The 144,179-nt window shown below is 31.8% G+C and overlaps 3 protein-coding genes across 6 annotated transcripts; 1 reads left to right on the top strand and 2 right to left on the bottom strand.

The window, feature by feature from the left end:
- Window positions 1-28,766: 28,766 nt before the first annotated feature.
- Window positions 28,767-99,710, top strand: ci (transcriptional activator cubitus interruptus). Its single transcript, XM_080170198.1, has 21 exons — window positions 28,767-29,328; window positions 29,696-29,787; window positions 62,871-62,978; window positions 63,153-63,386; window positions 63,628-63,704; window positions 72,968-73,171; window positions 73,288-73,475; window positions 76,489-76,602; window positions 79,401-79,468; window positions 79,949-80,030; window positions 84,505-84,612; window positions 84,836-84,892; window positions 93,539-93,802; window positions 95,497-95,585; window positions 95,970-96,060; window positions 96,209-96,322; window positions 96,417-96,592; window positions 96,793-96,883; window positions 97,005-97,471; window positions 97,575-97,740; window positions 97,920-99,710. The coding sequence occupies exons 1-21, from the start codon at window positions 29,206-29,208 to the stop codon at window positions 98,748-98,750; spliced, it is 3,744 nt and encodes a 1,247-aa protein (XP_080026324.1). The 5' UTR covers window positions 28,767-29,205; the 3' UTR covers window positions 98,751-99,710.
- Window positions 99,711-99,982: 272 nt separating this feature from the next.
- Window positions 99,983-112,280, bottom strand: LOC145326791 (ras-related protein Rap-1-like). Of its 4 annotated transcripts, none has more exons than XM_080170201.1 (9): window positions 112,218-112,280; window positions 111,846-111,904; window positions 108,518-108,616; window positions 108,068-108,162; window positions 107,024-107,075; window positions 103,926-104,019; window positions 102,994-103,028; window positions 101,904-101,972; window positions 99,983-100,120 (listed from the first exon to the last, which is right to left on the bottom strand). In XM_080170201.1, exons 1-9 carry the CDS (start codon window positions 112,261-112,263, stop codon window positions 100,019-100,021), a joined length of 651 nt encoding a protein of 216 aa, XP_080026327.1. In that variant the 5' UTR covers window positions 112,264-112,280; the 3' UTR covers window positions 99,983-100,018. The 4 variants fall into 4 exon arrangements, with proteins under 4 accessions (XP_080026327.1, XP_080026328.1, XP_080026329.1 ...); XM_080170202.1 differs by having other exon boundaries at window positions 103,935-104,019; XM_080170203.1 differs by having other exon boundaries at window positions 108,086-108,162.
- A 12,139-nt stretch (window positions 112,281-124,419) lies between these two features.
- LOC145325541 (beta-1,3-galactosyltransferase 5-like) lies at window positions 124,420-140,424 on the bottom strand. Its single transcript, XM_080168518.1, has 12 exons — window positions 140,299-140,424; window positions 139,394-139,495; window positions 138,937-139,086; window positions 137,268-137,313; window positions 136,728-136,778; window positions 136,296-136,399; window positions 135,283-135,371; window positions 134,655-134,708; window positions 133,952-134,112; window positions 133,769-133,821; window positions 133,373-133,471; window positions 124,420-124,555 (listed from the first exon to the last, which is right to left on the bottom strand). Exons 1-12 carry the CDS (start codon window positions 140,310-140,312, stop codon window positions 124,468-124,470), a joined length of 1,011 nt encoding a protein of 336 aa, XP_080024644.1. The 5' UTR covers window positions 140,313-140,424; the 3' UTR covers window positions 124,420-124,467.
- Between the last annotated feature and the right edge of the window lie 3,755 nt (window positions 140,425-144,179).

Genomic DNA, 144,179 nt, shown 5'->3' with positions numbered 1-144,179 from the left:
CTGTATGATGCTAAGCTCTTTATTCCCAGATGCGCAGCCGATAGTAGGCAGGGATTTAAAGGGATAGGACAATGTCCAATAAATTAATCCCAATCACAATGATACACAAAATTACCCTTCTGTAGCTTACATTAGTGGTTAAAACATTAAGTCCCCAAAGTTATTAAGCCAATGAATAAAAAAACGCCACTAAAAAAACATTGGGGACTAATGTAATAAATAGCCCAATGTCCACTCCCTCCCTGGATAGTAGGTCTATGATTTAGCGCATGACACAACTACAAACAAATATTAATTGTATATTGACAAATATCAATTTTGATTGGTCGTCAAACTTATGCCTCAAGGTATAAATGTAGGTAAAGGGACAGAAGATCAGAATTTTTTAAACCCAGAGAAGACTGTAAGAACTAAGTTAACATAAATTTTAAATGATCCTTGGCAATGAAATGAAATGTTGTTAAACTTTCAAATTTTTTTGGTATTGTAGTACATAGGGCACGAAGCGTGCTCAAAATTATTACCCATTGGAAAAAATTCACATAGGGTTGGTATTAATTATTTTTCTTGTGGCGATTTTCTTCCCATAACAATGCTAAAAAGGCTTCCCGGGACCTGCGGTTAGCGAGATCTTTCAGTACACACAGACATACTTATGAAGAGGCATTATTATAATACTATATCCTAATATGAGAGTTAATGAAGAATTTTCTTTATCTTATTCTACAATTTGTTTTTCAGAATAAATGTCTCTGGATGTTTATATCAAGTAATTTACGCTATGGGCTAGATTATAGGCCTTTAACTTGCAAGAATATACCAGCATACCCATAGATATAATTTTAAATTTGTTGAAATCTATTGCAGCAAGTAATAAATAATTTTGGAGGTGGTAGTAGCCCCAAAAACATTGGGGGGAATGATTACCCTCCCCGCCAACTTGTTTACCTCCAATAAAAAAAAAAATTGCATAATGATAAACCCGCAATTATAAGTTAACTTTCCAGTTCCACCCCCCCCCCCCCACACTCAAAGATAAAGCTTAAACGTCCTTGTTAGGCATTTGACCACTTTTTTTATAATACCGTGTAGTCGGTATTATTTTTTTAGTGATGTAAATTCGATGCGTAGTCGACATAAACCTTTGAAATTGAATGTTAAACAGTTTAGATGGGTTTTTAATTTTTTTTAAAAATGCTCTATCCCTGTTAAATAAATCTTGTCTTAAAATTATTTACAGAATTATACAATTTATGACTTATACTACTTAAAAGATGAAATAGATTTTCCAAATAGATAATGCATATTTATCTTGTATAACTAGAGATAAATTTCCACGGAAAAGAAAATAAACATGTAAGAAAATTTAGAAAACACTTAAGAATTCAATCATTTTCTTCTTTTTTATTTAACTTTTTTCCCTTTAAAATATATTATATTATATATATAACACATTTTTCAGATAAGTTCAGAACTGGTTTTAATCCAATGTAAAATACTCGATTAAGAGGAGCAATTATTATTTCAGATTTTGTAAACTAGATGTGTAGATATTTTTTTATAATTGCAGAATCTATATGTAATTTTGAAAATCACGAAACCTTTTACTTTTTGCATTAAAATATAAATAAGGTTTTCTGAATATTTGAAATCCGTAATCCTTATAATAAAGTAACAGGATGTGTGTTTGTTTGTCTGTACCGAAGGATCTCGCTAACCGGTGAACCAATCGGGTTCTCCTTAACAGGATAGCTTCTCATAGGTCCCGGGAAGGTCAATAACTGGGGGAGGGTACTACCACCTTCCCAAGAGAAATCACAAAAAAAATAATCTTTCTTTACGCGGAGACTTCAACGCAACATAATGTATCATGTAACATAGATAGGTAACGTAGAGACTTGAATGCAACATAAAAAAGTTACGTATTATTTTTTTATAAAAACAAACAAAGGTATAAAGTGCCACTAGAGGCCTGTAGGGGCGTAGCCGCTAGTGACTACATAAGATATTTTCATACATATTATAAGGTTATGGATTTTTAAAGATGTGTACAGATTTTAACTGAAACTTAAAGCATAAAATTCTACCAGAATAAAGCATCTCACGCTTCTCTGAAATCTTTTTGCTCTAAAATGCGCCGTTGTTTTAGGAGATATTAAAAAAACTACAATTGTTTTTTTCCATATTCCTATTAGTTGTTTCTGGATATTGGCAACCCCACTTTTTATTAAATCACTCTATACATATTACATGTAGGCTTTCATGATTTTTTACAAATTTTTTCAAAAAGGTTTATTTTCTTAATTGAATGCAACAAAGATATTCTTTAAAACCTAATTTTAATTAAACTTTTAGAAGTTTTATTGGTTATTTGCCATTGTACTTTTCAAGGTCTTAGGACAAACGCCGGAGTTACAAACGTTGGAGTGGACCCTTAACCTAACCTATTTCAAACCATTTTATGGATTTTTGAATTAGTTTTTGCCTAATCAATACGGGGGGTTTATTTGTATATTCATATCTCAACCTAACCTAGCCTGTATAATATTTCAAACTCTCCGACGTTTATCAATCCTGCGTTTGTCCTGAACGCTTTTACAAACTTGCGTACATTATCGGTCTACCAAGTGTCTGTCATCATTAGTTTATAAGATACTCGTAGGTCAAGCAGGCTACGAGTTTGAATTCTAGCGGTCAACTGATCAGTATCTTAATTACTAATTTTACAGGATTAACCTTTACTGTGGCTTTCTGTGATTTTAACAGCGATTAATATAGTTGTTGCAGGTATCTAAAGGGATAAGACAATGACCAATAAACTAACATAAATCCACAATGATGATACACAAATTACCACTTAACCTTCAACTTAATGAACAAACCTATCAAAATACATGAAGTTATCAAGGTTGATGAGCCAACGAATAAGAAAACGTTATTAAAAAAAAACTTTGGGGCCTAGAGTAATAGACAGACCAATGTCCCATCCCTCCCGGGGTTGTGGGCTCTGTCAATATCTTCAATTAAGATAAACAATATTTGTTGGCATTCCTATCTTTCTTTTTAGATTTGCTGTCCTATCAAATAGGTATACCTAATATAATGGTTTTTTTTCAAAGGTTCATTTTTTTTATTATTATTGATATTTGATATTTGATTTCATGGAAAGATTAGGTACAATGTTATGAGCAAAGGCTCTCTATAAACAAGTCAAAATATGATTATTTATGTATGTTTATATTAGTTATCATTTGATTAAGAACTATTGCTAAAGAATGACTATATAATGTGCTGACACTCTTTGTTCGTTAGTTTGATATTCTTTGCTGTTATGGGTGTTATTATCCTTGTTATTATTTATTATCGATAATTAAATTTAGAATACTGCTATTAAAAGTTACGTAATAATCTAATTTAAACTGTAAAGAAATATAAAATTATCTGTAAGATTAATCTAAACCCAATTAAAAGCTTCAGTTTTTAGAGCCAGCAACCTAAAACCCTTCTACAGCATGGAATAAAGGAATAGTTAGATTTTTTTGTGACTGTATACCTACAAATCAACCTATAATTAATAAAATTATCATTTTCAACTTTTTTTGCATTAATAAAAGTTATCACGGATGGCATATTATCGATATGATATTTATGTAGAATACATGGCATTATGACGTACAAAATGAATTTATTCTAATGACACTTTGACCAAAATAACTCTTATAATCAAGTAACAGGAAGTTTGTCTGTCTGTATTGAAGGATTTCGCAAACCTTTACAAGATAGCTTCTCATAGGTCCTGAGAAGGCTTATAACTATTTATCAGAAGGATAACACCACCCCACCAAGAGAAATCACCCCTAGAACCCCCTAAACAAAGGGAAATTTTTTTTTTAAAACTAACCCCCCCTTTCAATTTTTTCTTTTTCTAACATAAAATTGGGTTATCGAATTCAGCTTCCCCCTCTTCAAGTGCCCCTAGAGGCCTCTAGGTGTGTAACCGCTAGTTATAAACAAAGCACTTGAAGGAAGTGGAAAACTAGCATTATCAAGCGACTAAATTACTTAAGATGAACTGACCCAAGACTCGTTTTTAAACTCATATTTTACTCATAAAAGTATTGTCTTTGAGGTAAAAAATAGTGGTTCATTTTGAGTGTTTTAGTCGCTTGATAATTCCAGTGTTCCACTTCCATTTTAAAGGTGCATTAATTATGGCAATACGTTTGTATATTAAATTAAAAAATTTATTGATTTATAATTCTATTACCTATACCTTTCTGCCTGTATAACCCTGTCCCTAAATTAGGTATCCTATTAATTATAAAGTTATTACGTTGTTAGATCATAAATAATCACCATTTTACCACCAAAGCTAGGTTTAGCCTATTTATATACTTATAAAAAAGTAACAGGATGTTTTTTTTCTGTTTTTATACAGATGTGCGTGCCTGTGCAGAAATATCTCAAATATAATTATTTATGTTGATATAATAACTACTAGATTTTTAATAGAGGCTATAAACTTAATCAATCTTATATTACTCTGATTTTTGCAAGGAGGGAGTGGACATTGTATTGTGTTTTATTTTGGTAACAATTGTTTTAGAATTACGCCCCTTTGATAATTCACTGGCTTAAAACTTTGGGTAGTTTTATTTAATCTTGATTGAAAGGTTCAAATTTGCACCATCCAAACATTTCTGCTAATAATTTTAACCTACAGAGGAGGTAGTTCTGTTCATTATCATTGGGAATGTACATCAATTTAACGTCCATTGTCTTTTCTTATCCCTTAAGATTCCTGGTTTTCGTGTTTACCCCTATCTTAGTTGTTGTTTTTTTGACCACCTTGGGGCTATAATATATGGTGTACTTTCACTTCAACGCAGATTTTAGGCTATTCAATTTATATGGGCGGAAATTTCTCAACTACTATTTATATGAGAATTGTAAGCACTACATGCAATAGACCCTTTGATTGAAAGACCTTTCTAAATTAAAGCTAGGTTTTGCTAATAAAAACTGGTTGTCTTGCTAATATAAATGCATACCAATAATAAAAGTATAATTTAAGCCTATAATTTTGTTACCATTTCTATTTTATCTCATTACTCATCATCCATTACAATTCAAACAATCACAATTATCATCATTAGTAGCGCAGCAATAATGCGATTACAAAATTGGAAATAATTAAACAACAGTAAACAGTTATACAGTTTTAAATATGAAATAAATTAATCTTATAACATATTTAGTACATGTCAGTTTAAAAACCATTGAACTTTGATTGGTTTGTAGTATCCAAACTAGTAGTATCCAAACTAATAGTATCCAAACTAGTAGTATCTAAACTAGTAGTATCCAAACTAGTAGTATCCAAACTAGAAGTATCCAAACTAGTAGTATTCAAACTAATAGTATCCAAACTAGTAGTATCTAAACTAGTAGTATCCAAACTAGTAGTATCCAAACTCGTAGTATCCAAACTAGTAGTATCCAAACTAGTAGTATCCAAACTCGTAGTATCCAAACTAGTAGTATCCAAATTAGTAGTATCCAAACTAGTAGTATCCAAACTAGTAGTATCCAAACTAGTAGTATCCAAACTTTTCAACCGATAATTTAATTTTCTAAAGGGGTATTTTTGTATTTATATCGTTATTGGGGATCGTCTATTTTCTTCTCCCTCAAGATATTTGCTACATCATATCTAGTTACATTTCAGATGTTATTCAAGTTTTATAAGTATTCTTTCTACGTTAATCCAACTAAAGTGGCAATTGAATATAATAGAAATAGAAGAGTAGAAGAATATTCTGAACCCTTTTTTCGTCAAATCTAAGAGAGAACATTCCTAGCAGACAAAAGTATTGTTTACTTTCGACTCAAGCTGATGTGGATTCTTAAAAAATGATAGACTCGCTATTCGATAGTGAGGCAAAATTATTTTTGTGAAAAATCATCCAAAAGCACATTAAAAATCTACAAAAATTAAACAAAATCATATGTTAATAACCCTCTTAAGATTTTATTTCATTTTTGTAAATTTTTTTATTCGATTTTGGAGGATTTTTCACAAAAATAATTTTGCCTCACCAGCGAGTTGCCAGCCTAACTTTTTTTTAAGAATCCAACTTTGTTTCAAGCTTTCAAATTGTAAACGAAATTTTTGGGCAATTAATTCTGATTCCGCAAAGCTTTCTACTAAGAAAATATACTGTTAACAGCTGACTTTTATGTATGTATGAAATGAAAAAAAACATGCCTTCGTAGGAAAATGTGTACATAATTTCAACCAATGAGATCCAATGTAAATTCCGATGCGATTCTCCTATTGGCTCAATCAGACATTCCCTCTCTTTCTTAGTACCTTTATTTTGAATATATAGAGTAGCTCCGCTGCAAATAAACAAAAAATCTCCCACAAACTGTTCTTGTATAATCAGGGAGCCAGGGGAATATGGGTTGAAAATTTAACTGGTACCCAAAGTTTTGAATGTTTTCAAAACTTTGGGTACTGTTACTAAATCTTAGTTGGTTGGTTTAAACAACCATTATCCAAACTTCTCATACAGTAATCTTTATCTATAAAAGGGGTTATTTCATACTACTATTTTATACATCATTGAAGGGGGATGGACATTTATTTATCACCCATTGTCTTATCCCTTGAGATCCCTGTGTTTAATTCATATATAATTTGTGTTTACGTGCTCCTTTAAGGGTAAATTTGGACAGGGGTAATGTGATTACACAGCAGCGAAGCTTCTATATTATTAAATTTGTACGTCTTTACGTCTTCTGTACGTTAATATCCAGGAATCAATGGGTACCAAAGAAAAGAATTTATTGTCTCCAAACTTTTCTTAAAGAAGAAAATATCCACATTTAAATTGCTCTCTTGAAAATTGCAACCAATTCCGAGGAGCAGTTTTCGAGAACCTTAGTTTCAAACAAAAAATCCTTACTACTTTATATTATAGGATAGCAATTGGCGTGCACATATATTTATCTTCTGGGTTGGGGGGAGCATAAACTGATAAGGTAAAATCTATTTACAATCAACGAAATAAACATGTTTGCAAATGTTTTTTATTGAATATTTTGTTGTTTTCTTTGTTGATAACAATTAAAGTGTGGAATTGCACAATACTTTGCTGCCCTTCTTGGAGACATATTTATCCTTGTTGTAATAAGATTGAGTTGTAATTGAGAGGGTTACCTTTTATAATTATCATATAATTATGGATATTATTCTTTTTATTATAACGTTATAATATTATTTAAATCATAAATAAGCTTCATGTTGATCCGAGTGTTTTTTAAAAGCGAAGCTTTTCTATAATTAGGGTCGGTCCGTACGTCCGTCACAAATGGATAGCTTTTTTTACAACAAATTTTTATGTGATCTAATCATCCGATTGATCTGATTTTTGATATGTTGATTCCTGGGACAACAAAGTATAATGTTATAAGCGAAGCAACTCTATAATCAAGTCCTAAAAATTTAAGTATGTCCATAAACATTATCCTGTATCAAGCAGTTTTTTAACAAATTTACTCACAATTTTGCTTCAAATCTTATACATTTATATTCTGATTATTCAGTTCTGACACTATATAAGTGTTAATGTCCGTTTGTCCTACCGTTTCAGTGCTTCGTTTTTATGGATGTTGTCATCCTTTTTTTTTATTGACACTAGCAGTTGCATCTAGGGGCTCCGTATTTAAAGGGATAGGAAAAAAATAGCCTAAAACCACAATATGACTTAAATCTTAAAATAAATAATACAAAATCATGCTGGGACCAATGTAAAGCCTCTCTATAATCAAGAACTCATTCGGTTCTGTAGTAAGGCTTATTGTCTGACAGATCTTGCTAACCACTGAACCAATTGAGTTCTCTATTTTTAGAAGCAGAAAAGCCCTGCGATGGTTTTGGGCTTTTTATTTACAAAATAGAGTCTTTGCCCCTTACTTCCTCCTTTTAATATAGAGTCCCTTTATCAAATAAACCTAAGGTTTTGATTTGTCATGTTTTTTTGGCAGGGAGGGAGGAACAATTGGGCTGTTTATTACACTAGTCCCCTAAGCTTTATAATAATATTTTCTTATTTGTTGCCTAAACAACTTTTGGAACTTTTATTAAATTTGGATTGCTTAGTTCATTAAGTTGAATGTTCAAACGTTTCAACCATTAATTCTAATCTTCAGAAGGAGTAATTTTGCCTTATTTTTTCCAAACTTTGTAAAATACTATCCTTGTATAAATTCATTTTAAATCCAAATGCAGTGCTGACAATTAAATTAAAATAAATCTTTACTAAAACTTTATAAACTAGAATTCGCCTTTGGAAGTTTAGAATTTTTTTTGGAAAGAGGGCAATGGACTATTAAATAAAATTCTCCCGACTATACATACAATAATTCTATTTTAGCAAAGGATTTATATTGTTTGTCATAATTGGGAAGGAGGGGGAGATTTACCGTCCATTAACCTATCGCTGCATCTCCCCACTATAGAAACCTAGAAGTGAAACAACCAATAATTTTGTTTCAATCAAAAATTTTGCTCAAACCACTTAATAGAAAAATCTCCGATCATTTGGAAAAGTGTTTCCAAAATCCAACAAATATTTTATATTAGCAATTGTCCAAAATAGAGAATTTTAATTGTCTCTAATCTCTATTTATACAAGTCATCTGTGTAGTATACGAAAAAAACCAAGCACTCCTTAAATTTTTTTTTTGAGGGTGGGGGGGTTAAGAGGTTAGACATTCCCTTACACCCCCCTCCCCCCCCCCCCGAAGAAACACATGAATTAAACCCAACTTTTAAACATTCTTTTCATGTTTTATGGGTTTTTCCTAAATTTCTTTTTTGGGCTGTATTATCAGCGCATACCTTAATGAAATTCAAACACCCTCCCCCTTTTGTGTTATTTTATTGCCCCATTCTGCCTGTTTCCCCTCTGCAGCCGACAATTTTGCCGCCTAATGTCTCAATCCATCTGGCCTCAAGCCCTCCGCACAATATAATGGTATAATTTTCATCCAGGAATCCCCTTCCTTCATCAATCCTTCCCCCAATTTAGTTTTACAGGTTAATCAATTTGTGTTCGTTTGAACAAGTGTATATATATTTGATTCAATATCCATAAAACATTTGAAAGAATTGTATCGACATTTATCATCATATAAAAGTAGTGATGGCTGACAAATTATCGAAATAAGGTTTATTTATAATGACGTTGTAATTTCAGTAATTTAAGACTTTAGTCATTATGATAATAGCATTTCAAGTAAGATTAATGACAATGGTTTATGATGGACAAAATTTCAGGCAAAATGACTCTTAAAAGTAGATTTTTTTCTCAGTAAAATCCATAATGTCATAAAGTCTTTGCAAATATGAATGTATTTTATGTTTAAAATATTTCTCTGTTTTAAAAAAACATCTATCATTGATATACTTAGGGCAAATAAAGGGGTCAAATAGGGGGTAGGGGAGGGTTAAATGACCAGGGGTAAGATAAAAGGGGGGGGGGGGTTAAAATGACCCACGGGGAATTTAAGGTGGAGTGTAAAGGGTTAAATTATCAACCCTGATTGACTTGCTTCGATATGCTTGGTGGTAACTGGGACGATATGGTCCATATGTAGCTCAGCAACTTAGCTAGCTATGATATTCTTGGTGATAACTACGACATTATGGTCCATAAGTAACGCAGCATCAACAAGATAGACATTTATTAGGATACGAGGTATATAGATTTTGTGTATTATATATCACCAAAGAATATATCTTTGAATCGTAATGTCGATAATATGTCAGCAATGACCACTTTTATCAATCTTATTTCGAAATATTGTCAACAATTTTGATAATGTAGAAAGGTTGATAGAGGCTGTAATGTAATGCTCGAATATGAGACGAACATACATGGCCTAATAGTTTAGTAGCTGCGCTACTAAAAACAATGGATGTATAGACAAATATGTTAATGGAGAAATCAATTAGAGAAATACGGATATCTATCAAACAAAAGCAAAGAAATTATTTTGACTGAAATATTTAAAACTAGTGGCTACGTCCCTAGTCAACCATCCACTTTTAATTTTAGTTTTAAAAGTTTAGTTTTAAAATATCTTTGAGGGGGGGGGGGGCGTTGAGTATTTTTTTTCCAGGGATGATTTCTCTTAGGAGTGCTGAGGTACCTTTCCCCCAAATATTTATATAATCGCAATTCAGAACCTATTACGGTGCAGTGAAAATTAGATTTTTAAATCTCTTCAATTCACAGTAATCGTGTTGGGTAAACAGCAAGGATACAGGGATAGGGTAATAAGGATAAATTAACATGTGTAAAATTCTGATCAAATTTCAGAATTGTAGATTAATTTAAAGTGCAAATATCACGCCTTTCCATGGTTATGTCTTTTTAAAAAGTAACAGGATCTGTGTCTGTCTGTTTGTACTGAAATATCTCACTACTAGCGGCTACTCCCCTAGAGGCCTCTAGTGGCACTTTAAATGTTTTTGTTTGTTAAAGTTAATTTTTTATGTACGATACCTCTTTATTTGACGTTGAAGTCTCTCTAAATTTTAGAAAAATTTCGATTTTTTTGTCATTTCTCTTGGGAGGGTGGTGGTACCCTCCCCCAAAATAGTTATAAACCTTCCCGGGACTTATGAGAAGCTACCCTGTTAAGGAGAACCCGATCGGTTCAGCGGTTAGCGATATCCTTCGGTACAAACACACAGACAAACACACAGACAAACACACAAACACACAGACATCCTGTTACTTTAGTATAAGGATTTGCTGAACCGATATGGTTCTACTTTACAGTGTAGCTTCTCATAGGTCCTGGTAAGGATTTAAACTATAGAGGGGGGGGAGGGGGAGTTATCACCAACCCACTAAAGAAAAAAAAATATTTTTACTTTTTCTTTTTAAAAATACAATTAAAAGTAGGGGGTCGCCAACCCGTCCCCTCCCTCAAGTGCCTCTAGATGATTCTAGAAGGTTTTAGTCTATTTTTGGGTAGTGCCTCAAACATTACATTTTTCACAGTAACATTTAACTAACTTTTCCACCAATATTTTTTTGTCTATTAAAAGAATAATTTTATGTTTTGTCATTTGTGGTCCCATATCATCCATGGGTTCCTGATAAAAATAAAGGGGTTGTAGGGGGTGGCTATAGAGGCAAAGTTAAGTGTTAAAGGCAATACAGAATTGTGCTTAAGGCTGAAGTATTTATCAGTATAATCAAAACATAATTATTATATGTTATTAGTGACGCAGCTACTCTACAACTAATCCCAAAGTCCGTCCTTGCCAGAAATTTTTTAAAGCATCATCCCGATCTTGAAGAAGAATTTTTAATTGTTATTTATGTTTTGAAATATTTAGGTTATTGCTGCGCTAATTATGGATATTATTAATAATAGCGCATCTACACTATAACTAAATTTGTCCGTACTGAAGGAATAAAACAAAGTGAGATTAAATAAGATGATTAAAATAGAGAATTTTGTGTTGTAATACAATTACGCTCTAATGTTTTGTTATCTCCTAAAAAGTTAAAAACAGAATGAGGATTTTTTTCTTCTAATATTTCTAATATTCATTTTTTATTTTGTTTTTTGGAAATACTATTCTTGATTAAATTATATATTCATGTGTGTTTAGTTGAGACACGTTATATCAAGATAATAAACAAGGATGATACATTGAAAAATTGCACAAGTAAAAAAGCAAAAATTGTGATTTTCATTATAATCACAATTTGACAATCGTTCTGATTCCTGTAACAATATAGTAGATTTTGAAAACTTAGCAGCTACAAAATATGAAAAAGTATTTGGAAACGTGTTGATATTGCAAAAAATCAGTATTTCTAGGACCATAAAGCAAATTGTTATAAGATTTATTAAGTTTTGTTTTAAAGATATGTATTTCATAAAGAAAAGACATATACATACAGAATTACATATTATAGTACGAGACTTTTATTTACATCAACATAGCTTAGTAGCTGGAAATTAATCAGAAAAAACAGGAATCACTGTGTTATTAAAAACTCAAGAAAATCAGAGATAAAATTAGTTTCTTGCCCTGCATTTTGTAACAGTTTGAAGGAAAATTGGGTTAGGAGAATTGTATGGGCATGCAGGTTGTTTTTATTCCAATTTGAAATACAGTCTTCTTTGCTTAATTTGAGTGATTTGTCTTTTGCAGCTAAAATAAGATTGGATAGTTGAGTATATACATTTAACGAGAAATCATCATAATACATATTAAATAGGTAAAAGCTTTCTTTTAGAAAAATAAATTGAGGTTGTCCATTATTATACTTAATATCTAAAAAGACAGCTAGTTTATGAATAAAATAAGAAGGAAATAAACAAAAGAATAATGCATGATCTGTATTGCTTTCTGTATTACATTTCTTGCAAATATTTGAATCGACTAATTTGAATTTAAATAGTTTATTTTTGCTTGGTAGTGTGCGATTCAATTGTTCTAGATAAAAGTTTTTGAAATGTAATATAATTGGTAAATTAAAAAGTTTCTTAATAGTAAGTTCAAAAAGTTCCTTGTCAGGAAAGAACAGTTTGTCTCTTTTTCTTGTCATTATAGAAGGTAATTCTATGTCAATTTTAGATTTATACATTTGTTTGAAATGAAAAGAAAAGAGTTTCTTGTTCTTTACCAACAATGAACTAAGTGGGTTCAGGATTTATTTTTTTTGATAAAACTTCTATATAATATTCTATTTATAAAATATCTTCTTAAAGATTGTAAGTAACACACCAAAGTAAACAATATGCTTAACCTACTTTTAAGAATTTTACATCTCTCAAAAAACTCCTGGTAAAAAGATGTTTTCGCAATAAAGAACAACAAAATTAGGAATTAGAATTACAGCAAGATTACTTATGTTTCATGTTTACAGTATTATCTAATTATTATGTAATATTGGCCTCATTTATTGGTAAGTTTGTTCATCCAGTAGGAGGTGAGGTGATCGGGTAAAATGTTCGGTATCATTGTTTTATCCCGCTACAAGTTTAAATTTATTGGAGTACAATGTACATCCAAGTAATAGTACATTCATTAAATGTAAGGTTAAATTTTAGTTGATTATACGGGTTGTATGAACACTGAACCAATGTTTGTGTGTATGTTTAGAATCTCTCATAAACATTGATGACTAGCCTAAATCCTAATCGATGACTTGTGAAAAGCTTCTGATATAAAATATAGGTATAGTGGGCAAATGGTTACACTTCTTGTACTGTTTTGTACAAAAAATATAGTTATAGTTGGGAAATGGTTACACTTCTTGTACTGTTTTAAGTATAGGTACAGTTTGTTTACGGTTACATTTCTCATACTGTTTTGTACAAATTATTATAAAGATTGTGGTCTTTTGTACTGTCTTGTACTGAGCGTAGCAGGCAAATGGTTACTTTTTTTATTGTGACTTATATATTGTGAATAAAAGTATAGTGGGTAAATGGTAGCGATGATGTACTGTCCTATACACATATTGTACACAGGTGAGAATGTTCATTGCATTATGATAGTTATTAAAAGCCTTGAAATCTTATTGAAGTAATAAAAATTCCCCCCCCCCCCTTATTATTTAACTTTTTTTTATATAAATTTTAGGTTTCCCCACCTCCTATGGTTTACATTAAAATATATACAAAATGAAAGGAAATAGTACATTTTTTTATATTTTTAAAGAGTTCATTTGCATAATATCAAAGTTCAATATTATGTTCAAAATGAATCCTGATAGAAAGTTTAGAAATTTAAATTTGAAATAGTGTTTGAAAGTTATTTTTGATAACGATTTTAGTACTGTACATTTCAAGTAACCATTTACCTATCATTCCTATATATGGAAGCTGGCTTTGTTTATTATATGCTCTAGTTATTAATAGGCATTATTTTACTATGCGTTTTAGCTGTAAAATTAGACCCCTTTTTTATAGTATGGATACTTTGCAATTTACAAATGTTGGGGTGTCTGTCGGTATTTAAGGCGTCATGTTTTACTTTTTCTCCTCCTCTTCTTTTGGGTTTATATTCTATTTCCAAAATGTACAGCAGGTAAGGTCAATGGGATATAAATTATTCGTCCCCCAAATTCATATTTGTAGAATTTATTATGCATTTGGAAAATTATAAGTTTGGTTGAAAGATGGTTGTAGATTAAATCTACATTCTACTTTTCGTAGTTTCTTATAGTTTGCATAATTGAGATAAGATGTATTTTAATTTACTTTTAGTGTTGGACGGACGTTTGCTTGGTTGGTCGGGCAAATTTAAAAAGCACTATCACTACAAAGGTGAGGTATTTTTGTCAACTTTTTAAACATCAATGGGAAATTGTTACTATTGATTAGCGTTGAGGGAGGTTTTTGTAAATGAAAACCTTTGTAATAGGATCAATATGATATTGGGTGTTTTTGTGTTAAGGGTATTTTTGTTTATTATAATTAAGGTTGTAGGAGCTGGTTTGTCCATGAATGGTTTCGGGCTATTTTATTCAAAATTAAGTCTTAGCTGGTTTAAAGCCATTGTTCTGTCCTCTTCCAATCCCATAGAATACAAAGCCCCTTAATGCTAGAGTCGCATTGCTAGTAATCTTTTAAATGTATGTATGAATATCTAAAATATTTTGCTTTTATGTTTTATAAAGATTTTGTATCATTGAATGGAGTTAAAATTTGATGATTTACATAATCAAATATGCATCAGTTAATTAATAACAAAAAATAATTGGCAATTTCCCTCCAACTAAAAGTGAACCACAATAAAATATTTTGAAAAGAATTTGTAAAGTTTAAAACATGTTGATTTTTAAGTTGATTAGCTTGGGTAAATTTTATTGTAAAATATTTTGTTGTTAAAAACCAATAAGGGACTAATTGTAAAGCTAAAATCTTATTTAACTAAAAATTCCATTTCAAGTTGGACGTATTTATGTGTCTGATTCATCATTTAGAATTATAAATCTGTTAAAGAGTAGCTTAAAAAGAAGAAAATCTCTCAAAAAGACAGAATCAAAACATTTGATTGTCATTTAGAAATCAAAAATATTTGTTTATTTAGCGGTTTCCCTCAAATATAATGTGGACCACTGACAAACTTGTTGAACAAGTGTAATTCTGATGCCTAATTCAGGTTAGGTTAAGTTAACCAAGAATTATGTAACTTTAAATTACTTTGACGTAAAATTTTTTGTTTTTGATGATTCTTTGGACAAATAATAACAATTTACAAGCAAAGCATCTAGAGACTAGAGACACAGCCACTAACAGGATATTTATCGTCAGACTAGGTAAAATAATAATGGCGCTTCGGGCAGATTTTCTTCACAGCCTAATTATTTGTTAAGTAAGACTTAATAGTGGTGATGGAATGTCTTATTACTATTAAAACCCCTGGTGTTTATACTTAAAGTTGGGGAATTTATCAGGAAGGAAGTGGACATTAGGCTGTTTATTACACAAGTCCCCAAAGTCTTATATTAACATATTCTTATTCGTTAGCTTAACATCTTGGAGACTTTAAGGAATTTTAATAGGTTGGTTCATTTAGTTGAGTGTCTAAACGTTTCAGCCACTAATTGAAATCTATACAAGGGGTTATTTTGTGTAGCATCATTGGGAAGGTACATAAATTTATCGGCCAATGTCTTGTCCCTTTAGATACCTGGGAATTTACTTGTAATAAATTTACTTAAAATAATCATCAACTCCTTCTAAACTATAGAACCAATATAATCATTGAAATATTGAAATCTCGAAAATGTGTATATAGGTCCGTTCTTATGTCTGTCTGATTATTTTTAAAGATTGAAGACTGAAGTTACATGTTAACATTCACAAAGGAGTGTGTTTAGTATAAAAAATCCATTCCGGTCTGACTGCTTTTTAGCTACTTAACTTGTTTTTCTTTATTCCTTGCTTAGTGTTTTGAATCAATTCCACAAAAAAAATTTGCAATCGTGACGTTGCTGAAAATCTGTGTTATACAAAAGATGTTAAAATTATTCGTTTGCTGCTTTGCTCGTGGTATTGCATAAGAGTGGAGGAGTCCTCTAAGTATAAGAACATAGATATTTCAACCCCTCCAAAATAGAGTCACTAGCGCTCTAATTATAATAAATCTATTGTAAAAATGCTTTTGCTTTGTAAAAGGTCAGATTATTGCTGCAAGTTAAGTGCTCTTTTTTTAGTAGCGCAGATACTCTATAATTATGGTATGTCCGTCCGTCCGTCAGACTGTCTTCCACACAAAATAGCATCAGCTGTGCTATTATTTAACTAGTTGCTATTATATATTTACTCAATATGGCATAAGATTATCTATATAACTAATATATCACCTAGGAGGGATGGGACATAGTGCTGTTTTTTACACTCGTCCCCAAAGTTTTATTATAACGTTTTCTTATGCGTACACTGAACAACTTTGGAGACTTTTAGTGAAGTTGAGTGTCCAGAACTTTCAATGTTAATTTTAATCTACAGAAGGGGTAATTTTGTGTATCATCATTGGGGATGTACTTTAATGTATAGGCCATTGTCTTATCCCTTTAGATCCTTTAGATATATGTACTGATTTTAACATAATTATTAATACTCAGCTCTGCTACATATTATTCTGCATGCTACATGATTATTCTTGTTTTACAGTAATAAAGCTAAAATTTAGGTGCTTATAATAACTATATACATTTTCAGGCATATAATGGCCTTAAAAATACGCTTAAATGTGTATTTCAAAAATAACCTCTACAAAACAAGTACAATTTTTAAGCAGCAAAGCTTTTCTACAGTTGGATCGGTCATATTGAGTAGCTCCATTGATTCCAAACTTGAAATGATGATTCCTGTAACAGTTATGTACGATTTTACAATTTATAAGGCTGGGCAACTCTATAATTATAACAAGAATATCCATATGTCCATGTTAAAGATGATTTTTTAGCTTTTCAAAATTAAGTTTTATATTAAATAATCTGACCTTCTAATTTGCGCTATTATCTTGTCGCTATTAATCAGGGAGTAAGGGAGGGGACAATGGGCAGTTAATTCAATTTTATAGTTGTGACCCTTTAAGGTTGAAAACCCAGATATTTCCAGATAAAACAAGTATTTGCAATATAGCAACCTTTAGTGGAAATTTTTGACTTTATGAATTGTTTTTAATTCGAAATGCACCATCCTTAAACTGATGCTATACCACAAGCCTTTGATTCTAGAGATCAAATCCCTTGTTTACAATTCATTTCCATAATTGTTATTATTTAAACTTAGGAAAATTAAGGAAACAGACCATTTTACTTTTACAACTTCTTTTACCCAAATTTTTTATTGTATTTATTAAAAAGCTTAGACATGAAAAAGCCTTTAAATAATTATATTACAAAACTTACTAAAACAATTACCTTCCTACAGAACTTTTAACTCAAGTTATTTCATTTAACGAAATAAAAATGAGATACCTTGCGTCAAAATTTCATACTACATAAATAAAATGGTTGAGAATATAAGTACATCTTAATTTTAAAGATCTTAAGGTTTAAGTAACATATCTTAGGATAACTGGTAGCTGCGCTCCTAGCATCCAGGACAGAAAAATAAAATAACACCATCTTGAGATTTTAATGATAAACAAACCTTGAACAACTCAGGACTTCGTGAATTTTCCCTAAAATTTTGAAATTAATCGGATCATTAATTACAGAAATATTAAGCTAAAGACAAAAAACTTTTGCCTTTACATTAAATCAATAAGAAACATCTAACATGTCTAAAGTAACGAAAAGAGCTAATCGTTACGGACGTACAAATGTGCGGGACCTAATTATAGGAAGGCTTTGCTCATAATAACTAATAATCTTAATATAATTTCTTTCTACAACGAACTAATCGGAATGAATTAACATTAAACAAGAATTAGATATAAAAAATGTAATGATTCAATTTACAAAATAATTTTCAAAATCAAAATATTCTGTCTGCTTGTTATTGTTTATCTTTTTGTTGACGCGCTAGTTTGCCGCGAGATTATGCATGATTTTGCGTGACGTCATTCATAATTGGTCCCCAAGATTGGTTAGAAACTGCTAAATTCTTGCATGTTCCCTTTAAGCCAGTCCCCAAAGTCTAAGACTCCTAAAAATTGAATATTCGATCCATTGTCCCCTCCCTTACTCCCTGCTATTAATGATGTTGTCATCCTTGTTTTACGTTATATGAATATTTCAGATTTTAAACAAATTAAAATATTTTTTTGATTTACTTTATAAAACTGTAAGATCTCGGAAACCATTAATTTGGCAGGTGTATAATATTCAGGGAAGCCTTGAATATGTCATTTTTGGGGGGGAAGGGATCAACCAACCCCCACATACTGTACTTGACTTTTTATTTACAGCTTAAATTTTCTATGTTTTATAGATTTACCAAATATGCCCTGAAAAACGCTATAAAAGTAACATACTATGTTTATATACAAATAAATCATTTTTATATTCACAAACAGACCAAATAGTTTCAGTAAAAATGGCCACAAAATCCAAGCAAAAAATGCGCGAGAAAGGGCAGATATTTATATTGCAATGATTTTTGTAATATGGAATAATATGATTTTCGTGCGTTTTCCTAGTATTGAAAAGATAATGGGTTAGATACACTTTTATTATTAGGAGCGAAGCTACTACATATATAATTTGGATATGTTCGTACATCTATCAATGCTCCAAAGTAAAGTCGTGAAATTACGGGACACTTGAAGATCAAAACGAATCATATCATGAAAGCAATTTTACCAAATTTTATATGGCCTTAAATCAATTACGTTTTCTAAGGTAAATTAAATAATTTAAAAAAGACCATGATAAAAAGGCGTTAAATTCATCCAACTAAGTAGTATTTACAACAAAGAAAAACAATAATGGGTTAAATAACTGTATGTCCCCACCCTGTGGAAGCAGTGCCGACTTTCAATTGGATCTTTGAATATGAGCCAATATCATCGAAAATATTAACACAGGCAAGCCGCTACACAAAAGCAAAAAGCGATTTGCTAGCAGACGAAAATGGTCCCAACCACTGGAACCCCAAGACGTTATCTGGATTATACTTTTATATCTTACCTTTCATATAAAGATTCCATTGACAACAAAAGCATCTACTCTACAACCTCTTTTTGTCCGTCTTGTAAAGTCATTTACATAAGATTTCTTTTAACGTTTCAATAATTTAACAATATGCAACATTGCTTATGGACATTGTCATCCTTGTTTTATAATAGGATTCGACTTAAACATTAAGCTAAGCTCATAAGCATTAAAAATTAAGTTAACAATTTTTCATGATTTACATTAAGGAGCTACTTTACACTTTTTTAAAGCAAAACTTTTTCTATAATAATGGTCATTCCGTCCGTCCGTCCGGAATGGTTAACTCTTTTCGTTAATATAGACATATTAGAATTTCCCCATCGATTTCAAACTTTGCATGATGATTCCTATAACAAGATACAATGTTATAAGCGAAGCATCTAATCAAATCCAAAAAATGTTAGTATGTCATTTTACAATCTCCTGTTTTTAAGCTGTTTTGTAACAAATTTTAATTACATTTTTGTTTTGACTTATACATTTATTCTGCTTATTCAGTTTTGACACTCTATTATCATGTAACGATGGGTTCTATTGACAAAATTTGTAAGGACCAACTAATTACGATAATTGATTACAATCCGAATTCAAGAAAAAAATAAACTAAATAATTTTAAAAGCGTGAGAATCCTTTGTTTATTTGAATAACTGTAAATAAATTGAAAAAAAAAACTATTTTATAATATTTCTTCACTTATACACTTGTTAAGCCTTAATCAATCTTTTCTTCCCTGGTCTATTTACAGCAAAGTAAAGAATTTAAATTGATAATGGTAAAGTCGAGTGATTAGTTATTTTTTTAAGGCTGAATTAATATTATAATTTCCTTTCAAGTGGTACTTTAAAGAGGGGAAGGGGGGGGGATACTTTAGTTTGAAAGAAAGAGTAATGTATTTTTCATTAAAGAGAGGAATGATTGTTTTCTAGTGACAATTTCTCCAAGAATTTAGAGGTCAAGTTGTTCGCAAGGTCATCCCATACAGGCATACATACTGTTACTTTGGCTCACATGAAGGAGACTAGCACCGGTGCTAGTCTCCTCCATTCTACACCATTTGGTGCTAGGGTTCTTCATCCTTAAGATTTACAAGATTTCTAATAGTGGGAGGGATTTTAGGTGTAAAAGGGCCGGGACATATTTTGTGTGAGAAAGAGGGAGGAGCAATTTATGTATTACTAGCGGCTACGCCCCTAGAAGCCTCTAGGGGCACTGCACTGGTAGGAGAAGGAAAAGTCGACCTCATCCTATTTTAAATTTGAGTTTTCAAAGAGTTATAAAAATTATTTTTTGGGGGAGAGGGGGGTTAAGACACCCTCTTAAAAATAGTTTAAAACCTTCCCAGGACCTATAAGAAGCTTTACTGTAAAGGAGAACAATATCGGTTCAGCGGTTAACGAGCTCCTTCGGGACAGACAAAAAACGCTTACTACTTTATATAATAGGATTAATACATAATACAATTAAGAAGGGTCAAAACATTAGGTGCTAGCTTTCTTCACTTTAAGACATTTGGTGCTAGCTTTCTTCATTCTTCGATTTCGGTGCTAGTCTCCTTCATGTGAGCCGTTACTTTTTTAAAAGGATAGGTAAACTAATTTCAGGTAAAGTCCTGTGTACGCTTAACTATACTCTATTTTACTATGACCAATTTAAATTCTTCTCTACCTCTGAATTTCCTAGCTACTCATTTCTCTCCCTCATTTTTTCTCTTTCTCATATTTCCTTAATTTAGGTATATTCACATATGTTCAGTTTAACCTACCAAAAATTAACTATTTTTAGATAATTTACCGCGGTTATATTACGTTAAATATTTGAAACAAAATTGTTACAAACGTGTCCGTGGGCATTTTTGTTTCAAAGTTTAGAACCATTTTGTGTAAAGTAGAAAATAAAGCAGACGAATCAGAAAAAATCTAGCCGAAATTGTTATCAATTCGGTTATTTTGGACATTATTTTTCATCCTATTTATAGTAGAAGCATGAAATTGCAATAACTACTTTTTAGGGAAGCTTATAATAGGTCCTAGGATTGTTTTCAGGCTATTTTATTTCTATAAAGAAAACTGTGTATGGTTTTAGGTTGCTAAATGCTAGGAGTGAAACCACTATGTTGTTTAAAAAATTGTATTTTTGCTCTTGCTTTTTTGGGGGGTAATTTTGTACCAATACCATTTCGACCTTCCTTAACCTTGCTGTCAACCCTTCTCCTTTGCCAAGTTGACCGGAAACCCGCTGGCTCACAATAATAAAAACTGTTTTTAGTAGATTTCCTTATTTTTTTTATTATGTCTGTCCGACTGTCTGACGGCGTTTAAAAGCATATAATTTGAACGGTTTAAGTCATTGCCTTTTAACATTTACATATCTTTCAATATAGTATATCTGATTATAATCACCACAAATTCGTTTTACCATAAAATATAGTCTAGCTAGAGTTAGCCAACTAAACTTCTATTGCTTTTTTTTTGGCCACAACCTTGCCCTAATCTACCTAACCTAGCTAGTTGGGTGTTTGGGCAACTCTTTCAAATCCAAACTTCTCATGCATTTATGGCTACACTTATACTATAGTACTAATACTTATGTATTTATAATAAATATTCTTGCTTTTATATGACCACACCACGCCCTAATCTACCTAACCTAGCTAGTTGGGTCAACTCTTTGAAATCTAATCCAGTGAAACATAAACCAAGATTAGCTATTAAAAGGGAAACTCCAAAGCTGTGAATTTTAAAGAAAATTTTCTTTGGTATATAAAAGTTTGCCGCGAAAAATTTGAAATATGTAATTCCATAACAGAACTGGAATTTTACGTATAATCTTTTATCTTATTATCTGCGGAAAACTGTCTATAATACAATGCGATAAATAAACTGTTAATGCAATGAAAGCTTAGGCTTGTAGTTTCCCTTTATGCATGTCCTTTTTAAACCTCCATATAAGTTAAAGGGTTAATATTAAACCCTATTTAGAGAGATTAACAATGGGGGGTTTGGTGTGGGATAAAGGGATATTTAAATGAAGCTTTTTATAGTGCCTTTAAAAAAATTACGTCATACAATACAAATGACCAATGATGGGCCAATACACAGACTAAATTACCAATGGAAATCCAGTATCCATTTTAATTGACCAGTCGTCATTTTCATAAAAAGCTTTTAGTTAAATTAGTCTTATGATTTAGATTTTTTATTGTACTGCAGATATTTTACATCTTTGTCTGTCTGTCTTTCTGTTTGAATGCTTTCCTCGCTAACCTCTTAACCTATACGGTTCTCCTTTACAATGTAGCTTCTCTTAAGTTCTGGAAAGGTTTATCATTTTCTTAAGGAAGGGTACTACCACCCACCCAAGAGAATCGACCAAAAAAATACCACCCCTCCCCAAAAAAAAAATTGTTTTTTTACTTTTTCTTCTTAAAAGTGAAAATTCGAAGTAGAGAGGTAGGGGATTGTCAGCTTCCTTCACAACCTCAAGCACCCTTAGAGCCATCTACAAGCGTAGCCGCCAGAATATTTTAATGTCATTTATATATCTTAATTATTTTTGACTTGATAGTGCTGCTCTTCATACGGGCAAAGTTATTCCTTTTTTATTATAATTACCTATCCCTCTATTTTCTTTAGAAGGTTTACTAGCCTGGGTGCGAATAGTTAATCAGATCCCAAGAAATCTTTTCATTTTGATTGATATATTTACTAGTGTGCATTCACTTCCATTTATTAGAAAAGCCGGATAGTGACACTTATTCAAATACGATTTAGAAAGCGTAACAACTCTATAACGTTACCAGAATAGCCGTACGTTCATTTGAATTAGTTGATTTTTAACTTTTTGGCAACAATTTTTAATTTGATATGATTATTCAATATATCTATGGAATATAAATGGAATACGGATTCCTATGCCAACAAAGTCCTAAAAATGTAAGTATGTCCTGCATTTAACAGTTTTGCAACAAATTTACGTACAATTTTGTTAAAAGGTATACATTCATATTTGGCTTATTAAGTTCTGACACTCTACAATAGTTTATGTTCGTTTGTGCTACTGTTTTATAGCCACGCTTTATGCGTGTTGTCATCCTTCTTTTATATGATAATGTAATACATGTGTGGAAGTGATGAGACATCCCTATATTTTGCTTCCTGTAATATGTGAGTTTTAATTAAGGATTTAGGATTTACAACCAGGGATCTAAAGGGATAAGACAATGGCCGACAAATTGATGTAAATCTCCAATTATTCACAAATTACCCCATCTAGGTGCTATTGGCACAGCCGCTAGTTTTAAATGTTTAACTCGCATAAGTTGGATGAAATCATTCGAATCATTTTAGCAAAGTCGACTAGTTGGAATAAAAAAGAGGTAATTTCTGACATATCAATATCATAACATAATGATTATTTTTCGACAGAGAAAAAAATATGTAGTTTTAAATTTGGATAATGAATATAATCATAAAAATATTATAATATAAAAAATTTCGGTTCTAAGTTTTTGTGATTTAGCAAAATATAAAACAAGGTCAATCATGTTCGTAAGTACATTTTAAAAATAATAAGCTATTAACATTTTAAACAGAAACCAACAGTAAAGTGTAGTTCAGTAAGAAGCAGGGATAAGACAATGGCTAATAAACAAATGTATTTCCCTAAAGATGATACACAAAGTTACCCCTTCTGTAGATTTCAATAAGTAGTTGAAACGTTTGGACACTTAACTGAATGAACAAAATTCAATATTGTTGTTAAGCCAAATAATAAAAAAACGTTATTATATACCTTTTGGGACTATTGTAATAAACATCCCAATGTTCCCTCCCTAATAAGAAGGGTTAAGGCATCATAATAAAAACAGTAATTTGAATTTTATATTTTGTTACACAAAGCAATTTTTGCTTATTTTTTTTTGTTAAAGAAAACTGCATAGACGGACATCCTGACAAAATATCATTTCATGTAGCTTCCCTTATAATTAAAAAACAGTTTTATTAGGATAAAATAATTTGAAAAAGTGACTTTAAGAGAAGCTGCAAAATATATAATATTAAAGGAAAGAAAAAAATGTTGTGGAATTTTTAAAAATGATATCATAATTTAAATCTTTATTAGAATTTAAATTAACAAGGATATATATATCCAAAATTGCAAAATACAAAAATGCATATAACTATGATATTAGGGTTAGGGCATATCTAAAAAGTACACAATTTTGGTGCATAATTTTAAAAAGCCCATATCAATTTAATGCAAACCATTTAAAAATTAATTAACCATATTTTTTTTCCAGTTTTCTGCGATTAAACTAAGTAAATAATCAAATATCAATTTGACATTAGATTTTTTTATTTTGATTGGCCTTATATTTCATAATAAGTGATAGATAGAAAAAAAGATAGAGTGATGGAATCTAAGATTTATAGAAAAAGTTTTTGTTTTACAAAACTCCTTAATCATGGAAACTAATAGGAGTATCTTTATAGGGTTTCATAAGGGATACAGGGATGGGAGAATAGCCGACAAAATTAATTTCTCCCAAAACTTTTATGTATGAAAATCTGCCTTTGTTAGTTGCTGAGGAATTAAGGGTTAAGTATTAGAGATCTAAAGGGATAAGACAATGGCCGGTAAATTGATTTACATCCCCAATGATGATAAAAAAATTACCCCTTCTGTTGATCACGATTAGTGGTTTGAACCAACCAATCAAAATTCCATAAAAGTCTCCAACATTGTTGAGCTAACGAATAAGAAAACGATATGATAAGTTTTTTTGGGACTAGTGTAATTAACAGCCCAATGTCCCCTCCCCTCCCTCCCTGGGTTACATTGTGTCTTAATCATCTGAATATCATAAAGGATATTGCCAGGAGCGCAGCTATATATTTATTTGCTTGTCTGTACGTCTCTGTGTCATAAGGACTAGAGTTTATTATTTGTTTGTTTTGTTTTATAATTGAACATTACACCACCAGTTATTTTTTATTTACCTATTAGAATTGATTATTACTTAGACAAAATTATTTTTAACTTCTGTGTCATACTACTTGTTGTTAATTTAGGCATGTTAGATTGTCCTATCGATTCCTGGGACAACAAAGTACAATATTATAAGCAAAGCAACTCTATAATCAAGTCCTAAAATTTAAGTATGTCCATAAACATTATCCTGTATCAAGAAGTTTTTCAACAAATTTACTCACAATTTTGCTTTGTCTTTTATTCATTTATATTCTGATTATTCAGTTCTGACACTATACAATATCGCTTTTATGGATGTTGTCATCCTTGCTTTTATACTTTGTGGTGATCTTTTATGAAAAATTAATTTCAGTGATTTGATTTTTGGTTAGTTGTGTAAAAATATTATAAAAAGTTAATGATCAATTTTAGATCTTCAGACAATTTTTAGAAATACAACATAATATGATTAAAAAGACTTTTTCGAATCGACATGCTTTTGTTGATTTGTCTGATGTTTACATCGACATCATGTACGTCACCAATAAGCATTATTTCGAAAAACATATGAATTTAGAATAAGTATCGTTTTTTTCTTACTATTATATGAACATTGAAGCTTCTTACAGAGCCTATAAAAATGACGTCATACAAATGACCAATGACTGTCCATCCAATACACTGTCTTAATTACCAATGGCAGGCCAGTATATCGTAATTTTCTCTAGTCACTATAAAGTGGTTCTGACCATTGTCTTATATAACATTAGTTGCTGCGCCCCTAGACTTTAGGGGAGGGCGAGGAAGGTCAGAAAAATAGTTTATTACCATCCTAAGATATCTATAAAGCTTACCTGAAAAGTACAACCAATATGGATGAGCAATTTTCGATATCTTTTTAGCTTCAGACAGAAACTTTAATACAAATAGGATAGCACGATAGTTTGAAAGGAAAATGGTGTATAGACAGTTGACCGCGGATACTTATATCAGCCCCAAAGTATAAATTTGAAGCCGCTTATAGTGTCTCCAAAAAAGTTAATAAATATTACAGCGCTTGGCCAAACTACCATTATTTACGTCTTATTAGAAAGGAATATGACATTTGGCCAAACGTTGAAAATTTGTCCACTATTTTTTTTAAAGCGAAGCTTTTCTATAATTAGGGTCGGTCCGTCCGTACGTCTGAGACAGATAGCTTTTTTCGTTAATTTAGGCATGTTAGAATTATCCTATCGATTTCAAAATTGGTGATTCCTGTAGTAGTTAGGCACGATTTAGAAATTGTGGCAACTCTATAATCATTACTACATAGAATGTCCGTACGTCCATTTTAAACATGTTGATTTTTTACTTTTTTAACAACAAATTTTTTGTGATCTAATTATCCGATTGTTCTGATTTTTGGTATACTGATTCCTGGGACAACAAGGTACAATATCAATATAATTTGCTTTGACTCTTATCCATTTATATTCTGATTATTCAGTTCTGACACTATACAAGTGCTAATGTTCGAACTTCGTCTGTCATACAGTTTCAGAGCTTCGCTTTTATGGATGTTGTCATCCTTGTTTAAGAAACAATTAGCTGCTTCGTACATTTTATTTACGTTTCTGTGGACAATTTGATAAAACTTTCTGGTATGAAAATGTAAATATTTAATAGTAAAAGTCATCTTAACCCCTCCAAAAAAATGGAATGAACTGCACTTCAAAAGATTTTAAAGACTTTTGAAAACTATCAATTAAAGCCAATTAAGGCCAAAATGATCTCGCTAACTAGGAACTTTACCCCCTTTTTCAACAGGATTTTGCCATCTTTTTGTTTTGGAATTCAGCTATTCTACAGCTATGTTTGTCTGTTTATTCGTTTTCTTTTGTGAAGTAGAAAAGCTTTATTGGACTTGTCTCATCACATGATTGAAACGACATAATGTATTTAAACGCTGCTGCTTGGGGCTTATCTAGACTAGATATACATAACCCAGCCTAATTTATAGGTTCATAGAAGTAATAGGATCCATGTCTGTCTATACCGAAGGATCTGGCATACCGCTGAACCGATATGGTTCTCCTTTACAATGTAGCTTCTAGTTTATATAGCTGCTAGTATATAAAAATATGGCTATTTAGTTGAAAGGTGTAAATAACAGATATGATGAATCGATGAAAAATTTGAAAATTCTTTTTTTTTAGATTGAAAATAATTAGATCACAATCCAAATGTACAAAAAAAACTTTTAGTATAAAAAAAACTATTTTATCTAAGTTTTATAAAATAGCTGCGCTCTAACAGTAACGGAGCAACAATGTTCTTGTTTTGTCTTCAATTTACTTTTAGGACCTAATTTTCCAATTTCTAAGGCTTGAAATCATGTTTAACCCCTTTGAACTGACTAAGAAAGCATTTCCGCGTCTGTCTAACTCTTTACAGACGGTATTACAATATTTTTGGACACAAAGTTTTTTGGTGTTCTTTGGTAAAACAAGAAAAAATTGTTAAAAATCAATTTTCTAAATTTTCCCTGGAAGCTTGCAATAATCTCAATCTGTGAAAGAAAAATCTTTCTTTCTCACTTCTCAATTTCAAAAATTTTCCCCTTTTTCCACATTACATGCTCACCTTTACAAGTCAACTTACCTTTCCCCTTTGAGTGTTTTAAAGTAGTATAAAAGGGGTGTGTTCGCTGTGTAAAACACACGCACACACCCAGTCACACACACACACCGACCCAAATGTCTCCCAAAATGGTCCACCTATAAAGTATATGAGAGAAAGAGGAACCTGTATAAATGCTTGACCCCTTCCCCTCCCCCTGGCTACAACCCTTAGAAATCTATCTATCCATCCCCCTGATTTTCTAACCTCCCCAGATTATTCCCCACCTCTCTTCCCATAACTCTGTAGTACTTGAGGTGGATACTAAGTAAGTTGTTAGTTCTCTCTCTTAGTTTTTATCAGAGGTAAATATTATCAACTTTTTATTTTACTTTTTGTATAAATACATTTTTATTTGTATTTTCACAGTCCCACGAGAAGTCAATTGAAAATGTAAAATATCTCAAGATTTAAATTTTATTTACAAAAAATATTTTGCCCTGTTTGAGTTAAGACATGGCTCGGAATGAGCTCCAAAGTAATGCGCCAGGTTTTATTTTTGATCAGCACTTTTTAAATGGCGATGACTTTTTCATTTTAGTTTATGTTTCATATGAAAAAATATAGAAACCTATATGAACTAAATGCCAGTTGATATTCAAAATCTCCGAAAAAAGTATGGGAAATCTAAAAAATATAAAATAATTTATATTTTATAAAGATCATGGTTTATTATGAATTGGTAAAATGGATCAAAATTGCAATATTTCTTTAAAAAGGTCAACAAACAAAATTATTTATTTCAAAACCTATTTATATAGGAATCTATTTTTTAAAAATTATGAAATTTACTGATAAAAATTATTTTACCTGTAACTAAAATTTATGGCAACCTGTGACTGAACCCACTCGGCGACCCTTGTGAGCAAAGCGCACCGGTAAAAATTCTCCAGTTTGTAAATAGACTCACGCGCGTCAAGAGCAACACAATCTGTGCGCGCGCGCAGTCTCAAAATTTTATGTAAAACAACATAATCATATTGTTTTTAATACAAATTTATTCTTGATTTTTAAATAATCATTTGTGAAAAAGTGATAAAAATAAAAACACCAGCCAAAAGTGAATTTAAAAGCTCAAAACATAAACAGGTAGATACAAAGAATTGTAACCATATAAACAGCGACTTTTGACCAAATAATTTATGATTTTTATCATTTCTACAAGAGTCTTCTGTTAGAATATAAATGTCTTGTAATTTTTAGACAAACTTAATACTAAATTTGAGTGTTTTTTTCAAAAGTGAAATTTTATATAAAAAACTTTTAAAAATCAGTGATCAAAACTATTATGGTGTATCTGATGTGTGATGCCTGGTCTCGTGCCCGCTGCCCACTTGCCGTCACGTTACTATGCCCGACAAGCTAAGCAGGACCGCCGCTGACGCCGCGCCCCTGTCCGCCGGGTATCTGCCGCCGTCTGTTATGCAGTTTCCCCCAACCTTTTCTGGCCTTCCTGGTACATTACATCCAGGAAAAGTGTCTTGAAATATTTTCTAAGCTAGCAACTACTATTGAAGCTTCACTGTAAAGGAGAACCATATCGGTTCAGTGATTACCAAGATTCTTCTCTACAGACCAAAAAGCTTACTAATTCATTTAAAGGGATATTATATTCCATAGAGACAGTCATATTTTCCATGTTGGTAACAATGTACCTGATTTAACAATAACGTGCAGAAAAAAAACAAAAAATTTGTAACAATATAATTATTTATTTTTATAAAGAAAAAATATAAGATTAGGTATGTCTTTCCTTTACATACTATTGAATCAAATCAATTACTATTCAAAGAGCTAAATTCTAGAGAATATTTCAAAGACATCGCCACTGTTTATAGGATTTGATCACGCTGCTCTAGCCGCTGCCGCCGCTAGCCGTTCTGATCCCCGTTTTTGGGATCCCGCCAGGCTACATCCCGCTCTTCATCCAAGGTAGGAAAATCCGATGTTTTTATTCTTCCTCTATTGCTACGCTCCTTTCGAACATTAACTTTCTTGTTAATTTTTCATATTTTTAAAGTTATAATACAATTGAAAATAAAGAATTACGTTTTTTTTTATGGGGAAAACTTTTGTTTAAATGATTTATGACTATTTTGAAAGAAAGAGTTAGAAAATTAATTAATGATACTAAAGGATGTAGATTCGTAGAATATGCTTGGATAATATGACAGTGAAAAAATTGTCTTTAATTTAGGTTGCTAACATGGAAGTTGTTTATAGTCAGTTCGTTCATTCAGTAGGAAGGGATGGATGGGGAGATCGTTATTTTAGCCCGCTACTTGTTTCACTCTTTTAGGGAACATTGAAATCTGGTGTAAGTAATTACACATTCATTATGATATTTTACTAAGTATTTCAATTCTATGAAAAATCTTTCATCTTAATTATTAATACCTAATGTTTTAAAGATAGTTTTGAGGGGTTAGATTAATTCTTAAAAAATATAATTATTCTTTTATGAAAATTGTAAATATTATGACAATACTTAATTATAAATGATGCTAAATTTTGTAATACGATATTCTTAATGATTTCTAAAGGGTTGATAAATGAATTTTCTACAGTAATTACTATTTGTGTTTATTCCAATAACAAACAAAATAACTATTATACATACATTTATAACAAGTAGGGGCTTTCCTCCTAGCCTTTAGGGGTAATGATTACATAATTCATTAAAAATGGCATGAAACATGCCAATTTCGCTAAATACTTAAGATTTATAGACCTAGATTAGTAGATATACTTAAAATGGCATAAAACCTTTCTATACAGCTAGATATTTGAGAATTGTAGATCTAGAGACGCTAAGAATGGCATTAAACCTGCCCATACCGCTAGACACTTGAAAATTATAGACCTAGATATCCTAAGAATGGCATTAAACATGCCCATACCGCTAGACACTTGAAAATTATAGACCTAGAAATACTAAGAATGGCATTAAATCTGCCCATACCGCTAGAAAATTGAGAATTAAAGACCTAGATAACCTAAGAATGGCATTAAACCTGCCTATACCGCTAGACACTTGAGAATTTTAGACCTAGGTATCCTAAGAATGGCATTAAACCTGCTCATACCGCTAGACACTTGATAATTATGGAATTAAAGATCCTAAAAATGGCATTGAACCTACCCATACCGTTATAGAGATCCTTATAAATATACATTACACACAGACAGACATCGAACTACTTCATATGCTTTAAAAATCATATTTTTTATAGATTTCAGCGGATGAATATTTTCTCTTAGAATTAAAGCGTCTAAAAAGCCTTATTACCATGTAATGTAAAAATGTAAACTTTTGGCCGCCAACTCTAAAAATATTGAGACATAAAAAAAACTCTTTTAAAGGCATGAAATCGAGTTTATGTTAGTCATAGTCTAGCTTCCCTGTGTATCTTTTTGCTAGTATTATATCAACACAAAAGCTATAATAAGAATGCCTTTTAAAAAATATCGTTACATGGCAGTTCAGGCCACATTTATGGAAAACTATAATGTCGATTAAATCAAATTTCAGCCTAAAGTTTAATGTGCTTAGGTATTTTACCCATACTTTAGCTTTAAAGATTTTTTTTGTGTGGAAAATTTAATGTGTTATTTTCACGTAAACTTCAAAAGGATAAATCCATTTTATTTGTAATAACCTCTTTTATCCCGCACCTCTTTTTATATATAATTTTATTTGTTCTTTTTCTCTTATTTGTATTTGAAATACTTATTTTATGATTATTTTTTAAAATGGATGTAGAATATACGTAGATATTATGACAGGAGAAAAATTGTTGTCAATTTAGCTTGTTAACTCGTCTAATGGTCAGTTCGTTCATTCAGTATGAGAAGATTATATGGGTTAAAGGGGGTGGAAGTTATTTTAGCCCGCTTCAATTTTCACTTTGTCGGAGGGGAGGGGGACTTTAGGACAATTTGCCGTAATGAGGATATTGCTGAAAGTTTAGGTGGCATGAATTCATGCCAAAACTTAGTTTGCATGTTTATAAACGTAGTAGTGACTTTCAGGGATATGGGGGGATAGGACAATGGAAGTTTATTAAATCTGTAATGAAGTCAATAGATTTTGGAGTTAGACAAAAATTGTATTTTTCTTAAAGCAAAAAGCAAGAAATTTTTAAGTGTGTTACTTGAAAATGTCACTGGAAACAACTTTTATCTTCAATTGTCTTATCCCTATATCCCTGCTTTACTTGAAATGAGAAGGAAGCATCGTGAAATTTCCTTAGCAGATTTATTGGGCTTAATTACTGGACCCCTTCCTTTTCAGGGTGTGGGGGCGGGGGTGGCTCCCCCATCCTTTTCACTATCAATCCACCTTTTTTTTCTCATGTCGTAAATGACATTTTAAATTAGCAATTGCCGAAAAATCTTAATAATTATCAAACATTAGGGTTTTTATGACTTTTTTGAAGGTCGAATTTTTTTATATAATTTAGATTATGTACCTAAAAATTAACACTTTTTCAAAGGGAGTTCATAGAAGTATTTTGTTTACAAAACAATTTTAATGTTTTGTATTGCTCTTAATAATTGCAGTGGTCATTATTATTAACATTCTTTTGTCGATATACCAATAGCAATTAAGTTTTAGTAGTATGTATCCTTTTTTTTCTTCAAATGATTATCATATCATACATGTATGTGTACATTTGAAATACTTGAATACCCCCAAACTATTCAAATTGTTGGCCTCTAGTTTTTATGAAAATCAAACAAGTAAGGCTGAAGGATAAATGCTTTAGAAATTTTGGTTCCAGGACAAACGCAGGAGCGACAAACGTCGGACTGGACAAACGCAAAACCTCTTTCTTTGGTATATTAGTACATATTTAAAATCAAATAATAATGACTGAAAGAATAATTATTTACATTTTATTTTTAGTAAAGAATGCTATGTATAAACATTTTCATTTTTTGGAAATAAATTTTGTCACTGAGAAGCTATATTTCTGTATTGAAAAGTATTCAAAATACTGGCTGAAACATGAGAGATTTATTTCAGGGTTAAGGGAATAGGGAATTAGAAGATAATATTATCTTTACCCTCCTTTGTTTCTAAAACTGCAACCCTCTTAATAAACTCATTAAACTGAAAAACTATTATAATTACATACATTTATGATTTTAAAAATTGATTAAAGATTAATATATCTTCTATTGTCCCATCCCTGTATCCCTGGGGGTAAAAGAGAGTAAGTAATCACATACTCCCCACACACTAACCTCCCCTGAGCTAAAAATATGTGGCTGCAAAAAAGCAAGAAAAATATGTTACTTTTTCTTAAATTGTGAAAAATGTCCTATTTAAAATTCGCCCAAAACTTGGTTCTTCTATGTTAGATGCATTGGCAACTTATTTTTATCACAAGGCAAAGATAGGATCATAGGACTCCTAGATAAGGTTTTTCAATAAAATATCATTTTAATAAAATAAGACTGTCAAATGTTGTTATTTTTGAGCAACACTAGTATGTATAGATTTGCCTTTTGTGTTCTTGATCTCTTACTATATCATTACCCAAAGTTTCTTATATGTTTTACTCAAATTCTTTTTATCATGCTACTAAAAAGTCTCCAGTTTGAACCCTTTGGGGAAGGTTAAATAAAACACTTTCAATGACATTATAACTATCCACAAAAACTTGTTATAATAAGAGTAATTTTGAGTTAAAATATTTTTCTTCACTACACCCCCTCTCTCTGTTTAAAAGCAAAGCTTTCTTACATTTGGGGACGTCCGTAAGGATTGAGGATTGTTAAAATCGTTTTATTAATATAAAACTTTGCATGATGATTCATTATTTATGTAACAGTTCAGTACAAATTAGAATGCGTAGCAACTCTATAATCATTACCAGTCCCATATATTGTATATTATATTTATTCATATTAAGCAATTTTTTGCTATAAGTTTTCTTTAAACTTCGCATTAATGAACGCTGTCATCCTTGTTTCTATCTTTCTCTTCTGATTGTCTCTTTTTTTTCTCACTCAAAAGTTTGTCTTTGAAGATTTTTTGGGTCATTTAATTCGCTGGAGAGGGATGTTTTAACTGAAGAAAAAAAAAACGTTTTAGGTCTTAAATTAACAGTTTCTTTATAATCGTATTATATTGTTAATTTCGTAGAACCATTACAATGTCCTTATTACTTGAAAGATTTAGGGCAAAATAACTTTTTTACAGACTATTTATCACTTTCCAAATTTGATATGAAGTCTTAATTTTTTTAGTTTTTGACATTGTATTTATTTATATTTGATTTTTCTAATGTCATGTTCAGATTTTGAGGTGTTTTCTTTTTTATTATCAAATAGCTTCTAGCAATATTTTGGGTGTCACTTTTGTTTGTTTCATATTTTGAGTCCCAAAATAATGGTTGAAAAATGCTTTTGCACTACCTGCTAACACAAAGCTATAGTCATAATGTCATTATTTAGTTTCCATTGATAATACACAAAATTATCCCTTTTGTACAATTAGTTGTTGAAATGTTTGAACACTCAACTTAATGAACCAACCAATCAAAATTCAATTAAAGTCCCCAAAGTTGTGAGGCCAACGTATAAGAAAACGTTATTATAAAACTTTGGGGACAAGTGTAATATATAGCCCATTATCCCCTCCCTCCGTGCATACAAACTTTTGATTCGGCTGCTTTGAAATTGTCATAGCATATTAACACGTATTTAAATTAAATGAAGCAGGATTAATAAGTCTTTCTTCATTCTGAAATAAAAAATAGAAAAGCAAATCTTAATTTAAAGTGATAGGATGTTTGTCTGTTTAAATTTCCTTCAAAATATCGATAACAACGTGATAACTATGCAAACAATATTTAGGAGAAGCTTTATAGTAATGTGAGGCATGTTTGAGGCTATTTTACAGTGAAATAGTCTATTTTCAATATCATCTTCTATGATTTATTTAAAAAAGCCCAAATTATTTAAATATAATTATTCAATTTTGTTTTAGCTGCATTACTTATGGCCATAAGTGTCATTATTTTGCTAAAATGTATTTATTTGATGTTTTATCTAAACTTAGATATGAATATAATGATTGATGGTATGCATAATGCCTTTTCAATGACCAAACTTCTCACTACCTTTTGTCAGAAGTAAAGGGACTGAGAACTTAATTTTTATTAACGCAGCTACCCTTAATAATAAGGGTCCATTCGTAAATCACTGCGTTAGAACAAATAAAGGAAAACGAACATAGCCTACTGTTTATTGGCCTATTTTTAAAAATTTTTAATATGAAGGATCAATTTTTCTTTATTATTCGGGGACATATTCAAATTTTCAAAGTGAATTATATTTCAATCATAAATGGTACTTGTTATACTAGAATTATTCAAGCATATTAAATTAAAGAATAGCTTCACTTCTATATGATTAACCTTGTCAACAATACCTTAACGTTTAACAGGGAGTCCAAAGTTTTTGGGGAGGAATCTTTTACAGTCCATTGCCCCCCCCCCCCTTTTTGTTAATTAAAGTTATTTTATTCAAATAAGAATTCAAGGTAAATTATTGCTGTAAGGCGGGGAGTAGTAGGTGATATATTTTACTGCAGGAATTTCCAGCAATATCCCATTAGATTTGGATGTTTTGCCTCCAACGTCTCTGCCTTTTAAACATAAATTATTGCATTTATTTCCTTGTTGATAATTTTTTTACTGAAGAAAATATTGTACATTAAGCAGCCTTTTTTATACTCTTTTTAGGTTTTAAGACGGGCCCCTGGGGGAGGGGGCGTGTACCCAACTAGAATTTTGTGAGGAATTGTGAAAATTTCCCAGATTTTTGTGTTAGGGTGTGAGTTTGACATAGCTATTTCCGGAATTAAAACTTCCCCCCACTGTTTTCTCCTTTAACTCTTTCTTTAGCTTTGTTGGGAGCGATGCTACTTCAAAATTTGTAATGCCTTAAAGAGTAGCCACATTCTAAGTTAAAAAAAATTTCCTCAACCAGTGCAGTGGTGTCCCAAAAATATGTCTGTATGTCTGTCCGTCTTGACTGTTTAATTTTGGAAGTTGTCATCCTTGTTTTTAAGCCACGTTAATAAATTTTAATTTAAGGAATCGTTCATGAATCACGTATTTTTTTCTTTTACTTTTTTTTGCATACTTTTCAATTAAATGAATAAGAAATAACTAATTTCTATAAAATCTTATGTTTTCCACACGGCTTGGTGCATTTTTTGTTATCTTCAAATGCCAAATCCCTTGTTCCTCTGTTAATAACTTAATAAAGACTAATTGCTTGGTAAGAGAGAACTGGCTGATTTATTTTAATCTTGCTTGAAAAGTCAGCCTATTTTTCATCATTATCGTGTCTACTTATAATCCCTTCTCCCCTTTATTTGTAGCGAATCTGCACTTTAATTCACTTTCTTTCTCTGTAAGAATTAATAAAGCAAGAAATAAGCCCATATTTTTAATTAATCATTTATTTGTATATAAAATAATAATAATAATAATAAACAAATATCAAAATTTAGATACAATTATATGTAATTTTTATGAATAATTTGTTCCTTGTTGTATTTTTATAGGTCCTTCTTTTGCCGTACATTATGCCATACCAATTTCGTATTCAGCCTTTTTAGCCGTTATATTGGCTGTCATTAAGTTTATTTGCAAAAGTTATTCCTTTAGCTTATAATATTGTTAATTTGAAGTGGGTACAAAAGCACAAAATGTGCAAATTTTGTAAATGTTATATGGTGGTCGCCAGATTAACATTGCGTAAAATGTATTGTTTTCCAGATTAGCCAACATTATATCCAGTCTATTTAGCCTTTTCCCTTTTCAAACCTTAACCCCTTTAGTTATTGTCAAAGTTCTATACAAAGTTTGGTGAAGCAGCCTACAGTGCCTAATATAAAATGACATCATGCAATACTAATGACCAATGATAGGCTAGTATACATTTTACCATAGGTCAATTACAATCTATACTGGCCTATCATTAGTCATTTGTATTGTACGACGTCATTTTTTATTAGGAGCTATAAACTTCAAGTTTTGCTTTTTGAAATGTTGTTTTATTTAGCTTTTTATTGCTTTTTTAATAACTAGCGGCTACGCCCCCTAGAAGACTCTAGGGGCACTTAAGATAGGATGGGGAAAAGTCGATCTCATCCCATTTTAAATTTGAGTTTCAAAAGGGTAAAAAAATATTTTTGGGGTGGAGGGGGTGAAGACACCCTCCCAAAAAATAGTTTAAAACCTTCCCAGGACCTATAAAAAGCTTCACTGTAAAGGAGAACTATATCGGTTCAGCGGTTAGCGAGATCCTTCGGGACAGACAAAAAACGCTTACTACTTTATATAATAGGATAGTTATTTAAGACAAAACCTTGTAAAAATCTTCGCAAATTTTTATCCTTACCTTTATGAGTGTTCTCTTACACTACCTCCCCCCCCCCCCTCCCTCCGCTGTTAAAAAAACGTCCAGAGATTATGACTTAATCCTAAATGAAAGGATAAAGAATGAGACTGTTTTTGCAATATTGCAAATTTGTTTTTAGCAAAAAATAATAGAATAAGGATATGGCAAAAGCCTATAAATTAAATAATAACAATTATCATATAAGATCCCAACAATATCTACAAAAATATTTATAGAAGCGCAAGCTACTCTATAACTATAGAATTTTACTGTTTTCTAATGGCACTGAAAAGTAAGTTAAGCAAATGTTGTCAGTGGATTAATATTTATAAACCCTGCATTTCTAAATCTAGTGGGAAAGAAAATTTAAATTTTCTATGGGATAAAACACTAAAGTAATACCTAGAATAGAGGGAGAAGTTGTTAAATTACTGTATGTCCCCACCCCATGTACCCTGTAACGACTTTCAATGGAGTCTTTAAATATTAGCCAATAGCGTTGTAAATATTAACCCTTGAAAGTTGCTCCAAAATAGCAGAAAGCAATTTTTAGCAGAAGAATTCAAGTAGTTTTCTGGATTTTACATCTATACTGCCTCGACTGCCAAAAACTGTATTTAATGTAATAAAAAATATTATAAAAATACACGTATGATATTTGACAAATGAGATGGTTGACATCTAGCCTTCTTGTAAACATAAAGACTTGAAAAGCTTGACAAATTGCGCGTTTTTTCACCGCTGTTTTCTTTTTTCTCACCCTTATTTTTCTCATACTTCTAATTATAAATGTTCGATATGAAATTTAAATTTCTTAATGTTCAGAATACTTTTAACGAAAGAAAATTTGAGGCAAACTGATTTATAATCAGTTACCATATCCCTTCCTTTTCCCAATTACTGGTTAATCCGCAAACACTAATTCCCCCGGCTTATTTTAATCCAAATATCACATAAATCAAATCTTTAAACTTTCAAAACTTCAATTTAAATTTTATATAACTCTTACATTAAGAACCTTTTTGATTTTATCCTATTTTGAATTGTAAAAATTTGTAATTGTTCAAAAACCCATAGCTTTGTATCAACCCTTTTAACAAATTAGGTAAAGTTAAAAAGATTGGTTTTTACCTATCTTTACTTACCCCCCGGCCCCTATTAAACCCATCAAAGCAACCAACCACTCACCCCCCCCCCCCCTCCCCAAGTATTTTCCTTTAACTGTTACCTTTTTGACAAATAGCGTATAGATTTCTGATCCGATAAGAACTGCCCACCATGGCTATACTAGCTTCCAAAACATTTCTTTTAAAAAATTAAAAAACAATGTTTTTTTCCCGGAAAAATTTATGATTTTATTTTATTTTTAGGTATGTGAGAAAATTGCTTATTCGGAAATTTCTGTTATGTCTATTCTAAAAACGTGGACCTAAGTTTAACCTTTTGTGATTTTAAAAGAATTAGTAACTTTGGTTTGTGACATCCTTGTTACCAAAAGAATAATAGGTTAGAAAGATGTTAGTATTGATAGTCGCCCCAGGATACCTATGAGGGAGATAAGGAGAGAGGGAGGGAGATAGTGAGGGAGAAAGGGAGTTGGTTGGTATAGTGTCACAAACAAAATGCAATCATTATCTCGGATGCCTTTTTCACTTTGTTTCTACCAAGGTTCTTTATGTGAGGTTAAATTATTGTTTAAAATGTACAATCACATTGGAAAATAGATTAAAACCTATGGATCTACTGCAGTTCACGGTAAAATATTGCTGGTAACGAATATTGCTAAAAATTTATGAATTTTAAAGGCTGCTGGCTGCCAAACGGCTGAACGTACAGATCATACCCGCACAACATTTTAAGCGGCATAAGAAGGCCTACAAAAAATCTGGAATAGCCAAGATCCAATTATACACAGGGAAAGCTTCACTGAAGGAAAAACGCGTAAATTAGGTCTTTTTCGCGCATTTCTCTGCACTGCGAGATAATTATGCATTATTGATTTATGGCTATTCCAGATTATTTGTAGGCCTTCTTATGCCGCATAAAACAGTGTGCGGGCATGATCTGTACGTTCAGCCGTTTGGCAGCTAGCTGCCTTTAAAATTCATAAATTTTTAGCAATATTTGTTACCAGCAATATTTTACCGTGAACTGCAGTAGATCCAAACCTATAAATTTTATTAATATCTTATTTAGTCCTATTGGGGATCTTACATAACAAACAGTTTTATAATAGCGTTTTCTTATTCATTGGCTTAAATTTGAAGACGTTAATTGAATTTTGATTGGTTGGTTCATTGTGTTGAGTGTCCAAAGAACAATAATGCTAATTTACGAAAGGGATAATTTTGTGTATTATCATCGGGGATGTATATCAATTTATCAGCCATTGTCTTAATCCTTTAGATCAATGGTAATGTGGACCTTTAATTTAAAAACCTTGATTTAAATGATTGTCCTTCTTATCCCACCCAAAATCTTTAAGAAGACAAAACCCCACCTTACCTAACCAGGCAGTGGAGAGAGAAGGGGAAGTTTTTTAATGGGTAGAAAGCTGTAATCAAGGGATTTGTATATGATATGGGTAAAAACAATTATGTCCATAAAGAGGGCAGCAAAATCAAACTAATAATATTAGTTATAAAAGAAACAGTAATCCACTGAATAGATTGAATTTTTGCACTTTTTGTCAATAAATCACTAAGCATTCATTTTTAAAAAACAATCCAGTAGTAACAAGAAAAATGCAGCTAATTGATTTTTAATTGACAGTCTGTCGGACGTATTCTAGTTATTGAGTAGCTACAATTTTCTAAAAAATTGGATATTTGAATTTTCCTAATACTTTTTGCCTGTGTTAAAAGATGGGAGGAAAGTTTGTCTGTCCGTCATTCACTCTCGCACTATCTCTGCACTACAGATAAGTTAGTCAACAAAAAGTCTTATTTCTATCAAGAAATGGGGGTTAAAAGAATCGTCTTAAACACTTTTAGTTGAGAAACAAATTAAGGACTTTAAAAGGCTATAGAGTAGCTTTGATCTTTAAGATATGAGGTAATTTTTATGGCTTGAGAAAGCAAAGCATTTTGGTTAAGGTTTTTTTTTGGGTTGTTAAAAAAAAATTTTAACCAAAATTTGGTCTTGTTAAATTTTGAGCCTTTGGTTAAATCAAAATTGGAAATTTGGTGTTATTTTGAGTGTGTATGTGTGTGTGTTTATGGGTGTTTGTGTGTGATCTTGTTTTTGATTAACATGTTATTTTCAATATTTGATTTTTTGTTGTCAAATTTCAAAACAAGGCATTCAATAATTTTTCAAGTATTTGGAACAAATCTTAAGTGGATGGTTCCAAAGTGTTTTTGAGATTTTTTTGAAGGGTTTTTTTTTATTGGATCTAGGGAAAGTTACTCTTAAAATCAGAGTTAGGTCAATGAAAGAATTTTTTTTTAGATATTTAAAACGCTGTCTTTAAATTTGGTATTATAACAGTAAAATGTTTCTCAAAAAAAATTGTTTATCAAAATACAACACCTACCTCCAAATTTAAGACTTTACCTCATAAATGAAAATTCGGGAAAAGATTAAAGAGTTTAAGACTGGGGGGTAATCTTACTCAAAGGGTTGGAGGATTAACATGGGAAGGATGAATTAAGAGTCAGGGTGTGGTGGTGAAGGGGGGGGGGGTTGGTATAGAGCAATTATCCAATCTAAGGGATAATAACTCTGCCCCTAGCTACCCTCATCCCCCATAAATTCATGCCCTTACCCCTTTAAAACCTACCCAGGGTTCAGGGATAGAACGATGAACGATAATTTAATATTTCTCTAATATTGAAAAACAGCCTTGGAAGCTGGAAGAATTCGAGGAAAAGAAAGAGACGTAGAATAATTTTATTGCCATTAACATCACCCTCCCTGACCCTTCAGGGATTTAAATTGCTTACTTATCTAAACAGTTTAGAATGCTTTGAGGCATCTTAAAGTAGATTTAATTCTTGCATTAACATAAAAATTCCATACAAAAATTAGGACCTTGTAGCTCATAGTAGAGGATAGATGATTTTAAAATGATAACTTTATTTGAAATCCTTTCAAAATTCAATCAAAGTCCCTTAATACTTTAATTGAAAAGTAAAACTTAATCTCCCCCCCCCCCCCCCCCAATTCATAACTCAATTCCAATCAATTTACCCCAATTTCAGAAAACAATCTTTGTTTCTTGTGGTCTAACATATTAGAATTTTAGAAAGCGAAGCTTCGCTTTAAGTTATCCTGTCATTCTGTAGATTTATTATTTGAAAAACTACCATAGAAAAAATTAGAACTATAATACCATACATATTTTTAAAAAATCTATTAATATTTTCAAACATTCTACCACCTCAAAAAATAAGCCAATATGGTAAAAACTAGTATTTAAATATTTTCGGAAGAAAGTTAATTTATTGCCCATTGTCCTGTCCCTGCCTGTTATAAGTGCAGAAAGAAAATTATAATTTTTGCTGTTTAATAATTGCTATAATTCACATTTTGGACCTAGAGAGAAAAATCGGCTACCCCTCGTTTTGCACGGCCTGTCATTCAAAACTGCAGAAATAAAACAAGCTCGAAAAAGCGTGCAGGTTTGAGTCACGGGTCGTGTCATAACTAAATACGTTACATGCCATTTCTGGGGTGTTTGTAAGGATGTCTTGTCACATAAACAGGCATAAGAACATTATGATTTCAGTACAATATTCTTAATTTTTAATGCTGTGTAACTTCTATGCATGTTATCATCCTTGTTATATAAACTTTGAAATATTTTTAAGCATCAAAAAGTAAAAAATTATGGATGATTAAGAAAAAATGTTGTCAATTAAGAGCCAATAATACCAGAGAGAGCAGAAAATTTGAGTTAAAAATTGACCAATTATCTTTTCCTTACCATTTATAATTTGAACTAACTCCCACCCATCCCATCCCCCCTGCTATTATTATTTGGGCTACCAAGCCATTTATAATACAAGGATGATACCATCCATAATTAGTACAGCTTAATATAACAAAAATAGTGTTTTAAGAACTCGTTTATGACATAATTTAAGCTTCAAATATTTTTGCCTGTTTTAAATAATCATATTTGAAACATAATGTATGTTTTTCTTTATTTGATTGTACATCTTTTGGCTTTGGACAAACGAAAAATTTAGTTTTTTAGGTTTATTTTTCTAATTTTTTTAGCTTTTATATGATTTTCCTGTAAGAATATATTAATAGACGGACATAGTGTGTTTATAGAGTAGCTTTTGATCTAATAATATCCTGAGCTCAATAATGATTTACCTTTACGAAGATTCCTTTCGATTCAAAACACCTTTCTCCCCAAAGTCCCCCCCCCTTCCTTCAAATTAAAATAAGATAGTGGAAGATGGCGATCATAACTATTCTCAGATATCTTCAAACTAGTTTACCCCCTCTCTTCCCCCTCTCTTTTTTTCCTTCCCCTTTCAAACCTATAATTCTGGTGTTCATACAAATGCGCCAATTTTTGTTTTATAAAATTTTTTTGAAAATAACATCTGTTTGGTTTTCCTTTGCAATTAAGCTTTTTTTAGGTACAGGGAAGGTTTTTAACTATTTTGGGAGAGCGTATCTCCACCCTCCCAATTTAAAATCCCCCACAAAATTTTTTTTCTGAATATTTCTTATTAAAACTCAAATTAAAAAGTAGAAGGGCGGTTGACTTATCCCCCTCCCACCTTAAGAACACTTAGAGGCTTCTTGGGGGCGTTCGTTGCCCCTAGTCTTTCTTAAAATAAGAGCTATGTCTTGCATTTTTTTTCAATTAGGTGTTAGATCACGAATTTCATATGGTAAAAATATTTTTCTTATTTAATTGTTATCCTAAAAAGATAAAAGTTATGCTTGAAAATTGTTTTAATAGCTATTATTATATGTTGCATTTTTATATAAACGTGAGAGTTGTGATCACAATTGGCGTAACATTTGTACTCTTTGGCGTCAATGCGTATTTTCAGATATCCATTACTCGCTATCTTAAAATAAATATACAAGATGGGGAGGGGGAGGGGGGTTGGTGTAACCCACCTCTCCGTAGCAGCAGTGATTGTCCATGACTAATTCCCCCTCCACGCCTCATAAATACCATGGAAATTTTCTTTTTTATTAACTCAATTAGTGGTTAAGCAATTGGGGGCTAGATAAGGTTAGGCCCACGAAAGGTCCATGTTTACTAATAAATATTATGTATTATTTCGATTCAAAGAAAAGAGAAATTGATAAAATAAAACTGAATCTTACCCTAAAAATACTTTTTTCTTTTGTAGATAAAAATAATGTTCAAAAAGCAAACAAAATAATAGCATTCCAATTTGTTAGAACTAGTAGTAAACCATAATTTGTTTTTGGATCTAACTGAAATTGTCCAATGAGGGCAACTAGAGGTTATATTTTCATTAACAAGCCAAAGTCATAATATAAACACTTCTTCATAGGCTTCGAATCCAATTAATGTCCGCTGGATTTGAACGAGTTCTAAGCCTTACTGAAAAATCATGTTTCATATCGTATATTAGACAATTTTATATGAATAATAAAACTATCATATTGATTACAGTTTTGTAATCCCGGGCCTTTGGTCGCAATCTAATAATATTTCATTACACTATCCGTGGAAAGCTGATCATTAACGTATGGACAAAGCAAATTATAGAGTAGCTTCGATACAAAACAAGAACATGTTTATTACAAAACAATAGCACATTAATATGTAGTGGGTGGGCGGGGGATATTAAGTTACAATGCAATGTTAAATAGGGGGGAGGAGTAATTCTAATCTAAAACGCCGATAGGCGTTATATTTTGTAAAAATACACATCAGCGGAATCTGTAATAAAAACATTTAAAGAAACCACTTATGTCATAAATTCCTTAAATTAATATAACTTAATGCGCTTCTTTTAATTGTCAGGGATCTGAAGTGATAGGACAATGGCCAATAAATTGAAATACACCCCAAATAATGATACACAAAATTACACCTTTTGTAGATTAAAAATTAGTTGTTGAAATGTTTGAAGACTCAACTAAATGAGCTAACCTTTCAAACATCACTCATGTCCCCAAAGTTGTTCAGCCAAAGAATAAGAGAACGTTATTATAAAACTTTGGGGACTATAGAAATTAACAGCCCATTGCCCCCTCTCTGTTTAATTGTGCTACATTCTTATTTTCATGTCGGGACTTTTATTACAAGGCATGCACAAGAAAAAAATAGTTTTTGTTTGATTTTGATCAGAATTGAATTATCCTGGTATTTTTGCCTGCAAGCAATATATACACTAGGGGCTGGGTTTAGGTTAGGTACAGGGTATTTCTGAGAATTTGAATAGGTATGCTCACATGTATACACTTAGCTTTGTCTGTAGTTTCCAGGGGGATTTATAAAGGTGGACAATTTAATTTAATTTTTTTACAGAATGTTTACTTTACCCTTTGGTAAGCCTTCTTGTTTATCTTTTATCAATTTGTATTTGTATGGCTTTATTTTTCCTTAATTAGTTCTCGTAAAAGTTTGAAAGTCTACCTTTTACACTACCTTGTAGTGAACCCAGTCAAAAACTTTCTTTTGCTCCATTTTCCAAAATTTACCGCGTTTTTCTCTCCATCTTAGTATTTACTGTATGTAATACGTAATTTTACGCGGCATCAATTTAAACGCGCGCATATAGAGACGTCTGTATGATTAAGCCGCTTGTAAATTTGATGAGATTTCTTTTGCACAGTCTGTCCATTGATATTTCCTTTATTTTGGGACTTAAACCAAACTACCCCGCAAAAAGACACACTACCTACTTATTTTTAGGTGGAGGGGGCATATCATTTTTGAATATGCCCATTGCAAAGTATAAAATTTTGCATGATATTTTAGAATTAGCAAAAGGTGCTCACAGATGGAGAAATTGGCTTTAAAATTGTTATATGTATGGTGATTAGTTTCTGGTTTCACTTTTGTACTGTACATCACATTGGGAAAAAATCAGATTTAAATAAATAATGAATCAACAAAATAAGAGAGCAATATTAAATTGACTTTTTTCTATGCAAAAAAAAAACAAATAAAAGTTATATCTTATTTCACAATAAACAGTACAAAATAGACCATTCCACCGTAACCACTGGGCTATAGGTCATCCGTTTTTACCATTCCAAATTTTGTGTTCTTTTAGCACCCAATTATACAGCAGAGTAAGAGCTGTAAACGGCTAAGCTCAGATATGATTATAGGGCAAATGAGATACAAATTTTCCTACAAATCTTAGAGCATATTTTATTAAGGCTGAATTTTTGGTGAAATCTTGGCCTTTTTGCATAGGAATTGTACTTTTCTTGCTAGTTTGGTAGCGTAGCAACTCTATAATGCGTAAGTCTGCGTTTTCTGGGTTAAAAATAGTAGTTTTATGATGGGTTAATAAGTGTTTAGATTAGATTTTCTTTTATTAATGATGTGCTTAAATATTACAATAATTTCAAAATGTAATTAATAAAGAAAATAATGACTATGAGGAAATATAATTTTTCACTAGCGGAAAAGTTTGAGTAAATCAGACACGCGGCTTGCCTGTCTCAGCCAAAAGGATTTAGCACAAGACCCAAATTTGCGTGAAGCTTCACGGAGCCAGGAATTGGTTATTGCAAAATTTTATTTAATGACTTAAATTATTCTATACCTGTGCAAAATTAAGCTCTATTATATGAGTTTTACTTATTTCCATAAATGAGGAAGTAAAAAACTGACTATAAGGTACATTGCTCTAAAAAAAATTAAAAATGTATTTTAAAATTTTTTAGTTATGACTTAACCCTTTATGCCTGAATCAGAATATATTTTAATTTCTCTGTTGGCAGCCCATGAAATCAACATTTTATTTGCAAGTCCGTGGCTTACAAGGTTTTATATCAGGGGTAGCTTTTTTACAACGTAGTCTTAAGATACCATAAAAATATTTTTTGAAACTCTTAATAGTGCCTATAAAAAAATACTAATGATAGGCCAATACATACACTAAATTACCAATAGCAGGCCAGTTTACATTTTAATTGGCAAATGGTATGCTAGTATAAGTATTAAAAGCTTCATTTTTTAAAAATGTTTACCCAAATAGAACATAGCATTTGATACGATTATTTTACATTTGTTTCAAAAATACATAGCAAAATAGATTTGCTTTAATCATCTTTAAACTAGCAATCTTTAATACACAATTTATTTGCAATTTTTCTTCTTTATATATCCCCTTGAATCTTTTCTACTATTCGGGTCAATTTGATAAAGCTTGCATTATACGGCTAGCTGGTATTAATAAACCATTTTTCACCCCTCGCGCCCCCTTTTAACTATTAGTCAGGGGGGTACAATGGATAATTTAGCATGCTCTAAACGCTAAATTATTATTTTCTATGTTACTTTTGATGTGTTAATCTTGGTTTGTAACATGCAAAACGTGTTTTATGACTTTGTCTGTCTGTCTATATTCATATTCCTTTGTTTCATATTCTCATTTGTCAATTATAAGTCAGTTATGAGGACTTTTATTTAAGGCACTGTGGCCTACATAAATAGCCATTAGAAAAAAAAGGGATAAGACAATAGCCGATAAATTGATGTATATACCCAATGATGACATACAAAATACCTCCTAGATTAAAATTAGTGGTTATCAAAAATTGATAATAATTGTAATTAATTTAGAAAATCCGCCAAAAAAAAAAACAATGACAAAAAGTGTTAATTTGAAGTGTACGTGGTGTAGTCGTGTGATGGCTGATTAGCTGGGTATTTAAATCTCCATTTCATCCCTTGATTTTACTTCATGACATTAGTAATTAACAATAATAGAATACCACTGCAAGGAGGGGGTAGTGTCGTGGCCTAGTTTTTAAAATTATTCTAATTTTATATTTTATGTTATAGGTATGTTTTGTGTTCGTTGTTTGTGTTTATGAAAGTTTACAAATCAGAAAAATTATTTAAGCAAAAATGCCAAGGGTATGACAAAATAGCTTAAAACCACCACAGGACCATTGTCTTTATTCCCTGAAGAGTAGAGCCTAATCAGTTTTGCGGTTACTGAGATCTTAAACCTCAAACATACGGACGGACGGATAGACATAAATTCTACTTTGTATTATAGATATAAATGAAAAGGAAGAAATTGAAAAAGCAAAGTTGTTTAAAACCCAGCCCTTAAAGTTATGAGCGCGGAATATTCGTGCTATGAAAATGGTCTTTACGTCACGAATTGATGACTTTGTAGAAATCTTGATTTTGCCCCGCGATACCACCTTTACAGTGTCCTTGTTTTCTGGTTAAAATTTGTTATTGAAATTAGCTAAATTTAAAGCAAAAATATCTTTTTAATAACGAAGTATGATATTTGTCTTTCAGTCAATATCTCACAAATCTCTGCATTGCTAAACCATGATCCCTTAAGGTTTCAAAGTGTTTTTCTTTTTGGGTAAGAGTTCGCTTATTCCTTCAGGGGATAATAGCCCTTATGAGAAAAATTACTTCAATCCTCACCACACTTAAACTTATATTTTTCAAGAGGAATGCCTTGGTCCATAATAGGCTTATTTCATTATTTTGCATTTAACACTTTCCAAAAAGGTCTGTTATATTATTATTTTTTGTTGTTTTATTGGCATCCCAGTCCTTTTAAATGTGGATATCTAAATCTATCCTAAACAATACTATCTACTACACTCAAATATATACATTAAACAGGCAGAGAACCAATCTTTTTACACGGTCCTATTAGAAAGATTCGTAATGGGTTTGCGTATCTTATTTAAGTTTGTACATCGTATGTACTAAAATTGGTTGTTTATTTTAAAAAATGCAAAAAGAACAAAAATCTTATTCTCAGTTCAGTCAAAATGGAGGTTAAATATGTCATGACCGTTTTTGTTTTATTGAAAAAAGGTTTATTTTCATTTTTATAGGAATTTTGATATATTTTTGTTTTAAATATAACTTGATTGATATTTCATAATGTGAAATTTTTTTTTGTCGGTGGAGGGGGGGGGGTTATTGAAAGTTCCACCAACCCTAAAAATATATTAACTAGTTTTACTAAGGTTGTTGGGGTTAGGTTAGTAGTCAAGTCATTCAGAAGTCATTCACAAGCCCACAGGGTTTTTCCACTGTAAGGTTAGGTAATAATGATCGATTACCTTTAAATGGACAATAAGATTAATTAAAAATAAATTTTTGTAAAAATGAAATTTTGAACATTTGTTATTAGGACTAAAGCTATTAGTTTCTAACCCATAATTAAGCCATCCTTGAACCAATCCAGGGAGAGATCTTAATCAACAAGTTTTAGCAAGTCACTTTTTCGCGGCATTATTCACTAAAGTTTTGTTGACCCATAACCCCCTCCCCCCCTCAAATTTTTTTTAAAATTTAAAATAGAAATAATGAATTAAAATTTGAAAATGTCTTTTCTTTTTTTAAAAAATTGAATGGGGTGGGTTTGGTAATTTCAAATTAATTTAAAAGGGATAATGCCTTATTTTACCCCCAATCTAATGTCATATATTCCCTTTCAAAAATGGTGTCTGCACTTTAAAGAACACACACACTAAATTTCAGTTGAAAAGGGCCTTAAAACAGTCCAAAAACAGAATAATAATGTAAGATTTAAAAAATAGCTTCAAATTAGTGTACTTTCTTATATTTCTGTTTAAATATAAAGGTTTATATATACTAAGGCCTTAGATTTGTGTTTTTAAACATGGATCTAAAGGATAAGACAATAGCCGATAAATTGATGTACATCAATAATGTTGACGCACAAAATTACCCCTAATGTAGATAAAAACTGATTGTTAAAACATTTGAACACTCAACTTAATGAACCAACAAATCAAAATTCACTAAAGTCGCCAAAGTTGTTAAGCCAACTAATAAAAAATCGTCCTTATAAAAAATTAGGTAATAAGAAGCCCATTGTCTCCTATCTCTGATTTTTAGACCTGGGTATGGTCTAATTTTCCTAATCTGTTGGTCGTGATTTCCTAATTTTCTATTGAATGCAACAATTTAATTTTTTCATGAAAAATCTTTAATAGCAAGCATTCCAATATGTACCGAGGCATGGAAGGTAAAATAGAGTGGATACGAAAAAATTTATTTTTTCCTCATGTATTACCTCATAGTTGGTTTATTTTCTGAAAAATAGCCTAAAACCTGCTTAGAATAGGTTTGAAACTACCTAAGCCATCTAATCATTCACTTGAAAACTGAAAGGACTGTTTTAGAATTTTAGGCCAGCTATTTTAGCGATCTCCACTTAAATGAACCTTCCTTAAAATGTAGGAGACAATTAAATTTATAATTCTCAGCCGTTCTTGTGATCTAGAGTAATCAAAGTACTCGGAAACTCATTGTTGAAAAATGCAAATAAACTATACCCAAGGAAGCTCCTTTGAAAAGGTAGGAGACACTTTGAAAAATGTAATGACTGATCCTAAAATGTCGTGTTGTAAGTGTCCAAAGTAAATGTCTAATCAATTATTGTAAGCTTCAAAAATTATTCAAGTACATATTGTATAAATGTCTAACTAAAAGGCTGGTTATTAGCGGTTTACCTACAAAAAGTGTGTTTTTTATCTAATTTTTAGCAATTTTTGTTTTAGGATTTTGGAAATAAACTGGTTGGTTGAAAATAGCAGTGTCAAAACTTTTATCCAATAATTTTAATCTACATAAATTATAGTCTTGTTTAAAATTATAGGTGATGTACATCACTTTATCGTTATTGTCTTATCCCTTAAGATCCTTGCATATTATTGAGTTACTGGCAACCCTATCAAGTCATATACCACATCTCCAGTTTCTTATGGGTCTCTCATTTTCTTCTCTTTGCATAAGAAGTTTCGTGTTCGTCATACAAAATAACTAACATTGCATAAAAGCTGATTCTATTTTATATCTACTAAGTTTAGAATTAAAACAAAATAAATTATATTATAATTCAAAACAAAGACTGGTTTAAACATCAGAAAATGTTTCAGAAAGGTTTTTTTTAGCTTATTTTTTCCATAATTTTTATGCCACTTTGTATGATGCCAAGCAAGCTTAAATTTAAGGGGTGCGGGGTCAAACTATGTTGTGAGAATGGGGGGGGGGATGGTAAAGGGTGCCCAAAATCTGTCAATGCAGTCACGACTATAGATCCGTCATACATGCGCATGATATGTCTATTTGAGATGCTACTCTTTAGAAGATAGATAGATAGTTAGATAGCCAAAATTAGATAGCTAGCTAGATTGGTTGATAAACATGATTTATGGCAGAAAAAGAAGTAAAAAAATTAAGATTTAAAATTACCAATAAAATTATCTTTCAAGATATAAATGTATTTTTATTGCTGTTTTAACCTAAGTAAAATGGTGTCATTTTATTGGAAAAACGTGACCTTATTATACCTTTTCTTTTTGCCTAACCATTTTTAACAATAATATCACCAAAATAGCAACTATTGCTTGTTATTAACCCAGTATGATTTGATTAGGGTGGATTTTTACGTTATTGCGTTACATTTAATATTTTGTAGGCTTTTACAATAATGATTATTGTAATATGTAGAGATCCTGATAAACAAAATACCCCTTCTAAAGATTATTTGTTTAAAAGATTGTACATTGCTATTTTGAACCAACCAATAAAGATTTAATAATTTTTCCTGTTAATATGTCAGTACTGACCATTAAGATATGATGTCAAATAGTCGACATAATTCTTAGTAGGTAATCGTTTGTCAACATGTCCAATAGATTTTTTACTTTAAAGGTATGTTCGATTACTGAAGATAAAAAGGGAGAAGTATTTATTTAAAATTAAAGACCTTTTTGTCTTAAAGAAAAACAAGTTTAAATGATATCAAAAAGTTTTTTTTTAGAATTAAATAAATGTTTAAGGAAATAAATAAAGGGCCAATAAATTTTACAAATGCATTCCAAGAAACTTGAAATTTTCGAGTTACTACCCATTATTTGTTTATTTGGAATTTGGACCATAAATAAATCTAAAAACTGGTCTTTTTTTATATAAAACAAGGATATTAATGTTCAAAATTTGAAGGATTTATAAATGATTAACCATTAAATAATAGGAATGGAGCAATTTTGCATAATATACTGTAACTTTATTATAGATTGAAATTGAACAAAAATTTACAGGAAATTATCTTTGGGTAACCACAGTGGGATCTTTTGCCAAAAAACGGGACATTAAGGGTAGACAAAAGTAAACATCAATAAAAAAGCTTGTATTTGACGAAATGATTTCTTTTGCTTTAACTCAAAAATAACATAAATTTTGCTCCTTTGGTTTTGCGGTTTTGGAGGAGCAAAGCTACCCTATTTTTAAAAAATCTATAAACCTTCATAACTTTAGTTAGGATAGGAATATTTTAACAAAATAAACGTCTATGTAAATATTTCTTCAATGCAAACAATGTTTGTGAACATGAATATAGCGTCAGGTGCACCCAGTTCGAGTCCCGGTATTTTTAGGTAGGTCCAGTATAAGTAAAATAGGACACTAATAAGGCATGTTTTCTAATGTTTTTTTTTACAGATATAAACAACAATAACATAATTTTCAAAATACTTTTGATTTTGTGTTAATACCTTTATTCTAAGTCTAGCTATCTTCATTTAAAGTTTGTATAAGAATATAAACATAATTGCTTATATTATATTCTCTCTCAAACGTATATTTCTCTCTCTCTCTCAGACGCATATATAATGTTTTTGCAATATTATAATTAATCCCCGAATTTGAATTTCTGCTGAACCAAAACCAGTTAGAAATACAATTTTTTTCAGAACACATGAAATTTAGCAAATTTAATTGCTAAAATAAAAGTATTTATAAGTCATCTTTTTTTAAGGACTCCTTGTTCCCTTAAATGTTCATTAAAACCGCGAGAACGGCAAAAATCGTTAAAAATCACACCTACGGCGGCAAATAACGGCGAAACGGTTGGCCGGAGGCAAATAATGCATAAGTAAAGAAAGTTCCGCCTCAAAAAGTTAGAAAACATTGCAGAGATGACTTTTGGCTCTAAAATGACTCCTTCCCCCTCTAACGAGGGAAAATTTCAAATTAACAAGAACGAAATTGTTCAAACCATGCAATGTAAAATGCTCAATTACTCAAAAACGGCCGGGAGGCCCCAGGTTATGAAAACTGTTTTAAACACAATACATGTTGCATATTAATATTATTATTGCAAAACCCGGGGCATCCTGGCCGTTTTTGGGTAAAATGGAGAAAACTGATTTTTTGGGGTTAAAAATCTTAATATTTTTGGTGAAATTTTCTCACAAAATGTCAATTTACACCACCAAAAAAATATTTTTTTTAAATTTTTCTTTAATTAGACATTGGTACAGGTATCTGAAAAGTACCTCAATCAAAAATTATTTTCATAAGATGAACATAAATGTATTTTTTGTTGCTTTGAAAAAATTGTGTAAAAATATCTGGAAAATCATCAAAACTGAAAAGAAATTTTTCACTACCTTTTTTAAAAATGGCATAAATCCGCCAAAAATGAATATTTTTTAAAAATTTCTTTTCTAGCTGTCTACTTACAGCCATTATTAATTCCTAGGATAGATAAAAGTCAATTTTAAATTTTTTGGATGTCCCACTGGATCCCACTGTGGTAACATACCCCTCACTTCTAAATAAACCTCTCCTTAAGATTAAAAATCAAATAAGGAATTAGAATTGTCAATAAATGAATATTAATCCTTTTTAATCTAGTGTAAAAAATCTTTAAGTCTATATGAATATCAGAATATCAGTGTTATTTTAACAAACTAATCCCTCCCCCCCAACTAATATGTTAAGATCTTTATCTTAAAAATTCTAAAGGGGGTTGGGGGTGTAATGTGTCTTGCTGTTTTTAAAATTTCTTTAAAATGTTGCGATATGAACAATGTTTTACATACTTAACTTTGTTGGGTGCGGCAAGCTAGGTTTTTAGCTAATTTATTACTTTTTTTAGTTAAGTTTGCTTTATTTTTAAAAATTTCTAACCATTTTTAACTCAGTACAATATAGATTCTTATGTGTTAGAAAAATTGTGATAATAATGAGGGATCTAAAGGGATAAGACATTGGCCAATGAATTGATGTACATCCCTAATGTTAATACACAAATTTATCTCTTCTGTAGATTACAATAAGTGGTTGAAACATTTGACCACTCATTTTAATAACCCACCAATCGAAGTCCCCAAAGTTGTTAATCCAACGAATAATCAAATGTCACTTCATCGACATAAACTATAGAAATTGTATGTCAACGTTCGGCTTTTTGGCATTGCTTTGAAATCATTATACACAAACAAAAAGACATTTTTTATGTCCAAAATAGGTAGGAGAACTTCTTTATTGCATTATTTATAAAGAATATCCCATTGTTTTTCTGTCAGGTATCGGTCCTATATTACCATCAATCATTTTATAAATAAAACAGTGGCATATCTCTTGATGTTGGTTTGTCTTTATCAATTCTAAACAATAATCAACCTCGAGTGTTTCAGCGTTTCAGCAAATATTTAACAGCCAAAACACCTAACAAAAAAACTTTTTGTTGCTAATTTAAGCAAATAATGATTTGCAATAAAATACCAGTCTTGATCAGCTCTTAATGTTATTTTTTAAAGGGAAAAATAAATTTTGTAAGTTTGTATAAATCCCCTAAAATCAAACCATTAAAGAAAATATAAAATAAAGGAAAACTTTGGGGAGGGGGGTCCAAACTATTTGTTAATCATTGATAGGTCGGGGATGGTTTGTCAGGGGGGTATTGGTGGGGGGTGAGGTGGTTTATTTATGGTGGTTCCTAACACAATAAAGCCGACACAGTTACCAGGATATTTACAAACTTAGACTAAAAATAAATAGATGATTTTCCCCTAAGGGTGTCAATTTATCCCTATCCCCCCACCTCCTAAAAAGCTAAAATGAAGATTCCTGTAAAGAAGGTCTTAATAGGAAAAAACATATGTACAAAAAAACCTTTCAAAATTGATTCTACGATTTAAAAAAAAAAGTACCCAATCTATAATATTAATCTATGGTTTCTAATGGTTTACAAACAAGCAACACCCCCCCCCCCTCTCTCACCCCACCACACCGCTATAATAAATAAAGCCACCCCTTAGTCCCCTTTATATTTGTCGTTGTTGCCTTTTCTAAGGAATTCAAAGTTGTATTGTGAAAATTCAATAAAAGGCGAAGGAAATTTGGTCAGTGGTTCGGACACACGAAAAAAGGATTGTTAAATTGGCTAGAAAATTAAGGCATAATATTCATTGGTTATATCTGTATGTCCGTCCGACTGAATATGTTTCATCATTTTGTTTTCTTAAAACTTGCCTAAATAGATTAGGCTTCCCATATACAGTGATTTATTGACAATATTGCTGCGCTACTTATGAACACATCATATTTTTACAAATTTACTTTTTCTTTTGTTTGTCCACAACATAAAGAATAGGTCAGGTTAGCATAAATTTCGAGGGGGGGGGGGGTGATTTAGAGGGGTATACAGGTGAAATAGGTGAAAGGGGAGGGGGGTATTTGTAGCAGAAAATAGCTCTATTTTCTTCAATTTGGTCATAGTTAGGACCTTTAGCCAAATTCTTTCACGGGTATGTATCATACTAGAACGCTAAAAAAAGAAATTATACTTTAGCATAAACTTTGTTTCTTCTATTTGTAAAATCATTTAAACTGTGTTTCTGTGATTTTTGTATTTAATGAGATTTAGTATTTTTTACTTAAGATACATTTTTTGGGCTGTTTTTAAGACACCTAAAAATTTGCAATTATGCAGTAACACTTTATTTTTGGTGACAATGAACTAAATATAGACCTTTATTTCTATTCATGTTACTAATGAGACCTGTCACATACCTACCCTAACTATTTCACTCAACTTGGCCATAGAAGTCAAATTTTTAGCAAAAATAATGTCTATTTTAGCTTTTTGAAAGATATATTTTTGTGACTTTAAAGTAAAATTCAAGCCAATCTTAAAATGTTAACACTAAAGATAGCAGAGAACCATTTTAAGAGTATTTAAGATTCTTTTAAGACTCAAAAAACGACTTTCCAAAATATTGGGTTTCGGAGGATTTTGTAAAAAAAAATTCTTATTTTTCTTATAAAATTAATTTTAATGCATTAGTTTGAAAGTCAATATCAATGTAAGTTTTCTAATTTAATCCTCAAAATTTTGGCTAGACGTGTTTAAATTTCAAAGCTTCCAACTTTTCTCCTTTCCTCCCTCAATTTACCCGCAAAACAGTTAAAATTTAAAGTAGATGCAAAGATTTTGTACTTAAAGTTAGGAAAGAAATAATCAACAACATAACTAAATATAAACATTGGAAATTAAGGGATCTAAAGGGATAAGACAGTGGACAATAAATGGATATACACACCCAAAGATGGATAATATAATTATTCCTTCTGTAGATTTATTATTCTTATAATTATTCTTTGAAAAGTTTAGACAGTTCGAGTATGGAAATAACCAATCAACTTTTAATAGAAGTATCAAAAGTCTTTAAGCAAATGCATATAATAACTTTAGGTACTAGTGTAATTTACAGTCAAATGTCCCCTCCCTCTCCTTAATTTCTAAACTTTTAAGTATCTATTCTAACAAAGATGTAAGAAGGAGTGAGTGAAACCGCCCAAAGCCAATTTTTAAGTGTCTTGAAATTGAGAAATTTTAGCAGACATTTCCTGCCATCGCTAGCAACCATCCTTCCAGGGTTATCCAGGCAGGCGGGACAATTATTTTGAATTGGTTCCTATTGCTGCCTTGGCCCATTAACAGGCATAGTTAGGACTGCCAGAAAAAGATTTTTTATCAAATGGTTGATTTTACGGTTTTTCAAAGCTTTTAAAAGGGCTTTGCTACCGTTCTCAAAAACTACAATCTTTTTGAAAAGAAAGTTTAAAAGCACCCTGTATAAAAAACCTTGATAAACACTATTTTAAACGCTAGTTAGAACCCCTATTACAGCTTTTTTATTAACTTCATTACCATTTTAAAGATTTAAAATAATAGGCAATTTTCCTTCTATGTACCCATTATTAGAATAGCGTTACGTCTTGGATAAAGTTTTCTGTTTTTTTTTGCTTAACATTAATATAATGCTGATGCAAATATCAGGCAGATTAGATCAGTTTTGTCTAGTTAATATCACTTTCCAAATGATCAGAATAATGTTTTATAAAACAAGGATGTCAATATCAGCAAAGTTTATGGAAAATCTCTATTTTTAAAAGTAAAGAAACATAGGTACCTATGGAAGGACTTTATGAAACAAAGAAATGCTACACTGTAAAACAACTATTTTAACATCAACAGATTTTTGCCCAATTTAAAGTTTAAATTAAGGAGTAAAAAAAGGCGTTTATAACAAACGCTGTTTTCTTTAACTCACCCCCTTTTTAATTTAATTTTTATTAATATGGCTCATGTTAAAAGGAACCCACAAGAAAGCGTCTTTATTAAACTGACAATGATGTATTTTATTTCGCCCCAAGCTAAAAATCTTTATATCAAAATTAAACACAACAATTTTACATACCTTTTCATCGGTTAAACAGGTCTTTTTAAAGGACTTCTATCGTAAAAATATGCCCTTGATCAATACAAAGCTTCTTTCAAAGTCAAACCCAAATTTAATATCCGTTTTGTAAAGCTAAACTGACAAGAAAAAGACACAGACAAATAACCAACTTCTAATATAGACAATATATGAAAATGTACAAAAATTGACCTATACCATAAAATTATTATTTTTACCATCCAAAAAGTATGCAAAATATATCTAGAAATAGCGCGAAATCTTCACCATTTTGGTGTGAATTGAACTTTTTCGCATAGGTCTTTTTGTCGGTTTATTCTGGTAACAAAGCTGCTCTGTAACACGCTACTTTGCGTCCGACTTGATAAATTACAGAAAACCGTATCCTATCCTAAAAATTAGTTAAATCTAATATCTAGTTCTATATGTAATCGGTACAATTTCAATGTTTGATTAAATTTTCGCTACATTTGAATAAAATCATACTTGTTTGATGTATTTTGAACATGATTAGCACTATTTTAAGACATATCTTTATAAAGTGTATTTTTGGGGTCAGTTGTAGTTTTAGAAGAATTACCTTTATTTCTTTAAAAAAAAGTAGATTTAAAAAATGTAATGAGAGGCAGACTGACAGACTTTAAAATATGCATGACTGAAATAGTTTTAAAAGTGAATTGACCCTATTTAATGGTTTTTATATGAAGTAAGACTCATATCATGTACTCATATAGTTTGTGGATTAAAAGTATGTAGATTTACAGAAGGGATGTACAGAATAAAATTTACTGTTAAATTTCTTGTTTTTTTTATGATAATTTTTGAATGTTTAAACATAAATTGATTGGATCTAAATGAGTTATAATGAAAACTCCATATATCCCTAACAAAGTAAAATAATTTACAATTTTCTAAATCAAAATGAAAAGTTCACAAATAGCCTTGTAGTTTATTTCATTTGTTAGGAGGGTTTAGGTACCCCAAAACCTATTATTATGAAAATAAGTGGCATAATTCATTAGCATATTGTTTTTAGATATTAAGTCAGCCATGAAAACGCCATACATCTCGACTCCCTGCATAAAAAAGAGGGGTCAAAGGTTGAGCAGATTTTTTCTCCATATTCTTTTACTCACTCTCTCACATGCTCATCGCTTTTTTATTTGGAGCGTAGCTTCTTTGTAATGGTCTTTTTTACGTCTGTATGTCTGTATAAAAAATCAAATTTTAAAAAACTTAGGTGCATAAACGTGTTAAGCAACTGTAAGAAGGATTTTATCATCCACTTTTTATTTGGATGTTGTCATCCTTGTTTTAAAATAAAATAGGGTAAGGAGGAAGGGGTTCAATTTGGTGTTCAATCATGTTATCAAAAAATGTTTTTTCTTTCGTTACATTAGATAATTTGGGATCTTTTAAATCTTGATTTCAATTTAAATGTTAATCATTATTTGAGATCTACATCAATTTATCATCCATTGTCTTATTCCTTGTTACATATTTGCAAAAAAGCACAAATATTTCTTAATATCAAGGGGTTGTTGCTAAAACAATAATTTAGCGGTAAGGATAGCCAACAATATTCAATGCTATAGTGTTCATAATTGTTTTTCATGATTAAGTCATGAAAATAGAAAAGAATTTTATTTGAATACCAGAAAGGGATGTTTGTACTGAAGAATAAAATGATTTGTCTCAAAAATTAAAATTATTAAGTAAAAATCCGTATTATTGTACATTAGTACGCTTGAATATCTTATGTCTATTACTAAATTCGCATATTAATTTATTTGCCAAAAAAAAACCCAAATCCTAAACTAAGAGATTGGTACTTTTATAACTGCAGTAAAGGAAAATGGGCAGTTTGTGTTGTTTTGTTATAACATTGTACAGAAGTGAAGGCACACCCTATATTACACATATCATTTATTAAGATATAAAATTGTGAGCGTTCCCCTAACCCTTTCCTAACCCCCCTAAGAAACCCCGCTGGGTTGAATTGTCTGCAAGATACATTTTCAATCAAGCCATGAAGTCAATTTTAGCCATTCTGCCTATCTCCCCCCTCCCCCCTCCTTATTCCCTTGTGTAGAAAAAAATGAATATTTCACTTATCAACCCCCCTCCCCTAACCGCCCCTACCTTTTTTAACAGCCTAGCTTTTTAAATTCTTTAATTCCTGGAGCAAAACTTCCTTATAGAATTATTCTTTTGTTTGTCTGAACGTCCAAGATTATTTGTAAGATTGTAAGATACACTTTTCAAAGAAGAAACTAATATTAATCTTTTTAAATGTAACTTACATACCCTTCTCATTGATATGGTCATCCTTGTTTTCTTTTGTACGTTAGTAGTATAATTCTTTTTAAAAGCGAAGCTTTTCTATAATTAGGGTCGGTCCGTACGTCCGTCCGTACGTCCGTCCGTCCGAGATAGATAGCTTTTATTCGTTAGTTTAAACATGTTAGAATTGTCCTATCGATTTCAAACTTTGCATGGTGATTCTTGTAGTACGATTTAGAAAGCGTAGCAACTCTATAATCATTACCAGAATGTCCGTACGTCCATTTTAATCATGTTGATTTTTCTACTTTTTTAACAACAAATTTTTATGTGATCTAATTATCCGTTTGATCTGATTTTTGGTATATTGATTCCTGGGACAACAAAGAAAATTTTTTAAGCGAAGCAACTCTATAATCAAGTCCTAAAAATGTAAGTATGTCCATAAACATTATCCTGTATCAAACAGTTTTGCAAAAAATTTACTTACACTTTTGCTTCGACTCTTATACTTTTATATTCTGATTATTCAGTTCAGACACTACACAAGTGTTAATGTCCGTTTGTCCTACCGTTTCAGTGCTTCGATTTTATGGATGTTGTCATCCTTGTTATTAATATAGCTAGTATACAATCTATTATTATTTCATAGCTTTTAAGGTTTAAAATAACAAGATGAATATGAATTTACTAGTATTTATGAGATTAAAAAACAACGTCCTCCTTTTTTACACATATTGTGCATAAATAAAATACAGACATTCCATGCCAAAAAATCTAAAGAATTCCCCCCCCCCCTTCACGCATTTTTTATATCGAAATTGCTACGTTAACGCCCTAATCAGGGTTACCAAATTAAAGACATTGCATCCTATTTTTTTTTTTACATAATAAAGTCTTCTTAGAAAAAAGATATACTCCTAAAAAGGATCTATAAGATAGTATTTTTTTTACATGATAAGGTCTTTTGAAAAAAGATATATTTTCCAAATGATCTTTTAAAAATACATTATATTTTTCCATAATGGGTATTTAATTTAAATTTGGCAACCCTATATCAACCCTACGTAATTTTTCTACGTGATTTACGGTGTCTTTTGGACAGTAGGACGTTTTAGAATGTATGTTTATACCTTAAAACAAAAAAAACATGTTTTACTTTTTAGGTATTTAAAAAAAGAGTTATAGTGTTTCTTAATTGTTCCGCTGGACCGTTATGGTTCTCCTTTTCAGTGAAGTTTTTTTTATCGATCCTGGGTATCAATTTTGAGTGGTAAGACAACCCCCTAGAAAGAAACTCACCCCCCCCCCCCCCCAACCCCTCACTAAAAAAGTTATGTGAAGGAATGCCATTAATAAATTTACCCTTCTATTTATAAAGGTAAATACTTTTTTAGGTAATTTTATAAAATATAGGAATAGTATAGGTAGGGGGACTTATAATTTATTGTCAATGATTTTAGAGTAGCTACTCTAATCGAAAATCCTTCCGTCCGTCCATCTGTCATTATGCAACACCAGCCAATATTCTTAAGATTTTAGGATCTACACTCTTCATTACAATTACTGTAATACAGTTTACTGTTCCTTTTAAATTTAAACATTTTTGCGCTATTTTAAGACAAAAATTGTCCTTTTTTCAAATAACTTTAACAAAAAACTCTCTTTTTTAGTATAATTTTATAGAGTATCTGCACTTCTAAAAATCTTAATTTCATGAGAAAAAGTTAAAAACAACAACATAATAATATCTGTCAATATGTCAATGAGAGGGATTTTTTATCTGAATTAAAACAATTATGCCTCTAAAATGTTGGTTATTTTTATACCACAATACATTTATACATACTAGAGCATAGAGCATATTCAAGCATTCTGTTGAATGGTTATGGTTACCATTTTTGAGTAGCAGAAAAGTTTGAGACCAAACAATTTTTCTTCGAATTCCGTATCCCTACTCGAAATTCCCCCCATGTGTTGTTTTTAAAGTGAAGAGTTCTCCGCAGTGTCAAATTTCCTATTTTCTTCCCATCTTTTGTTAATAGCGCAGCTTCTCTATAATTACATGTATTAATTAAGAGAAAGTAGACCCCTTTTTATCTGAGACAATAAAACCCTTTAGTTAATTAAGTTTCGCCCGTTTATAGGCCAAGGCATTATCCCTTTATATGAGTAATGAATGAACTATGTTGCCCTGTTTAAAGTCTAATCCGTTCATATTACTTATACTAATATAATATCTTTCACGTAACTGACATAGTAGCTATGAAAAGCTTTAAGTGGGGCATTGAGAATGTAATTTTAAAAGCATATGCATCTTATGAAAGAGTTATCGCCTCGTTAGAAATATCAAGAAATAGCAGTTTCAGTAATTAGATACTTACAAAAAAGATGTTTGGACATTCTTGCAAACTATGAGATAAAAAGTAGCAAAATTGTAATAGGGCCCTCAGGGATAAATTCCTCAACGAGGTGACATTGAGCTGTTTATTACACTAGTCCCCAAAGTATTACAATAACGGTTTTTTATTGGTTGGTTTAATAACTTTGGTGACTATTAAATCTATACTGGTTGGTTAATTGAGTTGAGTTTCCAAACGTTTCAACCACTAATTGTAATAAACAGACGTGGTAATTTTGTGAATTGTCATTAGGGATGTACTTTAATTTATCAGCCATTGTCTTATCCCTTCAGATCCTTGGAAAGATAGACTTACATCTACTTAATAAAATAGTTCATTTTCACTATTAAAGATTTCCATTCATTTAAGCATTAAAACTTATACTCAATAAATTAAATAAAATTTCGACACCCAAAAATCTGTTGAGTTCAAAATTTATAGCTTCCCGAAATACCAAATCATAAATATTTTAAACAAGAATAATCGTATCCACTGTCGATAAGTTGCGTAGCAATAAAACAAATAAGTTTGACAAATTTTTGGGCAAGACAATTTTCTTAACTTAGGCTGGACGTCCGTCCGTCCGTCCATGACTGACGTCCTCAAACACATTTATTTAAGAGTAGCTTCGCTCATATTTTAGGAAATATATCTGGGGAAGAGGAAAGAAAATATCGTATTTCCCCCTTCCTAAATGTAGACACCTTTACACTTTTGTAAATCTATATCTTACACATTTTTAACCCCTTACCCTCAAAAACCCTCCCACAATTTATATTGGGGTTGGTGGGGGATTATTTACCTTTAAGAAAATGTTTACATTTCGTTTAAAAATATCATCTTGAAATTAATACCTTTGAAAAAACAATAACATATTTGAAAATATTGTTTTACTTTCGTATTTTTTGCATGCATGAGTAAATTTTAGGTTTGGGTTGACATCTCATTTAGGACAGGGCGTGTTTAGGATTATTAGGGAGTTATGGGGGGGGGGGGGAGATGTTGTCATTTTAGGATCACTAATATTAACATAAATAATTGACCCCTTCATTAAATTCATCTATTTTGCTATCTTTTTATCGTTTTGATTCATGTACTTTATCATTGTTTTTCACTTTTTCTCTATTTTTCTATCTATTTATATCTACATTTCTTTTTCTTTATACATCTATCAATAAAATTAATCTTTTCTTTTAATTTCAGTATCCCAACAACCTCCCCGAGCCTCTTGGAGCACAGTACCGCCTCTCTGCTTGGCCTAACTCCGCCCACCCATCCACTCTCACCAACTTATCTTGCGCTACACTCCAGGTAATGTGTTTGTTCTTGTTTTGGATTAGCAATTCTATCTTTTACTTCTATTTTTTATATTAACTTTATTTTTGAAGATCGATTAATTAGTAGTTAATTTTCACTTTTAAAATTTTCGTATTGTTATATTTGAATTGGATTTATTCATCCTTCCAATAAAAAAAATATTTTCAGCCCGCCTGGTTCACTTCGCCTACCCTCACACGCCGACTACTTAGCCACCGCAGCACAGCTGCAGGCAGCCCAAGTGCTTGCCAGCAACGAGGCGCAGCTGTCTGCACTCTCTTTTGAAGCAGCTTCCGCCCGCCTCGCCAGTAGCAGCCAGGAGCTTAGGAACAGCTTGCGCAACAGGAAGCGGGCCCTCAGTGCCTCGCCGTATTCTGATATCAATATCAATGATATGATAAGGTAAACTTTCCAAAGATTATAATTAAGACGAAATGTATTAATTTTACTTGCCACTCGGAAATTAACAATAAAATACTTGATATGATGAGTGGCCTTTCTACAAAACTATTATAGACAACTACTAACCATTTGATTTCACTACTTTTATCATTGAATCTTAACAGCACATTATATTTGGTTGCTTTGATTATAGATCACTATATTGTCACGCGCCTGATATTTCATTCAACAATATATTAAGGTTCTCCCCGACTTCTCTGTTATTATCTGGATCAAGAAGTTCAAGCACCTCCGGTTCTTACGGTCATCTTTCTTCAGGTAAAACTAAATATCCATTGTTTCAAAACTTGTTGGTGTTTTCATCCTTGTTTAATGAGTTTTTTTTATTATCATTTGGTTAGGTTATGTAAGGTTTGGTAGTTTACTTTAGGGGTTTTAAACCAAATTTTACAATATATAAGCGCTGTTGTCATAGTTTGATTATGAGAAAGCATTATTTAATTTTATTGTTGGTTAAAAAACTAGCGTAAACACAAGGCTCTTGTCAAAATTATGTCAGTTTTGACCACTTAAACTATATACAATTCGACACAAATCTCGAATTGGTATATCAACCCAAAGATTGACAGGGGATCTATTCTGAATGTACTTGCAAAACCAGGATTAGAAATATGTGCCCAAACTTTTGACAAAATTTATGTCTTTTAGAACTTTTCTCTCTCAATAAGTCTGTCTAGTCCTTCCCACTCTTTCTTAGGTCAACAAACAAGAATGACAACATACAAAGGTATTTTTAGGGGTGTTTCTTAACTTTTCTGCCAATCGCAACATTAGATATATATTTTTTATTATTACCTTCACTACGGTCATACAATAAGATGCAAGAAAAACAATACATTTCGTATCAATAATATCTATTTGGCTGGTTGAAAAGTGATGTCAACGTACTTTTCAGATGAAGATTTTTATACGATGGCGTACGGCCTACAATTTGTCAATTAAAATGTTTACTGGCCTGCCATTGGTAATTTATTCTGTGTATTGGCCTATCATTGTACATTTGTATTGTATAACGCCATTTTACTTAGGCCCTGTAAAGAGCTTCTTTTCAGATGTCTTATACAGCATGACCCTCGAAAAAGTATTTTTAAGCATCTGCAGCCCTTATTTCTCAATGAATTAAAAAAAAATACATATGTCCTTGTTCTCCATAGTATTCCACATAAGTAGATATAAAAATATTTTTTTTACCTCCATTAACACCGGAGATTTTTAGAGCTAAAGTTTTGAAAAAGTGACTGAGAAAAAGAATTTTTTTTTGTTTCTCTTATTTTTTGGATGGTTATATTATGTTTTTCTGGCAACTGAATAATGAGACACAAAGAAAAACAAGTTAACTAATTATTTCTTTTTTATTCCACCAAAAAATATAAATTTTTAATGGCAAAAAATACTACTGAATGAATTGATAATTTGCAAATTTTAGGTTATTTATTAACCCTTATTTGAGAAAAGGATTAATTATGACAGTTGCTCCGCCTACTTTTCTGACATCTCAATAATTTAATAGGGGGTTAATTAAGCTTTTTAGACAAAAAAATCATTATGTTTTAATTTTATTTTCTTCATAACTTTTTTGTTATTAAAGTTAGGATTGTGAAACAAAAACAATTTTCCTGCTATATTCATAGAGATTTATTTTGTTTTTTAATCTTAAAAAAATTTGCCTAATAAGTAATTTTTTCAAAATATCATTAAACTAAAAAGACTCAAAAAATATGTGTAAAAAAATGCTTTTTACTCAAAAACTAAATTTTTTATTTCATTTTTGTATAAAGTTTCTGCTAGTAACAAAAATAAAAGGATTTCTACCTTAATTTTGCTAAAAAAGTCGTTTCATGTTAAAAGTTACTTTTTCCTCAGTCACTTTTTCAAAACTTTAGCTCTAAAAATCTCCGGTGTTAATGGAGGTAAAAAAAATATTTTTATATCTACTTATGTGGAATACTATGGAGAACAAGGACATGTGCATTTTTTTATAATTCATTGAGAAATAAGGGCTGCAGATGCTTAAAAATACTTTTTCGAGGGTCATGCTGTACTATATTGAAAATTTTCAATATACTTGAATTACACAGAACTCAACTGTAAATAGACTAACATACTAAAACATAAAACATAGAGTAGCTTTACTTCTAAAAAAGAAGAAAGGAAAAGAATGGCAGAAAAAAGCTTACAGAACGGACAGACCATAAATTTTAGGATGAATATATTCAACTTTAAATGTACAAAATTGGTGTATCATCGCTTCCGCTAAAATGGCCCTGCAAAAATCACAATTGCAGAGTTGAATACGCACAAAACAACACAATAGTGCGTTAATTAGTGCGTTTTAAAAGTTTTGTGCTATTGTGGAAAAAAAAGCTGTCGAGTTAGCTTTTACGGATGCTATTGAACATTCTAAAAAATACAATACAATTTACTACAAAAAAAATCTTAAAAACATGGAATCTTCTTTTTACTTCTTTACACACTTAAAAGTTCTCAAGTTATTTTCATGAAGGGTTTTAAACTAAAGAGACAATTCCTTCAAATGTATTTTTACTTTTTTGCATCTTTATTTGGTAATTTCTAATGACTTTGCTAAGACTAACTAGGTCTTATTTGTGATTATTAAAATAGACAGCTGGAAAACACCAAAAATATGACACAATTTAAAAATTATATGCCAGAAATTCGATTAAATGTTAAGGAACCTAATTTTTATTGTAAAAAAGCTTTGCTTTATTAAAGAAGAGAATAAAATGGGGTCCAGAAACGTATGATATAAGAATTAGATTAAAAGATGACTTTTTACCATTCCTACAAAGATATATAAAAATGGGGACTTTTTGATATCTCAAAGATAATCCTATCAGCTAGAAATGTTTCACAAAAACTGGTATTCTTAATATATAATTCTTATCTTACAGGGACGCATTTTAAAGAAAACTTGGTCAAAAACAAGTTCATTTTTTTAGGTTTGAGGCAAAGGGGTAACTGAGACAATTTAAACCAAAGGCATTCAATTCACAGCCATTCAAAAAATAATCTGTCATATAAAGTAGCAAGATTTATGCCTGTAGCTTAATATTTATAACTACTGAACCGATTGAGTTCACTATATAAGGGAAGCTTCACATAGGTCCTTGGATGGCTGAGGCTATTTTATTTTCAGATTTAAGTCCTGGAATGGCTTTAGGATATGTGACGAATGATAATAAGCTAGAAGTTATTATAGAGTAGCTTTGCTACAAAAAAATATTCGTAGGAGGGATCAAATAGGGTGGGGAGGAATTCTTAGTCCACTTTTTTAGTAGTTTGATTGTATTTGTTGATTTTTAATGGGTTCTTGGTCAGTGGATCGTAATAAAAGATTTGATAACAAAATATCAGGTCGCGCTTAATTAACCCTTTTTATTAACGTGTGCCATGATAAGTTTTTTTTAAAATCAAACATTACATATTTCTAAAAATTCCTAAAAACAAACTGAACATACAAAAGAAATTCTGTTACCTAAATATAAAGGATTATTAAGACATTAGTTCAGACTGAAAAGGGTGATTTTAAAAGACTTAAACTCATTTGTATTCAAGAAGAAATTTGCTCTATGATCAGATATAAGAATCGAAACTTTTGAAGAAAAAAAAATCCTGCTTTTTTTTCGTTAATAATTTTTTCAACAACAATAAGTAATCATGAGAAATCAATTTAAAAATCTAAGCTTCAATTCAGCATTTATTCAAAATTGGTTTTTTTTGACCAATGCAAAAATTATCAAAAGTTTCATCCCTCAAAATGGGCCATTGGTTTTTGGGGTAGGTGGCCTTCTTGGGAGATTATAGAACTAACTTGGATTTTTCAACTTTAAATAACTAACTTTTTTTTTACAAAAAAAATCAAGTTAATTAGGTGTATAATACCTAACATATTTATCCATCGCCTAATAACTAACCAATTAATTATCACCCTTCGGATCAAACATAACAATTTACCCATCCTACCTTTCATTACTAAAATAGTTTCAAAATTGATGGGTTTTTGAAAGCAATATTTAGGGTATGGTTTAATTTATACATTTTAAGCTTTTCAAAGAATATTTAAGAATAGAAGTAAAAAAGAAGATATATTTCAAAAAGTCTAGAATGATCAATTATATAGAAAAATACTTTTTTCGACTCGTAGAAATGTTAGGTAATCTATATATTAAAAAGTCTTTATCTGAAACCCTTTAAGTGGTATGTGTTGTTACCTTTTTTGGCCTTATTGCCTGATAAATATATAAAATCTTAATTTACCAGATTATATTGTAAACCAATATATGGCTATACTAGGGGATAAAGGGATAATTATATCACGCATCTTACAAAGCAGTTAGCCCATTTTTGCCTTTTTTTTCTTGTGCGCCTTTTTACAATTTTTTTTATAAAAAAATCATCGAAAATATTAAAAAATCTTCCAATATTTTGTCCGACAGACCAATAAAATCATAAAACTTTTATAAAAAGTGTTGACAAAAAAGATTTGCTTTTCAAGGGATCTAAAGGGATAAGACAATGGCCGATAATTCATGTATATCCTTATTGATGATACACAAAAATAACCTTTTGTAGATTACAACTAGTGGTTGAAACGTTGAATTCAGCAATTGTCCCCATAGTTGTTGGCCAACGAATAAGAAAATTTTGGGGACATGTGTAATAAACAGATTATAGTTTAAATTTAAAATTTCTAATATAAATCTTTTAGTCTATGTTCCATCTCTTGTTATCTATGATCAGTTGTTTTATGGGGCTTTTATTGGATTATTTTATACGACACTTTCACACACAAAGATACACACACACACAAAGATTCAAACACACACACACATTGCATTGGTTTAATTGGTTTTACCGCCGACTTGTGCTATAAAGCGACAGACAGACAAACGGACAGATAGAAAATTTTACTTTAAAAAATAATAAAAACTGTAAAAACCCCCAAGTAAAAACATCATTATTACAATGAAATTTGTTGTTTTCTGAAACTTACTGATTTTTGTAGTCTAATTTATTGAAGGACTTAAATCATTGTCTAAAATTAAATAAGCTACCTACCAAAATGTCATATTTGGAACTTTAGAAAATGTTGCTGTTCTCCTTTCAGACATAACTATCCTTGTTTTTTTTTCCATAGACGATTTTTTTGCACTTGATTGACTTATAAAAATTGAACAAAAGGGGCCATTTTAATGGTATAATACCTCCCAAATATTTTTTATTGCTATATTGATGCTTTTTATTAAGACTTATAAAGTAATTTTTATCTTTTCAAACTATCAATTTTATATGTCTCTATCAAGAACAAGGGTGACAACATCCATAAAAACGAATATCAACAAATCAGACAGTTGGACAAATAAACATAAACACTTGAAAAAACAAAATATACTGTAGAAGTCTTAAAAATTAGATGTACAACTGATGTGAAAGGAATTAGGCTACCCTAAATTGTATCTCTTATTATTATCAACACTTGAAATCTATAAGACGATTTTAACAAGTCCAAATTAGCCCTCTGAGCTATCCGTCACGGCCATATACAGACGCACTAACAGACCGACCCTTAATTGTAGAAAAGCTTCGCTTTTGAAAAAGTTTTATTGTTTCAAGCCTTCTGATTTTTGTTGAGTTTTTATACCTTTCAAAATTTGACGGAGTAGCTCTATTACCAAACAATACACGGCTTTACTCAAGGTTTATATTCAGTGTGATAAATTAATCTTGTGCACAATGAGAATTCAAACTGATGCATGTTAGAAGGTTTTGTCAAAAAATCCTGTAGATTTCTATAGGTATGATATTTATGATAGAAATTTTTTTTGTGAACTACCTTTATTAACAGCCATGTTATCCCATTGCCCCCCCCCCCCTCCCCTAAATAACCATGGTAGAGTGTACACCTTATTAGAATAAGATATCTCTTAGTCCATACCTTCCCAACGGCAGGGGGTCCATACCACCCCCCGTCATACTTCAGGGGGTTGTTTTACAATGTGGTTAATTTCTTAAACTTTTAAAAAGCTTTTTGATCTTAAAAACCTATCGGATAAAAATGTTTAAAGCAAATAATGAAATGAATCTCTTCTGCAATCAGCAATCAGGTCTGTAGATGCTATTAGTGTGTACGTTCGGCTATAATTTTTTATCCATTTCGTAGGAGCACCCAAACCTAACATTGTTTGGACTTTGAAAAACTAAAACTTTTTTATTATTTCTAACTAATACACATAATACCTTTAGGGCTAATGCATAAGTGTAAAGATATAGACATTAGGAAAAGGGAATAGTTAAAATGTCTGTGTGTTCTTAAGGCTACGTATTTTTTGTGCGTGAATAGCTAATTTTAATTTTTTTATCAATATGTCAGCTAAGGAAAGACAAAAGGTTGCTTACTACACCATTTTTCTAAGTTGGCTTAACAACTTTGGGGACTTTTATTGAATTTTGATTAGTTGAATCTTAAAGTTGAGTGTCCAAACGTTCCAACCACAAATTATAATCTACAGAAGGGGTAATATTGTGTGTCATAATTTGGGATGTACAACAATTTGTAGGACATTGTCTTATCCCTTCATTTAACTATTCTCTTAAATCCTGTTATAGATAGCTCTAAGGACGTATTGGTATTTTGCCTATAATTACTATAGAGAAATTTGCCATTGATAACAAACTAATTACTTCTTACTACAGTGTTTGCATTTATAGTAAGTAGCGTAGCTTCCTTATATTTTGGATTGTCTATTGGTCCTTCTTTTGCCCATATTTGTCTCATTTCTGCAATATATTTCAAACAAGATTTCGAAAGATTTTTGTAAAGTATTTTGGGAGATTTTTGTTGAAAAATGTTGGAACATTTTTTTTTACTATTTTTTGTCTATTGTTATCCCCGTTTTCTCAATATCCTTTCCTTTGTTTGTAATTGAGGAGATTTAGTAATTAGCCGTTAGGGGGCGATATACCAAGGTTTTATACTAAAGATTGACTACTTAGTATAAACTCACTGATATAAAGGGATAAGACAATGGACTATAAATTGATCAATATCGATTTAGAAATAAGTGGTTGAAACATATAAATACTCAACTTAATAAACCAACCGATCAAAATTCAGTCTCCAAAGTTGTTAAAAAAACGTTATAATAAAACTTGGATTGACTTACACCTTTTAACTTATTTGAACTACTTTGATGAATAACTTTGGGGTCTTTTAGAGCCCCCTGCCGACTTATAAGATATCTTTATAATAGAAATGATTTGCCCCCATGTTTTTTTATGTTTTTATAAGTAATCTTTTTCATTATATTTTGATATTTTTACATTATTCTTGTAAAAAAATACCTTTGCTTTCTTTACAGATTACAAATTTGTATCATTTAAACAAAATATATTTTATCTTAAAATACAATAGCATGCTGTATAATCCAGGGATTTAAAGGGATAAGCCAATGGAAGAAAAATTGAAGTACATCCCCAATTATGATGCACAATATTACTCCTTCTCTAAATTACACTTAGTGGTTGAAACGCTTGGACCTTGGTCCTCAAAAATGTTGGGCCAACAAATAAGAAAAAAGTTATTATAAAACTTTTGGAACTAGTGTAATAAACTGCCCATTGCCCCCTCCCTTGTAGGCAAATATTAACATTCTCGCGTTGGAATTTAAAGGAAGGCTAATTTATATTCCTATCCGTGGAGTCCCTGGGGAAACTAGCAGTAAATATAAATATATGTCTACTGGCATTGAACAAAAATTTTATATGACCAGGCACTTGTTGGAATTTTAAGTAGCGTAGCTATTCTACAACAATGTATGTACATATGTACGTCCGCATTAGATTCTCTACGTGTGTAAACTAACACTTTTTTACTGTATAATACTTTATTGTTAATTTCTTTTTACTAAATTATTATAGCTGCGTTTCTGATGAGTAGAATTATTCATGTTATTTGACAAATAAAATAATTTAGTTTGTTGCGCTGCCACTTATATAATTGTCCTTGTTCTAATGTATATGTATTATGTATGTACAAAGACATAAACATAAACAACTTAACCACATAAAAATAGCCACATACGTACATATTGCTAAAAAAAAACAAGGATGACAAAAATCTGTATAAAACATTCTAAAATGTTTCTACATTATAACTGAGAGAAAGAGAAAGATAGAGGGGACAATGGGCTGTTAATTATTCTAGTCCCCAAAGTTTTATAATAACGTTTTCTTATTTGTTGACCTAACAGCTTTGGGAACTTTTTGGTTTTTATTTAGATTGATTGGTTCATTTAGTTGAGTTTCCGAACATTCAAACCACCAATTGTAATTTACAAAGGGGTAATTTTGTGTATTAACATTGGAGATTTACATCAATTTATCATCCATTGTCTTATCCCTTTAAATCCCTGACATTTTAATACACGATAGCATTGTTAATACTATTTTTGACTGACATAAAACTTCAAAGAGTAATAGCTTAAATAAGCATAACGGTGACATAATTATAGAGTAGATTCGCTGCTAAAAGGAGAAGCCTAAAGATAGAGGAAATAAAAGGAAGATATCTCTTTTTGATATTAAAATTCAGACGTCTCTCTACCTCACAGTTCAACTCTCTTTTACCATTCACATTGCTTGATTTGTTATGTCATTTATGTACATTTAATTTATACAAGTCAGAATACCACTTAATGCTCTCTGCAAATTGTTATATAATCGTTCCATCCGTTTACGAGATCTTATTGTATTTTATATTTTAGTTTTGTACAGGGATCTAAAGGGATAAGACATTGGCCGATAACTTTATGTACTTCCAGATGGTGTTACACAACAAAATTTGTCGATTACAATTGGTGCTTTAAACGATTGGACATTCCACTTAATGAACCAACTGATCAAAATTTAATAAAAGTCCCCAAACTAATAAAAAACTTTATTATAATAGTGTAATATACAGACAATTTCCCCCCTTCCCTGACTATTTTAAAGTAGAAGTCGGAAGTTTTAAAGTCATTTGATAACTTGAATATAAAAATCAAATTTATATTAGGTACACATTTAAATATATTAAAATACCTTCTTTTGTACCATATCATGCTAAGAAAATAATGAAGCAAATTTATTTCAACTTTATATTTTCTTTTACCTAATATTTTGAAATTTCATTAAAAGTAAATTAACCATTTTTAAGAAGGTGATCTATAATTATCCAGGGAATCTAAAAGGATAAGACAATTGCCGATAAATTGATGTATATCCCCCTAATCATGATACAAAAAATTACCCCTTTTGTAGATTACAATAAGTTGTTGAAAAGTAGGGAAACCCAACTTAATGAACCAGCCATAAAAATTCAATAAAAAATCAAGTCCCCGAAGTTGTTAGGCTTATGAATAAGAAAATGGTATCATATAACTTTGGGGACTAGTGTAATAAACAGCCCAATGTACCCTTCCTTCCAGAAAATTATCACTTTTTAAAAAATATTATGTTTTTAGGAGCTCTGAGCCCTGCCCAGCTGCAAGCCAGCCTGCAAAGCAGCCTGCAGACAAGCCTCCAGACCGCTCAACTGCACCAGTTGCACCAGCTGCAAGCCAGTATGCTGCGACAGCACCAGGCCCAGGCAGCCAGCAGCCCTTTCCTCTCACCACAGAGCAGCGCCACGCTGCTACATCCCTCTGCGCTTCACGCTGCTCAACCAGGTAGTGTTACGGTTCAAATTTTGCCGCTTTTTTATTCACATAACTGTGCATTGAAAAAAAAACTTCATTAATCTAAAATTGTTTTTATTTTTGTTTATTTTTTATTTTTATTCTAGGCTATTTCCCAATTTTCGGAAGCTCCGGCTCCCCATTCACGCCAGTAACGTCTAAGGAGAGTAGCTACAGTGGCACGAAGGTGCCTAGCCCTCCTTCACTGCCCCCTCTGCCCTCCCACCACCACATGGACAGCTCGTCCAACGTTGTGTCGAGCACCATGGAGGACGATGATAAGTCAAATATTAAGGTAAAATTAATATTAACACCTAATAGAATATTATGTCAGGAATATTAAGGGATAAGGCAATGGCCGATAAACTGATGTACATTACCCAATGATGATACACAAAATTTCCCAACTGTATATTAAAAATATTGGTTGAAACGTTTGGACACTCAACTTAATTATGAAGTCCCTAAGGTTGTTAAGCCAACGAATAAGAAAACGTTATTATAAAACTTTAACGACTAATGGACTAAACAGCCCATTGTCCATTGTCTCTGTCTGATCTTATGTACTAAAGTAACAGTCACCAAGATCTCGTATACAATTGAATTTTCAAAATTGGCCCTTGGCAGGTTTCATGCTATTTTCATGGGATGATATCTTCCTCCACCCCCATTAGAGATTTTACATAGTATATTTCTACATAATGGTGTTAGGTTGTTGTTGCTGCGCTACTTAGGAATGTAATCGATCTTTTCGTGGTCATTTTTTTTAGTATAATTCAATATTAATGTAACCCCATTAAAACTAATCCTGGCCGCGCTCTCGTCACATTTGTAAAAAGAATGGTTTGAATTAATGTTCCAATTTGAACGTGTCTTGTCCTACTAATTAACAACTTATGACAAGAGTCATAAAACTGTCAAGAGGTCTTTAATTAAACAAGGTTGATTTTATTCAAAGATATTGACTCATAAGGAATGTAAAACTGGTTTAGTTTATATAATACAAAGTAGATCTATGTTCGTCTGTCCGTCCGGATGAAGCTTAGGATTTTGCTTATCGATGAACCGATTGGGCTCTATTTTCTGTATAATATATTTACTTTTTATTTATCAATTTTAAAGCAGATTGGTACCCCCTCCACTGAAAAAAATAATGGGGTGGGGGGGGGGGGGGTTATAATCCACAGAAATATATTAAAGACTACTTAAATTATATTTTGGGGCATGGGGTTGTAGACAACCCCATATGAACGCCCTTAACGCAGGCCATTGATTAGTAAAATTTATTGTCTAATATAATTCTAATTGTCAAGAAATAAATAAATTGGAATATCAGATTTACTATAATTAGAATGCTAGCATGAATATTATCAGGTCATAAAAAAACTTTCCACTTTTAAAAGGCCTTATATCTATAATTATAAACAATATTAGATTATATCAGATTTGAGATGTAAACTAATTTTCAATGCCAGAAGAATTAAGGACGAATAATAGTTAGCTAGGTACATTTTTAAAATGTTGTGAGTCTTTCTAGATAAATCTATTAAAATTAGAATATATATTATAGGGGTTGGGCGTACCTGGCTTAATTAATAGGACAGACGACACTTTTTTTAAACAATGCCGAACTTTGGAGAAGCTACTCTGTAACTAACTTTATCCGTATGTACCGGTTTATTACTAGGACGTAAATGACTATTACATTCAGGGACCTAAAGGGATAAGACAATGAACGATATATTGATATACACCCCCAATGATGATTACCTAAAGTAACCCCTCGGTAGATTGAAAATTTTCGACGCTACAAGTCTGGAACTAACCTATCAAAATTCAACAAAGTTTTTGAGCAAATGAGTAAAATGATTAAAACATTGTCATTTACAGACAATGTCCCCTCCCTTCTGGTTACATCTACATTTTATTTTCTTGACAACCTATGCACGAAATTGCCCTTGTTTTTTTTTATGTGAAGAAATATCGCATCTCCTAATCTAATATAAGAGATTGACATATTCCAAACAATTGGATTTAAATCACAAGGTTATATGTAATACAGATAAGGTAGACAAATTAGGTATATGCGCAGATCAGCGAGTCAAACCTATATAATAGTCATTTAAAGTTTGTATATATTGTAGGGTTTGTATGCATCCAAAAGACTTTTTGGAAAATATTCTCAGTACAAATTTTTATTTCACACAATTCAAAAGCCTATACCAACCCTTCACCCTTCTACAAAACTTTTGTCCAATTAATATTGAAATAGTCCGTAAATTTCATTAAAAGATCTATTAGAAGAATTATTACTTCAGTGAAGGGGGTGTAAAAAAAACTAAAAAGCTGTCTAAATTAGCTTCTAAAGACAAAACACTGCAAAAAGTGTTTTTAAATAAATTTTTATTTCTAACAAATATTTTTTCCTAAAATATAGATTTGAAAGAACCCTGAAATGAAAAAGTATAATTAAAGTATTTTATAGAAGATTTTTCACAGTGTAAGGTTAAGAAAAGTTTGAACTCTCAAGGCCAAAGTGTTAAAACCAAGTATGAATGGGGACTCAAAAGTGATAAAAATTAAACCATTCACGGGTCGCTGCAAGACATATGGAATTGTTTGCAACCTTTAAATAAAAGCTTCCCTAAAACACATTCTATTATTTCTTTATTGGTAAAAATTTAATAATACAACCGTGTGGAAAGTTGAACAAAAATACGACCAATTGAAAAATCAGCGAACAGTGAAAAGTATTAAATCTTCAAAAGCTTCTAAATTCACGGTTTTTAGGAAGGTAATTGGTGATTTTTAGTGTACATACACATACGCCTAAAATAAAGGTATAAAAATGTAAAACTTATTACTTCGCCACCAACATTGGGGAACTGTACTCTAGGAAGGGAAAAGTTCACGTTTTACATGATTGGGTGAGGGCTCATTTTAAGAACTATGATTTCTAGGTTTCTAGATTTCTCAGAAAATACTCTAAAACCTATAAAATTTAAAAAAGCTGGAATAACTTTTTTTTCTATTACCTTTTTTGTTTGGGCAATGTCTATGTGAATCTTTAACTTGTTAACTGTAAGCTCATAAAGATTAGAACAATCAATTTTAAAGATAATGAAACTTTTAAATCTTTTCAGCTCACTTTAACATACCATACAGTTTTGTTCAAATTTTCATTAAACAACATTATCTTGGTTGTCTTAAAAAAGCTTAACTTCTAATAGGTGAGGTTAGTTCAGGTTGTTTCCATAGAGCCCCGCAGGGTTAGATATCTTAACATTAATTTGATGTATTTTTGACAGTTGGAGGTTGATGGTGACGGAGGCTGCAAGGAGGAGCCCGACGACTTTATAGAGACGCACTGCCATTGGGTTAACTGTGATAGAGATTTTAATACTCAAGATGATTTAGTTAAGGTCAGTAGAATTCTTTTTATTACTATGTTGATACATGAGTCAAAAAACGATGAATCACATCAAAATTGTAAATACCTTACTATTAAAATAGGTAAACCTATGTAAAAATAGTCATACTTCATGCTAGATAGTATAATTTAAAAAACAGGAAAACCGTCATTTTTTATTTTACAGTCTTTATTAGAAATCTTGAAATTTGAAGAAGAAAAAAAACTTATTAGCATTTGCACCGAGATGGTTCATTTTTATGCATCTTCGTCTAAAAAAAAATCTTATAAAATGTAAAATTTATGTAATACAATGATTAAATTAACATATTTTCAAATATAGTACGATACAAGTAGGGTTTTATCCATTAGTATCTCAAAAATGTATTAAAAATTTATCTTCCCTAAAGTATGAGATTTTGTGTTTTGGGGAGGGGAAAGATTATATTTTCTTTCATTGTACTATTCCTGTTCAATAAAAGATTCGCGCATAAACTAACGACGTACTGATGGACAGACTGACCGACAAATATAGAGTAGCTTGTTAACTTAATACATAAAATGGATAGATGGATAATTTTTTGTAAAGTAAAGGTATTTGTTTTATTTCATATCTGATACCCCCACGACCATTCCTAAATTACAGGGCTATTTTCTAGGGATCTAAAGGGATAAGACTATGGCCGATAAATTGATATAAATCCCCAATGATGATAGACAAAATTACCCCTTCTGTAGATTACAATTAGTGGTTGAATCGTTTGGACACTCAATCTGATGAACCAACCAAACACAATTCACTAAAGTTCCCAAAGTTGTTAAGCCAACGAATAAGAAGACGTTATTATACAACTTTGGGGACTAGTGTAATAAACAGCTCATTGTCCCCTTCCTCCCTGACAATTTTATATAATTTTTAGTACTTATGCTTTATTCTAAAAACAAAGAAATATATCCATCCCTTAGATTTTTTATCCCAGCTCAAGTTAATGTTTGAATCTAAAAATTTTGACAATGGCGATCAATTTTTATATGTTTCAGCCATTTGTTCTCAAAATTTTGAAATGACTAAACGCATGAAATATTATGTTATACTTTATTAAAGTTTAAAAACACGTTAATTTGTAGTAACTAATAATAATAACTTTAAAAAAAATTTAATTTTTCAGTTATTTCTGAGTTACATTTTCAAACACAGAAAAATACCATTGTATTATTTAGAGAAAAAAAATTTAAAATGAATTCAAAAACATTTTAAATGAATGAACGAAGCGTATTTTTTTCAACAACCCTTCCCTCTTTTTTTCCTTCCTTCTTATTTTATTTTCGTTCATAACAAAATACTTCAGATTTGAATAAAAACATCACTTTGAGTAGCCCTTTTAAAAAAGCGAAGCTACTCTACAACTAAGGGTCCTTTCATGTACCCATCACTTAAAAAAATTGCCAAAACTTCCTTATCAATTAACATAGAGTGATCAACACAGTTTGCTAAGTCCAATACACAGTGTTTCATGTTAAAAGTTCTTCAGTTGGTTATAAATAAAAAAACATAATGCTTTAATGAGCATAAATTTTATACGGATACTAAAATCTCTAAATATAGATTACTTACAATTTATTTAACTACAGACAAAATTATTATACACTGTGATTTATTTACATTGTTATTGTTATCTGGTAGCTTGTGTTTGCTATTGCTTTGCTACTTTTGGACATCATTTTTCTTGTATCTCTATTCATTACTTCAAGGGTGTTAAAAAGTAAGGTTAAGTTGACGTAAATGGGAATTTGGGTCTTGAAAAAAGGTCCAGTAATGATGTTTGGAAAAATATTTTAATCCGTTCTCACGAGGGAAGCCAAAAAAAAGCATCGTTGGGTACTTTAAAACATCTTCAAATTTTCAAGTGCTCTTTTTAATACTTTCATAAATAGATAATAATCAACTTTGTTAAGTACAACAACCTTTTAATAATCTTTTTTTGTTTTATAGTTCAATCCCTTATCCTAATACGATATTTTGTCTTCAAAATGTTTCTCCTTCTCTCCTTGCTAAAACAGCTTATTGGCATTGAAAAAAAGTATAGAAATATTCTAAGACAGGGCGATGTATATGGCAAAAAAATACTTCTTTGTCTATTATACTTTGCTGTAGTAAGAACAATTCAAATGACCAATAATAGGCCAATATATTTTACCATTGGTCAATTAAAATGTAATACTGGTCCAATTATACGTCATTATTTTTTATAAGCACTATAAGCTGATGCCCTGTAGTAATAATGCACATAGAAAAAATTAGAAATTAAAGGCATAATATCATTCTCCAGTTGACATATCCCGTTCCCTGGTATTTTAGAGGGTTGGAATTTACTAATTGATCAGGAATGATGTTACAAATAGTTTTAACAATTCCAACTTTTTTTCTCTGAAAAGAATTAAAAATTGATAAAACAGCGGGATAAAATGGACATGATTTTTTTGATAAAAAGATGTAGTCGTGAAGTTATCACAATAGAACAACAGAAAACATGGTTTTATAAAAACCTTTTTCATACACTTATCTGCGGTCAATTGTCTATAAACCGTACTAAAACAAGCTTTTTATAGTGCCTATAAAAAATGACGTCATTCTAGCCCACCATTGGTCAATTGACATGTATATTGGTCTGCCATTGGTAATTTAGTCTGTGTAATTGTATTGGCTATGATTGGTCATTTATATTGTACGACGTCACTTTTATATAGGCACTATAAAGAGCTTCGTACTAGAAACATGAACATCTAAAATTAATTTTATTTTATTTTCAGCACATCTCGAACGACCACATACATGCAAACAAGAAAAATTTTATCTGCCAATGGAGGGATTGTTCAAGGTAAATTTTATTTTATTTTTAAAGGCTTTTAGCGGCTACGCCCCTAGAAGGTCTAGGGGCACTGAAGGTTTGATGGAAGTCGACCCACCCCCCCATTTTCAACTTGATCTTTAGAGAGTTAAAGTAAAAAATTTGAGGGGTTAATTTTTTTCTAGGGTTGATTTCTTTTATAAGGTTGGAGATACCCTCTCCCAAAATAGTTAAAGACCTTTAGTGAACATATGAGAAGCTACATTGTAAAGGAGAATCGTATAGGTTAAGTGGTTAGCGAGATCCTTCGCTGCAGATAAAAAAAAGCTAACTTTAAGGAATAGGATAATGTGTAGTTTTACAAGAAACAAAATAAAACAGAGAAACGGTATTCTCATAAGTAAATAAAACTTTCTTTCATTAGGGGGGTAATATAGGATGACTATCTTACATTGAAATATTTTTATGTTGCAAAATACATGTCGAAGAAATAACTTTTTTTCTTTTTAGGCAAGAAAAGCCGTTCAAGGCCCAATACATGTTGGTTGTACACATGAGAAGACATACAGGAGAAAAGCCACACAAGTGTACGGTAAGCATGCTTAAATTTTAGAGTTGCTACGATGTTTTTTTTTATATTTTGGTGCTTTATGATGGTGTTATCCTTGTTAGTAGTCGAACTCAGGAAGGAAGGGGACAATGGGCTGTTTATTACACTAGTCCCCAAAGTTTTATAAAAACTTTTTCTTATTCTTTGGCAGAATTTTTATTGAAATTTTATTGGTTGGTTTATTAAGATAAGAATCTAAACGTTTCAGCCAATAATTTTAATCTACAGAAGTGGCAATTTTAGATCCCTGAGAAATAACTTAGTTTTATTATGCGCATTAAAAGAATATACTTATGCAGCTGAAAATTTGTTAGCTTGTCATTGCTGCGCTATCTGTGAACATAATTGTATTTGTTTTGATTAAGATATCAAAGAATACTATGCACTTAAAGACACGAAGGAAAAAGGCCATAAAAAATGCTTAAATAAAAAAAACGCTAAAAAAGAATAAAAGAATTTGTGTAAACATTTTATAGCATTCTCTTTTGAATACTTTGTGTTTGTGTATCTCAACTTTTATCAAGGCTCGGCAATTGCACATTTTTTCAATCCTGAGTCGTAGGGTAATCGACGTATTGAAAAAATTTAAAATCAGCCGAATGTCAAAACATGCTTCTTATATTGAATTCCGTCCATTTTTCTGTAATTTAAGCACTAAGTTTTTAAAAAGCAGCTGCCGAGCCCTGGCTTTTATCAGATGTATTTTTTAACAAGATAATCAAATGGTATTTTAGTTAACAGGGTTTAGAGGACTCATGTTAGAGATTTTAAATAATCTAAATCATGTAATGGTTGTTCTGATTTGAGAAAATATGTTCTATTAAAAGAAACATATTTTTCATGGTTTCTGTCGACTATTAATAATCATAAAAATTGTTAATAGCTGAAATTTTGTCGATGTATTTTCTGTTATAAAAGTTGTAAAAAAAGTTTTATGTTGATATAATAATAGCACTAAAGTATAGCTGGATTTGAATTGACCAAAAGGGTTTCAGTAAGATATAAGTAAGAACATATAAAATGACATATCTTATTTATCTTATTTGCATGATTTACTACAAACCTTAAAATAACTTTGGTCTAAAATGGAACATAATATTAAACTTTTAACAATTGCACATTTTACCCCTTCCCCTTTTCTTCCTTATTTGTGTATGTTCTTCTAATGATGCGCTTCAATTATACGAAATCGTACTTGTTTAAAATGTTAAAATTTTGTCACTGAAAAGCTCACTGTGCCGGATGAAAAATGTTTGTTGTCCGAGGTATTGGGATATCAAAAGATATCATCATTGACAATATAAACAGTTAGATACACATGTGAATGCTTGTGTTTTGGCATAGTTATTATATATTTTTAAGAAATGTGTGATATATACAAAATTAAAAGTTAAAAAAGGCTTTTTAGGAAATGTATGTAGTTAAGAGAAATTTTGAGAGGCATGAATTGTAATTATTAATATATAAATCTTATCTACAAAATACAATATCTCTATCAATGCACCGTAATCTACTCGCTACCCTAGCTGGTCCAAGTTTAGGTCCTGCCACGCATATGGCTGTCATACTGTAATGACAATCATTTGTTCTAGAAAACCAGATAACATAAATATAATAAATATGCACAATGAACAAGGATCACATCATATCTAAGTGACAGAGCCAAGTTTCAATTCATACAAAACAATTCCAAATGATTATATAATAAAATAACCTCATATGTAGATTCATTTTATTGGTTGAAAAGCTTAAACACCATTATTTTGGAACTAATAAGCAAAATTCATTAAAAGTCCCCAAAGTTTTAGAGCCAACGAATAAGATAATGTCGTTATACAACTTTTTGTGCCAGTTTATTTTACAGTCCAATGTCTCCTCAAACGGGTTTTCGATCTTATTATTCTTTCCCAATTTTCTTTCATTTTAGTTTTAAAAGTTTTTTTTTAAAAAAAGCTTGTTAGCTTGCTTTTCGCACTGACACGGTTTATTTACTTAGTAAATTATAGAGTATCTTTGCTTTTAAACTTGATCTCAATAATTTAAGGAGGGACAAACTAAAAAAGACATTCGGCGGCATCCTACTTGTTTATTTTATCTGTTGTGCATTTTTTTTAATAATGGCTAGGTAGCCGCTGAAAAAATCCACTAAAATCTGCATATTGTAATGTAGCAACCTGGGAGAGAGGGGACATTGGACACTTGTACCTAAAGGTTTTTTTTAAAGCACGTTCCCTCACTGGCTGATACTTTTATACAAGTTTTGTTGATTAGGTCTAACTTATCAACCATTAATTTTGATCTACATAGGGAGCGATTAGGGAGTACATCAATTTATCGACTAATGTCTTATCCCTATATGGCAACCCAATCATGCAAAGGTCTATGGCATTACTATTGATTTCACGCATCTGATAAAGTAAATTTAGATTTAATTTTAACGTTTTTACATACGGATTGTACTTTAAGGTAAATGATAAAAAAAATAAAATAATGTTATTTTTCCCCTCAATTTTAGGGCCTAAAAAAAGTATTATGTTGTAAATTATCTCGTTGAAGCGGAATTTTAGAGGAAAATTGTAATCTATAAGGAGGGATACAGGGATCAGTAAGTAAATTTAACATAATAATAAAAAACAAAACTACCCTTCTGTAGATTATATTTATTGGTAGTAAAGTTTTAAACCAACGAATAGGAAACATATAATTTACAGTTCAATGTTCCTTGCCCTATCTGAGAAAAAAAGGTTGTCTTTGATTATAATAAGAATATTGGTGGAGATCCTATCCCAGAACCCGAGAATTTAGGGGGCTTAATCCGATAGATACCTAGTATTAAATATTCTACACAAGAATAATAACGTTCAAAGGCACCTTTTTGGTTTGTTTTTAATTCATTTACATTCCAAAATTTAAAGGATTTAAATCTAAGATGTTGTATATTATAGATAAAAAAAATCTGTTACACGAAATATCAGACCAACGAACAGACAGACAAATTAAAACATATAGTAGCTATAAACTACCAAAATAATCCGCAAATTGGTCTAAAACTTAGGATAAGACTAGCAGTCGTTTTTTAAACCATAAAATATAGGAAAATAACATAGAAATGAAAGCTTTTTTTTTCTCTGTTAAAATCAACCACAAATGAAACATTTGTTTGTCTTATGAAAACATTTTCTATGATGTAACTTTTCTCTTAAGTTAATATGATATTAGCACTTTTAATATTTTTATTATCTTTGTTTATTATGTAACTTAGCAGGTAGTGTCAATTAAAAATAAAACATTCAACAAATGATTGACATTGTACACAGTTCTTTTACCTTATTCAATACATAACTTTTAGTCGGTTTTTAATTAGAAGTGTTTAAAGAAAACAGCTAAAATAGTGCTTTATTTAAAACAACAAAAGACTATATTATCATTACTAGAACAGCGTACTATGGTTGATTAATGTTTGTTTTCTTAGTAAGGTTGATAATTCAGTCGAATTAGCATGTCGATATTATGCCAGTAGATGTACACTGTTATGTATTTTAAGCTATGTAGCGGTATAGGGAAAACTTAAGTAGTATAAGTTCAAAGTTGTCTATCACAATTATTGTCTTGATTGTACCAACAGTCAGGCAATCAAGGTTTTTGATAAAAGTTGGGTTAATAATGTTTTCTTTGGTACTGCAGTCTTAATCAGGGATCTAACCAGGGTTTCGGATCCGGATCCGCAAGGATCCGCATGTTTTTGCGGAAAAAATGGAAAAATCTACCTAAATTTATATAAAATCTCAGACATTCTCTTGATGAGAGCCAATCTTTAAGGTTTAGGTTCAGACTTGAAAATTAAAAGTATTTTTGACTTCGAATTAAAGAATAAAATTTTTTTTGAAAAATTTGGTGATTTTATTTTTATTGTCAAGGATCCAGATCCGGATCCGCACTGACTAAATTTTGAGGATCCGGATCCGCATACAATCAATGCGGATCCGAAACCCTGGATCTAACAATGGCCTATAAATTTATGTATAAATTCCTAATAATGATACACAAGATTGCCCCTTTTGTAGATTATAATTAGTAGTTGAAACGTTTGGCATAATTATTAATAATCTACTTTTATCAACAGCCTTGATATAAAAATATTGAAATACTAGTCATGCAAATGTTATGTAAAACGTCAAAAGAATATCTATACTTTGATATTATAATTGACAGAATTTGACCCTTATTGACTCTTAGCTTTATCAAAATGTTATACGTATTGTCTTCAAAAGTATTAGTCCTCTTGCTTTTTGATGTACTATTGTTATACCATCAAAATTACAAAATTTTTATTAAAGTGCCCTTAATTCAATTATGGAATGTTTTTATCAAATTTTAAAGCCGACTTTATTTTTCTAATTTTACGTAAATGCCATCTATTATTAAAATATTTACTAATTTCATCTTATTATTTCAGTTTGAGGGCTGTAAGAAGTCGTACTCTCGTTTAGAAAATTTGAAAACCCACCTTCGGTCTCACACTGGCGAGAAACCATACATGTGCGAGTTCCCCGGCTGTACTAAGGTAACCATTTTATTTGCTGACATTTGTCTGTAGGTTCTTTTTATTTTGACATGTTCAAAGGAGACTTTTGAATGCGAAACCCCCATTTAACTTACCAAAATATTGGTTTTCTTGCAAATTTTCTAGCGGCTGTTCCTCTTTTGAACCTCTTTAAAGCTTCTATGAAGTGAAAAACTAAATCGATTCAGTCGTTAGCGAGATCTTAACCTTTATTATTTTTTAGGCTTTCAGCAATGCTAGTGATCGGGCGAAACATCAAAATCGTACCCATTCAAATGAGGTGAGTACATTTTATTAGGGAGGGAGCGGACATTGTGCTGATTACACCACTAGTCCCCAAAGTTTTATGCTAACATTTACTTATTTGTTGGCTAAACAACTTTGATAATTTTATTGAATTTTGATTGGTTGGGTCATTTAAGTGAATATCCAAATGTTTTAGCCACTTATTGTAATCTACAGAAGGGGGTAATTTTGTGTATTATCATTGGGGATGTAAATTGATTTATCGGTCATCGTCTTATCCCTTTAGATCCCTGGATTTTGCTCAAACATATTATTACACCTTTCATGTGAAACTCCATAAAAGCAGCTTGACCTAAAGCTGCAAAAATGCTTGAAAATCACTTTTTTACGAGCTTAATTTTAACCCCACACCAGCTTTTTCAATATTTTGGGGAAAGGTTATGACTTATTTACAACAACCCCCCTTTGAAGTACTAATCCCCCCTCCCCTCCTCCATGCAATTTTCGCATAAAGGAGGTTTGCTAATGTCAAAATGAATTATCTACACCGTGTTTATTTTTCACACGCACCCCCTCCCCCCACTAAATACGTCTAAAAAAATAAAAAAAAATATAATTTTAGCCTAAAAGTTAAAAACAATACATTTTTGTGCCCAAAATAATCTTATTTTCAACTAGGTAATTAAAAAAATAAATGTAAAGCAGGGGATATTTTAGACATTTTAAGCAATTATTTTCAATCTTGAAGAAAATTTCAAACAAGGATGACAACATCCAAAAGTAGAGCCTTTAAATATTTTTCTCCATTATTTTAATTTAGTTTGCCTTAACCTTGCATTTTCCACAATTTTTACCTTGCAAACAAACAAATCAGACTAAATTATAGAGTAGCTACGCTAGCAAACCAAGAGCCTACGTCTAAAAACTGTAGGGCCATTTTTTCTGACTTGACACATAAGTTGTGGGAGTGCAAGTTTATACCCTCGACACCCAATAATTAGCGCTAGTTAACTTCAACAAAATTAACTGTTCCCGCTAAATTCCTCAAAAAAGAAAACATTCTGCATCAAAACTTGAAGGGAAGTACCCAAAGTTTTAAAACCACGTTATCTTATTCGTTGACTCAAGAATGCTAGGTGAATTTTGAAAAAAAGGAGAGTTGTTAAAAAGTGCTACATATACACACAGACAGCTAGACACTTTTTATAAATCTGTAAAGCTACATTTTGGCGGAATTTAGTCAACTATGGCCCATTTTAAACAACTCTATCTTTCTCCCATTTTCCTACTCATACCAGACCAGGTGTCAACACAAACATGCAAATTTTGGCAGGTATTGTCAATCATGCTTAGGTTTTGGATTCTTTATTTTGTCTATTGTATTGCTTCTAAATTAACTAGTGACATACAAACATAGCTAATGATAGAGCAGTTATGCTATTTATAGTGTTTACTTTTTTGGGCGAATGCTTTTTAAGATTTAAGATTAAGACTGAACCAAAACTCATTTACTCAACGATAACCCTTTCCCCCCTTTTTTTCTTTTGCCTTAGCCCCATTTCTGCGTTGTCTTAAATATTAGCATTTTTGCCTATTGGTATACATAGAATGTAAACTAAAGTTTCTTTTTAAAAATAATTAGGATTTAATTCTTTTTCGGATGATGGAAAGGCTACGAAGTAGCAGGTTTCGTCTCATTTTTTTAGTAGCAAGATTTAACATTTACCTAATCTAAAATAGCCAAAAGCTGAATACTGTGAATTCAGACGAAACCCGCTAATTCTTTTCTTTTCATGATCCTCTTTTTCAATATATGAAGTACCCTTAAACCATTTGTGATTTGATCGTGTGAAAGTCTCGATTTGACCAATTTGATATGCTAAGGCATTCCTCCACTGGCATACATTGGTATCTATCAAGTATCTATGATTTACTGTTAATTTGTGTCGTTATTCTTTTTTTTTATTAAAATGGTCCTTTAGATAAATCTTATTTTACAAAATGTATTTATAGAAATGTAACATAATATACAGATAAACATCTATCTAGCCATCTGATTAGCACACAACTTTTAAAAGTAGCGCAGCTACTTTAAATTTATCCTATCTGTACGTCTATCAAGTCAGATTCTAAACAAACAAGGGCAACTTTGTCAATAATAAGTTCAGCAATAACATACTACAAATATGGTAATACACAGTAAGGTATACTATTTTCATTCTATGATGATTAAAATTGTTAATGGACCATAAGGTTTTAAGAAGTTATAAGCAATATATGCAATCAAGCACGTATTTTTATTAAATGACAGACCTAAGTTATAGAGTAGCTGCGTTTTTTTAACAACTTTGTAACAATTTGTTCTTGTTGTTGGTGCATTCCTAACCGACATTCTTAAACATGTCCCCCTAAAGTATACTTTAATTAAAGGTCCTTTTTAAAGCTTTCTTTTGGAACAAGGTTAATAGTATTCAAAATCTGGGAGGAAGGGTACATTGGGCTGTTCATTATACTATTCCCCAAAGTTCCATAAAAAAGGTTTCTTATTCGTAAACTTAACAACTTTGGGGACTTGAATTTTGAATGGATGGTTCATTAAGTAGAGTGTCCAAACGTTTTGACCACTAATTGTAACCAACAGAAGATTTTATGTATCCTAATTGGCGATGTGCATCAATTTATAGGCTATTGTCTTACTCTTATCCATTTAGATCCCTGATTCAAAATATTGCACTTTCAAAAAGGGACTTTGAAAGCTGAACTGCCTCTAACTTTCTGTGAGTGAAAACAAATTGGAAGCTGTTTATAGTAACTATAAAAATGACGTCATACTGGCCTACCATTGGTCAATTAAAATGTATACTGGCCTGAAATTGGTAATTTAGTCTATGTATTGACCTATCATTGGTCATTAGTGTTGCATGAAGTCATTTTTATAGACAATATAAAAAGCTAACAAATTGTGTTATTTTCCTGTATTTTAGAGTAGTTGTGCTACTAAAACAATACAATAATTAAAACAAAATCAATCAATGAAAATTTCAACAGTTAAAGAGCGCTGGATTAATCCATCTTAGTTAGCTGGAAATATTCTATTGATGGATAGTAGATCCATTTGTAACCCTCCCACAAGCCTTAGTTTATGTTTATAATTCTCTAAAAATACCTTTTTGTTTCTTTTTTGACCTGTAAAATTTTGAGCCTTGACCAGTTTTCTAAGACATATAGTCTAAAAAAAAGATCATTGAAATACATGGGGAGGGGGGGGGGGGGGGTAGATAGTCCACTCGTCAATAAGTGGGATAATACCGCTACTACACGTCTATAACAATAGTCTAAAATTCCTAGCGCACAAAAACCAAAATTAAATCAGCTCAAATTTATTGATGAATGGATTTCGATCTCGCTTTTTGTGTTCTTTAGGTTTCTATAACTCTTAATCTGTTTGCGTGTGTGTGTGTGTGTGTGTGTGTGCGTGTTTGTATATATTAAAATGATAAAAACTTGCGGGCTTGCTTCATTAGGGCTTGATATCAATTTCTTGCCCGAAAAACCCACTCCCCCCTTTTTAAATTCAACTACTTATATACAGGGATCTTAAGGGATAGGACTATGCACATAGATAAAATGCAAGAATATTACACCAAACGTAGATTTAGATTATTGGTAGAAAAGATTGGACACTTGATGCTTTATGCAACCCAATCAAGATTCAAACTAAACTAAGGGAAACGATTTATAATCTATGGAGGCAATGCAATTTTTTGTTCATTGTCCTCTTCCTCCCTACTTCAATAAAATATATGATATCTTATACCCGATTAATTTAATAATAAATTGCAAGTTTTTCTATTTCTTTTATTATTTAAAATGCTTTATATTGTTTATTAAAAATTATTTTTTTACTAAGTTTATTAACCTCCCTCAAACTGAATCAATTAAGAGAATTATTAGGGCACCCGCTAATATATTCATTTCCATATAATACAACCCAAAATAAAGCTATTTTGATACTAATTGACAGAAAAATTAAATGTTGTAATTGTTATCTACAAAGAAAATAACACAAAACTAGATGATCTTGTTAATTTTGACTAATGGAAAAGTTTTAAAAACTTACACATTTTATAAACATAAAAATGCTACTACTATATCTTTTTCCAACCAATGACTAGCCCACTCAAAAATACAAGGATTGCGCTTTCAAAAATTGTAGAACAAGGAAAGATATAAAAAAGTTAAGTTCAAAAAAAGTTAAGAAAAAAGATAGGGTATGCTACTTGGTTCACTTTTGTGAATTTAGTTATTTTTCCAGTAACTTTTAAGTCACATTATATCGATAATTTGTCATAAATGACCACTTTTATCAATGTCATTGTCCATAAAATAAATAGTATGTCCTCCATGACAGCTTATATGTATAAACCAGTTTTTAAGTCCCCGCATTTGTGTATGTACTCCTTGATGGCTTGAAGAAACCCCGCTAACATTTCATAATGAAAAAAGCTGCCTTACTTTTACGGATGTAAAAAGGCCTATTTTATACTCAGTTTATTTTTGATGTCCCCTCAAAATAACTAACAAAATCTTAGAATGTAAAAAATACATATGTGAAGTAGGAACCATGTTACTTTATGCAACTCAATCAAGATTTAATCAAACCTCTCAAAGCCTAATCATAGAAGAATGCAATATCATTTACTGTCCCCTTCCCAAATGTGAAATACACTATTTATTTAAAATAAACTTTAATGGTTTTGTATAAGCATTTGTATCATTGGGGAAAAAGTGGGGTGGAGAGTTTTCAATGAAAATATTAGCAGCAGCAAAAACGGGCGTTTTAAGAATGATACATGCAAGGTTGTATTACATAAATACTTGATTTATGAACAATACCTGTCTTCTGAATATAGTAAGCTTTTTTGTCTGTAGCTAAGGTTCTCGCTAACCTCTGAACCAAAATCGGTCTCTTTTGAAAGTGTAGCCTTTTATAGGTCCAGTATAGGTTAATAACTATTTGGGGAAGGGTATGTCCACCCTCACAAAAGAAATCGCCCCTAGAAAAAATGCCCCATCCCCCACAAAAAAAAATATTTTTTCTTTAAACTAAAGTTGAAAGTATGAGGTTGACTTTTCCAACCCCCCTTTTCCCTTAAGTGTCCCTAGAGGCCTCTAGAAGCGTAGCTAGTATTTTGATGGATAAATTGTCTACAAATCACTAATAATGTCATTTGAAATGCATTTTTGTTTCTTTGCTAGGTACTAAGAAATAACAAGTTTGTATAATGTCCTTGCCTATGATAAAGCAACAAAAGAGGGTTGTTTTAGTTTCATAAAAGTGATTACTTGTTGACGTTCAAATTTTAATCCAGCTGTGCGATGCGTCAGAAAAAAATTACATGGATGATTACGTCCAATAGTTTAGTATAGTATAATATAAAAAAATGTCTAATAAATGAGAAAAAAATCCTCCAAATTCGAGAAATGGGTAAACTATCAAATGGAATAACACGTTGTAACGTTTTATTGCTTAAAAATGACCAAATATACATTGAAAACAAGGATGACAACATCCATAAGTATCATTACAAATTATGAAATTTGTTTCTTAGCCTAATAAACGGAAGCTAGAGTATGTTGTAGCGGTGTGGTTCAACGTTTTATCAGCCGTGTATTTTCCCCAAATATTTAATTTTTTTTAAAGCATTACCTACAAACTGACGGATTTAATGTTATTGAATGACGACTCACTTATAAAATAAATTTGTCATTACCAAAAGTTTCAGCCATCTATCTTAAATAGCAGCGGTGAAATTTTAAGTTTTCCTAATAGAAGTATGTACAGACAGACAAAATGAGTCATAGTGTAGCCTCGCTACTAACAAGTTTAAAATAACACAACAATGTAAATGATTTATAAACCATTGATTTTTTATAAGGTCTCAAAAATCTTCACTCAAATATATACGAAGATTTGTTATAAGGGATAAATATTGCCATTAAAAAACGCAAAAATGTCCAAGATGTGCAATAATTGAACAGTATTTTACAACAAAATTATAAAATAGCTGTGTTAAGCAAAACCTTATTTTTAGGACTAATATAAACCCCTGAAAAGCACAAAAAGGCTTTTTACTTTTAAAAGATTTATCTGTAAGTTGTAAAAATTTACAGTACTTAAACACTAACTAATATCCAGGGATAGAGGGGTGGGACAATGGAGGAGAAATTAATATTCCCCCTCTGAATTTGTGAAATCATGTCTATTAAATGTTGAATATATGGGTGTAAAATTAATTTTACCTCCCTGATATCATATATACTTCTTCCCTTATTTTCTTTTTCTCTCCCCTTCTATTTCTGTATATGCATCCTTTTGAATGAGATTTTTACTGTTTTTAAAGCCAATTACTTCACTTAAATGAAGGGAGGGATTGTTGTAGATAAGATTCGTTTTTAATTAAGCAATTTTCAATCTATTTAAAATTTAAAACTTTTATTGGTTTGTTTATAACACTATCTCACAATTGTCCTTATTAAAAGTCTAAGCATGATACCCCTATCTATCTACCTATCCAAAGTTAAGATAGTGATATCTATGTTTTGAAAGTACTATCAGGGGCGTAGTTTACATTTTTAGTGTGGGGTAAAAAAAGCAAATAAAATATTGAGCTAAAAAATAATGCTTTGGAGATGAAATTATACCGTTACAATTTACTGATTAGAAATAATATAAGTTTAATATTTTTAGATTTAAGGCAATGGCTCTTTGATTTGTGCTACATTTATCCCAATGGTCTAAGTTGGGAGTTAGTTGAAAGACAATAAGTTGTCATATTAAATCATTTTGCCCTATTTTCATAGAGTGATGAAAGTAGAAGCTTAAATAGGTATTTTATAACATAGAATAAACTAAAATATGTTTGATAAATATAATTAAAGTTTATCTTTTAGATATTAAATTATACAACAGCATACTATTATTCAGGAAAACTTTATATTTTACTAAAATTTTGACTGTTAAATAAAATTGTATATTCTATGTAGCTTTGTCTCTCTCAGCGGGAATTATCATTTTGTTTGGGTTTTCCTTTACATACCTTTAACATTAGATTATAATAATTAGAGTGTTTATAATTTGAGATTCAAATACCCACCTACTTGAGGAGCACAGCTACTCTATAACCCATTCGTATTGCAGTTAATTATTACTTTTTAAAGCCTTAAAAAGAACATAGATATTAAAAACCCTTAGATTTTCACTCCACTTAATTAATTTACTTTTACCCAACCAAACCCTCTAAAAGTCACCAACTGGGCTTAACACAACGTTATAAATACCGGTGGATTAATAAAAGTTATCTTTGGGTCATTACTGCGCTACTTGTGTTCATAATAGTTTTCTTTAAATTGTATATATATTATATAATTATAAGGTAAATTATTATTACAGTATTGTTTCTCATTTGATTAACACTCCTTTTTAGGGCAATCTCTATCTGTTTTTTCAACAATTTCTAGTTTGTCATTTTCAAGGAGTTTACAAAAGAATTTAACTAATTATGCCTAAACCAAGTAACTAAAAATTTAACCAAAAACCTGTTCTAAGCCTTAACAAAATTATTTTCATGATTTTGGCCTTAAAACTAATTTTTGTAGATAGATATACAACACTTCATTGTTTCCTAATTTATGGTATACTAATCTTGCTAAATAAGACCCCTTATACATACAACATATAGCTAAATTAAATACCCTCTTTAATTCATTAATGGATTTCTGATTACCCTAAGGGACTAGGGAACAAAATTATTTTGCAAATTAATACATTTTTACTAGACAGAATATTTTTGGACAATCATTCCAGCATATAGAAAGCTTATTTTGTCTAAATAAAATATTTTTTTTCATGTGCTAAATCAATTTCAGAGAGAGAGAGAGAGGGGACATTAGGCTTTTTATTACGCTAGTCCCTAGGTTTTATATTTTCTTATTCGTTGGCTTAACTTTAGTGAATTTTGATTGGTTGGTTTAATAAATTGAATGTTCGAACGTTTCAACCACTATTTTTTATGTACACAAGGGGTAATTTTACATATGATCATTGGGGATGTACATCAATTTATCGGCTACGGTCTTATCCCTTTAGATCCCTGGATCTTGTATAAAACATTTCACACAGGCCGAGAGGTTTTTAATTACACGAATAAAATGTTTGTTTCTTGATGTTTAATTGGTTTTCAGGCTATTTTTATCTAATCTTTAAGTGGCGCTACTTATTTATAGGCCTCAAGTTATTTTTTTAAAAGCAAATCAATAGACTTTTTTTAGTTATGCAAACGAATATACCAAAAATATTTTCTTTTTAATAACAAAAACTGCCTCAAAATTTTTGTAAGTGTCACTTTAAATGTTATTTCTTTATTAAAAGTCAATAAACTTCCTGTAAAAGGTTTTTATAATAAATATTCCATTAGTTATTTTTAGCCATAAACTTCATTGCTTAGCATTTAATGATATCTTATTAATGTCATTATGAAATAAGACTTTTAAGATAAATAATAAATAAAAATTGCGACAAATATTTTGGGAAGATTGCGTGATTATCATGTTTAAGGGAGGTTTCGTGATTTTATAAAATAAAATTTAGAAGATTTTTAATAATCTATTTTAATTTCAGAAACCGTATGTTTGCAAAGCACCTGGCTGCACAAAGCGGTACACAGATCCCAGCAGTTTAAGGAAGCACGTTAAAACCGTCCACGGCGCTGATTTCTACGCGTCCAAGAAGCACAAGGGCGTCGGCGATGGCAGTGAAGGCGGCGGCCGCCGGTCAAATAAGGACGCAGATCGGGGCTTCAGAGAGGCAGAGAACGGCTGCCATCCATTAACGCCGCTTACGCCGAATAGTAACGCTAGCGGATCGCCCAAGATTAAGTCTGAGGTAAATTAAATAATAAACCCAGAACCACTTCATTATGCAATCTACATATTCCTGGATATTATGTCTACGGTAGTCCATAAGTGTACAGCTTTACAGTACATTGTTTCTATTTGTTAAAGCAACACGTATGAAAAAAGAAAAAGATTCTGTTTAAAGTAAAATGCTTATATTTCAATCAAAATCTATATTTTTTTATTTTTTACCGATCCACTTCAATATGCAAATCAAAAGAAAATCAATGGGAAAATATTTGTTTTGCACTTTTCTCCACTTTTAAAAAATGATTCTGATAAAATAACAATTTTTTAAGGGATTTATGCATTAATTAAAATGAAAAACAGTTTAAGGTAGATTTTAATGATTTTTCTAAATAAGAAATAATTGAAAAAAAGAAATTCTATCCCTATCACTTTAGAGGACAGCTGCTGACCCCCAGTCTTATGGATGAAGCTAAATACATGTTAAAAATAAAAAATTAGCCTGAAAAGTATACAAAAATGTTTTTTGATGTGTTAAAAAAATCCATTTTAAAATCTTGATTTTGAGGATGATGGCCTTTAAGATGCTCTTACAGGTGGTGAAGGTGAGCTAAATGTTATCTAAGTACATGACCATTAAAACAACTTGTCTATTAACCTATGTACCATTTTTTGTAGTCATAGCAGCCTCCAGTGGAGCCTCTCGACATGAAATATAACCATTATCTAAAAACTACATTATTTACTTTATGAATTTTAGTAATTAAAATTGCAATTTTTTTCTTTTTTAATATTGCTTGGCTGGAGGCTGCTATGACTACAAAAATTGGACCATAGTTCAATATATAAGTTTTCTTCATGGTCATGCACTTTGATAACATTTAGCTCACCATCACCACCAGTAAGAGCATCTTAAAGGCCATCATCCTTAAAATCAAGATTTTAAAATGGATTTTTTTAACACATCAAAAAACATTTTTGTAAACTTTTCAGGCTAATTTTTATTTTTAACATGTATTTAGCTTCATCCATAAGACTGGGGGTCGGCAGCTGTCCTCTAAAGTGATAGGGATAGAATTTCTTTTTTTCAATTATTTCTTAATTAGAAAAATCATTAAAATCTACCTTAAAATGTTTTTCATTATAATTAATGCATAAATCCCTTCCCTTTAAAAATTGTTATTTTATCAGAATCAATTTTTAAAAGTGGAGAAAAGGGCAAAACAAACGTTTTTCCATTGATTTTCTTTTGATTTGAATAATGAAGTGGATCAGTAAAAAATACAAAAATATAGATTTTGATTGAAATATAAGCATTTTACTTTAAACAGAATCTTTTTCTTTTATCATACGTGTTGCTTTAACAAATAGAAACAATGTACTTTAAAGCTGTAAACTTATGGACTACCGTAGACAAAATATCCAGGAAAATGTAGATTGCATAATGAAGTGGTTCTGGGTTTATTTATTCTATTGTATTTTGTATATTGAAATTAAAAATTATAAGATTAAAACCAGTTTTATTAGCCCCTTAGGGGCCGAAAGCCTTTGCGAACAAAACTGGTATTAATTTTATGATTTTTATTTTAATATTCGTGGAAAATTGTCTGTTATACGAAGCTAAACATGATTTTTCTGTATTTTCAAATAGTTTGACCTACAATAATTTATGATAAAATATTCGAGAATAAACGCTAATTTTAATTTTAATTTCAGCAACCATTTTCTCCTGGAGAGTATTCCAACTCGGATTCAAACCATGGCATCTCTGGTTATCAGTCTTCCTTCGCTAGCTTTAATCAAAGGTAAAATTTAATATTTTTAGTAGATATTCTACAATTAGGTTATGTAATTAGTAAAATACTAGAGGGGGAAGGGGTTAATTAACTGTATCTTCCCATCTCCCTGACTTTGTGAAGACTCTCAATTTGGTCTTTGAAAATAAACCAATAATGTCGGGAATATTAACACAGGTAAGTAGAAGGAAACAATTTGATAGCAGAAGAAAAGGGTCATTAGAAAAAGGAGACAGGTAGTTCTCTGTATATACATCTATACTATAGATCTGTTGTTATGTCCATATGTGCATCCTTGGAATTTTTCATTAAAAAAATAACCTGAAAATTAGAAATGCTAGGTAATAATATCCCTTTGAATTTCTAAAATTAATTTTGAAATGCTTTATTTAGGCCGGAGCATCTGCCCATCTCTGACAACAACGTGACCACTACCAACGACCACCTGGAGGCTGCTGACTACGACAATGAAAGTGATATTGATGTAAGTTTTGTTTTACTTTGTTGATAACATTTACAGTATTGCATGTACAATATTTATCAACAATGATTGAATTTCACTATAGATCCATTATTTAGATGTATTTTTGACTCAAACAAGGCGTTTGACATATAATCATATAAAATTTTAGATTGCCGTAGCTGCCGCGATTGGTGTGGGAGGGGGTGAGCTCCGTGAAGGGGTTAGGCTGCACCGCCTTGGCCCCAGGCTTAGGAACAAGATGCTGGAGCCCCGTAGGGGTCAGGTAAATATTTTATTCTTTTTATCTAAAATTTACTTTATTAAGTGAGAAATTTTCTAACATATATTTTGTAATATTAATTTGAATTTTTTTGCAGATTATGGGAGGGCTATCTGAAATCAACAGCTCCATAGAAAAAATGTCCCTGGAGGATAGTTTCTCGAGCCCCTCTGGCGCAGGGGGTTGTGGGAGCAGTCAAATCGCCCCCCTTACAAAACTTCCACAAGGACCCATGGGCCCACAAACCTTCCTTCAGAATAATGCTACAAATAGGTAAAAAGAAATTAGGAATATTGAATTTATAAAATGATTTAACATAAAATGAAATTAATATTGGAAACTCATTTTTAATCAGTGAAAATTAAAAAGTAATTTAAAATAATTATTTTACAAAGAATTTATTCAAAAGTTCGCAATATTAAAAAAATTATTTTTTTTTTAGTGCAGCTACTCTATAATGCTATATATTTCAGGAGAGATAGTAATTGGACGGTTAGCACTGAGGGGTATGGAAGTATGAGATCAAATACCTCTGTTAGCAGAAGATTTAGTGAGCTCTCACAGGTGTGTATTAGATAAAACTTGGAAAATATAAAAAAAATTGTGGATAATTACTAGCTATAATCTGTCGAAATAATTAGGTAGAAATGAAATAAATTCACCTTTAAGATTTAATTTTTTGCAGGTATCTGGAGTATCCTGTCAGACAACCACCCGCCAGCAGGATGTATCCAGTCCCTGGGATCCAATCTCACCTGGAAGCTCAAGGCGATCATCTGCTGTGGGCACAACAGCTGTCCAACAGCAACAACCCCACCCCATGATGCAACAAACCCAGCACATGCAGTCAATTCAGCGGTCAGCTTCTACACAACAACAAGCAGCTGCTGCTGCTTCGCGGCTGGAAGCCATCAGAGCTGCCGAGGGACGGGAGGGCGGAGCAGCCGCCCGTATGTCCCCTGTAATGTCCCATCATCTTAGTAAATTGCACAAGAAGGCTTTGGCGGCTGGCAACAACTCCAGTTTGTTGCTGCAGTCCACATCTAGCAGTACCATGGCTGGTGACCTGATGTCAAGTGTTGCCACTGGAAGGGACTCCGTCATGTCACAGTCAGGCAACATGGAGGCTATGGCCGCTGATCCTAACGCCAGGTAAATAATTAAAAAATATTGTTCAATAATTTGAATATCTATAAACATATCTATCAACGACATTGAAGTGTGAAAAATGAATAATGCTTAATTTCTTTTTTAGACGAAGCAGCGATCCTGGCCGACCGCTTGATCGTCAATTTGGCGTTGGGGGTCAAATGTCCCGTCACAGAAGCTTTGGTAACCTGGGCGGTCAGCCCGCCAGAACTCCCCTTCATAATCAGAGGATTAGGGGAAGTCAACCCTTCATGCAGGAGCATAGCACACCTGTAAGTATTTTAATATTATTTCATAAAAGCTTTTTTGTGTTGCTCCTAGTTTTGACATTACCTACTTATTCAAGAAATTTATATTCTTAATTTTTTACCTACCTAGGTACTTATAATTGAAGTAAATTTTTCTTTAAATTATAAAGTAATTTTATTAATTATTTATTAAATTTTTCCAGGAGATGTATGACCCAATGAGAATGCACTACGGGGGTATGGGTGGATATGGCGGGTATCCAGCTGGATATCCAGGTTATGACCAGCAACAGTATCACCAACAATTCCCCGCCAACAACTACCCAGCTTTCAACGGTCCCAGCCAACAGCAACAGCCATGTGATGCTTATAATGGCGCCAACGGCCAGCAATGGTCAGGTTGGGAACAACAGCAGCAACAACAGCAATGGATGCATCAGAGCGCAGCTGGTGGTAACATGGATTGGTCTAACTGGGGTGCCGCTGGCAGGCCAGCTTCCCGCCACCAGGCACACATGTCTCCGCCACAGCAACATGCTGCGCAAATGTCACCGCCACAGCAACATGCTTCGCACATGTCACCGCCACAACATCAATCCCAACAGCCTCAACAACCCACTACAACCGCAAATAACAACAACAATAGTGAGTCTTATCTAAGAACTTTACAGTATGTTAAAAATTGCCAGAGCTGGTCGTCCAACAGTGGCGTCGGTTCTCCCCCAGATTATAACCAACAACAACAGCAACAATCAGCTGTTCCCCAATCTAAAAAGCCCGTGAAAACTTCTCCCGCGCATAATCCCGCGTCAATGCCGCCGCCAACCACAACCGGTATTGTACCCCCGATGCATATGGCGGCAGGCCTGCAAATGGGGCCTGGGAATAACATGTTGGGTGCGGGTATGCCCCATGGCCCGGCTATGGGCATGGGGGGCGGGCATAAACCCGATGAAAATATGGTGCTTGGGGACATGCATAGCTCTATGAACGCGCTTATGGAAGAAAATAGATATCTTCAAATGATGCAGTAAATAATAAAATATTTTTCTATGAAATTTAAAAACAAAAAAACACTTATAAAAGTGATTAAACTATAAATAAAGACAATAGAAATTGGAAATAAATAGAATACTAGTGAATCAGTATCTTCAGAAAGCTCAATTATATATCAGTGTACCTATAATAGAAACATATCAAGTATTTTGTATTATAAATTTTTATTATAAACTCGAGCTGTAATTTTTATAAAAAAAGATTGATATAATAGATAAGACGATGCTTTTATTTTTAGTCTTATTTTTATTAATCTTTTTTTGCTTTTCTTACCTTTATCGTGATCTCGATTTGTGCCTTATTGTTATTTATATATGAAATTGATTATAAAAATCTCTTGCCTATATTCTATCTCATTTTTGTAATACTTAGACCTAAAATTGTTCTAAAATTGTTACCATATTTTCTATAGTTGCCATATCATTGTTACCATTGCTTTCTATTTGAAGCTTCTTTTAGTGCCTATAAAAAATGTCTTCATACTGGCCTACCATAGGTCAATTACAATTTATACTGGCCTGGCATTGGTAGTTTAGTCTGTGTATTGGCCTGTCATTGGTCATTTGTATTGTATTTTTTTCAAGGCACTATTAAGAGCTTCTTTCTATTACATTGCCTTCTTATAAATTGCCATTTTCATAAATTTTATTTTATATTTTTAAAATATAAATAGAATTGAAATACCTTTGCTTTAAACACACAATTCTATACGTAGAGATAGATTATAGTGTAGTATAAAAAGCATAATTATTTTTTATAGATTTTTTAGCATGATATAATTATTTCAACGTTTAATGCATTTTTTAAAATCATAAAATAGTCATTTTTTATTTAAAGACTATTTTTTTAAAAATTTCATAGAATACGTACAATTATTAAATTTTATTATTTTTCTATGTATAATTTTGTATTTTTCTAATAAATTATGATATAATATATGAATCACGTGTCAATTTACTAGATATTTTTTATGAGGATTTTCTTTTAAGTATCCTAACCTTTTTCTTTTTAGGGCGAGATTCTCCTTTGATTTCATCTAGGGAAGCCAGAACATCATCTTCTTGTAATGGGATATTAGGTTAAGTAACATCCAACAGACAATCAACCCTTTGATTGCACGTAATAAGTTGCACCTGTCAGTTGGCTAAGGCATTTCCTTTAATCTCACTATCAATGGCACCTTATTTTTTCCCAAAATAATAAAAATAAGCAATCTTAAAATTTATTTTTGTACTACAATTAAAAATTAAACTATGGTACAGCAAGTTTTTTCTTTTTTCTTGACAACTGGCGGCTCCTTCACTATCTCATCCCTTCGCTTCAACTCGCGCACTAGATCTTCAAACACCTAAAGATAAAAATCAGTGGTTCGTGGATGTACATCCATAAAGGCGAAGCTCTGAAACGGTAGGACAAACGAACATTGTAGAGTGCCAGAACGATTCTAGGTAAATTTATTGGAAAACTGCATAATATCTGCTGTTTGGTAAATAAAATGTTTTTTAAAGATGGGAACTTCTAACTGCGTTTAAAAAAGCGAAGATACTCAATAAGCCTTTTTGTGTGACATTGAATTGAATTGTCATTTTCTTGGCTGTTATTTGATTGTTTAAGATATGCCTCCATCCAGTTTAAAATGACCGCAAGTCACTATACGAGATTATTTTGATAATATTTTTAGTTTTTGTCATTTTTCTCTCTTTCCTTTTCTCCCCCTGTTTTCCCTTTTTCCGTTGTACATTCATGATTTTTTTGATTCGCTACATATTGATTTTTTCTTCCTTGTAGTTAGAATATTTGTGTGATAGGGTAACACGTCATTTTACGATATTGTAAACATATTTGTTCTTATTTTTGCAATTTTTTGCAAAGCTTCTCTCTAATCATAGAATGTTCGTATGCCAATTTGACAGTAGTATTATTAACCAGATTTAAATAGAACAATAATGACAACATCCATAAAGCAAGCCTCTAAAATCTAAAACGGTAGGACAAAAATTTGTTATCAAAAAACATAAAAATCAGCATATGTTTTAAAAGTGCGTACGGACTTTCTTAAACTATTTTAGAGTCCCTACGCTTTCTAAATCGCAATGCAACGTTAAAAATCGATAGGACAATTCTCGCTTTCAAAAAATGTTTGAAATGTTGATATAATTTTCTTTAAATCAATTTACATTGTTTGTACTGTGTATGAATGATGATAACCTTGTATAATTTGGGCAAATAAATTAATTGATAAGGCGAACAAAACAATTACCAAAATTTTAACTACAAAATATTATGACAATTATATAAGGTACAAATTGAAACAGAAAGTTAAGATTTTAAAATGCAAATGCCTTCCAAAATTGTATGGGTCCGTCAGTCCAAAAAGTTTGTTGATTTAAACTTGTATATGAGAAACCAAAGCCACTCTACATTTTTAAAAGGTTATGACAACTAATTTTACTTTTTCTTTTTTTTTTCTTTGTTTAGAATAGAGCGTCAAAAATATTTTCAATTTACACAAAAATTCTTTTATAATGTGGAAAATATTTTTGTATTGAAAAAAAACTAAAACACTGATTCTCTGTACCTTGACATTTTTCTTGACATTTAAAATTCTTTCATCAAGAAAATCAATTTTGCTCTATTTTTCTATTTACGTCACATTTTATCTCTTTCTCTCAATTTTCATTTCTACTTATCTATTTTTCTTATACCTACTATGTACTATGTCTTTACTAATCCACGGCTACGTAAATTTTAAAAAATAAAAATTCAGGACCAATAAAAATATGTATTTATTAATTTCAGTGAGAAAGGTGTGGTTTTTTTTTAGGTTTGATGGACAACGAATTGACCGAGGATACGTTATTACGTTCAGCTATTACCAGCAAAACGTTTTCAAACGTTTTTATGTCATGGTATATTTAATATCTATTTGTTGCGTTTTATAATTATTTTTCAATTTGTGTTACCTAGACTAAAGCAAAGCATTTAATACAAAGAGTAAGTACGTAAAATTAAAAACAAAGAAGAAATAAAAAATACGTCATACAATACAAATGACCAATGATAGACCAATATCCATTGTAATTGACCAGTCATCAAGCATCTAATTCCGTCCGTCAGTCAAATGTATTTACCTTTTTAACATTGATATTGGCTTTGGCGGATGATTCTTCAAACAAGGCACCAAACTTGTCGGCTGCCGCCTAAAAAGGTTATTAAAAAAATGCTAAAAATTCATATTATCAAACAAAATTGTACATCATTTGCGTAAGTACAGTATACTGTAAAGGACAACCTTTCATTTTTAGGATTTGATTAAAAATCATTCCAAAAATCCGATGAATATATTAATTGTATCATATATAAAGTTGTTGTTATAAATAGCGTTTCAGGTGACGATTATAGAGTTACTTTATTTCCAAAATGCAAAGTTCGAAATATATAGGACAATATAACTTTTCTAAAATATCGCCTTTAAAAATACGATTTGATATAAATTCCAAAATTTATGGTTCAATAAGATAAAAAAGGCAATGTAAAGAACATTTATGTAAAAATATTCTAATATTCTAAAATTGTAATATTTAAATTTCAAATTGAATTGGAAAATGGAATATTCTTTTGGACATTGAAAATCGAAACGGAAATTTTGTGGAAATTTAACAATTTTTATCCTTATACGTTTCTTTTTCATATTTCCAAAAAACCAAGGACATTTGTTGTAGAAACAAGCAGAGAGAGAGACAATGAGTCCCCAAAGTTTTATAATAATATTTCTTATTCGTTGGTGACTTTTAATGAACTTTTTTGATTATTAATTTGAGTAACGTTTCAATCACTATAGAAGGGATAATTTTGTGTATTAACATTGGGGATGTACATTAATTTATCGGTCCTTTTAATCCCTAAGAAACAAGCTGCGCATTTATGGCAATACTTAGTCCTAGGTCGTGCGGCAGGGGACAGTAAACACACACCTAAATACCAAAATTGAAAATGGAAATTCATGTACATTCTCAATAATGACAAACCCCATCTGTAGCTTAAAATTATTGGTTATATCTGCTAAACTAAACTGGACTAAACTGATTAATATCATTACAAAATGTACATTCCAATGCCCCCCTCCTCACTGGTATCTTGTCATTTTGAGTAGGATGAACGGTTAGGAACGGTTAGTCCGACGTATCCAGGTTATAAAGTAGCTGCGCTAAATATTGTTACCTGTCCCTCTTCTCTGGTAACTTGCCTTATCTCTCCTGAAACAATTATTTGGGATTTTAGTTGAAATAAAAATAAACAAGGATGACAACATACATAAGTAGTGGAGCACTGGATGGAAAAACGGACAAGGAGATTGAATAGGTTCAAATACAATATTCAGCATTTCTGACAGACAATGTAAATTACATACTGGATGCTAATTGGAATGGGGAATCTACACCAAAGAAATAGCCGTCTTTCTTGAGAGAATCAAATTTCCCCCAACAGCGTTACGGACTTAATAAATGACGAAATAAATGACCGACGGACGGACGGACAGACAAGAAAATTTTTCAAACGCTTATCATACCAAAAATGTTTACAAACAATTACTAAAGTTATTAATTTCGTTATTCTTTTTTATCATGAAGTAAATTATGGGAGAAAAGGGACTATTATGTTTTTTTTCCATTTTGAGAAGTTCTCTATTTGTTTTTTAAGTAAGCGCCATGAAATCATCTGTATTTTATCTTTAAAGATTAGTGATGAACTAAATTAACTACTAAAATAACATTTTAATTAATCGTATGATACACGTTATTTTAATGGTTGGCTATAAAACTTAATTGGTAGGTACAATATTTTTTACCAATAATTTTGATCAAAAAGTGGTTTAAGGTATTATTGTTAAAATCCCAAAGTAAAAGGGTGATACATAAATTTTACGATGGGTTAGTAAATGTTTAAAAAAAAAGTGGATCATGGAAAGAAGACGAAGCAGCGGGTTTCGCCGTATTTTAACAGTAGCTTTTGGTTATTTTAGGTTAGGTTAGGTTAATGATTGCTCCGAATTAAGGGTTAGAGCCCCCCCCCCCCTCCCCGCAGGAGAAAATCTACTGTGAAAATACGACAACACCCGCTACATCGTTTTTTTCCATGATCCAAAAAGTTACTTTGCTCACCAACAACTGAACTCTCGTTGTCAGGGAGGTCACATTTATTTCCAACTATTATGATTGGCGGTAGTTTTGAGTTCTCTTCTACACCCTGATACAAAATATATTAATTATTAATTATATGTCACACATAGAAACTTTCACTTAACACTGTCAAATATACCAAAATTTCAAGAAAAATTATTACAATAAAATTTCAAAACATTGAGTAAAATTGCCAACCAATATTGAAATTTATTTAAAAATCATTTCATTTATTTGATTTTAATAAGATAATTTTGTCTAATTTGTAAAGAGGATGAAAATAAAATCATAACTTGATTATATTATTTTACTTGTCATGGATTTTAAAAAATCTATTGTTTAAAAAAGCGAAACCTTTATAATATAGGATAAACAGATGAGACCAACAACAAGATTTAAAATAGCAATAGTTTTAGTTCTTTTTATATTAATAGCGGCTGCATCCTTAGCTTTCAGGGATATTTTTAAATATATAAGATTAATCAAGTCCGTGGCCTTAAATTAAGAAATAAATTTATAACAGCTAGACAAAAAAAAAACTAATATCCTGTCTTAGTTAACTTATCATGAGTTTATTTTAATTAAATTACTTAATATTTTCTTTCATGTACAACATGAAAGGTAAGAAATACAAAAGAAACTTTCAAATATAAAAACATTCCTTGAAAATCTTCCTTCAAAAGTGAAAATTCTTCACTCAAAAGAAACAAGAACGTTGCAAATCATAGAAAATCTATGTATAGGAATTTTATTTTGTAAAACAATGTTCGCAAATTAGATTAGATTGGGAGTACATACATAAAAAGGACAACTATGAATATTATATACATTAATATATACAGTCAAATTTTATTTATATGGTTATTTAATTTGAAAATTTTCTTCTTAAATGAGTCTTCTAAAAGGTAGGAATTATGCAGTAATGTGTATTGTTTTTAAAGATTTTACTACTAAAAAAAACTATAAGGGAAATTTTAGAGGCTACTTTCATAATATTTTATTACAAAAAATATGATAGCTAATTGCAATATTTTTTTTACAATAACCTTCTAAACTTTTTTTGATTATCAATAAACTACTTAGCAAGTTAAGAATATTGTACTGACCTTAATTGTAACAAATTATTCAACAAAGTAGACTATAATGTTGAAAGATATTTTTCTATAAAAGTGTTAAAATATTAATAGTTATTTCTCGCATCGTATTATAAACGGCTTTCCGCGGATATAGAATGTACAATTATAAGATTAAAACTAGTTTTTTAGCCATTCGGCACCTCGGGGCTAAAAAAACTGGTTTTAATCTTATGATTGTACATTTCTATATTCGTAGAAAGCGGTTTATAATACGATGCTAGACATAGTTTTTTTCGTATTGATGAGAACTGGTTCCTGTCCACCGGATTCGAATAAACACGAGAAAATCCATTTACTGACATTTTTATTACAAAGATCCCTCCCACCCCTGTGGTTTTTGCCTCTTTTCCAAAAAAATTCTTCAGCAACATTTCAGCCTTATTATTTTTACAAGTTAAATTATATGATTTATGTCACTCCAGTTATATTCAGTTCTGACACTCTGCAAGTGTTAACGGTCGTTTGTCCTACCATTTTAGAGCTATGCTTTTATTGATATTGTTATCCTTATTTTCCTATGCATAGAAACTTTTCTATAATTAGGGTAGGTCCGTCCGTACGTCCGTCCGTCCGTAACGGATAGCTTTTTCGCTAATTTAGGCATGTTAGTATTGTCCGATTGATTTCAAACTTTGCATGGTGATTCCTGTAGTAATTAGGTACGATTTAGAAAGCGTAGCAACTCTTTAATCATTACCAAAATGTCCGTACGTCCATTTTAAACATGTTGATTTATTTTACTTTTTTAACAACAAATTTTTATGTGATCTAATAATCCGATTGATCTGATTTTTGGTATACTGATTCCTGGGACAACAAAGTACAATATTATAAGCGAAGCAACTCTATAATCAAGTCCTAAAAATGTAAGTATGTCCATAAACATTATTCTGTATCAAGCAGTTTTTCAACAATTTTACTTACAATTTTGCTTCGACATTTATATATTCTGATTATTCAGTTCTGACACTATACAAGTGTTAGTGTCCGTTTGTCCTACCGTTTCAGTGCTTCGCTTTTATGGATGTTGTCATCCTTGTTTATTTACTTTGTTTTAAAATAAGTGTTAATGTTTGTTTGTTCTTCGCTTTTATGGATGTTGTCATCCTTGTTTTTTTTATCATGATTTAATTATACATACAGACGTACATCAATAGAATATTAAAATAGGATTTTTTTAAAAAGAAAATTGATTTATCACTATTTTCAATCTAAAAATAGCGAAATAATTAAATATTCCAGAATATTTTTTTGTCTTTTTAGTTTCAATTATTCTAAGTGATCTTTACATTTTATTTTTACATTTTATTGTTTTGACATTTGCAAAATAACTATTATTATAAAATTATAATCTGTCCGCAACAAGGTAACAGACTACTATTTTGTATATTTCGGCATGTTAGAATTAGCATAATGATTTCTGTAACAATTTGTATTTGTATATAATAGAAAGCATAGTAACTGTATAATCTATACCAGAAAGTTCATTTTAAATTTTTGACCGTAAATTGACTATACGTTTCATAATTGGCATGTAACAGTTTCTGTAGGCACCTTCAAAGTGAGGATGATTTTTTTTATGAATTGGATACAATTTTTTTTTAAATTTAAAATCTCCTATTCGTTTGTGGGACACCCCTCCCTCCTTGGACGCCAATGTTTATCAAGAATGTCAAAGTAAATAGAAACATAGATTCTTGATCTTCCTCTACAATTAACTTTATCAAGAAAAAAATATTTCTTTAATAACTTTATTTAAATTATGCTGAAATTTAAAAAAAATCATGGATGGACAAACGAAAATAGTCACGAAACCTAATTATTGCCATAATACATTAGTTAAGTTTGTACGGAAATATAAAAATTCAACACTTTTAAGAGCCTATTTAACTGACCAAAATATAAAAAATGTTTATTAAATTTCTTTTTACTTACTCTAGATGTTTTTAATCCATTTATTCTATCAATAACATCTTGAACACTCAATCTATATAAAAAATAATATGAAACTTTAATAATAAATTTATTCTTATTTTCTTCTTTCTTAGAAGCAAGGGCCGTAGGCTCTATATTAAAAAATAGTATATAAATTTTTTTTAAGGTGAAGCTTTTCATAGTGCCTATAAAAAATGACGGCATACTTGCCTACCATTGGCCAATTTAAATGCCTTGCCAGTGGTAATTTATTAACCTTTCATTGGTCATTTGACGTCATTTTTAAAAGGCACTTATAGAGCTTCGCAAACATTTTCCAAACTTAGAAAGTCCTCAGTAAAAATCCTCCACCCCTTCCATAAGTAGTTTACCTTTCTTATTTAAGTTTTGTTATCTATAATACAAAGTAGAATGATGTCTGTCTGTCTGTCTGTCCGTCGATCCGTCCCTTAAGATCTCGGTAACCACTGAACCGATCGGATTCTACTCTTCAGGGTATATACCTATTGGTCCTGTGGTGGTTTTAAGCTATTTTCTTGGGGGGGTGGGACACCCCCCCCCCCAAAACAAAAAAAATAATTTTCTTGGGAACACATTAGACAAAGCACCAGTAGTACATTTTTTTTTATTATCTCTTGGGGCAAAGCCCCTAGAGGCTATGTGCAAAGCCGCTAGTCTATAATACAAAGTAGAACGATGTCTGTCTGTTTGTTTGTTTGTAGCGAAGGATCTCGCTAACTGCTGAACCGATCGGGTTCTCCTTTACAGGGTAGCTTTTCATAGGTCCCGGGAAGGTTTATAACTATTTTCTTGGGGGGTGGGGACACCCAACCCCCCCCCCAAAAAAAAAAATAAAGAATGAAAAATACCCTCCCCCCCAATTTTTTTTTCTTTTTAAAACTAAAACTAAAATAGTGGGGTCGACTACCCCCCGCCCCCCCCCCCCCGACAAAGAAATTTTTAAAAAAAAATTTCTTTTAAATCTAAAATACGAAAAATAGGGGCGAAGCCGCTAGTTATTATTATAAAGCATTTGAATCCTACTTGTAATGAAAATCATACTTATCAGAAACTGAATACACAAACAGAAATGCTTCTGCTGATCTGTAGTAATGGTCTCGAGATCCTATCACATTGTCCTAGATAGATAGATAGATAGATAGATAGATAGATAGATAGATAGATAGATAGATAGATAGATAGATAGATAGATAGATAGATAGATAGATAGATAGATAGATAGATAGATAGATAGATAGATAGATAGATAGATAGATAGATAGATAGATAGATAGATACCTGCCCAGCAGTATCAAGAATCTCTAGAGTATTAGGTTCTCTAAATACCATAGATAGATAGATAGACATACAGACATATAGATAGATATATATCTACCTGTCCAGCAGTATCAAGAATCTCTAGAGTATTAGGTTATCTAAATACCATAGATAGATAGATAGACATACATGACATATAGATAGATATATATCTACCTGTCCAGCAGTATCAAGAATCTCTAGAGTATTAGGTTCTCCATCCACCATAAAATTTTCTTTGGTATAAAAATCTTCTAATGTGGGATCGTATGTTTCCTAAATAAGTTTAATTTAACAGGGATCCAAAGGGATAAGCCAATTGCCGTTAAATTGATGAAAATCCACAAAATGATAATACACAAAATTTCCCCTTCTGTTGGTTAAAATTAGTACTTGAAACGTTTGGACACTCAACCCAAAGTTGTTCAGCCAACGAATAAGAAAACGTTATTTAAAAATTTGGTGGACTACTGTAATAAACAGCCCAATGTCCTCTCCCTCCCTGGATTTTTAAATACTTTATGAAAATTAGTAATGAGAATTATCAAGTGATTCCAGAGATATTGGCAATTATAAATGAGTCATAAAAATTCATCCGGTGAATTTGTGATGAAATATCAAAATTGAGGGAGGGGTAGTTACCCCCAATCAACCCGCGGCATTAGCGTGATAAGACAAAAAAAATGCCTGGGCCAAAAGCAGGCGCAACTCATTACTATGCAACTTCAAGATTGGGGGTTTGTTGTCATAGACTACATATAAGGCTTTAATTCACTACTATAAAACAAGATAGTAGACAGTAGACTTTGGAGATTTTGTCCTCCCCTTCCCTAATATTAATCTTGAACATCTATTAACATAATGATACTTGTTTAATTTTCAAAAAAATTTCTAAAATTTAGAACTTTTTTTGATAATTTCATAAAAATGAAGAAAAAATGTTATGTAATTCTTTAATTAACTTTTAAAACTATTTTTCTCTCTCTCTGGAATAAGAAATAATTGTAGAAGAAGTTTTTAATGAAAAACAAAACAAGAACAAATTATATGTGCAGCGAAATAACAATATTTAGATAGTTATAATTTCTGTCTGTAGAGGCTAGATGCGAATCCGCTAGTCCTATTATATTATATTATACTAGTGGCTACGCCCCTAGAAGCTTCTAGGGGAACTTAAGGTAGGAGGGGGAAAAGTCAACCTTTTCCCATTTTAAATTTGTGTTCAAAAGAGTAATAAAAAATATTTTTTTGGGGGGAAGGGGTGAAGACACCCTGCCCAAAAATAGTTTTAAAAATTCCAATGACCTATAAGAAGCTTCACTGTAAAGGAGAACTATATTGGTTCAGCGGTTAGCGAGATCCTTCGGGACATACAAAAAACGCTTACTACTTTATATATTAGGATTATTAAGTAAGCTTTTTGTCTTTAACGAAGGATCTTGTTAACCGCTGAACCAATATGTTACCCCTTTACAGAAATGCTTCTTTTAGGTCGCAGGATGTTTGTAGGCTATTTTATTTTTATTAAAACACTGGGTATGGTTTTAGGATATTTTTATGCACTTCTGTATCCCTTTGAATATAGATCTCTAAATGCTAGGGGTTGATTATATAAAAGAGGAAAATACACCTAAACCCAGAACCACATTATTATGCAATCTACATTTTGCTGGATATTTTGTCTACGGTAGTCCATAAGTGTACAGCCTTACAGTACATTGTTTCTATTTGTTAAAGCAACACGTATGATAAAAGAAAAAGATTGTGTTTAAAGTAAAATGCTTATATTTCAATCAAAATCTATATTTTTGTATTTTTTACCGACCCACTTCATTATGCAAATCAAAAGAAAATCAATGGGAAAACGTTTGTTTTGCCCTTTTCTCCACTTTTAAAAATTAATTCTGATAAAATAACAATTTTTTAAGGGATTTATGCATTAATTATAATGAAAAACAGTTTAAGGTAGATTTTAATGATTTTTCTAAATAAGAAATAATTGAAAAAAAGAAATTCTATCCCTATCACTTTAGAGGACAGCTGCCGACCCCCAGTCTTATGGATGAAGCTAAATACATGTTAAAAATAAAAATTAGCCTGAAAAGTATACAAAAATGTTTTTTGATGTGTTAAAAAAAATCCATTTTAAAATCTTGATTTTGAGGATGATGGCCATTAAGATGCTCTTACTGGTGGTGATGGTGAGTTAAATGTTATCTAAGTGCATGCCCATGATGATAACTTATATATTGAACTATGGTCCAATTTTTGTAGTCATAGCAGCCTCCAGCCAAGCAATATTAAAAAAGAAAAAATTGCAATTTTAATTACTAAAATTCATAAAGTAAATAATGTAGTTTTTAGATAATGGTTATATTTCATGTCGATAGGCTCCACTGGAGGCTGCTATGACTACAAAAAATGGTACATAGGTTAATAGACAAGTTGTTGTAATGGTCATGTACTTAGATAACATTTAGCTCACCTTCACCACCAGTAAGAGCATCTTAAAGGCCATCATCCTCAAAATCAAGATTTTAAAATAGATTTTTTTAACACATCAAAAAACATTTTTGTATACTTTTCAGGGTAATTTTTATCTTTAACATGTATTTAGCTTCATCCATAAGACTGGGGGTCAGCAGCTGTCCTCTAAAGTGATAGGGATAGAATTTCTTTTTTTCAATTATTTCTTATTTAGAAAAATCATTAAAATCTACCTTAAACTGTTTTTCATTATAATTAATGCATAAATTCCTTAAAAAATTGTTATTTTATCAGAATCATTTTTTAAAAGTGAAGAAAAGTTCAAAACAAACGTTTTCCCATTGATTTTCTTTTGATTTGCATAATGAAGTGGATCGGTAAAAAATAAAAAAATTTAGATTTTGATTGAAATATAAGCATTTTACTTTAAACAGAATCTTTTTCTTTTATCATACATGTTGCTTTAACAAATAGAAACAATGTACTGTAAAGCTGTACACTTATGGACTACCGTAGACAAAATATCCAGGAAAATGTAGTTTGCATATTGAAGTGGTTCTGGGTTTAGAAGCTTTTAATCATAAATTATTTTTATATTTGTATAGAAGGCTGAATGAAACAAATCAATTAAAATTTTTTTTAAATCAGAAAATTAATTCTTTTCATTTGACGTTATTTTACTCTCTTTTTAAATTAATAAAAACTTTCCTTTAATAAATCTTAATGAAATCATATTGATACAGTAAAGGACAAAATGTTCAACAATTAATTAAAAAATTTCCGTTATCAATCTATACTTTGATCTATACTGAGCCATACTGAAAATGTATCGTATTGTAGACAGCGTTCTGCGGATAGTAAAATATAAAACTTAAAAGATTAATTCTAGTTTTGTTAGCCCTGAGGGGCCTAATAGATAATACAAATCATCAAGCTCAAAATGCATATTTGGTGCTTTTCTACTTTTTAGGTTTTAAAATAAAATGAATAACTGAAGCATGGCTCCTCTAAAACTTACCATATATGTGTTTCTTAACATTCTGACCGTCAAACAGGATTTACCAACTCCTCCTCCACCTTAAAAAATCAAGGATCTAAAGGGATACGACATTGGCCTATAAATTGATGTACGTCATGACGTAAAACAAAGGGAAAGAGCATTACATGAAAAAAAATTTTAAAACATAGCACATTCTTAGTGGGTTTTTAAAAAATATAATCAATAAGTTTAGTTTTTTTTTTAAACTTATGCCTTATGAAAAGACCCCATCGACAAATCGTTTTGGAGACTATTGGTTTAGTGGACAAAGGACTATTGCAATAGAATGTGACCATACTGACTGAAAGACCGTCTGAATTATAAAGAATCTTCGCAGCAACTAAGACTTACCCATTACTGCCAATTTATATTTTCTTTTGCCTCCGTTTTGGTCCATTTTAAAATCTGGAAATAAAACATATTTCGCCATGTTATTTTCTGATGATATATCAACATAATATTGAATGTCGATGTTTATTTTAGTTAATTCAGCTTTAATAACATAATTACAATGTTTTTTGAATCACTTGCGGCTGCGCTCCTAGCATTTAGTGAAGAGGTGGGGCATCCAAAAGACTCAAATTCAAAAGCACTTTTAACAGTTATAAATCTATCTCAACCATAACATTTATAAATTAGTAACTACTGCTGCTTCATAACGTAATATATTTCAAAGAAAAAAATCTTCATTATCAATCGCATCTCTTAGTAAAGTGAATCAAGCAAATTTAGCTTGGTCAGTTGGTCAAAATTAAAATAGCCTAAAACGATACTATGTATTTTTCTAACTTTCTGTATAGGATGATTTTTTTATATTATTTTAGTATATAAAGTTGTAAAAAAATGTTGGTTAAGATCTCGCTAACCACTATTCAGATTAGCTTCTTAATTTTAGGGAAAGTTCACATAGCAACTGGGATGGTTTTAGATCAAATTGTTTGTTCATTTATTATGGAATTTTTTGACCCTTTTCATCCCTTACATTTACGAAGCCGCCTAGGGTGTCCCATAGCGTAGTGGTTAGCGCACTACGCTGTGGTTGGGAGAAACCGAGTTAAAGTCCCCACAAAGACTTTGCACTTGGTTGACAAATGCTGTCGCAATTTGTCAGATTATGATCACGCAACCTTCCCTGAGATCCCCTTAGGTTGTAAGGAGGGAGATTTGTAGGAAGTTAGGATTCTACCAATCAAGCAGCTTAAATCATGCTTTCCCTCGTCCATGCTCCTCGTGCCATTAATTAGGGTGGCTTAATATGGAACACCTGCCAAAACTCTAGGCCAGGGTGATGTAATAATTGAGTAGCTTCCACGAGAATTGCGGGTCAGCTTGTAATGTATCATAGAATACAATCAGCTGTGCGCGAAGCTTACCAATCTAAGATTGGCCAAAGGATTCTCACTTCCAGTCTCCGTGTGCATCTGAGTCCTAACTTCAGAGAATCAGGGCTACAACAACAACAACGAAGCCGCCTTTATTAAACAAACCAAAGATAACTTTCCGAGTTTTAACCCTTAACGGTCGGGGGGGGGGGGGGCGTTGAACGCCCCCCCATCCGGTTTTTTCTATCTCATTTTCTGTGTGTGAAAGATAAAGAGCACAAACTGCTTGACTTTTTAAGTGTGGGTATGAGACATAACTGAGAGTTGAAATTTTTTGAATGTCTCCATCCTGGCGGGCACAGGATGCCAGCAAACCAGGCGGGGTCATCCAGGTAAAGAGCAAAAATATTTTTTTTAATTAAACAAAGCATTTTATCTTACCAAAATACTAAAATATCCTCTAGTAGTACATCCTCATATTAAATACAGGTGTTCAAGTCAATTTTAGGTTCCAGGTATGATCCTGCAGGTCCTGATCCTCCAGGTCTCCAGAAATCTTTAAAAGGCTCCTGTGGCCGCAATTTTTGCCTTAGAGACTTCAAATTTCAAACTTAAGCTTATCTTACATGTCTAGATAATGTATTAAAATTTCATAAAGATCCGCCGCCGTTTTCCCGCCAACCGCCGACTGCGGCGGCTGGCAGCTGCCAAGTACAGCTGCGGCCGCTGATATTATATTTTGATATTTCGAATATAAAATTTACATAAAGATAACCATTTTCTGCTAAAAAATTTTTATTCTAGCTTCAAAAGTAAAAAAATTACAGCCGTTTGAAAATTATAAGTAAAAAAGGACCTAAAAACAAAGGTTGTTAAATAAAAGGGTGAAGGAAGCGAAAATTGACCTTGACTTACTTAAGGTCGGAAATTCATCATAACACAGGGGACTTGCACAAAATTTTTTAGCCCTCTAGCTCTAATAGGAACTGAGATAATAGGGGGGGGGGGCGTTGAACGCCTCCCCCCTGACTGATTAAGGTGCGGCAAGGGGCCCGACTGTAAGGGGTTAATAAGATTTTTTAACACAATATTATGTTTTGTTTCTCTCTCGAATTTTCAGTTCTTTTGAAAATTCATAAAAAATAGTTTATTTTAGTTTATTCTATCAAACTTTATAAATTAACTGAAATTATACTATTTTGTTCTCTCTTTCTTTCTCACCTCACATCTCCTCTTTTTCTTTACCACTCTCTCTCTCTCTCTCTTTCTCTTCATTTTTCTCTCTCTCTTTCTCTCCATTTTTCTCTCTCTAAATTATTGTGATTATCTAGGTATTCGAGGATACGTAAAAGACTTTTTTAAAAATCTAAAGTAAAAATCGAAGGTATTGGTCTACTTTTGGACCCCTAACATCTAGGGGAATGAAAAATAGCCCAAAACCATACCAAGGCTTAATTATATAATTAAATCCTAAGGTTTATGAAAGCTTCCCTAAAAAGGTATAATTAGTTCAATAGCCGGGGGGTCGATATTTCGCCCTTATAAGCCTCAAGTGGCCCTTGATTCTTCTAGGGGCGACCCCGCTAATCTATAATAATGTCTGTCTGTCCGTCCTTTAAGATCTCGGTAACCACTGAACCGATTGGATTCTTCGGGGAATATACCTACTGGTCCTGTGGATGTTTTAGGCTATTTTCTAGGCGGGGGGGGGGGGGGGGGAGGGTTACCCTCAACCTCCCAAAAAACAAAAAAAAAACATTTAAAAAAAAGAATTTTTGCGAATTCGCCATTTATTCGCGAAAATTTGCAACCCATTCGTAATTTTTTGAACCCGGTATTAGTGTCGGACTGATTATGACGTAACAAAAAAAATTAGCCAATGAGAGGCTACTATGAATTTTACCATTGGTCAATAATGTCCTCTCATTGGCTAATTTTTTTTATTACGTCATAATCAGTCCGACACTAATACCGGGTTGAATTTTTTCGGCTGGGTAGGTAATAGAAGATGTAATCATTTCGATACTCACATTTTTTATAGGCACGTACCTAATGTTTCTTTTAATTACCTCCTGAGGCAAAGCCCCTAGAGGCTAGTAAGTATATATTTCTGTAAAACCTATCCTTTTCTGTGTTAATGTGCAGGGATCTACAGGGAAAAGACAATGGCCTGTAAATTGATGTACATCCCAATAAGGTGATACACGTGACAAAATTACCCCTTCTGTAGATTACAATTAGTGGTCAACTTAATGAATCAACCAATCAAAATTCAATAAAAGTCCCCAAAGTTGTTTCTTGCAATCGAATCAGAAAGGTTGTTATAAAACTTTGGGGGCTAGTGTAATAAACAGCCCAATGTCCCCTCCCTCCCTCCCTGGTTGATGTGTGTTATCAAGATATCCTATTTCCGATAATTGAACAAAAGTCTGAATTTTCAACAATTTTCATCATACATGATTTGGACCCCTAATGTATTGTTGTCCAGAACAATCTCTTAAACGGGCGGAACGATTACTCTATTATTCTGTGAAAGTCTTAGTGTTGGTATTTGGGAGGGTTATGGTCCCCCAAAAATACCCACGCAAATTTTTTTTTATTCATACAAGAATTTGAAAAGCATAGGGTTCGGCTTCGCCTCTCAAACCCCACTCCTTCATAAGAAACACATACTCTAGTGGCATGCTTTTGATTAGGTGTTGAAAGGCAGGCCTTACCAATTTTAAATTTAGGGGGGGGGGGGGCGTTGACACCCCCCTTCCACATGCCACTGTTCTTCGTATTGACATGATTTTTTTATTAAAGGAGGCAGAAAGACAAACCGTCAAATATAAATTATATATTACCCTTGCTACTTAAACAAAAAGGTGTGGGGGGGGGGGGGGTACAATAGTCATGAAAAAATGTTACCAAATATTTTTTATCCACATCATACACCGTGTAAAGCTGAAAATAGATAATCAAATAAAACCGTTGTCAATATTATTATGCAACATGTATCAAAATATGTAAAAAAAACAAGCATCTTCGCTCCTTTTATTAAGGGATAGGGATCGAACAGCAGAAAAACAGCCTAAACCATCCTTACATTTCTTTAAAACTTACTATTTTATATAATAGATTAAACATTTAGGTATAGTCTCTTTTGTGGCAACGCTCCTTAAGGGGAGATTCTTTCTATTTTAACAGTAGCTATTCTCCTATTTCTAGCCCCAGCAGGGGTTTTAACCCTGCGGGGCAATCACCTAACCTAATATAACATAACCTAACCTAAAATAACCTATCAAAAGCTAAGTTAAAGATACGACGAATCGCTCTTTAAGGGGCGTTGCCACAAAAGAGCTATACCCAAACATTCTAATATATAAAATCCTGAAGCTTCGTGTGTTTGTGTTCAGTAAGATCTTAGAAATATCTGCAACTAGTATTTCACAATTTCAAACAGCCTACTCTTGGTTCTAGACAGGTTTCATGTTTTTTCTTTTAATGGAATTGGAAGATTTTTAGATTTAATTTTTAGTGATGTTCAAAATCGTTCCATGGCTGGTCTAGGTCTATATAACAAGTGTAGGTTACGTCACCTCCTATAAATATTGCCCCAAATGTTAGGATAGAGGACAAAAGTGTCCGGCCCCTATTAAAATCGAAATTTTCATATATTTCTAGAAAGAGAAAGAAATAAAGAGAAGGAAAAAGAAATAAAGAGAGAGAGAAGAGAGAGAGAGAGAGAGAGAGAGAGAGAGAGAGAGAGAGAGAGAGAGAGAGAGAGAGAGAGAGAGAGAGAGAGAGAGAGAGAGAGAGAGAGAGAGAGAGAGAGAGAGAGAGAGAGAGAGAGAGAGAGAGAATTAGAAAGAAATATAGAGTTCGTATGCAACAAGTAATTACAGAGATGATACGCATTTAAAGTTACAAAAAATACCTCGGCTAACTAATTCTCTAAATATATTAATTGTATTTCTAATTAGTAATATCTAAAGGGAAAAAAATGTAATAGTTATTTCTCGCATCGTATTATAAACGGCTTTCCGCGGATATAGAATGTACAATTATGAGATTAAAACTAGTTCTTTTAGCCCCGAGGTGACGAAGTCACCGGCTAAAAAAACTAGTTTTAATCTTATGATTGTACATTTCTATATTCGTAGAAAGCTGGATATAATACGATGCTAGACATAGTTTTTTCGTATGGATGAGAACCGGTTCCTATCCACCGGATTCGAATGAATACGAGAAAATATATTCACTAGAAAAATTAATATATTCAGGTGTGCTAACAAATCCGCTAAAAGTTTAATAATATCAAATCAATAAAAACGCAATTATTACTACAGCTTTCTTAAACTTTCTGGTAACGATAATAGAGTTTTATTATTGCTTTTATGTTATAGGAATCACCATGCAAAGTTTGAAATCGATAGGACAATTTTAACATGATTAAATAAACGAAAAGATATAACCGTTCGCTTTCAGAAAAGAAAAGCTTCGCTTTTAAATATAATAAACCATTAAAATCAACTTTAAAACATTTTCAGCCAGCTAATTAACTTTAACTTTTAAAACCATCTAGAACTACTTAACATTTTTACGTAAATAAGGATAAGTAGTAACTCTCAAATTTATAATGATTCCTGTGCTAATTTCCAATAATCAAGACCGTCCATTATTATTTATAATTGTTTGAGATTATTTAAAATATCGATTCAAAAGATGATCATGCACTATGTTATAAGCGTAGAATCTCTTTTTAAACTACATCCATTGGAGGGTTGGGGTGGTATGAATGCCCCAATCTCGAATAATGGATAATGTCTAAATTAGTTAAAAACTTTTTATATTATGTAAATTTATTTTCTTTACATCGCAACTTTTATATTTGATAATATTTTTCTTATTCAAAATTATGAATCATATTTAAGAGTTATTTTTATAGAAATTTATTAAGCGGCTTCGCTCATAACTTCATTTGGTATGCTATAGGGTGGTAAATCCCCATGGTAGTAAGTTTACACGTTAAATTTTGTAAATCCTCAGACATGCGTAAGGATAGCGTATTTAACCCCCTAATAAAGTTAATACTTTTCCCCTGGCAAAATTCGGTGCACGCCACTGCTTTAAACATATAATTTACTGTACACCAATAATTTTAAAAGCGAAGCTTTTCTGCAATTAGGGTCGGTCCGTCCGTCAATTCGTACGTCCGTAACAGTTACCTCTTTTCGTTTATTTGGCATTTTAGAATTGTCCTATCGATTTCAAACTTTGCATGATGATTCCTATAACAGAAAAGCAATAAAAAAGCGTTGCAACTCTATTATCGTTACCAGAAAGTTCGTATATCAATTTAATACATGGTGATTTTCAACTTAACAAGGATGACAACATCCATAAAAGCGAAGCCCTGAAACGGTAAGACAAACGGACATTAACACTTATATAGTGTCAGAACTGAATAATAATAATATAAATGTTTAAGAGTCAAAGCAAAATTGTAAGTAAATTTGTTGAAAAATTGCTTGATTCAGGAAAATGTGTTTGGACATACTTACATTTTAGGACTTGATTATAGAGTTGCTTCGTTTATTACATTATACTTTGTTGTCCCAGGAATCAATATACCAAAAATCAGATCAATCGGATGATTAGATCACATACAAATTTGTTGTTAAAAAAGTAAAAAAATCAACATGTTTAAAATGGACGTACGGACATTTTGGTGATGATTATAGAGTTGCTACGCTTTCTAAATCGTACCTAACTATTAAAGGAATCACCATGCAAAATTTGAAATCGATAGGACAATTCTAACATGACTAAATTAACGCAAAGAGCTATCCGTTACGGACGGACGTACGGACGGACCGACCCTAATTATAGAAAAGCTTCGCTTTTAAAAAGCAGAGCATTAATTTCTAAATTTTGACACTCTACATGCAAGAGTTAATGTTCGTTTATCCTTCCTTCTGATTTTTAGAACTTCGAACTTATGGATGTTGTCATCCTTGTTATCAAAATGATCACCAAGAAAGAAATCTAGATACTATAACAAAACAAAGTTTTGCTAAAATATTACTCATTTATTTCTTGATAAGAAATTTTAGTATTATTAAAAACGAAGTTTTTCTATATCATGTATCGGCCCGTCAGTCCGACCGTAACGGATAGCTACACTGTAATGGAGATCTGTGTCAGTTCAGCGGTTGGTGAGATCATTTGGTACAGACAGACAAATTAACATGCTTTTACTTTATTATAGGGATATAATGTCGTATTCCTTTCCTTATAGTTGGAATAGTTGATTTTGTAAAAAATAATATCAAAAGGAAATTATGACAAACTTCCGATTAATAATAATAATATAGAGCAAATATCAGGGATCTAAAGGGATAAGACAATTGCCGATAAAATGATGTACATCCCTAATGATGATACACAAAATTACTCCATCTGTAGATAAAAATAAGTGTTTGAATGAAACGTTTGAACACTTAACCTAATGAACTAAGCAATCAAAATTCAAAGTCCCCAAAGTTGAGCTAGCGAAAAGAAATCGTTAGTATAAAACTTTGGGGACTAGTGTCCCCTCTATCTCTCTTGTAAATATGGACAATTATATTCAAGCAAAAATTTTGATCTTTATATATATAATGTCTCTGCCGCTTAATATTGGTCCTATAAAGGTGTATATAATTTTGGGGGAGCGTTCACAACCCTCCCATAAGAAATCGTTCCTTGAAAAAATAACCTCTCCTCCAATTCTCTTACCTTTAAAAAATTAAAAAATAGATTAAATATGGGAGGGGGGTCGACATCCCCCCCTCTCTTTCATGTGCCTCTAGAGGTTTATAAGCCGGTAATCCTTATAATAAAGTAACAGGATGTTTGTGTGTTTATCTGTGTGTTTGTGTGTTTGTATGTTTGTACCGAAGGATCTCGCTAACAGCTGAACCGATCGGGTTCTCCTTAACAGGGTAGATTCTCATATGTCCCGGGAAGGTTTATAACTATTTTGGGGGAGGGTACCACCACCCTCCCAAGAGAAATTAAATTTTTTTTTAAAATTTCTTGATTTTAGAAAGAGAGTTAAACGAAAAATAAACGTCAAACGCAAAATACATTTAAAGTGCCACTAGAAGCCTCTAGGGGCGTAGCCGCTAGACCTTATACTAAAGTAACAGGATGTCTGTGTGTTTGTCTGTGTGTTTGTACCGAAGGATCTCGCTTACCGCTGAACCGATCGGGTTCTCCTTAACAGGGTAGCTTCTCATAAGTCCCGGGAAGGTTTATAACTATTTTGGGGGAGGGTACCACCACCCTCTCAGGAGAAATCGCCCCTAGAAAAAAATTACCCCTCCCGAAAAAGAGACTTGAACATAAACCAATTATTTCTGTAATTAGGTATTTTAAATAAAAAAAAACATTCAAAGTGCCACTAGAGGCCTCTAGGGGCGTAGCCGCTAGTATGAAATAAAATATTAAACAAATTTTTTTTTAATGAATAAACTTTATGACCAAATAAAAAGATATTGAGAAAAATAAACCTTTACTGTTGTTTTCCAAGGAAAATTAATAATGAATAATTAATATAATGTAAATGTCAAAATTAATTTTTACATCATCAAACTTGTTTTTAGTTTAATGAAAAGTTATATATATTACTTTCGGTAGTAATAATCATTTTAAGTAAACTCCTAACAATTTTTAACTTCTTTAATTTGACGCGGTTTGACTTCAACCCATATCGTTACATACCCAATGTCGCGAAATTGTTATTTATCGCATCTTATTATAGACAGCTTTCTCCGGATAAAAAACAGTTTTGTAATTCCCAAGGGCCAGGGCAAACAAAATTGTTGTTATTTTTATTTTATCTTTAGTGGAAAATTGTCTGTAATACGATGCTATACATGATTTTTCAGTATGGCAGAGAACCGGTTCTAATCCACCGGATATTAGTCGGTTTTGAAGCCATACATCATTCAAGCATATATAGATATAGAAAATTTTGTATTTTTGACTAAAAAATGACATTTGATTACACATTTTCATCAGGAAATTAATCATTTATTTAGATTCTATACATACATATCTTCTGCAGTATAATAAAATGTCAATTTCTATCATTTTAGGAAAATTAGAAAAATATTTGTTTTGGTTTTTTACAAAAATCCAAAAATTATTATCAAATAACTTTTCAAAAAACAACAAAAAAAAAATCCGCGAGACTGACTTGGACGAAATTCAAAAATTTACTATCATCATTTATGTTACCTTAATAGCATTCCTCCTCTTGGTTTATGGAGATAGAAAGAGAGAGAGTGTGTGTGTTTGTGTGAGAGAAAGAGAGGGATAAAGAAAAAAGAGAGAGAAAAGGAGAAAAACTTAGAGAATGGCAGAATAATGTTAGAAATATCCAATAAAGAGAAAAACCTAAAAACGTTTCACATATTTTAGAAAAAAACTACAAAAATATTTTAAAAAGAAGTAAAAAAAGTTAGCAGAAATCTTTATTTTCTACATTTAATTTATTTATAAAGATTGATATGTGAGGATAGGTAAGAAAAGAAAAGAGTAATTTTAGATAGCACATCAACCTATTTACTTCTCAAGATTTTGGAAATGCCTTTTTGATTGAATTGTAACCTTTTTGTAAGTATCGTCTCTCTCTCTCTCTCTCTATTTAGAAAGATTTTTGAATTTGGATAAAAAATCAACATCAATAAATAAAAAACACTATAGTCTATATCTAATTTTATTCTATACAAGTGAAAAAATAAGGAAGAGAGAGAAGAAAAGGGAGAAGATTTTTTTAAGAATAGGAAAATGGACAGAAATATATATAAAAGTGAAATATAAATGTTGCTACAAAATTGTTGATATCTTTCTATCTAGAGAGGTAAATGGTTTTTATTTCTAAATAACATTTAAATACCAATAGAAATATTTGCTGAAAAGCAGTACCCAAACGGTCCAGTGGGTATGGATTCTTTTTACAATGATTTCCAGTCTTCGCTATGTTTCATAACGTTATTGTATGGACATGGGTTTGTCGGAGGCTCAACAGTTGGTTCTCTCGGAGCAACAACAATAGTATCCACACAACTTGCAAAAGAACCTGTTTTTTAGTAGTGCAACTACCATACAAATTGAAATCTTTCTATCATGTATCAAATAAAGGATTTTATTTAATTTTTATATCTAAGTTTGGCGTTTTTCCTACTTTCCTTACTTCTTCGAAACAGACCTCCTATATGCTAGTTGGGCAGCAACTAGCCCTATTATATAAAAAGTAAGCATTTTTTGTCTGTAGATTCAGATTTCGACAACTACTGACCCGTCGGAGTTTTCCATTATAGGGAAGCTGCACATTTAGAAGATTTTAGACTAGGATGTAGGGGGATGTTAGTGAGACCAGGTGAATAAAAAATCAGCCATGTGACGTCATAAAAATTAGGGAGATGAGAGGAGAACTGGTAAAGAAAACCCATAAAAAGAGATGGATAATCCCTCTTTTTATAACGTCACATGGCTGATTTTTGAGTCAATTTGTCCCACTACTGGATTAAATCTACAGGCAATGTTACTTTAAATGAACACAACAATTACAAAAAGAATCTTAGAGATATAAATTAATATAATATCACATCAAAGTTACAGGGTATTGTATTTATAGGTATAATTTTATGTGATAGTTTCTAATTCTTGTCTTTAGGATTTATAATATGTGACAGAGGATAAAACAAGACCGAAAACAGTCATAGATGTATACCAAATTACTCACTGATGATAAAACTATGAAAGAAAGAGTGGAAAAGAGAGAGAGAGTTAGAGTTGCAGTTAATAATAGGTAAAGACGGAAGGCGTACGGACAGACAATATAAAGTAAGAGAAGCTGCGCTACAAAAAAAGAAAATAAGGCGAGGCTACATATAAAGCTGGTTCTAGGATTATTCTCTCATAATTGTATACCTTATCATTCTAGGTTACACTAGACAGACAAAATACTGACACAAACTGTGACAGAACGACTCCAGAACTCGTCTTTAATTTTATAGAGAAAGTGGAAGGTCAGATAGAAATAAAAGAAGGATAGGACAATGGGTAATAATTTGATTATTATCCTATTTCTTGGGTGTAATAGTCTCTCATATTATAATTGAAAGTGAACACGTTTTTGACAAAAGATAAGGTTTAAGTACTATTTCATTGAAAATACTATTTTTGAACAATTAACGTCCATGTACACACAATTAAAAACTATTGTCCAATAAAAATATTTAAAAAATTAAGGGGTAATTTTCAGGGGCAATTTTTCTAGTGATATGTTGGTACCTTTCCCCCAAAAACCTTCCCTTGGCTTATGTGAAGCTATATTGTAAAGGAGAACCATATCGGTTCAGATTCTAACCAATCACCTTCCTGAGTTCGAATTAGATAACAATCAAAGGAAATATTTTTTCCAGTATCGCTTCGAAAACTATTAATATCAGTTGGATTAGAACCGGTTCTCAGCAATACTGAAAAATTATGTATAGCATCGTATTTAATTATATCCAGTTTTCTACGGATATAAAAAAGTACAATTATTAGATTTAAAAAAAACCTGGTTTTAGTCTTATAATTGTACATTTTTATATCCGCGGAAAGCTGTTTATAATACGATTCGAGAACTAACTATTCCTTCCCTGTATCCCAGGGGAAAAATATGAATTGTTTTGACGTAAATTTAATTGAACTTCATCAAGAATTTTCTTCAGAAACTTGCGTTATATAAATAATTGTTAAATTTCAGTTAAAAAAATTAATTTATTATTACTTTGATCTTACACCAGATTATCATGTGAAACTTAAAGCTGGTTAAATTAAAAGTAACAGGATGTCTCTCTGTGCCGAGATATTCCGCTAATTGCTGAACTGATTTCACTCTCCTTTACAGTGAAGCTTTTTATAGGTCCCTAGAAGGGATAAGTCCAACGTTTCTTAGTTATTCATGCATAGAAAAAAATCCCTCCCCCCATATGTTTTTCTTTTAACTTCTTAAGACTATTAATTAAAAGTGGGATTCCCCACCCCCTTTAAAGTACTCCTAGCGGTAAAGATAAAAATGTATTAAATGGGAAGTGTTCTAAACCAGAGCAATAATTAAAATATTATAACGTATACATAGTGACGGACGGAAGGATAATAGGATATACTCTAATGATAGAGTAGCTTCATTTCCAACAATAAAAAAATAATAGTACAATTTTTATTGTCTAAACAAATATTAAAAACAATAAAAACTAGCACTTATGAATATTATCATAAATAGTTTTCATTCTTTCTGGGGTTATTTTGTGTCCGGTTATCAGGTTTTTCATATCACAATCCCTAAATAATAATAATCTTTAGTGAAATATACAGGGTGTCCCTCGTAAACTGTTTTTTTTGAAACGCTTATTACTCCCTTAATATTTGAGCTATCTTAGTAAAATAAAAAGTATTTGGCAGCATACTACTGACCATTTTATTGGGTAATGATAAAAAATCCACAAAATAAACAGGAAAAAATCTACGAGGTATTGCATAAGTGGTTCATTTTATTGAATTTAGACTAACCCACAAGAAAATATTTGCTTTGTGAAGTTTAAGATTAGTTAGGGTCCAAACGGCTGGTCGCTTAGACTTTCTAAGCACAAAAATTGAACAGACTTGACATGGCATACCAGAAATTCTCAATATTCAAGATTCTGAAGTGTAATTTAAGTGAAAAATATGTAAAAATAGGCATAATATTGGTCTTTTTTGTTAATTTTTCATGTGAGCTTGCTTCAAATGCACACAAGAGCCTGAAATATACCAGATTTTTTAATTAGACTACAATGCCAGTTCTTATAATGTCTGGAGTAAGTCTTTTTGATCCAACGTTTGACCACCAGCTGCTTTTAAATTTAACGAAGGCATATTTTTCTTGTGGATTAGTCTTATATTCACTAAAATCAGCCTGTTATGTACAACCTTGTAGATTTTTTTCTGTTATTTTTGCGGATTTTTCATCACTATATCATTAAATCTTAAAGTCTTTAGTCTTTAGTCTTTAGTCTTTAGTCTTTAGTCTTTAGTCTTTAGTCTTTAGTCTACCCTCCAGCTATCAACATCTATGGTAGCCACTGAGTAGACACTCTACCCTTTTTGACTCCCCCCAAGGATACCCCATCCCCCAGTCATCATACCCTCATCTACACACACTCGCAAGGCGCACACCAACCCCTCTCCCTCAGCTGTCCTACCCCCACCACACACACACTCTCTCTAGGCAGGCTATCAGCTGACACAAAGTGCCGGTAACGAAGCCCTCTCATTGGAGGAATTAGTTCCTACCGACAGATAAGAGATCTGATTGGTCCAACGCACTCTCATTCGGTCACATGACTTCAGGCTATTGGCTAATCTAGATTGATTAGTGTAACACGCGGGTTTTTACACCAGTTTTTATCTGACCACGCTCGAATATACATCTCAATTATATAGTGTTGCTGCTTTATAAAATGGCAAAGAAATTGCTAACGCAGGATGCCTTAGCTCAAGTAAGGTCATTTTTACAAAATGACATAAAGGATGCCATCAGTCAAGCCGTAACCGAGAGCGTACAAGCATACAAGAAACTTCAAAAGGTGAGCAGCGACACTCTTAGTAAAACTTTTTTATCTGAGATTCGTAGTTTGCGTGATTCAATTGAAACTTTAAATGTTAAACACCGCGACGAAATGAACGAACTTCGTACGTTAATGGAAGGTGGTGAACTTTCATCGGAACAGCAAATTGCTGTACGAGTGGTGTCATTAACAAAAAACTTTGAGAACTTTGTTGTTAATGCAAACGCGCGTGAAAAATGCCAATCCACACTCAATGATTATTTTTTGTCCCAACTTGCTCACAGGGAGCAAAGGGACAGACTGTGGAGCATTCGTGTTAATAATGTCCAGTGCCCATGGCTTGATAAAACGCCGACAAGTCGCGAGGTTTTTGACATTGTCATCAGGCCTGTCTTGGTCGAACAGGACCCCGACGCAAACATCAATTACTCTAATACCATAGAGTATTCTCATCCCCTAAGCCAGAGGGTTAAAGGCCCCAGAAATTATATCTTCAGGTTTTACTCTCGCCATATGCTTTTTCAGTTCATGCTCAACAAGAAGAAGCATTTACAACTGTTGGACAAGAAGGCTCGCGACAAGACAGGTTGGACCAGCGCCGCTGCAGTATCTTTCGACGGTAAGAGTTTTCTTAAGTGTGCCCACGATCTTGCGGACACAAATAGAAGCTTGATGACCTACCTACACAGCGCAGGAATCGCGTCTAGGACTAAACTGTCGGGCACCAGCGTCGCCTTCCAACCAAAAGATGGCCCCCCTAAGTGGATAAAAGTGCAGAATCCTATGGCTCGAAGCCACATCGGGCTGATCTCCCCACTGCCTCCCCTACAGGAAATATTAAGCACTGATAATTTGATTGTAAAATTCATGCGTGAAAATGGCCAATCTAACCGTAACCTTTTCTTTCAAGGTTTCGAAACAGAGATAAAGAGCCTACTGCAGGACCTGAAGGACAACAAGCTGCGTGGAGCCCAGACAGAGCAGGACCATGAGGATCAACATTCTCCAAATCATAGTGTCACTGTTGATGCTATCTCCACAGCCGAATTTCCTGCCATTGAGAATACTGGTGCCGCAATTCCCGCCAAGACAGGCTCGGCCCCAGGTACTACACCAGGCTCTACAACCACAGGTACTAACGCAACATCATCCTCAGTATCGACAAGGTCAGCAGCTGCCAAACCATGAACAATGCCACGAGCATTCCTCTATGGATATCGGGTCAAAATTAAGCCTTGAAAAGGTTATCGTCATATTAGTAGTGTACATTTTGTACAAATTTCACTTTAATTGAGCAATTACTAGGTACTATTAGGTACACATCAATATCAAAGCTCAAACTTATTACGCTTAGCCGTTTTTATAACTATCATTATTATTATAATCTGTATAATCTGTCAATAATCGTAAAATAATCAAATTCAATGAATTAGACTGATTAATGATAATTGTGTGTAAACATATACTGGTAATTGGTAATTAGTAATTAGCAAATTAATTTTAAAATTAACTTTATTTACTGATTTATTCTTCTTACTGATCTTCTTACTGATTTTTTTTACTGAATTTATCAAATCATTGTACTCGTTGGATGCGGGTAGGGGGGGGGGGAAAATAGTAGAGATTTTTTACCATGATTATTATATATGTTATTATTTTAGTGGAACACCTGCCGATAACTTCTGCCTGCATAGCTGAACCGGAAGCAGAACCTGCATCTCCAGATCCATGGCCTCCAGACACATCCTTAGACAGCTGGTTCTAGCCAGGTAGATGATATTTTGTGTCTAAATGAAAATGTGAACTATGACATCACTAGCATTCTCTATGACGATACGTTTAGAGAATACTCGAGCGACTATAACATTAAGTGTGACTATATAGACATAGATTCTCTTTTTAATAAATTCAAAAATACAAATGAGCAACTTTTTAAAATTTTTTCAATTAATATTCAAAGTCTCAATAGTAAAATCCAACAGTTAAGAAATCTAATTGAAACGGCCTCTCTGGAGGGAGTTGGTCCATCGGTCATCGCCGTCCAGGAGACCTGGTTGTCACAGGACTCGAACACAGATAGTTTAAGTTTAATAAATTACAACTTTATCTCCACCCCCCGACCAGAAGGGAGGGGCGGGGGAGTAGGGCTGTTTATTCATAGCAAATATCAAACAAAAGTTTTATTTCCAAATTTTTTTGTGCCACATATTTTTGAAACTATGTGTGTTAAAGTCACATTAGGGAGCTTTAAGGCATTGATAGTTAACGTTTATAGACCTCCACACAGAAACCCCGAGGACCTTGAATCATTTTTTAATATACTTGGTGACTTTTTAGATGTGATTGATGATAGCAACCTCCCTGTATTCATTGTGGGAGACTACAACTTAAATCTCTTCACGACTTATGACGTCTTGGGTCCTGCATCTCGTTTTTTTAATTTAATGGTAAGTAATGGGTATCTATCCTTAACGTTAAGAGCAACCAGAGTACATAATTTCTCGTACTCATTGATTGATTCAATTTTTTGCAAGGATTTCCTGGACAATTTTGTTGACTCACATGTAATTGTCACTGACCTATCAGACCATTTTGTATTATCTAGTTCCTTTTCACATATCATTCCAAAACCCCCAAAAAAACCACAATATTTTGAAAAAAGATTTTTGGAAGAAGCAAATATTGATAACCTCAATTATGAACTATCAATACAAAATTGGGATGAGGTCTTAAGCACAGAGGATGTTGATTTAGCCTATGCGAAATTTTTTTCAATTTTCTTTAATCTTTACAACTCATGTTGTCCCAAAGACAAAATTCGCAATAATCGCAGGACCATGCCGCAGTCGCCATGGATGTCTAATCACCTTCTGCTGTGCAATAGATTTAGGGACAAGTTGTATAGGAAATCCTTGAGTTACCCAACAGAAGAAAATAAGGATAGGTACTCAACTTACCGTAATAATTACCAGAGAGCTTGCAGGGAGAGAAAGAGAATATACTATCAATCTGAGCTTGAAAAAGCGGGCAAAGATGGCCGCAAAGTATGGCAAGTATTAAGGGAGGTAATGGGTAAATCCAAGTATTCAAGTGATCTTGAATACCTGGAAATTAATGGAGCAAAAATTGAGAACAAAAAGGAAATAGCCAACGCCTTTAATTCCCACTTTGCAAAATTGGGTGAGAACCTTACCCCTGAAATTCCCCAAACATCAAAAGATTTTAGGGATTATTTACCCCCCCCCATTAATGATAGTATATTCATTCCTCCCCTGGATGAACTCCAGGTATTTAACATAATAACGAGCTGCAGGCCCAAGACGGCCAAGGACGTGAACGATGTAAGTTGTAAACTCTTAATTCAATGTGCCGCTAACCTGGTGCGGCCATTGACGCACATATATAATCTTAGCTTTTCACAAGGAATTTTTCCCTCAGGGATGAAAGTGAGCAAGAATGTAGTCGTTTATAAATCAGGGCCGTTGACCAGCTTAGATAGCTGGAGGGGTGTTTCTATCATCAACACATTCTCGAAGCCACTCGAGAAGATCATGTACAAATCACTATATGAATTTTTAGATGAAAGATCCTTTTTCTCCACGCGACAGTTCGGATTCCGTCCGGGCCTCTCCACGGCACATAATGTTCTTGATCTTGTCAATCGTATCACGGCGGCACTTTCCGAAAAGAAAGTGTGCGCCGGGATATTAATTGATATCAAGAAGTGTTTCGATCTTGTGGATCGAAACATCTTGTTGAAAAAACTCGAGCATTATGGCTGCCGTGGAGTGGTCCTGAGGTGGTTCGAAAGCTACTTTGAAGGACGGTCACAACAGGTTGCGTTTGGGGGAGAATTTTCTGATGTACTATCTATCCTTATCGGTGTTCTCCAGGGAAGTACACTCGGTGTACTTCTCTTTCTTATCATAGTTAATGATCTAGACTCTGCCACTAGAGACGCATTGCTGTCTCTTTTTGCAGATGACACATTTTGTCTTTTAACAGCTGACAACATTAGGGATCTGTTTATTAAGATTGAAAATACTCTTCCTCAAATTACTGAATGGTACAACAGTAATAAACTTATTATAAATAGCAAAAAAACCAAGGTTATTTTGTTTCAATCGCCAAGGCAAAATTTCACGGAAGAGGAAAAAAATCTTATAAAACAGTTTCCAGTTTTTATCAATTCTAACCATGAAGGAGAGAACCTTCCAGAAAAAATCCAGAAACTAGATCATATAACTTTTTCGAATAGTAACCCTGGAGAACAAGCCGCAAGGCACCTGGGTATTCAAATCGATGAGAAATTGTCTTTCAAAGTCCATTTTAATTTAATGCACAAAAGAATTTTAAAAATCGTATACTCATTACGTCAAATGCGTCATATACTTGACTCGCAACATCTTAAATTGCTCTATTTTGCCTACATAAAGTCTGTTCTCAACTATTGTTTAATTGTATTCACTGCTGTTCCAAACACCTTATTGGAGCCAATCTTAAAGCTCCAAAAGGAGTGCTGCCGCTTAATAGCAAAAAAACCACGCCGTTTTCCATCAAATATTTTATTTAAACAATTGGAAATTTTACCAATCAGGAAACAAATGGAATACGAAGTGTTTTTATTTATGTACAAATATAAAAACAATATGCAGCCAAGAGTTTTTGATGGTGTCTGGAACACACGTGATACAATTCACGATTATGAAACCAGATTTAGAAATAATTTCATAGTAGATCAAGCCAATAGAAATTTTATATTCAATTCACCATTACATTTTTTCCCAAGACTTTGGAACACATTACCTGAAAATTTAAAAACAATACCTACATTCCTGGAGTTCAAACGGAAAGCTTTTTACTTTGTATTAAACTCAATATAATGGTTTCATTCTTTATTTTTCATTCTTTATTTTTCAGTCTTAATCTTCTTATATTTTATCCTTATTTTAACTTATCAATAGTTTATTTTTACACTTTATGCAGGCAACAATATATCATAACATCATACTCATACTCATAATCACCAGAGCAATTTAAGTTGGATTCAAGTATCCTTCTTTTTTTTGATTTTTTGATTTTTTGGAATCTTTATCCCTATCATATTTAAAATGAGTATACGATTAAAAGGTTTTTTTGTACATTTCTCAAATATTTCACGCATCGGTTTGACATACTTAATTATAGCATCGGATCATTCTGTCCTAAATTTCAACCAAAATTTTGATGCCTTCAAGCAATGTTTTTTCTCTTTCCTTCTTTTCATTCATTGGGGTTGTACATGGTCGTCTCAGGGACTAAGGGATTCATTGGAAATTTAGCAAGGGTTGAAACTTAGTTCAAGAACGTCGGAGTTTTCTGTAAACGGCCGGGAAACGTTAAATACAAATGACCAATTAATATCAAATTAGCTACCTAGGACTTAATACACATAGAAATTCTTCTTTAATCTTAACTTTTTCAAATTCAAATTTAATTTCGATTCATTTTTCAACTTAATTTTATTTTTCAATTTTATTTTTTCAATTAATTTATCTAATTTATTTTAGACTACCTTGTCCCGGTCTGTACAACCAGGAGCTCCTGGAAGGCGTACATTGTGTCCTTCGAGTCCGACCTAAATACCTACATCCCCGTCGTCGAGTTGTCGTTCAAAATAGAGCTCTTACTAGATGTTAACCCCTGCAATTAAATTAAATTCATTCAACAAATTTTTTACATTACAGTTTTTTATCAATTTTTTAGCAACTCCTTTCCAATATTCTCTTTTCAACATTTTTTCAACATGTTTCTTCATAACAATATTTAAATTTAAATTTACAATTTTTCTTTCATTTTCAACTTACTTTTACGGGGGAGCGCATCTAGAAACCTGTTGAGATTCTCACAAAATTTATTAAATTTTATTAAATTCTAAACAAATTCCTATTTTTAATCAAAATTCCTTCTTTTTTCGTAATCTTTTTAGTTTTTTCTTTCTAAATTTTCTTTGGTCACACGAAATGTCTATATGTCATGATTAGGTTGGTTCATATTTACATGTTGGGCACAGGATCCATCTATCTGTCTAATCGCTAGCCGGTCAACTCGTTGACCGGTCACGTACTAACATTGCTGTACAGGTTGACATATGGAAGTTATGGAGAAGGGGTTGCAGGCAAAGCTGATGTGAAGGCGAGCTCGTAGATGTTAAAGCGGTGGAACCACGAGCGGATAACTTTCTGATCCGCATTTATATGGCGGTCACCGGCCGGCGAAAGTGGTACCGACACCAACCACAGTCCAGCCCGAAGTAGGCTCAGCCGCACCTGGCCCGCCAAGAGAAATCACCTAGTTTATCAAATTCCGCAATTATGTTTACCAGTAACAATAAAAACATATAATTATTATCGTTATATTATGAAATATTAACATGTAATTTCAATATAATAATTAATTGTCTATGTGATTTACTCATAACAGGATTGAAGAGTTATTGAATAAAAGTTCTTATTATTATTATTATTATTATTATTATTATTAAATGGTCAGTAGTAGGCTGCCAAATACTTTTTAGTTTACTAAGATAGCTCAAATATTAAGGGAGTAATAAGCGTTTCAAAAAAAACCAGTTTGCGAGGGACACCCTGTAGATACAGAAAAAAGATAAATAAATAGATAAATAAATGGATAAATAGAGATATAAATGGATGAGGTAGAGTTTTTCATTTAATGGATATGTGATAAGATCGAGAAAAAGGAGAATAGATTTAAAATTCATTAGTTAAATATTTTGATAGCTAGATGCATTAAAAATTGAAATAATTAAATAAATAGTAAGATAGATTACAATAATTAAAGAAATAAATCAATGGTTTTTTTTATGTATTCCATTTTGTTAAACTACTTATCTTTGTACAAGTTGTCCACAGCTGAATATACTATCATGTATTTTGTTGACATGACCAGCACTGTGGGCACTGTGACCAGTCATGGATGTACATACCTTTGTACTAGTTGTCCACAGCTGAATATACTATCATGTACTTTGTTTACATGACCGGCTCTACGGGCACAGTGACCGGTCATGAATGTTCATATCTTTGTACAAGTTGTCCACAGCTGAATATATTATCATGTACTTTGTTGACATGACTGGCTCTACGGGCACAGTGACCGGTCATGAATGTTCATATCATTGTACAAGTTGTCCACAGCTAAATATATTATCATGTACTTTATTGCCATGACCAGCTGTACGGCCACAGTGACCAGTTATGAATGTAAATACCTTTGTACAAGTTGTTCACAGCTATATATGCTATCATGTACTTTGTTGACATGACTGGCTCTGCGGGCACAGTGACCGGTCATGAATGTTCATATCTTTGTACAAGTCCACAGATAAATATATTATCATGTAGTTTGTTGACATGACCGGCTCTGCGGTCACAATGACCGGTAATAAATGTATTTACCTTTTAACAAGTTGTTCACAGCTGAATATACTATCATGTACTTTGTTAACATAATCAGCTGTACGGTCACAGTGACCAGTCATAAATGTATATACCTTTGTACTAGTTGTCCACAGCTGAATATACTATCATGTACTTTGTTGACATGACCGGCTCTGCGGGCACAATGACCCGTCATAAATGCATCTTCAACCCTAAGATAAATATATTCATAGGGTATATATTTTAATCCTTATGTGAATATAATAGGATGACTGTCTGTTTATTATGAAATATATGATTCTTCTTTTCAGTTAAAGGTTCTTCCATCCACCCAAGGAAAATCCCCCGACCCAAAATGTTATTAGAGGCCCCTAGGGTTAATTATTGGTTGTATGATAATTCGTCACATTCTGTTTTGTTAAAAACTAAACCAAAGGACTGAAAAAAATAATCACGAAACCTATAAAACAAAGTTTTTAGGTTGTGTGATTTAAAATAAATTTCCATACCTGATTATGCTTATATTTTGTGAAATTATGGAAAGTTCAGGAATTAGATCTCTGTAATTTAATAATTTTATGGATAATTGGCAATTAGTTCATAGAAAATTGAATAAAAATGTATTTGTCTTAGGAATCATTATTCCAAATTTAAAATCAAGCGGATTAAATTTTTAAATCCATAAAATTCCTTGTTATAACATAACCAGCTCCCGCAGTGAATGGGGGATGGGGTGTTGGGAAAGCCCGTCCTGGAGAATATGGCAGTCCCTCAGGGGGCTGGGGGATGCCCCCGTTGGGCAGCAGTGGGGGCAGGTTGTCATTGTTGTATGATGGTATAGGCTGCAATGATCCTGCAAAATAAGGATATAAAGCGACAATATATTATGAAAATTACATAAATTTCCGACTAACAAGGATGACAATACCCATAAAAGCAAAGCTCTGATACGGTATGACAAAACTGACATTAACACTTGTGGAGTGTCAGAACTAAACAAGCATAATATAAAGTTTTAACATACTGTTTAAGGACATACTTATTTTTAGGACTTGATGCTTCACTTTTAACATGGGAAACCATATTTTGATAAAGAAAGATAATTTTTATTATTGGAAATTAAAATATACATTCAAAAAATTACAGGCCTTTATAAGTAGATAGGCATACCTATTTGGTTTTAAAACAATTAAATCAGCCCTATTTCCATTGTAAAGTTTACTAGTAGCTGTGCCTCTATCACCTAGGAGCTCTGTTGATTGAAGAAGGAAAATATAGCCTAAAATCGTCACAAGAACAAATCTAAAACAGCTTCTCTATGATGCAGAACTCAATCAGTTCAGTTGTTGGCGAGATTTTAATGGACAAACAAAACGTCTCATCTATATTAAATACCTTGTATACTGTTCTTTATGCAGCCATAAATAGTTCTTTTCTCGTTTCCTCTACCTAAAATATACACAAATAAATCAATTATAAAAGTTAAGTTTTCAATTCTTAAAAAAATAAGGTTTTAGGACGTAAAACTTATATGTAAGTGTAAATCAGAACGACCAAATAATAGTAAGATCTCTAATTTTGCAAGAATAGTATCTGTACAACCTCCAATCATAATCCAGCAAAAATTAATTGGATACAAGGCCATAATGGAATAGTTCTTTATCGTATCGTATCATAGACAGCTCTCCTCGGATAGTAATATGGACACATTACAATCTTTCCCGATTTTACTTTTTTGCGGAACATGATTCCCGTTACGTCATATTTTTCTTCCCCCCTTCCCTGTTTCGGGAAAGAAAAATATGACGTAACTGGAATCATGTTCCGCAAAAGTAATACAAAATCGGGAAAGATTGTAATGTGTCGTAATATGTAAAACATGTAAAATTAATTCCAGTTTAGTTGGTATTGTTTTCATTTTTCGAAAACTTATCTGTATTTCGGAACAATGGATGATTTTTCATTGTGGTTCTAATCCGACGAATATTAATCGGTTTTGAAGCCTTGCTGAAAAACAATTCACCTGTCAAAAATGTATTTAATTTTGCAATATTGAGATAGATGTCGTCATCTGTTTTCATAACATAGCGAGCTGACCCACAATTTTCACTAACCAATTGTACATTCCTTAATTACCTTTTTGGTCACCAGCGGCCGCGACTCTATATTCAAAGGACATAAAAAGAGCCTGAAACCATACCCAGACATTATCATAAAATGAAATAGATTAAAAAAAATTAAGGAAACCATATCGGTTCAGCTGTTCATACAAAAATAATTATATAATAGGATAAAAAGACGTAATGACCGAATAATCCTTCAATGTTAAAAGATAAATTCTAGAAGACAGATCACAAGACTCTTAATCTAAAGGGGCGTGGTTACACCCCCCACCCCTTCTGACTATCTCTATTTAATTGTAGTGAAGAAATTAGTTTCATGCCAGTAATGTAATAAAAATATTAGCTTATCAGCTACAAATAAAAAAAGGGTAAAATATTAAACAAGTTGGTTAAGGAGGAAATTATAATTGTTGATATAAAATTTAAAGTTTTAATAAACAACTTTCTTTCTTTACGATTTTGATATTGTAATAAATATAAATTCATATATATAATTCAATTTGAAACTGCAAATAATAATAAAACATATTTGATTTTGTTCATGTAATATAATATATTAAGCTTTTGTTAAATTGTAAAGAGACATCTAGCAATAAATAATTGTACTATTATTCAATGTAGTGAATCTTTAGGCTATAAGGCGTTGCTATAGAAGAACCAAAAACAAAAACACTAATCCTACAAAATACATAATCCAACAAAGATAAGTTAGGTTAGGTTAAGATAATTGGATATAAATTTGTGCATAGCATATCCAATAATCATATGCACAAATTTGTACGTCAAATTAAAGACGTAAAAAATCGCACCTTACTGCTGTTCTGTCAGGTTAGTGACATCAATAGTAAGTGTAGTGGGAATGCCTTAGCGTAACACAACTGCTAATATTGTTAAAAGAATGTATAGTTTCCTAGCCCATTTGATGGCCCCAATAGTTTTAAGAGTCAGATTTGAATATGAATCCAAGAAATCCTCTTGTAAGATATCTCCATGCTCCAAAAACTCCTCGGAAATTTCCTTAACAAAAATAATTGTATATCTAGAAGTGAAGCTAATCTATAGCTATAAATTCATGTTCGTTCGTTCATGGACACGAGCTTTAGACCAACTGACCAATAGATATGAAATGTTACAGACAGACGGAAAATTTACAGGTGGACAATCGATTATAGATTAGCTTCGCTAAAACATTCCTACACAAAAAAATATATTCTAAAAATATCCTTTGCCTTATATTTAATTTAACTACAGGAACTTTTTACAAAAGCACGCTCTATTTCTTTAAGTTTAGCTTAAATAAAAAATTTTTTGTGACCATCTCTTCCTTTAAAATCAAATCACTTACTTTTTGATATTGTTCTTTAGTTTCCTTTGGTACCCCTATCAGATACAAAACCTATAAAAACAAGAATGACAACATACATAAAGTGAAGCTCTAAAATCAGAATAAAGGACAAACCAAAAATTATTCTCGTAGAGTGACATAACTGAAAATAATCAGAACATTTATTTGGAAGTCTAAACAAAATTGTACATAAATTTGTTGCAAAATTGCCTAAATATAGATTACAGTAAAAGAACATACTTGCTTTTTAGGATTTAATAATGTGTTGCTTATAATAATGTACTTTGTTATCTTAGGAATCAATATTATCAAAATTAGAGGAATAGGATAATCATATCATAAAAAAGTTGTCAAAAAAGTAAAAAAATAAGCATGTTTTAAATGGATGTACGGACGATTAAAGGGTTGTTACGCTTCTTAATAGGAATTGTCATAAATAGTTTGAAATCGATTGAACAATTCTAACATGTTTGAAATTCGATATTTTTACCAATCTAAAAAAGTAAAATCTTTTTTTTTTATAATTGAAAAGATTTTTACCTTAGCTTTATATTTTGCCAATGATTCTTTTGAACCCCAAGTTGACCTAAACAAAACATACAACAAGGATGACATTAGACTAGTAAAACAATAGAAGGGGAAGGTTTCAGAAAACTTTATGTCCCCAGCCCGTGGACCCTGTTACGACTTTCAATTAGGTTAATAGTGTCGTACAAGTTGCTACAAAAGAGCAGAAAGCAGACGAAAAAGGTCTCCAAGATAGGGGCAAGGTAGTTGTCAATACATATTACATTTATTACGATGACAATAAAGATAATACACTATATAAGATGTAAAAATATATTTTTACAGTAATGTTGTTATTTCATTATTTCCTATTCTATAAAGTAGTAAGGTTTTTAGTCAGTGGCTTAAGATCTCGCTGACCCTTGAATCGATTGTTTTCTCCATTTAAGATAAGCATCACATAGTTCTCCGGATTATTATAGGCTATTCTATTTTTCGATTTAAGTCTTGGCTTTTCTCTACCCCTTTGAATACACATTTCCTGGAAGCTAGAGGTGCAACCGCTTGTAAAATATAAAGCCCTATTTCAAATCAACACACTTTTTAGGAAGTATCATGTTAATCGGATAATTCTTTCATATAAACAAATTGCGTTAGACCTGACTAACATACAGCCTAAATTAATGAAAGCTTCGACTATGATAAAATATAACTATAACAAGGATGAAAACATCCATGAGTAGACAAGCAAAAAATGAAATAATAGATAGAAAATCAAGAAACGTTTATTTATGAATATACATTCATGTATCACCGACAGACAGACGGACAGGTAAATCATATACAGGATGCTCATTGGTACAGGGAATCTTCACGAAAAATGTCAGCTGTCTATCTTGAATAGCAAATAATTCAAAGTATAAAGTAGCCTAGCTTTTCAAAAAACGTATCTTTATAATCTGTGGATTCATGAATATCGAAAATATGATTAAAAATTGGAAATATGTCTAAATAGATATTTTTTCTAGAATCAAAAATTAAAAATGTTTTTATCTTATTTTTAGATTTCTTATTATCATAAAGTTTGGAATTTGTATTTTCAAAATTTCTTTCTATCTACCTTTCAGTTTTTTTTTATGTATACTTTTTGTCTATCTGTCAGTGTATGTTTGTCTTCTTTCTTTTAATCAATCAATCTATCTATATATATATCTATTCACGGTATATAGAGAACCTAATACTATCTATCTATCTATCTACCTATCTATCTATCTATCTATCTATCTATCTATCTATCTATCTATCTATCTATCTATCTATCTATCTATCTATCTATCTATCTATCTATCTATCTATCTATCTATCTATCTATCTATCTATCTATCTATCTCTCTATCTATCTATCTATCTATCTATCTATCTATCTATCTATCTATCTATCTATCTATCTATCTATATATCTATCTATCTATCTATCTATCTATCTATCTATCTATCTATCTATCTATCTATCTATCTATCTATCTATCTATCTATCTATCTATCTCTCTATCTATCTATCTATCTATCTATCTATCTATCTATCTATCTATCTATCTATCTATCTATCTATCTATATATCTATCTATCTATCTATCTATCTATCTATATATCTATCTATCTATCTATCTATCTATCTATCTATCTATCTACAATTATTTACCTAATAGCGTATCTTCTATCCGCATGATTGATAGCCGAAGCAACAAGAATAAGAATATTAACAGCTGCGACTGCTTCTGGCAGCTGCTGCTGATAGCCGCCACAAAACTGGCCGCCAGGATCTACTAGCCGCTTGTAATTGTGTGGATTTCTAAAATGATGGTTTATATTGATCAAGAAATAATCAGTTTTTTTTAAAACACGTTATTTACATTACTATTTCTCAATAATTTCCAGGAATAATAATTTCTTAGTTTTAGTGGTGGTTTCCCTAAAAGTGCCAAGCAACAAAGAAGGGAGGGGGGGGGGGGTACCCTAGGTTAGGTCAAATTGGGTATAGCCGCAGGTTTATAGCTTATTTCTGCTTTTAAGAAAATCCGTTCTTTTTTCATACAATTGAAAGCTTGGTATCTTTAAAGCTACGCTACTAATGATCATAGTTGTTCTAAATTACTTACTTATATTGATTGATATGTAGTTGATCCGTGGGCGTTTTCTGTAAAATCTTGTACGTCAAGAAAATAATAATGGTCCAACCAGGAACTGTTATATATTTGGATCTAAACATAATAATATTATAATTTTAATAATATTATAATTATGTTCTGTAGGTGTTTCCGTTAATTTAGGCATATTAGAATTGTCCTTTCAAACTTTGGATGATAATCTCTGTAACAATAAAGAGTTGCAACTCTATCGTTACCAGAAAGTCAGTATGTCAATTCAAAACATGCTAATTTTAATTTTTTTGACAGCAGTTTTTAGGATATAATTATCCTATTAATCTAACAATCTAACAAATCCTTAAACAGTATCCCGTTTCGCAATTTTGCAATAAACATATATACTTATTATACTTTTGAATACTAATAGTTAGGGAGGAGGGGGGGGGGGGATGGACGTTTGACAGTAGAATTATATACACATTCTCTTATTCGTAGGCTTCAAAACTTTTAATCAGGTATCCTAAGGAATAAGATAATGGAAGAAAACCAGACCTTCAATAAAAATAAACAAGAATAACTCCTCCGTTTGAATAAATTTCAAACAAGATTGAACAATTCTTGTTTGAACCGACCAATCAAGACTCAATAATAATACCCAAACGCACGAGAAAATGCGGTTTTAAAACTTAAATACATAATGATACGCAGTACAAACTTTTACAGCAATAATTTTAATCTACAGAGTGGGTAATTTGCTTATATATAATTAAGGATGTACTTAGATTTTTTTAAAACTAAAATTATTAGTATAAAACATTTACTTTTGATCATTAAATAAGATAAAATCTGATTTTACAAAAGGCTCAACAAGGCGATAAGAAAAAATTTATTTTAAAAAATCTTTACTTTCAACTTACCTAAAATTCCACATATTAACTTATTTATCACACTATCACACTATATCATTTTGTTAAACCATTCACATCTTAGAATATAAACAAAATCAGCTGATTTACAGAGCTGGTTACGCGCTTACGCACCAATACGCTCGTAGTGACGCACACACGAATACGCAAGTGACGCACGCACCACGTACGCCCGGCATGAGTACGTAGCTATGATGTACGCATAGAGACTAGTATAGTAAAAATTCTGGATATTAATATTCTTAACTCTTTAATGGTTAACGTCAATGTTATTTCTATAATTATTTGTCCTTTCTACTTAATCATATCTTGTAAGAAAAGTTATTTATCGCATCGTAGTATAGACAGCTTTTCGCGGATATTAAATGAAAAATTATGAGATTTAAACGAGTTTAGTTAGACCCGAGGGGCCGAAGATCCGAGCGAACAAAACTGGTTTTAATTCTATGAAAAAGATTGTGTGAATTACAATACCATACAAGATTTTTCAGTATGGCAGAGAACCGGTTCTAATCCAGCAGATATTAATCGGTTTCGAAGACATACTGTAAAATTATTTTTTTGAGTGTTGAGTTTTTATAACATTTGCCCCTGTCCTAGATGTATAGAGGTAGAAAAGGATTGGTTTTTCAAGGTCATATTACAATTTTTATATGTGAATGTGTGTGTGTGAGTGAGTGTGTGTGAATGTGTGTATGTATGTAAGTGTATATGGAGGCTCATCTTCAAATTTTAACTAGAAGGCATTAGGTCAAAACCAGCAGAGGTGAAATTAAAAGTTAATGATAACATTGATACTTTTACTCTAATAGAGCTTTGAGCAATGAAAATCCTCAACAATTTTCTTTTGAAAACTTTTAATTGTAGTAGGAGTCATCATGCAAAGTTTGAAATTAACAAGGATAAAAACATCCATAAGTAGCGAAGCTCAAAATTTATTGATAGACATCAGGAAAAAATAATCTTCTGAGTATGTTAAAAAGACATAAATGAAATAAATCACGAAACCTTTTAAAAATGTATAATATCTTTTGAAGCATTAAGCTAAGAATAAAAACGTAAAAATCTAGGAATCAATCTAGCACCCCAACCAATAGCAAGTCTTTATCAAACTTGGTGAAAATATGTATAATGTTGACTTAATTAATCCCTAAACATTCCAGCTGTTTATCTTGAACAGGAGTCGAAAAAAACCATGAAAACTTGAAAAACCAGGAATCGATCTAGCACCCCAACAAATTATCATTTCTTGAAAAAAACTTTATAGTTATGTGTAAAATGTTGACTTAATTAATCCCTAAAAATTCCAGCAGTTTATCTTGAACAGGAGTTGAGATAATCATTAAAACTTGGAAAAACTAGGAATCGATATAGCACCCCAATCAATATACAAATCTTAATAAAACTTAGTAAAAACATGTAGGATGCAAAATTACTTAATCCATGAAAATTTCAGTTGTCTGTCTTGAAAAGGAATGGAGAAAATTACGAAAACTCAGAGCTACTTGTAATGGACAATCTTCCCCAGTAAAAGATGTATGTAAAGATGTATTATTTTGTTGAATAAGGAGCTTTTTTCTTTACTTACTTAAAAATTTATACGTTTTGATGATTTTTTCATGTCATGACGACATTTTAGAAAATATTATACTTTTTTTGATTATCAAATAAATAAATTTATTGGAAACAATTAAGTGGTCATATTGATTGCCAGTGACTTCGCCTCTAGCATTTAGGGGAGGGATCAGATCAACAGATGACAGTAAAATAGCTTTTTAAAGTAGCCTTAAATGAATCGGGATTTATTTAAAGCTCTCCAAAAATAAATAAACCAATCGGTTCACTGGTTAGCGAGATCTAGATGGAAAAACAGAGAACCTTACTGCTTTATAAAAAAAACTAGCGGCTTCGCCCCTAGCCTCTAGGGGCTTTGCCCCGAGAGGTGGTAAAAAAATTAATATTTATTGTTTTAAGTGAGAGAATGTTGCTATTCTTTCATTCAAAATAAATGCTGGAATAAAAAATAATAAAGGGCAGCCTGCGGCAGCCTGTGGCAGAGCAAAATAAAAAATAAGGGGGGAATTTTTTTGTTTTTGGGGGGGTTAGGGGTGTCCCACCCCCCAAGAAAATAGCTTAAAACCACCACAGGACCAATAGGTATATACCCTCAAGAGTAGAATCCGATCGGTTCATTGGTTACCGAGATCTTAAGCTTCAGACGGACGGACGGACGGACGGACGGACGGACAGACAGACAGACAGACATCATACTACTTTGTATTATTGAAGGATATCTAAACAAGTAATAAAATCACAAAACCTCATAAATTACATAAATCTACTACTTCAAATACTAATCACCAACCCTATCAAATTTTAAATCAGCTTTGTAACAAAGCGAATTTCTTTACTTAGATTAAATATTTCTTGCTGAATTTATAATTTTTACATGAAAATGTTTATTGATCATTTTAAAATGTTACCCTACAATTAACTTTTTCACCAAACTCTACCGTCAATTTAGTTTGATACAATGGTCCTCATTCATGGGTTAATTTGTTCATCCAGTAAGAGGGTAGAGGATGAGGTAAAAGGTTTGGTTGGAAGTATCGTTATTTTAGCCATCTGCGAGTATTACTTAAAGAGAGTACATGAAAAGCTGGTGCAACTGTGGTAATACGGCAACCGACGGACGGGTAGTTTACAGAATTGCTACGCAGTGGCTTATCATGACAAGCCTTCTGCACTAATCCTATTATATCACCATTTACCTCATGACCGCAGATGACCCCGTTGCGCAGCGGTCAAACTGGACTGGCTAAATAGGGGAGGGGCACGGACACGCAGCTATCACGCGCCCCTCACGCAACTATACAACCGGGAGGCGATGCCTCCCCCTTTACCACAGCTACTCCCACAGACTGTCTACCGCCGTGGGCTACGCCCTTGTCTCCCACACCCCCTTCAAACCTAACCTATTGTTATAATCTATTTGTATATATATAGTAAACATCCATTGTAAATGTATTCAGATAAATATATAATTTCTGTATGACTAAATCCTGCTAGTTTGTTTTGGTAGAATACTTCAAGGCTAGGGCTCGTTGGATTCGAACTCGCAACCGGTGAGCTGAAACGCTTCGGCTTACCACATCTTGGTGTCAGCGTGTTTCAATCGAGCCCTACAGAAATTAGCCTATTCTACCTCTGATTGGACCCTTTTGCAAGTAAGGGAACAGTCAGCTGCCAACTGAGAAGCCAACTGACCCGTGAGACGGCCTTTTTAGGTCGATTTTCCATCAATTGAACGCATTATGTAGGCCTCTGGCCTACGGCAAGCAGATTTAGCCTGCTAAAAGCGCCAGTTTACGGCGTTTTTTCCGTACCGTGTAGGAGTAGCGCTAGGTGCGCAGCCACGGTAATCGGATAATTTAGCTCAGACGGCTACAAAACTGAGTCTAAATTGGCAAGTGTAGCTGGGACAAGCCCCAGGACACCCAGGCCAAACCTATGAGACGGACAGCTAAGTGCTGGTCTCCCTGAGAAGGCAATGTGTGGCTGCGAAGCTTCAGCACACAAGTAAGGCCTACCACTGCGACGGATAGCAGAATTTGAGCCAAAGGCACGGCAGGACGGGACATTCCCTGCCGCTGCCTCCCAGGATTCGAACCCGAGGCGCTGCAGGAAGGGCCATTCCCTGCCGCCACCTTTCGGGATTCGAACCAGCGGCGCTGCAGGACGGGACATTCCCTGCCGCCGCCATCCATCTGACCCTTGCAGGACGGACATTTCCTGCTACCGGTGCTTCCAGAATCACACCTAGAGCTCCTAGTGATAACTACACATAAGTGTGTATAAACGTCAACCAAGTG

The sequence above is a fragment of the Acartia tonsa genome, chromosome 8 (assembly GCF_053477335.1).
Source record: "Acartia tonsa isolate MP-2025a chromosome 8, ASM5347733v1, whole genome shotgun sequence".
Classification (NCBI taxonomy): Eukaryota; Metazoa; Arthropoda; class Copepoda; order Calanoida; family Acartiidae; genus Acartia; species Acartia tonsa.
Note: the sequence above shows the minus strand (reverse complement) of the source record. Positions and strands in the feature narration are given on the sequence as shown.

Excerpts from the sequence above, each read along its gene's own strand:
- ci (XM_080170198.1), top strand. The coding sequence starts at position 29,206 with ATGCCCGACAAGCTAAGCAGGACCGCCGCTGACGCCGCGCCCCTGTCC. Across the intron at positions 96,061-96,208 it reads ACAATGAAAGTGATATTGAT|ATTGCCGTAGCTGCCGCGAT; the intron begins GTAAGTTTTGTT and ends ATAAAATTTTAG. Across the intron at positions 97,472-97,574 it reads GCCGCTGATCCTAACGCCAG|ACGAAGCAGCGATCCTGGCC; the intron begins GTAAATAATTAA and ends TTTCTTTTTTAG.
- LOC145326791 (XM_080170201.1), bottom strand. The coding sequence starts at position 112,263 with ATGGACCAAAACGGAGGCAAAAGAAAATATAAATTGGCAGTAATGG. Across the intron at positions 108,163-108,517 it reads TTCTTGATACTGCTGGACAG|GACAATGTGATAGGATCTCG; the intron begins GTAGATATATAT and ends CTATCTATCTAG. Across the intron at positions 101,973-102,993 it reads TTACCAGAGAAGAGGGACAG|GCGGCAGCCGACAAGTTTGG; the intron begins GTAACAATATTT and ends TAACCTTTTTAG.
- LOC145325541 (XM_080168518.1), bottom strand. Across the intron at positions 139,087-139,393 it reads CTACATATCAATCAATATAA|AAATCCACACAATTACAAGC; the intron begins GTAAGTAATTTA and ends CCATCATTTTAG. Across the intron at positions 134,709-135,282 it reads ATTAAATACATTTTTGACAG|GTAGAGGAAACGAGAAAAGA; the intron begins GTGAATTGTTTT and ends TGTATATTTTAG.